Source organism: Lepisma saccharinum, chromosome 3, assembly GCF_977018435.1.
Source record: "Lepisma saccharinum chromosome 3, izLepSacc3.1, whole genome shotgun sequence".
NCBI classification, from domain to species: domain Eukaryota; kingdom Metazoa; phylum Arthropoda; class Insecta; order Zygentoma; family Lepismatidae; genus Lepisma; species Lepisma saccharinum.
In genome coordinates, this window is record NC_139231.1 from 82654492 (window position 1) to 82776198 (window position 121707).

The window sequence follows — 121707 nt, forward strand, 5'->3', positions numbered from 1 at the left end:
ACTATGAATATTAACTTAATAATACTCAGCAGTGAACGATGAGACTCGGTGAAGTACACAGACTCCTCTCAGGTACAGGGATAGTGTTAGGCAAAGACAATATTCACAGCACAGAGAAATAAAACCACATTACTGCCGTATGTATAAACTGAAAAGTTTTATTCTTTATTTATTGCAATTATAATGCAACTATACTTGAGACGAAGGCGAGGATTTCGTTTTGTCGATGAATTGACTCAATTAAAACGCATAAAACTCAATGCGTGGCTATCGGCAAGCCTATGATCACATAGACCTAGCTTGCGCCCCGAACTACTACACCAAGAGATATGCAATGATAACTGAGCCAATATTTGCTCTTTAGCCTTTTATTTCCAAATTAATCTTTAGGCTAACTTTATTATTTGACGTAGAATGGTTGCAGTATTGTGCATATCATCAATGCATGGCTATCGGCGTACCTATGTTCACATAGGCCTAGCTTGCGCCCCGAACTACCATACCAAGATGTATGCACAACACCGAGGAGTTCTTTTTAAGTTTAAAAGCTTCGTCGATCCGTGGCGAAAAAGTGTGATGATTCTTACGCGACATCCTCGCTTTTATACTATTTTCGAGAACACAGATTAAAGTACAGATGAATCATTCACTATCTACAAAAGGATACTATCAACAAAACTGACATCTATACATCTTTAGAAATACAAATTCGTATAGTGCACTCTTGCAAACAAAGATACATTAAATTACCTATAATGTAGCATAAAATACAATAAACGATAAACAAAAGATATATATTACAAACAAGGTGCATTATTACATATAATAACAAAGAAATTACGCTTTCTTTTACAAAAATAAATACATTAGTGACATATCTTCTACTGGTGACGTCACATAAAAATGTGGATCATATCAAACTTTTAATGTTCGCTCAAGTGATTTAGAGGCGTTTTACTTAGATTCCTTGCTATTCTCATACTTTGATACGAGAAATGCAACGTTTTGATTGGTTGCGCTGTGGACAGTAGACTGTGTGTAAGCGCGTTCTTCCGATACATTTGTTTTGGGCTTTATTTTATGAAATCGCAGGAAGAGCAATAAATAAAGTAATGTGTAACTCATAAATATATATTTAAGAAATGAATATTAGTTGGGTATTTACGCCCGCCCACCGAAAATGTTATGTATTAACAGTTACATTGTAATTTCGTAAGTTAAGATTTAAATGAGTGCCTGCCGACTGCAAATACAAGATCATTCATAAATATTAAATATACAAGGTGGTTATAATTAAAGTGACGGTGTTCAGAGTGGTACAGCACGGGCTGTAATGAGAGTAGCAGTCTGAAACTTCGTAGATATGATAATGAAGCAATGCGCTCGCGAATTATGGGGGAAAAAAAAAAAAAATAGTTCCAATTCTCGCCACCAGGGTAAAAAATGGCGCTGTAAGCAGTCAAAACGTGGAATTTTCCGTAACTCTGACGTCAAAGTCGGTGATATTGCCTAACCATTGTGTGAGCTCCCTGGTTGTTGTTGGTGACGCTTGTTGCTTTTTCCTTTGGTAATGTTCATGTAATTCGAATAGTGAAATTGTAGCGATATTTTATTACAAAGAGTATTGTTTTCTCCGATTTATAGTGTTTTTCCTGTAACTATACCAAGTTTTGACTGCTTACAGCGCCATTTTTTACCCTGGTGGCGAGAATTGGAACTTTTTTTTTTTTTTTTTTTTTTTTTTGCATAATTCGCGAGCGCATTGCTTCATTATCATATCTACGAAGTTTCAGACTGCTACTCTCATTACAGCCCGTGCTGTACCACTCTGAACACCGTCACTTTAATTATAACCACCTGGTATTAGTCTTGCATTCGTGTTTATTGCTATTTTGTATATGTTGCTAAGGCCCGTACCAAGGATTGGGAGAGGGCAGACCGGAATGTGTGGAACGAGAAATACTATGAATTTGATTGAATTATGTTATTTTAGGTTGCATTTCTGCCACGTTTGTCTAATCGCGACGATGAGGATGAGCGATGATATGTTGAATTCCATGAAGGGACATACTCAGAAAGAACGCCTTTGCCCAGGCTAATATTCGAACCAGAAACTCCCTGCGTCCTAGCGTGCTTTGCTAACCACTCTGCCACGGTGGTAGCCTTGCATCAGTGATTATAGAACTAAAACTACCCAATGTTGCAGACTACAGACTTATACACAACAAACACATTCATTTATGCAAAGGAAAAAAATAATTTTTTTACAAATTTACAAAATCGTCAGTTATTTTCGTAGCTTTTTATAGGTTCAAATTTAAATATTTCATGGTTCGAGCCCCTGCCCAGGGTACTGGCCTGATGTAGAACATGTGTTTTACACATATGGAACATGGAGCGACGTAAAATAAGAAAATACATATGCGACATGTTAACACTAAAATGCACGTATTCAATGTGTATTTAATACATATATAATACATTTAAAGTACATTGCATAATCAATTCATCCACTTCATAACAAACCAACAGCAAAAATTGTATTAATTGTCTCTCACATGTGGGTGCCCCCTTTTCTTCAAAACAATTGTGCATACAATTAAAACAAAAATGTTTATCAGCAACAGTCTGAAGTACATATTTGGTTTTACTTCTTTCTCTGGTAATTTACGATGCCCTTCAGAAAATAATAATAATAGTGCGAGAGAAGCGATCAAGAAAATTTTTAGATCCAATTTTTGCAATCTGAAAACAATATTGATTTATTAGGGCGCAAATAATTTCATGGGGCGCCATGGAATTCTCTCTTTTACAACTTTTTACATTTAGATCGTTCGGTGCCCATGCCGACTCCCGCCGCCCCCTAGCTACGGCTCTGAACTTGATGAGATTAAGAAAAACAGGTATTGCGAGCGAAAAGACCAACAAAGCGCAAAACATGTTAAGAGGCTAAGTTGACCGGTTCAACAGTCACCATAAGTACGAATCTCACCCTAAGTACGTACGAACCCAGCGGTACGAGGTCCAGATAGCCTTCGTTGTGGAGGCCTTTTACGAGCATTTTTTTATTGTAGGCCTCCTGCAAATGTGGAGACGAAATATACCTTTTATTGTTGTTTTTTCACAGTGTAAACAAAACTAGGAGTTTTGTTGTTCTGTCGTTTGCAAATTAAGCTATTGAAATTACTTTTACTTGTGCCGGGAGTGAATGTGTGGGCCCTCCAAGTGCAAGTGGAGGATACTTTTAGGATAATCTGTTACAGGCTAAGGAATTCTTGGTTTAGTTTCTCTTATACCCCTACACAGTTTTATAAATACACGATGTTGTATTTAGCTGAGGATTTTTATGAAAATAAGGTTGTGGATATTGATCCTTAATTATTAATTATCATTTTGTTTTACGCTATTTCTAAAGCTATTTGACATATATTCTTTTATAACTGTTTTCTAATGCAGATTTTCGCAATTTGAACTCCCTTTCGCGATAGAAATTAACCTCCCTTTGCCGGGATTCGAACTGGAGAGAGAAATGCTTCCTTAAATCTTGAAGCTGGCTGAAGACAAGGAGATAATTGATCAGGTTATGAAACATTTTGTTTTATTATTCTATCACCCTTCTGCATTATTCCCTTTCAGTCCTCAGTTCGAGCACGGTCTTATCCTATTATCGCAAAATGTGGTGTCTAAATTCCAGAAGCTAGGCAAAAAAAAATGAAGACGAGAAAGGACCTCCATCTTAATTTGTAGTTTTGTTTATCACGTGTTGTCAATTTAGTAATACTTAGAATACCGTGGATTGCGTGAGCATCAACGGATATAAGTGTGCCCTTTTTTTTCGCTATTCAATGCCAACAGCCATGCGTGAGAGCCTAATAACCCAAAAAATGGTTCTAGTATATTATTGTAATCTAGAAACTTTGATAACGGGGTGGGGGGACATATAATGCTTCGAGTTCTACTTTAAGCTGTAGGTTTACTCCCTGGGTAAAGTGGGCTTTGAACACCAAGTCAATTAATAAATTTATTAACTTCAAGGATGCACATACACACACACACACGCGCGCGCGCGCGCACGCAAACACACGTTGTGTTGATCTGTGGGCCGACAGATTACGGAATGAATAAGTTTTTAACAGATCTATTTTGTTTAGTTATGAGTTATAACCTGTGCTGACGGTACAATTAACTTTTTAAGTCCCCAATCCTCTTAGGCTAAGAAGACCATCCAAAAGTCAACCTTACTTTCTAAAGCTGTCGCCTGGTAATCAAGAAGCCCCAAGTGGAGGCGCATGTCACTATAAACCGTAAGTCCAGTCCCAGAATAGGCTTGATAGCATAAGATGAACTTAAAAACCAAATAAATGAAGCTTACTTCCATGTAATGAGACTCCAGCGTCTCGACCTACAGTTGTACTTTTTCCTTTCTGTGTGCCTTAAAAATTGAGTACAATCTGGCAATGGATGTCATGTTCTTTTGTGTGAGGGTCGTGCGAGAACAAAAAAAAATAATAAAAAGGCATAGCGGTCTGTTTCCGCTTATTTCAATGTCAGCATCTGTTATATGCAACTTGCAACGGGGAGAAAGACCATAAGTGATAATTCAAATTTCTATTTCTATGCTTTCGCCAGCCACGAATCTCCTCGTACCTGAAAGGTCCCCGTTGGACGTGGAATATATAGACACTGAGGGGAGAATTTTTGAAGGTGGCTAAAAGCATGGGGAGGAGAGAAATCTTACTTTACCCCTTTGCCTGTGTGATGAAATGATTTGTCATGCGTACGGCTGTCTCGTGACGCGAGGTGAAGCAATTTCCGCTACGGCAAGTGTTTCAGTGTTATTTATCTAGATTGCACCAAGAAACACTGATGAGTTTACATGCTTGCTTGAAATAATTACTGTGTTTCCAGTATTGCAGAATATATTTACATATCACCCAACGGCTATGAATTAGTGTACAAAAGTTTTAACTATAAGTCTGATATAAGTGAAGGCAGAGGCAGAACCACCCATATATACCTAAAATACGATTATTCTAATTCTAATAGTCCAGTGGCGAAGTTGGAAGCAAAGAGAATGAAATATATTGCAGACGGGGTCACATCAGATAGGCACGGGCATGAATGCTAATGGAAATCGTGAACTCCTGGTAGACTGACTAAAATGTCCCCCTCCCTCTTACAGAAAAGGAATGGACCATAAGGACAAGAAATGTGTTATACGTGTAACGAACCTGAGAGTTTAAGATTTTATATTTATAAGAAGTTAAGATTTTTAAAATGTTTATTATTTCAAATAATGTTCAAGTTGACACAGATAATTATACTTAGACTGATACACTTGTAGTTGCAACTTTTATACATGTTTATAAATACGTCAAAATCTGTTCGTGTTGACATCATTTTCTAATCTCAGCCGAGGAAGTGAACTAACCTGAATGTTTCTCACCTGACGACAGACGGAGTTTGAAAAACAATTGAAGGTGAAAAATAATAAGAACTTGGAAACGGAGAGAATTGAAGTATAGATTTTGGTTTTTCGAGTTTTCTTCTTGCCGATAAGTTGAAAGTAAACAATTTATTATGTTCTTTGACTTTCGCTTTATGTGAGGGAATATACCAACGTTAGTAGTGAATGTTCTAGTGTTGTACTGGTAAGTGATTATGAAATATACGAGTTTATAAAACTGCGTTTTAACTTTGAAAACAGTGTTGTGTTTTCTTTTCTACCCAGCAAGCCCTGATGATTTGCAGATTCTCATGTTCCCGACTAAAGGAGTAGCGGAGTAACTTTCTGACGGCTGGTGTCCAACTGGAGTACGTTGCATAGTTATTTTGGCACACCAACGCGGGGCTCGAGTACATAGTTATTTTGGTACAATCGTGGGGACTTGAGTGCAAAGTTATTTTAGCAATTAAAACGTGATACCCGATTTAGTGCATACTGAAAGTGTTCGTCCATAGAATTCACGAAGGTGATATTGAAAGTCCTTGGAATTCACGAAGGTAAAAGTGTGATAGTGAAGTGAAGGTATTAACTGGTAAGAGTCATAGACGGTGTTGTAGAATGGAGAAAGACGCGACAGGAATTAATCTGCGAAGCAGAGGAAGAACGACAATGGATGCAGAAACCAAGTTTGGATGCTGTGATGATCTCACCAATGACAGGGAATTCTTCCAGTGTTGCCAATGTTTGCAGAGGTTTCATAGTAGTTGTGATGGGCAGGAAGTAACGTTGGCATCAAATAAAGAGATGCGATGCAAATCATGCTTGTCATCACCAGAAACAGAACCAGAACCGAACGTTCCTACCAAACCCTCATCAGATCACTGGCTACTTGATTGGTTGATGAAAGATAAAGCAGAGCGAAACCAGAAAGAAAAGGAGGATGAAGACCGTAGACAGAAGGATGAGGAGCGTAGACAGAAGGAAAGGATAGAGGAGGAGAAACAGCGTAAGAAAGAGATGGCTCAGATAGAGAAAGTTCGAAAGAAGGAGATGATGGAGTTTAAGCTCATAGTTGAGTCTATAGAAGAAAAGAGAAGGAAAGAGAAAGAGGAGGAAGAGGAAAGGAGAAAGAAGGAAAAAGAAGAGGAAGAAGTTAAGAGAAGGAAAGAGAAAGAGGAGGAAGAGAGAAAGAGAAAAGAAGACTTAGATATTTTCCGTGCATTGATTGAAAACCAGGAAGAAAGGAGGATACAGGAAGATATAAAACTAAGGTCAGAGTTACAGGCTCTATTCTCTCAACATAAACTTGAACAGGTAGAGAGCGTCAGAGGAGAGATAGAAAAGCTTAGTATTAAAGTCACTGAAAAGGTGGACGAAAGGGTAAAGGAAATTGTGGAAGAGCAGCTAGAGTTCTTAACAGTTCGGCAAGGACGGATAGAGAAGGAACAGGAGCAATTGAAGAAGAATATGGAAACCTGCCTTGAAATTGTCCAGTCTGGAAGAGAATCTGAATGTGACCCTCCACAGAGAGTTCAAGAATTAAAGAGTTCTGTAGAGTCTATTAATGTAGCACTACAAACCTTTGGTGAACGAACAGAACTCATAGAAAATATAGTGCAAGGACAGAAAGTTGAAATAAAGGAAGCTGGAGAAAAGGTTAATTTTCTCCATGAGAAGGCTAAAAAGATGGAAGTATCTCTTCGCCAAGAAATTCAGGAACAGACAGTTACAATTATAAGTAGGGTCAGTGAACTGCAGGAAAAGATCCATAATTTACAGATTCGACCAGAAACCTCTTCCGATATAGTGCCTGATCCAATCCGAGGACTGAACCCAGAAGCTACTGCCTATGAACCTCCTGTTGTACTTCCAAACCCATTCTTCCCCGGTAATACCACAACTTCTGATAGATGCAAGAGGCCTAGAGAAAAGGATAGTAATGAGTTTTTCTCCTCGACGCAGAACAGAGTTTAAGATGCCCAGAATGGCTGATATCGCTAACATTCCGAAGTTTAAAGGCGATATCGAAGCTCAATCTGCCGAACGATATTTGCGTGAATTAAATGTCAGTTTCGACTCAATGCAAGTGCCTGAGCACTATAGATTGGAATTATTACCTCGGGTTTTCACCGGCAAGGCTGAGCATTGGTTAGCTGGTAATATGGACAACTTTGTGAATTATGCTGATTTCTGCGCACGCTTTAAGGATAAATTTGCATCAGAAAAGACAAAACAAAGACAACTAGCGGCTGTGAGGAACCGAAGGTATTCTCGCCTGGTCCATGACAACTTAGAAAGTTTTGCCTGGAGTGTCTACGCAGCGTATAGAAACCTGGCTGACAATTTTAATGAGAGTGAAGTACTTAATTTGATCATTGGACAGTTGCCGTATCGCATTCGGAATCTTTGTCTGGCGCATGCTCCACGAAGTGTGGATGAATTGACACACTTCTTAAAGGACTTCGATATTTATGATGACCCTGATGCCTGGAAGAATAAAGAAGACTCCAAGAATAAAGATGCTGCAGGGAATAAAAGTTTTAAGATCCGGAATATCCAAACGGATTCAGAGAGTCGAGGAGGAAATTTCTCACGACCTCTAAGATTCAACAGAGGATTAGGCAGGAGAGGCTTCAACCGAGATCAGAACGAAAGACAGAGAAATTTCTACAGGCCTCGTCCAGAACAAGAGCAGAATTCTCCAGACAGATGGCGTTACGAAGAACGACGTAGCCGTAGTCCACTCAGACGGTACTCTCCACCACGTAGAGGTGACAATTGTGGTTCTTTCTCCCCAAGACATGACGTTGGCTCAGAGCAGGAAGAAGCAGTGGAGACTACTAGAGAGTTTCTGCACAACCAGCGATCCCAATCATGTCAAACAAACGTCGACCATTTCTAAGTGCCTCCTCTTCGTTTAGGCAAGTGAACTCGACGGGACGTAAAATACAAGGATAATATGTAAATTCTTTTTGTTGACCAAAAATGTATCTTCAGGCAGTCAAGTGCAAAACGTTCCGAATGTAAAACTGGTATATTTTCCGGAAGCCTTAAGAAGATAGTGCTAGGTGGTAGACAAGTAGAACATGATATTAGTGACATGAATTTTAGTACCAAAGTATCCATTTAAGAAGGTTTTGGTTCTGACTTCCTCTGGCGTATGCTTTCTCTAAAAACTGCACCAGGCAGAAATAAGTATTAAGAAAAATGCAGTTGATGTGTTGTTTGTTACCACTCCTGATCAAATGAAGGATGAATTCTCCAGATATATATATATATATATATTTAGTGCGGTACATCCGAAAGGTCCAGAATGAGGATAGAATCGGGATGTATAAATCCGTAGACCTCTCAGAAAAGGTCCATATAGTAAATATTTGGATTGATTCCTACAAGCAGGAGTTATTGTATTGCTGGTGTGGAATTTAAAGGCATTATTCTAGAAGCACAGAAGCAAGAAGAGTGTTGAGTTTGAAGTGCTATAGGAAAGTACTGGTTTCAGTTCATTGCTTATCGAATCCTATACCGTTTTCTACAAAGTCTTTCTGGAGAAGAAACTAGATATATGGAAGCCTACTGTTCTATTAAACCATCATGGAACCAATCATTGCCTGAATTCACTGTTTATTGGTTGTTTAACTACCATCGATTACATTCTCTTTTGGATACTGTAAACTACGTCCTTTCAGAGCTGTTGTCAAATGAAGAGAAGCCAAGATTGAGTCATTCAATTGTCAAGATAAACTCTATATTTCAATGTTCTTTATGTACACAAAATTTTTTCAGAACTTGTAAATTACAATTTCTTCAAAAATTTTCCCCGGACGAGGGGCAATTGTAACGAACCTGAGAGTTTAAGATTTTATATTTATAAGAAGTTAAGATTTTTAAAATGTTTATTATTTCAAATAATGTTCAAGTTGACACAGATAATTATACTTAGACTGATACACTTGTAGTTGCAACTTTTATACATGTTCATAAATACGTCAAAATCTGTTCGTGTTGACGTCATTTTCTAATCTCAGCCGAGGAAGTGAACTAACCTGAATGTTTCTCACCTGACGACAGACGGAGTTTGAAAAACAATTGAAGGTGAAAAATAATAAGAACTTGGAAACGGAGAGAATTGAAGTATAGATTTTGGTTTTTCGAGTTTTCTTCTTGTCGATAAGTTGAAAGTAAACAATTAATTATGTTCTTTGACTTTCGCTTTATGTGAGGGAATATACCAACGTTAGTAGTGAATGTTCTAGTGTTGTACTGGTAAGTGATTATGAAATATACGAGTTTATAAAACTGCGTTTTAACTTTGAAAACAGTGTTGTGTTTTCTTTTCTACCCAGCAAGCCCTGATGATTTGCAGATTCTCATGTTCCCGACTAAAGGAGTAGCGGAGTAACTTTCTGACGGCTGGTGTCCAACTGGAGTACGTTGCATACGTATGTCACTAGCCTGAATGCATTGATGCCCGGTTTGCCCAACGCGTGTTACATTTTAAAGAAGCGTTAAATCAAGTTAACGCTACATTAGCACATCGAGGCATTTCTCCAACCTTCGTTAAGGCTAACAGACCTCTAATGTCGTCGTTAAATCTAATGGCACTCCTTGGCTTCATTAAAATGCTTAACAGCGCGTTGTGTTGTGTCGGAAATAAAATGGTGGAATTCCGTGTGCCAGCTGTTGTGTTGAAAGATTATCCCAAACAGATTTGAACACATTATTTGCATACCATCGCGCAAAACATACACTAGTTCGATTTCTTTCTACAGCACAAATAATTTTCCCACTTCGTGTTTCATATTATAAATTCATACTAAACTGAAATTTCATGCAAATCGGAAATCACATGTAAGTTAAATGAGAAATATTGTAGCTATCAATGTACTTTTTAAAGTCTTGTCAATAATGGCATCGTGATCATCACACATTATTCAAATTTTATTAATTTTGCCTGTCGAGCCAAAAATATATGCTTCTAATATTATATGAAATTGATTTTTTTTTAAATACATATTGGGCTTCCACCTTCAATGCACTGTAACCATAAACACAAAATATCGCATTACATTTTTAAAATAAGGTAACCTCCTTTTACGTATTTCAATTTGTATAAAGTAAAGTTATTCACCAAAATATTCGGTATCGTCGTCCACACCGTTTTCCAGTTCATCACATCGTGGCTTGTTGTGTTTATGCTTCTGTCTGGTTATGACTACCATTCGGATTTTATGTTTTTTCTTTTAACTGAAAAATGTCAGAAGACGTAAGAGATAAAATTAAAATGAAGCAACTGTCCTAGAAATAGGTAATACACGTTCTGTACTCTCATTTAATGCAAAAGAAATTTGTGACATTACACAATGTAGCCGGCAATCTTTCAAAGTAGTAGAGAATTGTTCTTTCGAACTTTTCAAATTATTGTCCACCTACTCCAATTAACGTAATGGAAAAAATGATTTTGCAGTGAAGAGAATGCTCGACAAAAATGTTCATCATTCTATATTCTGAATCACAGTGTATGCTACCACGAGCGGCTACCGACAGCTGTAGCAATCTGGAGATAAATGCTAAAAGCACCAAATCTGACCTGCCTAACCTAACCAAGTACAGAAATAAAGAGAACCTGCCTAACCTATTTACTTATTTAGCTCGTAGCTGTACTTGAGTACTGTACATTAAAACATGTTATTTAATATACCGTGAGTCTTAATATAATTACAAAATCAAAACATTTATTATGCAGCTTACTGAAAGTGGGCTGACTAATAACATTGCAAATGGAAATTAAATCGTATTAGTAACAAACTGAAAGAGCACTTAAAAATGGAAAAAATAATCAACCGTTTCATGTACAAGGTACATTTACGAATGACTATCATCTCATCACATAATATAGAGTACTACACATATGTTGTTTCATTATGAAAAAAGCCTGAGGTCCTAATCAGTTTCAGGTAAAATAGTTTCGTGCATGGACATTGTAACATTTTGACATTGTGCAGTGACATAAAACACACTACCATCCATTCGGAAATTATTCCTTGTACGTACGTACAAGTGGTAATGATATTGTCTAACAGTGCACTTGTTTTTTTCACCAGTTATGATAAATCATATACAGGATCAAATATAATATAAAAATATCATATTAATCAACATGGAACTGTTCCATGTACAAGGTACATTTTCTGAATGACTACCATTTCATCACATAATGAATAACCAAACGTAAATGTAAAGTACCGTACTACACATGTATGTTTCATTAGGAAAAAAGCTTCAGGTCCTAAGCAGTTTCAGGTGTTGTAGTTTCGTGCATGGACATTGTAAGAGTGTACATATTTGTTTGTAAAACACACTACCATCCATTCGGAAATTATTCCTTGTACGGTACGTTAGTACAAGTGGTAGGGATACTGTCTTAACAGTGTACTTGCCCTTCTTTTTACCATTTATGATAAATCAAATATAAAATATCGTATTGTGTGTGTATATATATATATATATATATATATATATATATATATATATATATATATATATATTTTCTTTAAAAGATATTTGTACAAAACAAAACACACAACAACCATTCAGAAACATCCCTTGTATATATGCATGAACGGTAAGCTTACTGGTAAACGTTCTACGTGCCTTCTTTTTGTCAGTGATTATTTGGAAACACAAACAGTATATTTGTTGTTTGCAGTGTCACATTCACATCAATGCCAAAGGAAGTGACTTGCAATATTTACATATTTTTTACGAGTAATTGCCATGGCACAGCAAGTTAATTGATTGATCGATTGATTTGGTGTTTTAAGTCCACTTTATGCACAGTAAGGCTAATCGGGACTGGACCTACAGTTTAAAGTGGGATCCGAACCACTTGTGCCTCCACCTGCACAGCAAGTCAAGTTATGCATTGCATGGTGTACAATTCGTGAAATGTTCTCTTTTGTTGAGGAAAATTGTTATAGCAAACACACGTCACTATTGGGCCTCCTTTTAAATGCCGTTTTGATGTAATTAAATTTATCAAACTTCAAACACATTACCCTAATCTAGAACAGTAGCTTTATTTATATGTACTATATAAAAATCCTGGGTACGGGTCTGTACTACATAAAAGTTACACATGTCATGTGTACAAAAATAATTATATTCGTCATTTGGACGGGTTAAAGTTACAGTGGCGTAAGTCACTCTTAAAAAAAAGACTTCGACACAGAAATCAGATCTTTAAGTCAATATGTTAACAAAAAACGTGAAGTAAATCAGAGATTCATTCGTCAACAGATGACAGTTTAAGGCCTAGTGATAAAGGAAACAGCTGTTGTGTTGATCAGCAAAGTGCTGTGAGTTACACTTTTTTCCTTTTTAAGAAAGTGACTTACACCACTGTAACTTTAACCAATCCATTTTAGTGTTTCAAAAATACAGGTTGTGTGCTTGTTTTCCATAATTAGCTAATGTGAAATTGAACGTGTTGAAAAATACCAGGATAAAATGCCAACTACAATAACAGGGGCGGCGCCAGAAATTGTCGACTGGGTGGGCAGAAGCTCCTTATTGATAAATTAGGGTGGGCAGTATAAATGTAAGACCATATATACAGAGCATTCCCTAACATTCGCTGCGAGACTCGGCGGCAAGCGGCCCGGCATCAGCGCTTGTCTTTCCCGGTAAACGGGGTCCGCGACAGTCGCTAGAGTCGGCTATTAAAATTACAGTTTTCATATCGTGTACTAACCTTGACTACAGAAGGTGTTGAAAATGATGTCTCTCTGCTGCAACACATTCCTGGCATCTCCGAAGGAAATTGGCATTTACACGTGCAAGTTCGTCTACTGTAATTCTCCCGATTTCTCGTACAATACTCTCTTTTAACTCACGGATGGTGTGCGGATTGTCTCTGTATACTTTATTTCCCCATTTTTCTTTCCACTTTTATTCAGAACTGACTCTGTTACTCTAAACTTTTTTTACGAGGTTTAATATAGTGGTCCTATGTGGAACGGGAACACCAGGAAATTTCGTTGCAAAACGTCGTCGCACTTCTACACAATTACTCATTCCGAAGTCACTCGACAAGATAAATCCTTTGTTGTAATGTAAACTTTTGTGGTGCCATATTAAGCCACAATTTCAACACACGGACACGACACAACACAACTTCCGAGGGAGGATTATACTGGCGTCAGTCTGCAACGTCAACAGAAAGGGAAAGAGAGCGAAGGCAGGGAGAGCCAAAAAAACAGACTGTAGCGTGCGACTGTCGGGGACCCGTTCACTGGGAAAGACAAGCGCTGACGCCGGACCGCTTGCCGCCGAGTCTCGTAGCGAATGTCAGGGAATGCTCTAGTATATATGTGTACGTAAGACGTATGTATCCCCTCTCTCTTACACTCCCGATTTTTCTCTTACTTCTTTTCCCTTTTCTTTTCTTGTTTTCCTCTTTGTCCTTTCTAATCTATTGTCGCATCTTGTTCCATTTCCTCTCGCTTTGTCTCTGATGGACACAATTATTTCAAGGAAGTGTTTACCCATGCACAGCCATAACCCAGCCATACATTTATACTTCCTCCCCATGCGACGCGGGAGGAAGTATAAATATGGCCTGTGTCAGAAGACCAGGGGAGTGTGTTTTTGAACTGGATAGCAGAAGGGAGAGCGATCTTCGGGCTCCAGTGGCCTCCCTTGAGAAAAAGCATCCCGAGGCAGTTCTGCCGATGCTCAGCTTTCCACTTGGCAGTTCTGCCGTGGGGCTCACGTTAGAGGAATGTAAATAATGTAGCTTAGAAAATTATTGGAACAATCCGAGCCTTGTTTTGTTAAATTGTAAATAAATGTATAAAGCCCATTTCTGCGAGTTTTCAGCAATCACCCTGCAACATTAAATTCAGTAAGTTCTTGCCTGTGATTGATTCTTTGGTTCCGAGCGCTCTGGTGAGGAACGGGATGGGAACCCAGGACTAACGAGCCTATTTAGTTGTTTATTTGGGTTTTTCCTGCCAGAAGCGGCCCGGTAAGGGTGGAGTGTTGCGGAACAGAGAATTATTGGGGTCTCGTCCTTGGATTTTTTGTGTGAAAGGACACAGGCAAAGAAAGGGAAACGGTTGCTCTAAAAGGGTCGAAATGCTGACAAGAGCTCAGTCTGCGTTGTCGTCCGTTAATGTGGAAACGAGTTCGACGCGAACAATGGGTACAGAAAATAATGCAAGAGTAATAAACAGGCCGAGGATTCTTCCAGACGACATTAGAGTACAGTTACCGACTTTTAATGGGGAAACAAAAGGGATGGAAGTTTATATCTTTTTGGATGAACTGGATGCATACAGGGATCTTTTGGGCATAAATGAAGAGGAATTATTGCTTTATCATCTTCCGTTAGCGTTGAAAGGAGAGGCGAAGGAATTCTTTCATTTTGCAAGACCGTTTGAAGGATATGTGCAATTCAGGGATTTGTTGCTCAAGAATTTTCATGGGTTGGATCACGAACGAGAATTAGAGCGATTCTTGAATTCTCGCTTTTAGCTAAAGAGCGAGTCATTGGCAGTCTATATTCGCAAGATAGATAGATGGTTCGAGAGGGCAAAATCCACCGCTACAGTCGATGAGAAGGTTAATTTTATTCGGCGTAAATGTAACCCTGTGTATCGGGAGAGATTGAGATGTCAGAATTTCAACAGCATGAAAGAGCTTCACGCGTATGCTTTGAATCTGCAGGGAGAGATGTTGGAAAACGCTACATTTCCTCAGTATGACACAGAACAGGAAATCATTAACTTTGCCTTGAGAGGCGCCACACCTCCTCAGTCCGAGGGACTGGTGGCCGTTAGAGGGGCGAGTAGCGCCGCGGGCGAGAATCTATTACATGTTCTCGATCCTGGGAAATATTCTAGGTTAGGGAAGGAACCCCCTGCTGTTTCGAGGGAGACAAAAGCGACTGACCACCCAAGAATGTCTGGCAAAGAACGCAAGTGTTACGTTTGTCAATCAACTGCACATCTGGCAAGTTTTCACAAAGCTGAAAGGAGAGACAATGTTTCAGAGTCAAGAGAACGTAATGGACAGGGCGTGACAGTGAGACGCGCCTGTAATTCGACAATAAAGATGTCAAATAGTAAAATTCAGGAACCTTTCGTTATTGGAGAAATAAATGGAATTCAGATCCATATGTATATGGATACCGGCGCTAATATATCCTGCATGAGTTTGTCTTTTATTTCGGAAATTGGAAGGAAAGGGGGCGAAATTACGTCATAGCAAGCTGAATGTACAGTTAGCTGAAGGGAAAACAACAACTGTGGGACATGTCTTTTTTAATGTTACTTTCTATGGTCAACGGGTCCGAGAGAAATTCTTTGTTTTGGAGAATCCCCAGAATGACCTGATCGCCGGTAGAAGTTTTATGGCGAGGGCGAAGATTTTAATTGCACCCGCGTTGAACGGTTGGGCTTTTCTGAATGAAAGGGACGATATTATTCCTTTTGATACAGTCGGGAAGAAAGAGAAGAAAACTAGTAACCTCCTGTCTTCCACCGTCATTCACGTAGAAGAGAACCGCGACAAAGAAGTGTTGCAAACCCCCAGAGCCGAAAAAGTCAGGAAAAAGAAAGGGTTACCGCGGAGGAAAGCAAATGGAAAAGCAGATCATATTCCGATTAGCGACCTGAAGGATGTGAATGAGAAATTCAGCAAGTTCCAGGAAAAGAGGAAGAGAAAGAAGCCTACTTGCCTGGGGGGAGAGGACTCTCGTTCGAGTCCCGGTACTTCGGCTGCGCAGGGAACGGAACAAGATAAAGTAACCTTACTGGACATTAAGGAGGATGTAATGTCACTTGCTACTTCGGATGATGATGAACGGAACAGCAAAGATCAAGAATTGTATTGTTCTGTTTTCTTCAAGCGTCTATTGAGAGACAACTCTGACACCGCTTCTGTTGAACTCCTTGGTGATGTAACACCTGAGCCTCGTGGCGAAATCAACAGTTGCACTCAATCAGCAATACAGCCTAATGCAAAGAAGTTGGAAGTAAATGAAATAACAACCGGCAATATAAACTTGGAAGATAAGCGATTATGGGCAAGAGAGCAACGGAAGGACCCATATTTGTCTTTGTTAATTGCGTGCCTTAAGGGAGAGGAAGTTCAATTGGATGAGAAATTGAACAGGAAAGTTTTCGATTTTCATCTGAGCACTTCTTACCTGGATGAAGATGGGATTCTCTACAGAAACATAGAAGAAGGGAAGGGGATGTTTCCCGTGTTTGGACAGCAGCAAAAGATTTGGACACCGGATTCGTTGAAACCGGAAGTGCTGCGAATATCCCATGACGAAGTTCACGCCGCACATCCAGGGGCAGCTAAGACACTGTTCAAGATTTTGGAACAGTTTACGTGGAAAAATGTCTACTCTGATGTTTAGAGATTACTGCAGATCATGCCTCACCTGTTTGAGATACAATCCAGATTCTTGTAAAAAGATGGGATTCATGAGAAGTCGCAATCAGCCACGCCCAGGAGCGAAATTGTACGGAGATTTGTTTGGACCATTTCCGACCAGCTCTGGGGAACGTTATCGCTACGTATTTCTCATTGAAGATTCTTTCACGAGACACATATTCTTGGCACCTTTGACTACAGTGACAGCTAGGACAATTTCCAACGCTTTATTGAAATATTGTCACCTTTACGGCTTCCCATCGATATTTACCAGTGATAATCGAGGTGTGTTTCGTAGCCGCCTGTTTCGCCAAGTACTGAGAACCATCGACTGCAAACCCGTGTACATTAATCCATACCGCCCACAAGCAGATCTTGCAGAAGCAGCAATTGAGACAGTTAAGAGAGCGATAGCCAAGTTTTGCACAGAACACAGCAGATGGTAAGAAAATTTGGATTCGATCGCATTAGCAGTGAACAACCAGGTGAAAAGATGTCCGAAGCGTGACGTACGGTTTCTGGTGGAAACGAAAGGCGCCGGGAAGAACGGTCAGCTGACCCAGAGACACCCCATGGAGTTTCGGGGGAAACAGCTGGGTAGACCATAACAAACCAGTCTTTTCCCCTTTGCCGATCCCTTACAAAATAGTTCTTTAAAGGGACAGTTCTAATTGAAATCTCCATTAGTTAAAAGTTTATTTTTATTCGGAGGCATATTTACTCGCGAGTGTTACACTTTCTGTAGTAATTAAGCAGAGACGTGCCGCGAATTCACGTGCTGGACAGTACTCCTACCCTAGGAGTGGATGGAGAGAGGTTCGATCCCAGAACCTCACAAGAAGGAAGCCGCCTGGAAGAGGACGTCCTTGCCATGGATGTCAAACAGCCCACACCTAGAAATGGACTTTACGACGATGAATTAGGATGTCACCGGTTCCAGACATCACAGGATGCAGTGAGGAACATTCGGAGAGACTTATTCCAGAAAGTGTAAAGTCAGTGAAGTGTAGTGAAGTGGACGGTGTCAGTGTTTTTTTTTCTTTCAGGCCAACCTCACCGGGACATTGGACTCACAGACTTACCTGGGTAAACCCTTTTTTTTTCGGTGAGGGGAGTATAATACTGTTACAAACAGTATTTGTTTTTTGTTTCTTTTTTGTGATTGTGTATTATTTTGTATGCTTGGGTTTCTTCTATGGTTCTGTGTAGCTTATAAGAGCCAATAAGGTTTGAACTTTCAGCCTTCCCCCATGCGACGCGGGAGGAAGTATAAATATGGCCTGTGTCAGAAGACCAGGGGAGTGTGTTTTTGAACTGGATAGCAGAAGGGAGAGCGATCTTCGGGCTCCAGTGGCCTCCCTTGAGAAAAAGCATCCCGAGGCAGTTCTGCCGATGCTCAGCTTTCCACTTGGCAGTTCTGCCGTGGGGCTCACGTTAGAGGAATGTAAATAATGTAGCTTAGAAAATTATTGGAACAATCCGAGCCTTGTTTTGTTAAATTGTAAATAAATGTATAAAGCCCATTTCTGCGAGTTTTCAGCAATCACCCTGCAACATTAAATTCAGTAAGTTCTTGCCTGTGATTGATTCTTTGGTTCCGAGCGCTCTGGTGAGGAACGGGATGGGAACCCAGGACTAACGAGCCTATTTAGTTGTTTATTTGGGTTTTTCCTGCCAGAAGCGGCCCGGTAAGGGTGGAGTGTTGCGGAACAAATCATGGCATTAGAATGCAATTTTAATTGGACATTTCCCATCGCCTGCCTACTCTAACACTATATGTTTCGAGGGAACAGCTGAACTCACTATCGCCAAAACAATTGAAGACAACAGAAAAGTTTATCAAAAGTTATTTGTTGAGTTTTGTTTAAGTTCACTTGATGTACAGAAAGGCTAATCGAAACTGAACATTCGGTTTAAAGCTGGATCCGAACCACTATGTGACTCCACAGGGTATCATCGTTTATCATTCCAAGGCGACGACATTACCACTATGCCATCACGAGGCAAAGGTAGTATATTAAAGGTAAACTAGGCAGTGGTAATGTCCAATTAACAGAGCAAGCTAAAAATTCATGTTTTTCATAAACACTAGGGCAGGTATTATATCATTCTATTCGACATGTAAAATAGTTTTTAAGTCTACCTCCAGGTCACACCTCACATATTACTCCAATGGAACACTGACAAATATGCAACAATACAAATTGAGATAATCTTCAAACTACTTAATTGTAAACATATTGTCAAAACACAGCTGTCTTCATAATTTGGAGAGTGAAAATACTTTTATGAAACAAGTGTAGTGTGCCGTTTCAAAGAATAAAAACATTCCTTTTCTTTAAAAATGTACAAAAATTATTATTTATCCTTCAATTACAGGCAAGAAAGTTGGCATTTGCAACTTCTGATTATCACAATAGTTCTGTAAACTGCTTATAATATTTTTATACTCATACAATTTGATTATACTCTGTATCCTAGCAATAACATATAATCACAAAAATATAATTGCTTTTGAATGATCTGTTCAAAGACACTACAAAGTAAAATTATATAAAATTCAACATAATCTACACGTACTTAAAAAATGGAACAATACAAGGTAAAAGTAAACATTTCCTACACGTTATGCAAATCTTTACTTTCTATTTACTAAACTATGAAAATATTCTTCAAGTAGTAACTTAATACCTTGTGTAATCGTCTCTAAATGACCAAGCAAAAACTACATATTTTAGTAGGTATTTGCAACTTATGATTATCACAATAGTTTTGTAGATTATCATCACTCTGTATTAAAGCAACAATACATAATCACAAAAATATGATAGCTTTTCAGTCACACTGCAACGTGGCTTTGTTTAAAAGTAAGCAAATCTTTTATATATTTTTTTAAATGGAAAAATACAAAGTAACATTTCCTGCATAGTACACAACTCTATCTTTACGTAGTAATTATTATCTTGTACAATCATCTACAAATATCTAAACATTTTGGAATGAAAATACTAAAAAGTAGAATTCTAGTTGTATTAATGAAATATTTGGTGACAGTAGAAAATGAAGAAAATAATATTTGAACACATTCACATTATATAGTTTGAATACTGCAACTTGCCTCTGCACTTTTAAAAATCACTGCTTATACTTTCATAACTGTATAACAACATTAAACAATGGAAATACAAATTATATTTTGCACTCATGGTGTAAGAAAGATAATTTCAATGGTGGTGATCCTTACATGTAGATGCTAGTAATCACTAGAATTTAAAATCGTAATGAAAGGCATAGCATATTATGCTATTTGTGTTACTTGTTTTGCCATGGACCATGATTAGATGTAAACAAACTAACTTTCGTATATTCTAGTGCAGAATACATAAAACAAAGAGGGACAGGTATATATGACTTTTTTTGCTAGAGATTGTAACTCTAAAGTAATGAAACACACATTTGAATTTATAAAAAAAAATAAAGACTCTTTTCAACTAGTTCAGTGGATATTTTAGAGAACACTTGAATACTATATCTACAAAGAATATTATTTGTTTTTGATGGTTATGAACGATAAACATATGTTTTTATGTATTTTCTCTATACTAGATGCCTTGCTGCATCTATAAACAAAAAAGTAAGCTTGAACTCAGCACACATTCAATAAGGCTGTATAGTGTACATGCAGATAATAATGTTTGTAATGTTAAGGCACATCGATATTAATATAATGGTAAATCAAGTTTGCCTTTCCTTTATTTAAGGGCATGAGTCAATACAGGGAGTAATGACGTCCATGTGATATTGGCTTGTAACTTCTTCGCTTCCCAAAATGAATTTCTGGACTTTCATAGTGGACCAGATACAATGGGTAAAATTCATTGTCATAGTATTTGACGTACACTTGAAAAGAATTCCCAACAGTGGTATCACCCATGTGTGGTAGTTTTAAGCCTTCCGATCCATTGTATACACCACCTTTTGTAACCTTCGCAAGGATTAACGCCCTGTCGTCAAGGGAAAAGCTCTTGTTACATTCCAGATTTGCATAACTTGCAAATGGCGAAAAACTCACCCCTGCCCCATACTTTACTCTGCTTGCTCTTCGCCAATCGAAGTTGATCCTGCAGATTGATTCTGCATTTCTTCTAGAAGTCGCGTGGAAAAGTTCCACTTCTGTGGTAGAAGCATATCTGGTTACAACCTCTTCTTTCTTGAGCTGGTAACGACCCCATAGATAAGGGTTCTGAATGCGATATATGTATTCGATTTCAGCCTTTCCTAAGGACTGTTTAACCTTGTTCTCTACAGTGCGATACTCGCTGGAGTAGTCTGGCAACTCTATTTTTGCCACTTCAGTCGAAGGGGCCATGTAGTCCCAGCTGCTTGGTTTGTGGTAATTCAGAACAGTTTGCACCAATGACATCTGAAAACGTGAAAAAATCAAGTTCAATGCAGTGTACATAAGAGTCTATTTCCTAATAACCTCGCTTGTGTTCTAAATTTACGTCCTACATTCCTCCCAGTGTTGAATCCATCCACTTTCACGACGCCAGGTGTCCCTCCTTCGAATCTCGGCCTGGGAATGGATGTTTGTGTGACCATTCATCAATTTCATCATATCATCAATCATCTCCATCTTCGCAAATTTGCCAAAAGTGGCACAAAAAGCAAAGTTAAATAAAGCAAATCAAATCAAAATCAAACCAGCCACTTTCCTCCAGGGAAAGGAGCATCAAACTTCGAGGGGGGGGAGTTATAAGCCACAAATTATAAATATAATAAAGCAATACTAATATTTATAATTGCCCCTTACTTCTGATGGGGAATTAAATTAAATTAAGTGTAATGAGGTATAATTAACTATCGTTTTGAGAACAAAATTTTGAGAATCAATAAAATAATATTGCAGCATTAAGGCGTCTAGGCTTTCTACAGCATTCTGTGGATGACATCATCAAAGAAACTTTCTGTGGGTTCTCGTCCCCCTCAGTTGACACCTCCCCACAAGATTGAAGTGTATTCTGCTCCATTGTATTTCTTAATTTAACATTTATAAAAAAAAGGACCATAACTAAAAATCATTCATTATTTTCACTTTTAATTATAAAGAGGACTGAATAAATGTTTATTTACTATGAAAAAACAGAAATGAAAAAAAGCCAAAGTGAACATAGTTGCCAATTTTCTAAACAATTGTGCGAATGATCTGAAAGGTTATTGAAACTTTCGGGGGGTGGGGGGCGTTCTGACCGGGTCTCCTCCTGAATTCATCACTGCTTCTGCCAAATGCTTCTTTCATTTATTCTTCTTGCCCCAGGCCTCGATGTTTCTCTCTGTGATCTGCATGGGTGTCCATAGCTATGGGGATAATGGTATGGATCGAACCATCAAAAATTTTGGAAAGTGGATTTTTCCCTTAAAATAATATAAAGAAGCATGCATATATTTCCCTAAGTGTATTTAAAAAAAGGGCGACGAGGTGCGCTGAGGGGGAATCAGAATATATTTACTTCGTAATACATTTACTTTAGGTGGTTCCAAGTCACTTTTGCCCCAAGGAGCTTTAATTGTAATCTGTTAGGTGAAGAAAGGAATAATTTAGATGGGTATATCTAGTAAAGTGTTCATTACGCTAAAATAAAAGTGACTTTCAGTACTATGTTAGTAGTACACAAGCTATCGTCATTAATACTTCATGCAACGAGCTACATTAGCATATATATATATATATATATATATATATCTTACATAATTCAAATAATAAACATATAAGTCTGTAGATTACACACACACACACACACACACACACACACACACACACACACACACACACACACACACACACACACACACACACACACACACACACACACACACACACACACACACACACACACACACACACACACACACACACACACACACACACACACACACACACACACACACACACACACACACACACACACACACACACACACACACACACACACACACACACACACACACACACACACACACACACACACACACACACACACACACACACACACACACACACACACACACACACACACACACACACACACACACACACACACACACACACACACACACACACACACACACACACACACACACACACACACACACACACACACACACACACACACACACACACACACACACACACACACACACACACACACACACACACACACACACACACACACACACACACACACACACACACACACACACACACACACACACACACACACACACACACACACACACACACACACACACACACACACACACACACACACACACACACACACACACACACACACACACACACACACACACACACACACACACACACACACACACACACACACACACACACACACACACACACACACACACACACACACACACACACACACACACACACACACACACACACACACACACACACACACACACACACACACACACACACACACACACACACACACACACACACACACACACACACACACACACACACACACACACACACACACACACACACACACACACACACACACACACACACACACACACACACACACACACACACACACACACACACACACACACACACACACACACACACACACACACACACACACACACACACACACACACACACACACACACACACACACACACACACACACACACACACACACACACACACACACACACACACACACACACACACACACACACACACATATATATAAACACTAGATACCGAAGGTGTGTTCAGCTTATAACTGCACAACTAGGAGCGACAAAACGAAAGAAACATCATATTTTGTTTAAGTAATTATTGTATTGTTGTTATATATTATATTTGCAAGTATAGCGAGCAGAATTCACACGAGAAATAAGGGAAGTTTCTAATTTGATATTGATTGATTTGGTTCATTTCACTTCGCATGTCTGCCACTTTTGACTAATCGCGAAGATGAGGATGAGAGATGATATGATGAAATTGATGAAGCGACACTCACAAATAACACCCATCCCAGATCGGGATTCGAACCCGGGACCTCTGGCCTTGATTTGATATACATATATATACGCCTTAATGCTGCAATATTATTTTAATGATTCTCAAAATTTGTTCTCAAAACGATAGTTAATTATACCTAATTACACTTAATTTAATTTAATTGCACACAGAAGTAAGAATCGATTTTAAAATATTAGTATTGCTTTATTATATTTATAATTTGATGCATGTAACATCCCCCCATGAAGTTTGATGACCCCCCCCCTTCCCTTCCCCGGAGGAAAATGTTTGGATTCGACCCTGGACAGAAGAATGTAGGACAAGAACCGAAAAACAGACTCAGAAAGATTTTTTATTTAATTTTGATTTGCTTTATTTTACTTCGCTTTTTGTGCCACTTTTGGCTAATTTGCGAAGATGGAGATGAGGGATGACATGATGAAATTGATGAATGGACACTTACAAACATCCACGCCCAGGCCGGGATTCGAAACCGGGACTCCTAGAGTCGTTGCGCGATGTGCTAACCACTCTGCCAAGGAGGCCGGCAGAAGTAAGACGTGTGAGGATCAAACCGAGACTGTATCAACCACTACGTTATCTGGAAAATTCCATCGTACTTTTACGTGTCCGTGGTGCGGTGATTAACATAACGTGCTGGAAAACCTACCGACCTGGGTTCGAAATCTTGGAAAACAGATGTTTCTTTGTACTTGTTTTTTCGTCCAGTTCATCCTTATTGTCGCGATTAATAGCGACGTAAAATAGCCAAAATATAATTTTAAAAAACAACTTCCTTCACCTTCATTGTCAGTTTCGGACAAACAGAAAATGTTTGTGTAGAAAAGACACAGCTGCATTAAAAAACCATTATATCGTAATAGTAGCTTCATTTATACGAAAAAGGAAAGCGTTACACAGCTATGGAAACAACTGACCTTCAGTTACCCAAAGAAACCTTTCAATGTGGGTCAGACCTTAGAAAAACGACTCGTCCAATGCTCAAACACTCCCAAGTGGACGCAATAAGCTCACTCAGTACCTTACAATAGCTCCCCTTCTGCCTGTTTGTAAACTATGCAGTGCTGCCAACCAACAAACAATTTTGTACGGGCAATGTTGTGAATGCAGTCCCAAGCTCAGTACCACCTATTTCCAATTAGAAGGTTAATGGAGCCACCTGTTACAGATTAGGAGCAAGCTTGAGAGGGAACACTTGTAATAAATAAGAATTATGACTCAAGGAAAGTTTAGCTAATATACAGACTGTGGCGACATCGTACGGGCACTTTGAGTACCAGAAGCCGTTAGTCAATGAAAGTTTAAACATTCACTGTGTTTGTATTAAAAAAAAGGAAGAGAAATATATATTTATCAAACACCTCTGGAAATATATTTGCTGTGTATTGATTTACGTCGAGAACTGAAAAACTTTTCTCCTGCTGTAACCTTGTTAAGTACAACACGGGACAGTTCCTCGACTCGCAGACCCGAACACAGTAGCCACGTGACTGACTTGATAACTACATGCGCTAGCGTACGCAGAATTATTTTTTTCAGGGGGCTGTAATTGTAAATATGGGCATCACAAAGCAGCGTTCTGGTGGGGGTTGTTGCACACTATAAAATATTTCATAATTACCAATTACCATTTTTAACCTTCGTTTAAAAAATTGTTCAAAAATAAAAATGGTAATCGGGAGCATTTTAAGGCGGATTTGATTTTTTTCCGAATTCTTTACTGATTTCATTCGGAAATTTCGATTTTCTCAAAATTTCGGGAGGGGATTCAGCCCTATTAGCTCCGTCGGCTTACGAAATTACAATATGTATTGGTTATCGGCCGATTACCTTCGCTAATTTACTGAGGGGTGCGAGGGGAGGAGGCTTGAGCACCACTTGTTTTCTGGTCGCAACCCAATTATTGTTTCAAACAAACACATAAAAGTAGGTTTCTTGTGCAAATGAAGTGATCTGTTCTTCTATTTTCAGTGTGAGTGGCGATTGACATGCCCGAAGTTATATCCCCCTCTTTCCCAGTCGTCAGGATTTCCCAAACAAAAGAACGCGAGATTCGTGGTACACAGAGCTAGCAGAGAGTACAGTAGTATACTAATCTTAAAATTCTTGGGATCGCCTTTACTCAAGAAAGGAACAATGAAATAGAGAGCAAGAATAGAAAACAAGAAAATATGAGAGAGAAGGAAAGAGAAAATAAGACGCAAATAAAGGTAGTAAAGATGAGAGAAGGGGAAAGGAAGAAGTAGTGTAAAACTGAAGGGAGGTATTTTCCTTGAGTTTTGTTTTAAGTCCACTTTATGCACACAAAGGTTAATCGGGACTAGACTAAAAGTTTTGAACCGCTATGCGCCTCCACTTGGTATCGAACACAGGACTCCGGCCGGGGGTGAAAGGAGAAAGAGTTAGGGAGACAAAGAGAAGGAAATGAAACAAGGCTGGATGAGAGAAAAAAACCAATACAAAGACGGTGAGGAAAGAAAAGAGGGGTGGAAACAGAGAAAATAAGACAGACACTGTTATTTTCAGAGGGGGCTGGTGGAATTGTAAATGTGCATATTGCATGGCTACGTTCTGGGTGGGGATGCACAATAAAATATTCGTTAATTACCATCTTTAACCTTCGTTTTGAAAATTGTTCAACAAAAATGATAATCGGGGTGATTTTAATTTTTCCGAGTTCTTTACAGCTTTCATTTGAAGATTTTGATTTTCTAAAAATTTCGGGAGGGGCTGTAGGATTATACTGATTATTATGCGCCCAAGTTCCGATTATTTCAATTCCGAAGAATTCATGGCACACACGCATTTTAAAGATGGTTCGAATAGAGGCTTAGTGAATTGAGGAAGGAACAATAACAATGAAAACCATTGCTTGCTCACGAGTCATGACTAAACACGAACTCGGACGAGGCGCGCGATTTTCTTACTGCGTAAATTCTGGAGAATGATATTCCATTCCGTATACTCCTGCGTATTTGCTTGTTTTATCATCTATCAGCCATTCGTTTACTGTCGTCTTTTATACGGACTGTTTCTGCTACTACATCACGTGACGTGTCATGAGAATGGGTAAATATGGTCCATCAATGGTTTCTTTCTTAGGTTAGGCGGGTCACGTTAGAGGTTCTTTAACATTAAATAACGTACATGAATGCTACAAACACATGATCACGTGTCACCACCTCTTCGAACCTTACATCTGCGTCCGTGTCTGAAGCGAGCGTGAACCTAAAGTGGCTCTTTGCTGGGAATCAAAATGACTTCGCTAAAAAATTCTTAGTGAAGCACATACCTGTACGAATTAGTTTCGCCAAAACTCAAATATATTTCCATAATATTTTCCACTATTCTGAAACACTTCCTAAAACTCCTTGGGAACATCATTAAACATTATTAGGTACCGTCACCGGAGAATAATAAGGCCTTCCATTACGTATTTACATGGAATGTGACTGCAGTCACTGATCGCAACTTGGGTTCGAACTGTGAGCAATTGTGGGTGTCTCTTTTTATTATTATTCTTTTGCACATCCTCATCGATAAAATTAGCCGACAGGGTGGACAAGCGACGCACAAAATACTGTACAGCATAATAATACAACCACCCCTTCGAATTTTTCTTCGTTGTCAGTTCCGGAACACAAAATCTTTACATAGGCTACAGTAGGCTACATATCGCATCGCCGAAGCACTGAATTCAATACTCATTGCTGATAAAATAGCTTCATTGTATGACAAATACAATAATACGAAACTAATAACTAACCTTTAATTATTGTAAGTAAACCTTCCTTGTGGATTTGAAGCTTCGAAACTCGAATAAAAACAACTATAACATACAGCTGTGACAGTGACACACAAACACAATTCGTACAACGCAATAAGTGCGATACCTGGGAGTGATTCCTCTCTCCCCGTTTAAAAACCACGCAGTGTTGCCAATTAATGTTCCTAAATAATTTTGTGAAGGAAATCTCGTCAGAGTGTAGTTCTAACGCCATTTACGGTTAACTTTACTTGCACACTCAATGGGCCCATCTGCTGCATATCAAGTATAGTTGAGAAACATTTGTAATACACATGAATTACGATACAAGATAAGATTAATGAATCTACACCGTGGCGACATCGCGCGAGCAAGTCGAGTACCAGAAGACTTGTCTGAATGAAATATATTTTTTAAATGGCTCTTATGCACAAAGTAGAGAAAAGATATAAAAATAACACTGGAAATACCTTTGCTAATATTGATTTATGCTAAAAATTGACAAGAAAATGTTCATACTGTACAGGCGTTGAACGGGGAAGTCCCTAATGTGGCATGCACCAACAAGGTAGGAAACTACGTGATTTTATCACGAAATTTAGTGATTCTCGTCTGATGATTACGAGAGTTAATTTACCGAATTGTTCAGGAAATAAGCAATTCTGCGAATGTTTTTATGGTGTATGAAGAAAGTAATTTATGTACAGTAAAGGAAATAGTTCTAACAGAAACGCAGTGGGGGAATCAGAATTTTGGTGCCGTGAGCAAGAATTAACTTGAATAAAATTATTTTATCCCAGAATTTTTTTGGAGTTTTACCGCAAAATTTTTGAAGGGGGTACAGTATCCTCCTAAATCCGTAGATTAAAGTTGTATCCCTTGCACTCCCGTCAAATAATTTGACATACAAGACGCTGCTGTTAAAAGAACCAATTTAATAATAGCTCAACACAAAAAGTTTATATTGTTTACAAAGATTATCTTCCTTTCCAAAAAAAATCAAGACCAAACCACTATAAACTTATTCTACTATATTGTGCTACTAGTTGGTACATTGATATGTGCTCTTGGAAATATTTTTAAGGGGATGAAACTTGTTTATATGTGTGTGTGTGAAACCATGCAATCAGACAAAGTTTAGTTTCAGGAAATCACATTGCATGCTAATGCCCCTTTGTGTGGGGGTGGGGGATTTTTTTCAAAGAAGTAGTCGATTGGAAGATTAGATATAAATCTGCTTCAGTAGAGTTCGCGACCGACTTTCTTCCATTTTAATTTTTCAAATAGAATTTTACGAAACTAAACACTTACACAAATGGCACAAAATATATTATGGGAATTTTTAGTATCTATGAGATTATATAAATTGAAACTTTTCATATTCCATCATAATAGGCAGAATTTATGTTACCCCCATTTTATGCATAAATAAATGTATTGAAAATGTCATAATCTTATCAGATAAATTATTGGCAGTAGTTTCTGTAATCCTACAGAACCAACTCTCTTTTTAACTTGGTATAATGAAGACGCCAATTTTGAGGATCGACACTTTTCCAGGGTCTATAATGTGTTACTAAGTGCGTCTCAAAATGTATTGTAAACAAATAGTTCAATTTTCTGGGAACTCAAAATAACGAAAAGACGGGTTGAAATACCCCCCCCCCCCCCATCTGTATATGTCACAGCAGGTTCTTTATTAAGTTATTCTAAAAGAGAGCTCTCCGATTATTATTTATTAAAGTACAGTGCGTTCGTTTTGGCTCTGGGCCGAGATAGCGCGTGAACAACTCTTATAACACAGGTTAGTACTCGTTATGCAATATAAATATAATTGTCTTCATGCTAAAGATATGTGCGTACATAAACGAGAAGTTATGAGACGAAAATGTCGGCATCTGCGCCATGTCCCGCGCTATCTCAGCCCAGACCCAAAACGAACGCTGTGTGTATTAAAGTAACTGGTCTAAAAAAAGAAGGGTAATTTAACAAGTGTTTTGACTTTGCAAATACGTTCGGGTGTATAACAAGACGTGGGCTACAAACCACGCCTTACTATCTAAGTACTTGCCTCACACACACACCTCAACAAAAAAATGCTCTAAATGCACCTCACACTTTTAACCAAATGTACAGCCAGTCTTTGGAAAGTTAGACCCTACTCTGTCCCAGGCCACTCCAAATCTAATTTCAATTGAACACAATAAAGAAATAAATATCCGTACACACAAAAAAATTGGAAAGTACTCAAATTTTATTGCAAAACTCTTACACACCTTTATAATTTGGACAGTGGAAATAATTTTATAAACGAAGACAATTCATACTACAGCCAAATAAAAAAGCATAAAAATTATTATTCATTCCATAAGTAAATGCAATAAAGCAAGCATTTTCAACTTCTGCTTACAATCACTTTTTATATTCATCAATACCATCACCACTCTGTATTATAGCACAAAAATACATAATTGCAAAAATATTATGGGCTTTCATTTAATATTTTTAAAACGCACTACAAAGTAAACTTACTCAAAAGCAAGCAATTGTTAAATATGTTTATTTAAAGAAATGAAAAATATCAACTGAAACCTTACTGTATGTTAAACGAGACATGTACTTGACATTTACTAAACATCTTATACGACACCATTCTTAAAGAAATAATTAAAGTTTATATTTATGTACTGTGCAAACCAGTTAAAGGAAATAATTACTAGCAAAATATATTCTGATTTACCACTCCCCCTTTTCATCTTACATGTTGAAACATGGTGAGGGGTGTAAAATTTTTAAACTGATGTTTTAGAAAAATATATACGTAGCCTACATGTTGAATTCTATATTATCCCCCACCCCAAAAAAAATTGATGGCATGGTCCGCGCCATTATCCCCCTCATTTTGGCCATCCCTGGTTTTAGTCAACTATATTAATGGGATGTGTATAACAATAAAAAAATTAAAAAGCAACATAATGTACAATAAAATAATACAGCATAATAAATTATGTCTTGTACATACTATGCCATTTTCATATGGTGTCTCAGTTCTCCTACTCTTCCCTACTTTTTGTACCAAAGAAAAAGCCTACTACATTCAGGGTTTATATTCCTATAAATGTGTATGAATACTAAGCAATGCAAATTACAGAATATGTATAGTTTCTCAAATTCAAATCAGTGTTATGAAGGGAGAAGTGCAGTGTACTATAAAGTACAAACCCACATAAGCATGTGAAATCACCAACATTTAAAAAAATAAAAATACAATTTGCTTTTCTGAATATGCCTACAATCTGCAAAAAGATAATAATAAAATAAAATAATGAAATGTGAAAAACTTATCTGTAATGAAGGATATATCACATGCTATTATGTTACTTTTAATATCCACATTTACCATCGCCAATGATTACCTGCAAATAAATTCAACTTCATATATCCTAAAGTTAGATACGTGCAGCAAAGAAGAAAATATGTATAAGAAGTAAAACTAAATGTTGGATTGTTTTGTTAGGCATATAAATCTACTTCAAAAACACTGAATCCGTTTTACTTGTATTGACAATAATTTCTCAACTGCCGCTATTAATATTTTGTGAGATACTACATCTAAAGAGAATACTTCGAATTGTGTTTAGCGGCTCCAAATGCTGCACAGAGTTTTACATTTTTTTCTACATATTTTTACTTGATATATATCCTAGGTATCTTATATGTATAAAGTAAGTTTGAACACAACAAAATCTCACGCAAATTACAAAAATACTTTATAATTGGTCGAAAAATAATAATGGGGGGAACCCTCCGAAGGTTGTAGCTTGACCTTGTCCAACTTTTTCTAAGGGTTACTTCTACCAGGAAAAAGATGGAATAACAACGTGATCAATTTGGTGTTACACGTAGCGTCTTCCAAATCTTCCAAAGCAAATTTTTGGACTTTCATAGTGGACCACATACGATGGGTAAAAATCATTGTCACAGTATTTGACGTATACTTCTTCACAATTTCCAACAGTAGCACCTTTGCATGGCAAGGTTAAGTCTTCTGACCCATCGTCCACTGCACCTACTATTACTTTGGACAAAATCAAGGCCCTCTCATGTAGGTTGATGCCAATGTTACACTGCAAATTCGCATAGTCTGCAGATGGAGAAAAACTTACTCCTGCTCCATATTTAACTCTGTACGATCTTCTCCAGTCAAAGTTCATCTTGCAGATTGATTTGGCATTCTCTCTGGAGGTGGCATGGAAAAGTTTCATTTCTGTGGCCGAAGGGTATCTGCTTAGCACCTCTTCTTTCTTTAACTGGTAACAGCCCCACAGATATGGGTTCTGAATGACATATATAGAACTGATTTTAGCATCCTTCAAGGTCGTCTTAACTTTATTCTCAACAGTGCTATACTTGTATGAATGTTTCTCCAACAACACCGTTTCCATCTCAAGATGAGGGTTCATATATGTCCAATTGCCTGGGCCATGCTTCTGAAGTACGTTTTGAACTAATGATGACATCTGAAATGAGCATAGAAGTATTGTTTACAATACTAATTACATAATCACTGGCGTGTTCTGGGATAGAGTTGATGAGTTTTACACTATTTCCTCTCTTTTGTCCCAGCTGACCTGAGGTAAAGAACGTTGTATAAACTTATGTGAAAAGGTACTAAAATATAATACCGACAGGTAAACAAAGAATCCGTGACCTCATTAAGGTTTCCGATATCTTTGCATTTTGCGGGAGAAGGGGGAGCAAAGTTTTTCTTTTTTAAAAAAAATCAATAGTAGAGACCTAAGAATATACATATTTTGGATTCATTTTTGAAAAATTATAATTGGTTTTTGTGCAACAAAAATATACATATCAAAGTACATCGAACTTGATGAGCTGGAAAATTCACTATATTGTGATTATACTGGGCGAGTCTGTTAAAAGAGGACCCGTGGAAAATGTGCTCCTTGCATGTAGGCAACCCCGGTACACCGAGGAGAAGAGCAGGGTAGAGAACAGTCCAGGATATCGGTGCCAAGTAGTTTCGACAACATGACATAGAGGGGGATTAAAAACCTAGTGTCCAGTAGTGACCTTGAGGCAGGCAGCGTGCAGGTCAGTTGAGTGCAGTTGAGCGGTGAGGAAAGTTGTGTGTGGTTCGGTTGGTCAGCATGGTGTTAACGGTGCAGCAGCGTATCTTTGTTGTCGAGAGCGAGACGTATGCACGCCTCGGTTCTTGGAAACAGTGTGCAGATTTATTTACGACGGAGTTCGCGGTAACTGGAGTTCCAGCGAAGGCCACAACCAAATCAGTAATGCAAAAACTAATTGCAAAATGGCGGGAAACCGGATCCGTGCTGAATAGGCCAAAAATGCGTCCAAAGACTGTCCGCACTGAGGCAAAGGTGGGCGACGCAGCGCAGCTAATGATACGCAGTCCACGAAAATCATCTCGGCGTTTGGCACAACAGTTCTTGGTGTCCCAGTCAACCGCTATGCTAATCCTTGAAGCAGGACTTGAACTTGCACGCATTCAAAGTTACCATCAGGTGCGGGATGTGGACAAGGCAGTTCGCGTGCACTTTTGTGAGTGGTTTCTGTCCAATATTGCTCCAGAGGTGATGCAGGATGGTTACTTGTTCATTTCCGATGAAGCATGTTTTCATCTGTGAGGCTACATAAACTCCCAGAACACGCGACACTGGTCAGGTGACAATCCACACGTGTTCATGGAGGTTCCACTGCACGCCCAGAAACTCGGTGTCTGGTGTGCCGTGTCGTCACGCCGCATCATCCCCGTGTTCATACATGAGACTGTGAACTCGTCTCGTGACATAAGTAACATATTCAACGTGTTTGTTGAACAACTGACTGAGGATGAGCGAAGGAACGCTTACTTTCAGCAGGATGGAGCCACGGCGCATACAGCATGTGCAACGATTACGCGCATTGAGTCAGTGTTCCCGCCTGATTGCGTCATCAGCCGTGGCACGAACCAATCTTGACCACCTCGTTCTCCAGATTTATCACCCTGTGATTTCTTCTTGTGGGGAGCTCTAAAGGAACAGGTGTATAGCAACAACCCTCACACACTCGAAGAATTCAAGAACAACATTATCACAGCTATCCAGGCCATCCTTTCAGGAGTCCTCGCCCGTGCTTTTCAGAATATGTGGTATCGTTTGCACACGTGCACCTCTTCTAGGTAGGTTGTTGTCATACTGTAATGTATTTACAGAAGAGATGTTTATGTCAAGTTGTCTAACTGCTTGGCACCGAAATCCTGGACTGTTCTCTACCCCGCTCTTCTGTTCGGTGTACCAGGGTTGCCTACATGCAAGGAGCACATTTTCCACGGGGCCTCTTTTAACAGACTCACCCAGTATAAATATGTAGCATAATACTTTACATTTCGTTTTACTTAATACTTTAGATGCAAAATAATCTAACACGGTTATTTTTAATGGTTTTTATTTTATTTTATCTGAGACATTTCGTTCTGGTTTGCCAGAACTTTTTCAAGCTACACTAAGTGTACAATGTACATACATACAATAACACAACCTCACATGGCTAGTCAGTCTACACTTCTAAGGAATGAATAGCTGTGTGTCCTTATTTCCTCCTAGGTAAACTGTTTTTTTTTCCTTTTCAGGTGTTATAGCTGGCTGTTTCTCCCTCTCCCCTCCATCATGTAACCTACTCTTCTTGTCTTCCCTCCCCTCATCCTTCTGATGGCACTGACCTTCCCTTTCTTCTTTAACTCATCTGGCAAGTTGAAATCTTCCATTTTGTGCAGAAAATTGAAGGTGGCTCAGGAAACTTAACCAACTTACTTTCCACATGCTGTTTTACCAGTTCCACCCATTTCATTCAAATTTCCCCTTCGTTTTCGTTTATTTTCTCTCCCCTGTTTATGCATATGTGCTTTGTTTCTCCAACTTTTCTCTTTATTTTATTCTCCTTATTTTCCTTCATTTGTACGTACCTTCCTAATCTTGTGCCCATATGTCAACATATGCTCACTCAATGCTGTTCTTGGATCTTCCTCTTTAATGTGTCTCCTATGTTCTTTAATTCTCTCGTTGATGCTTATCCCTGTCTCTCCGATGTATTTGCTTGTACATCCACCACATTCTACTTCATATACCCCTGCCGTTGCCAATTCATCACTCTCCTTCTCTCCTTTGTATTCATTAAACCATTTCTCGATGCTCTTTGGTGGTCTGGAGGTCCATACTTTGCATAGACGTTTCTAATCTTTTTCTCCATCTCTCTTCTGAATGGCACACTCACATACTTTTTCTCTTCCTGTGCATCCTTATTTTCTTCTTCTTTGTCCTTATTGTTTCTCTCTTTTTCATTTTCTTCTGTTCTTGTGATGTGAATTATATCCCCTGCTTTGTACCCATTTTCCTGTGCGGCCTCTATTATCCACAACATTTCTCTGTCATAGCTTGCTTTGTTGTTGCATAATTTCATTGCTCTCCGTACAAAATTCTCCTAATTGTTGTCTTTGGTTCTCCTTTCATGTGCAGATTCCTTGTGAATATACTTTCTCCCAGCTAACTTTTTATGGTGCACCCGGTTTCGAGTCCTTTCCCTTTTACTTCGATGGTTATATCCAACAGAAGTAGTTAATCTTTCCATTGTATACTATATACAGTAGAGCGTCGATTATCCGAAGTAATGGGGGGACATGGGTGTTCGGAAAACTGGTGTGTTCGGATAATCGAACTGTACATGTTTATTTGCCAAAAAGAAGTACTGTACAGTAAATTTATTCATAAAAACAGGCATCTCTTTAAGTATGTATTACAAAGTAACGTACAAAGGCAACTTTAGTAGGAATATATAGTATGTGGTACAGTTTATTAAACAAAAATATGTACATATTACATACGCATTTTGCATGAACAATACACACAGTACACAAAATTAACGTTTAAAAAATCCTTTATTTTGGTCTGTCTAAGCAAGCCTACACGCTTACGAGCAGCTAAGTCACGTACTTTTTTCATTACAGATATCTGAAAGTGAGCGAGTACACAGTTCGGTTAAGCGGTCGTTCGGTTGACCGACGTTCGGATAATCGACGCTCTACTGTATATCCTTTTATGAACTTTGATAATAATCTAAACATTTCTTCTGTTGTTTCTTTGCTATTGGCTATGGAAATCACATCATCCACGTATCTCTTGAACAGTATCACCTCATTTTTTCAAGGTTTCCATTGCTCCCTTCTCTATCCAATGTATACATATATTGGCTAACAAACATAATAAGGGGTTCCCCATAGCTAATCCTTTCCTTCTGTTTAAATACTTGTCCTCCAAAACAAAACACACTATGACTTATGCACACATCTGCCCATCTTATTATGTTCCATATTGTTAGTTCTTCCACCTTTGCTTCACGTAACCATTTTCCGAGGGAATCCAAAGCAATTCCTTTTTGGAACACTGGGGCACAATTCTTTTATGTCAAAACTTACTAGATCATAATTTTCATCCCATTCTATTATTTTCAAAATATTGGTTACTTCTTCGGAATTCTCTGTTTCTAATTCTGTTTTCTTCCTCAGGTTTGCTATTGTTCTCACACACTTTTTGGCTAATTTGTATGCTGGATGGTTGTACATTAAGCACAATGGGTCTCATTGGAATATTATCTTTGTGTGTTTTTGGAAGTCCATTCCTTAGAAGTGTAGAGCGACTAGCCATGTGAGGTTGTGTTATTGTATGTATATCTTAATTTAGCTTGAAAAAGTTCTGGGAAACCAGAACGAAACGTCGCAGATAAAATATAATAAAAAAACACTAAAAATAACTGTCTTAGATTATTTTGCATCTATAAAAAGTGGTTATGCCAACCTTTCAGAAGAACTTATTACTTTATTATAGTAAAATTTTACCAGTAACATACTTTACAGTCAGACACAAAGATATATTACTAGATGTCGCATTTTTTCTCGTCATTTACAAAAGTACTTTTAGGGACAAATCTCTTGTCAAATAAAGTGCAATATTGTTTTCTTTTCCTAAGCCACTATTGAGTGGAACAATTCATATGAACAGTACAAAAAACACCATAAAACTACACTCATTATCAACTCGTTGGATATACGTACGTATAAATACTATACGTAACACTATTTCTATGTAAAGAGTGCGAGTAGTATTTTGCTAAGATGAAAAATGAACCACAGCAAGAAACTACGATAAGATACATCTGTTTTTATGAGCAGCTACAACTTTGTTTAAATCCAAAGATTTTGTAAGCTCTTTCTCAAATGACAGAATCAGTGGCGGAGATTAGGGGAGGGGACTTTTTGCCACTTTTGCTCCCGCACTATACTAAACCTTATCTACCATGGGAAAGTAAGTAAACTGTCCTTGCCTCCCAGTTTTGGAACCCAATCGCCGCCACTGGACAGAACAGATAGGGCACTCAACCTCTCGTTACCAATTACGAAAGCAACACTTGACTTGCCGCAAGCAGCCATTGATGGGGGTAAGCACATTTCAATAACACAAAGCTTATATATATAAAAAAAGTTCCCAATAGGTTATTTTGAATGTTTCAACAATTGCATGCGGCTGCTGAAGGGTATTTATTTTGAGTTCGTTTCTGCATCGTAGTTGCCAGCCATAACTTTAAACGTCCAAATGACAACAGTAAGGAGCGGGTGAAAGATTGTAGCTTTTTCTGCTTCAGAAAAGCTACACTAACTTAACAAATAATGAATTCCACCCTTGAATAGAAAGTGTGTTAATTATAGCATTTTTTCTGCCATGATGAAATATCCTACGTTTTTTTGTTCAATAACTGGAATTCAGAACTTAGGACTAAAAATGGGGAGGATGTGGAAATACTTAGGAGCAGGGTTGTTAAAGGTCCAGGAACCCATAAATTCTAAAGGGTTCTATTGGGTTCCGTTGCAGGACCGGAACCATTTTTCTCGCACAATTTAAATTCGGTCCAAGTTCCGTATTGTTTCATTGAAAAAGGTTCTTGGACCGTATTTTAATTGTTCCTGAAAAAAGGTTCCTGTACCGTATTTAAATTCATGCGCGGAAAAAAAGGTTCCTGGACCCAATTTAAATTCTTCCGGAAAAAGGTTCCTGGACCGTATTGAAATTCATTCTGGAAAAAGGTTCCTGGGCCGAACTGAAATGCTTTAAATATGACAAGGTTATATACACTGTCTAGAACTCATTTACGTTTGCTGATTTTCTCTTCTAGTCAGGGATTGAATTTATTTAAAATTCGTAGACCAGGAATGACCGATTGAAAGTTGCCTTCTAAAAATGTCCGCGAATACGTTTACACTAGAATGTCACACTGCGGTTGTAGAAACCGTATCGCAGGTAAGAAATCATAACACTGTTGTTCTCTCATGGAACACGTTAAAAAACTCCCTTGTCGAAGAGTTACTGTACATTGTACATAACGCAATGGACTATTAGTGTGGCGTTACATTGAGTTCAAACAAACCCGTCACATGTTGCTCAGGCATCCGATCCAGGAACCGCAGCCTATAGAAGCCGTCGATGAGGTAACGCGAGGCTGCTGTGTTCCTAGCAGATATCACAACAGGGACGGGCATTGCTGCTACAACCAAGTGAAGGAACGCGCGCGAGAGATTGGGGCTACATGGAGAGGGGCAACGTTACTGCAGCGTTTACGTTTCGCCCCTTTCTACCTTGTATCTTAGATTTTCGAGACAGCCAGCACCTGAATTAGTTTTTCATGCTCACAAGTGGATAATTGTTTATCGTCAGGTCCGTATTCGATCCAAGTTGCGTATTGTTTCATTTCAATACGGAACTTGGACCCTATTTAAACTGATTCGGAAAAAAGGTTCCTGGACCGTATTTAAATTTATCCTGGAATAAAGGTTCCTGGACCGAATATAAATTGGTTCGGAAAAAAGGTTCCCGGCCCGTATTTAAATTCATCTGGAAATAAAGGTTCCTGGACCGTATTTAAATTCATTCAGAAAAAGGTTCCTGGACCGAATTTAAATTCATTCAGAAAAAATGTTCCTGGACCGTATTTAGATTGATCGGGAAAAAGGTTCCTGAACCGAATTGAAATACTTTACAGATAAGAAGTGTAACAGATTGTTTACAGAACGTTCCGGGAAGAAAGAAGCAAAAGGAATCGAAACACCCCTTTTTGAAATAATAGACTGAGTCCGGTACACGAAGGGAAGTAAGCACACGTGGGTTTTCGCGCGGAGAGGTTGCAGAAGTTGGCGCGGAGCTTTTGACGGAAAGGTGGTCCCGCAAGTTTGTGCTATGTATGTTGAGTTTTGCATACCTCCGGGGACATTTTCTTCTGGCGAGTGGTAAAAAGAGTCTTCAGACGGAAGACCACGATAGTCCGCCGTTGTTTGCAGAGACACAAGAAACGTTAAATCGGCATTAAGGCTCTCCGGAAAGGATATCGTGCGGGAGAGTGAACTCTGTCTGCAGCAGTTTAGCAGATTTTCAGTCAATGAAGCCGAGAAGGATTTTCTCCTGCTAAAAGACACCAAGGTTCGTCAAATGTCCCTCCACTTTTAGGAAATGACTTTTTGTGAACACAGAGGTGCGAGATGTCGTTAAAAGAAAATACAATAACTCTTCATCATTTAGGACGTACTCCAAATTACAGTATTTTGAGGTCAAAGTACAAAACTCACCAGGTGTTGCATGACATATTCAACCAAATTGAAAATGCAAATGTGTATATGGGGAAAGCTACCCTTTCAAACACAATTCAGTTAAATCCACGATCAAAAACTTATATCAATTTGAAAATTACCACTACGACACCTACCACTCCTAAGCCTGTACTTTTTACCCCATCTGCTTCCCGTATGACTCAGCATGCAGTAGTCCTTCCCAATGCTACAGTAAACCCTCAGTCACCTGTCATTCACATACACAACCCTACTGAAAGCACAATCACTTTGGAAACTGACACGATATTAGGCTAAATATCGACATGTGAAATTTTAAATGACGTCACTTCCATTTGGGAAAATATCAGCGAAGATGTCGCATTTTCATTCGCTTGTAATGAAAATAGCACAGTAAAACAACATATCAGTGAAAGTCAACAGAAATTTGACCCCTCCCTCCTCACAGTTAACCCTCATATTCCCCAAGAAGAAAGAGAAAAAATCCTAAAGCTCGCATACACGTATGCAGATATTTTTCTCTGGCCAGGGGATAAATTAACTAAAACTAATGTTTTGGAATATGACATCAAGCTGACAGATGACATCCCAGTGTATGCCAAAACCTACCCCATACCCTTCCATTACAGAGAACCCATGAAACAGGAAATTCAGAAATTACTAGACCAAGGTGTTATAGAGCGCTGTGAAGGGAGTCCCTATCGACACCCAGTCCTATTAATCAAGAAACCTAATGTGACTTACCGTTTTATTTCTGACCTCCGCGCTTTGAATGAAATCATAGCTCCGATATCTTTACAAACCCCACATATCCCCACCATCATGGCAGAGACGGCTGGTAAGAAATACTACTCCATTTTGGATATGTCCAGTGCATTTTTTCAAGTTTCATTAACATAGCGTTCTAAGGATATTACCGCCTTCTCCATTAACAATCTTGGTAGTTTTAGATATGCTCGGTTATGCCAGGGATTGAAAACATCCCCCGGTGTAATGAACCGCGTAAGCGAACTTGCCCTTAGTGGAATAGACAGTTCAGAACTTTCTGTCTATACTGATGACATCATTATTTACAGCTCAAATCTCCCACACATGATTAACAAACTAGACAGAGTTTTTCAAAAGTTAAGAAAAGCATCCCTTAAATTTTCACCCTCTAACTGTAGGCTAGCCTTTACTGAAGTAAAAGTCCTCGGTAACCTGGTATCTCAAAAGGGAAATAAGATTTCTGAACATATCCTTAAAGCTATTTTAGAATATCTCACCCCTAACATCAAACGCAAGCTTCGTAGTTTTCTAGGACTTGTAAATTACATTCGGCGATTTGTGCAAGGATTTGTAGGACCGACAGAATGTTTATTCAAGCTTCTCAAAAATAATGTCAAGTTTGAATGGACTGATGAACACCAGAAAAGTTTCGAAACACTAAAACAAATGATAACTTCAGCCCCTATCCTCCGCCCTTATGACCCCAAGCGCCCCTCATATGTGTTCATAGATGCAATCGGAGAAGGAATTGGCGGAGCGCTGTTACAGTCTGACGAAGAAGGAAATTTACATCCTTGTGCTTATTGTTCACGAGCCTAAACACCAACAAAGAGAAAAGCTGACACATTTTCCCTCGAAATTGCAGGTGCATATTATGTTTTGAAAACTCAATTTTTTCTTATGAATCAACGATTTGTGGTTATCACAGACAACAAAGGTCGGTGTCCAGGGCTCAGATTCCCACATGAGGGTATCTTCAATAGTTTTTTCCTACAGGAAAATATATATCTACACCAAAATAGTTTGTCTTCGAAACTACACTTAAAAGAAACACAATACTTTTAGAGGAATCTTATTTTTTAAGAGATTCCATCTTTCAGTTTGGTGCACGTAAATATGGTGTTACTGGGGTGAATATCTTGCGGTTTCAGATGGCGTAGGAGATGTTGGAGCTGCCCTCACGACCGTCACCTTCGTGGAAGATTCAGCTGCAGCAGGGTAAGGAGATCGGGGTCTCTCTTCACCGAGTTCAGGAACTCATCGATGGATATCTTCCCCTCTTCATTCTTCTCCATCTTGTTATACAGCCTAAGGTTCATCCTGTCGACGTCCACGCCACCTGGCTGGTCAACAAGATGGTAGCCAGCGAATTTCAGGGTTGACTGAGAAGGAAAGTTGAGTCGGAAATGAAGAATTTCAAATTGGAAGAAGTACTTGGGATTCGTGGATGAGAGTGAGCAAACTACAAAGTAGCGTTTTCTTAAAATCACTAAATACAACTGAGTAGGTTTTCAAAATCAGTATCTTCAACTGAGTGAGGTACGTTACGTGCCAAAACTAGTAACTGCAAGTGAGTTATTTTTAAAAATCACCAATTACTGTTTCAGCATGTCCGTGACTGTCAACATCGTAGCTTGAAACCTAACTTGGTGGAGAGGGGAGGAGAAGAACATGAACCTCAAGTCTCATGAAATTAACAAAAATAAACCTGAAATTTGGGGGGTGGAGGTCAACTACCGCCTTGCCTCCCCAGTTACGCCAATCCTGCATTACTTTTTAAAATGAATAACATTAACCGAGTTAAATAGCAGTTAGTTTTCCAAATTATTAACTATTAGATACTTGGTTACTTTTACAGCATGCCTAACTGTCACTGAGATACATTTCAAAATTACAAACGGTACCCGAGTTATTTCTCAAAATAAGTAGAAACAACTCACATATTTCCAAGATCATTCCAAGTTAATAACGGAATGTTACATTCCATAACAGTATGTTTAACCTACTGAACTGAGTTGCTTTCAAAATCAGTAACTTAGTTAATTTCAAAATTTGTAACTGTAACTTACAGAGTTACTTTTAGAAAGCTGTATTCTCAAAAATTAGAACTATAGATTTAGCTACTTTACAAAAACAATAACTGTAAAAAGTAAAGTGCTCCCCTGTGTTTTGCACCACGCCATGAAGGCGTATAGGGGGTGCGGATTTCTTGATCACGGCCGAAGATGAGGGTGATGTGATCAGCACCACGCCCCTGATCGCCTTAATCGCCCCCCCAGAGATTCCTCCAGGTACCCACCTTTATACGACGCTGGATGGGCGCCGGAGCCCCTTGAACAGGTAACTTGATCTTTTTTTTTTAAATCTGTAACTGCTGTGGTTGATTTATAAAAAGCATATCATCAACTGAATTATATCACAAAATGAGTGAATGTGCCTCAGTAACTTTTCGAAATGAGTAACTGAAAACTTTCAAAATCACCAACTCGGTTATTTTTTTTAACGGTAACTATAACTGAGTACATTGTCCAAAATGAGTATTGTTGAAAATTATTGATCTTTCTTTGATCTCGTATCTTATTCTTAGGAACAATAAATTAATAAGAAAATTCATCTGCGGTAACACATAATTTATATCATCCTATATGTTCATCACAATGAAAATCGCAAATAAATACGTGAGGATTCACTTACTACAAGCATCGCGTGCATTTCCTCCCGAGTAATGAACCCGTCGCAATCCTCATCATACATTTGGAATATCCAGACCAGTTTCTCGTCCACCGTTCCGCTGATGGTAGTGGCAACAGCCGTCAGAAATTCACGGAAGTCGATAGAGTTGTTATGGTCGAGGTCAAAGCTTTCGAACACACGCTCTGAAAACTGTTCGAAACCATTCAATAAAAATGCTAGTAACAGTATATTCACAAAAATATACTAGAAATATTACATCCACGTTACCTTTCCGGCACATAGCGACGATGATTGGTGAATTGGTGAAGTAGATGAAAAATCAAACACAACGTTTAACTGCTTACAGATTATTTAAGTAACATCGCGAGACATCATAATCTACGAGGTACTGCGCATAATGCTCGATCGTAACGACGCCCCATATCGTCATGTGAGAACCAGAGGGACTTAACTCCAATATATCGAATTTACAGGAGAGAGGAATTATTGTATTCTTAGAAATAGGAATATGTCTGAATCTTAAAAGAGTCAGTATATGATACGTAACTGAACTTTTCTGCTAAGGTTTGGAAATGAAGATAAGTCGATCTAACTCCAAGCACAGCTCTTCAGAGGAATTACGTTAATCAAAACCGAAAACCGGATTTTTTGGAGTTACGTTCCTCTGGTTCTTATACGACGATATAGAGTTTTTTGCTAAGGAGCCATTTTCTGTCCCGTTGCGGAAACTTTCCATGAACTTTACAAAAACGTTCTCGCTATTCAATGACTCACTCCTAATGATTGGTGGTAAGTGTTGAAGTGTTATGTATGTTCCTTAAAAGCAGGAGGAGAATTTTGTGTCCAGAAGATGCGAGGACCTAAACTGCTTCTCCCGAGCTGGAGAAAAAGATCTGTGCGCTGGATGGTCGTAGGAGGGAGAGAAAACTCAGCATTACGCTTATGGAAGTATTATTTTACTTGTTCTCTTGGGAATAGAAGGTTGAAACGTTACGTTTAGTTTATGTTTTTAATAAAATAAATTACTGCCTTGGTCAGCATATTTAGTTTTTCATAATCATGGAAACAAGGCTTAATGGTGTTATAATTGGACATTTTCCAAGGCTGATGAGGAAAATTAACAACTGGAAGGACTTGAAGAGGAAAGAAATATACAAAGACGAACAAGAGAAGTTTCTGAGAAAATGTTTGGTGAGAGGCACAGCGCCTAAAGGATTAAAAATAAGAGAGAAGCAGGATAGACTGGACATAAACAGAAGAAAGTTGGCAAGTGAAAGTCACCTGCTAGAAAGTTCCTAACAACTTTCTAAATAGTCTGGAGGGCGTAATGTTTGTGTATATATAATACCCTGTTTTTGTATCTTGTTGTTTTTGTACTTGATACAGAGTCTGAAGAAGACCTTGCTAGAAGGTTGAAACGTTACGTTTAGTTTATGTTTTTAATAAAATAAATTACTGCCTTGGTCAGCATATTTAGTTTTTCATAATCATGGAAACAAGGCTTAATGGTGTTATAATTGGGAATACCAAACTTCAGAAAGCGTAGAAAAACACATTAACAGATAGAGGACACGTGGAAGGTTTGATTTGTCGGAAAATTTGAAACTCCTATTTGATTAGCCGTAAGTCGAAGTTGATGCGTTATTATCTTCTCCATAAGGAATGCATGGGAATATGAAATTATTCATTCTCATATTATTCAAACATCGTGTGCAGTTTAATAATCAACTTGAAAAAATCACTTTGTTACGGTTTTATTTGTTACGGCTTTATTCTTATGCAAAATGTTGAAAAATATAACGCGGCTGTATTACATATTTAATGTTCCGCCAATCAGCGCTCAGATGAAGAGAGCGTTTAACTTGTATACAACCAGATGCATCAACTGTCGACTGTAACTTGTAAATTATAAATTTTACTCTTTGTGAAGTAAGATAAAAGAAATAAACATATTATAACTCAACTTTTAAAATTGTATAATGATAAATGAACATATGTATAAAAAATTAAATGGATGAAACTGTATTATGATATAAAAATATGTAATCGCCAGGGGTTGGAGAGTAGGTATAAAAGCGAAAATTTTGGGTAATATAGCAGCAGAGGGTGCTCGTTGCTATGTGAAGTACGTATGCATTACGTCATCTGGGAGGATCGGGTTTGACGGTGCTCGTTGCTATGTGCAGTAAGTTTGGTGCGGGGTACATTTACCTACTAACACGTCGCAAAAATCGGAACAAGCAGGTTATTGATTTTGTCGCATTCGATATATTTTTATTGTATTATTTCTCTTGAAATGAGATCGTTTTGTTCATTCCACCTATAACAAGCTGTGAGAATTATAACCAAAAAACTAAGGAAGTGATATAAAATATCATAGATTTCCAGCTGATAATCGTGTAAGTAAACAGTGGATTCGTGCTTGTGATCGAGAACATAATATTAATATTAAAAATACGAGAGTGTGCAGTGTCCATTTTTGTAAAGAAGAGTATGTGCGAGATCTAAGAGCAGAACTTCTGTGTTTGCCAACAAAGAAAGTACTGAAGGCAACTGCAGTGCCATCACTAAAATTACACCATATTACTTCAGTGCAAAATAATAGAGAATGTGGTGTAACAAATTCTCCTGAACCTTCCTCTTCAAAACATAAATCATTTTTAGGATGTGCTGATAAAGACTGTGGAGATGTACGCTACGAAAGGTGTGAAATAAGGAAACGTTCCTTAAATAAGCTAAATACTATGTCGCCGAAAAAGAGAAAAATAGACGTAGGTACAGAAACTGCTAGCAATGTTTTGTTGTTGGAAAACACTATTCATCGCTTACAGAAGAACAACACACGTTTACATAAATAAATTAATAAGTTAAAGATTAAGAACATCTTGCAACTTGCTTTAACCAAAAAAAAATAAACAAGTTCAAAATCTTCAACATAACCTAACCGACAATGTAACAAGAAAACTCACGAATATCTTGGGAAAAGTGTTCAGTGACACTCAAATACAATACTTAGTACACGGTAAAACGAAATCCCTATGGACTAAAGATGATATAAGCAAAGTGTTCAGTACTGTAATATAATTAAAATTTAAAAATGATGTTAGAGTTGCTCGCTAGATGGCAGGGAGGTCTGCCACGTGAAGTACGTGTCATATGCATGACGCAATAGGACTGACTGAACTCGAGTGTTTTTGTCTTCGTGTGTGTGTGTGTGAGCGAGCGCGACGCGACCACAAGTGGTGGTACCTCGTCGTCGTATAACCTGTGTCTTTGTGTATATAATATCCGTTATTATAATATATAGTTGTGTTCATGAACTATGAGAGACTTCATTCTTTAACCCAACACGAAATCAACACACTCCTGGACTTGGGAAAGTTACGCCAGGTGTTTTAATGGTGTAACGCCGCTTCATGGTCCTCCAAACCCGGATATGCGCAGTACGTGCCACGTGTAGTGAATTGACTTAACCAGCAGCTTTTTGTGCATTATCTCCCATGCCGGGTGTGTTCTGACTTTTGTGTCTGGACTAGTGTTAGTGTTGTGAACTATGGAGCAGATACTTTCGTGCAAACGTGTTCTGAAACGCGAAGTTACGCGTGTTGAAAATAAGATTTCGTCAGACGACCTCTCACAAGAGAGCGTCACCGTGTACATCAACAAAACCGTGCAATTAACAGAGGACACTCAGAAGCTCTTACGTGAGCTGTCTTCCGAGTGCAGTGATGATCAGTTTGCGGAGTTTGATGCAGAAATCAGCTCGATTCAAGACCGATTAGAACAGATGTTGGTGACATTGTATCGTGCTCAAAAGCAGCAGGGCGTGGCAATGGCTGCCAGTGCATCGTCGGTTAAAGCCAGTCGTGACGTAAGACTACCTAAATTGGACTTGCCTGTGTTCGCGGGAAACTTACAGCAGTGGCTGTCGTTTCGTGATTTGTTCGTTGCGTCTGTGCATAATAATAACTCTTTGTCCCCTGCACAGAAACTTCAATATTTGAAGTCTAGTATACGTGGTGAACCTGCATTGTTGCTGCAATCTATTACGATTACAGACACAAATTACAATGAAGCGTGGGAAATTTTGAACAATAGATATCAGCAAAGGCACGTTCTTGTGAATGACACTATCAAGCGACTCGTGTCGCAACCTTGCATTCAGACAGAATCAGCTGTTGCCTTGCGAAAACTCGCGGACGTAACAACCGAGTGTGTTCGTGTACTCGGAGTTCTAGAAGTTCCAGTTCAACATTGGGATGCCATTTTGGTTTTCCATACCGTGGAGAAGCTCGACAGTGTGTCACGACAACAGTGGGAGCTTAGTGTGTCAGCCGATCAACTTCCGACGTTTGAGCAGCTACGAGCCTTCCTCGATACGAGAGCGAGAGCGTTGTCAGCGTCTTCTAGACCCCCCAAACAACAAGGATACTCAGTGAAACAACCCTTTAGTGATTCCAGTGCCAAAAGAAATGCGAGTTCTTTTCATGTGTCAGTGTGTTGCCCTAAATGTCACCAGGAGTCCCACCCGCTGTATAAGTGTAATCAATATAATAGCCTATCAGAGCCTGAGAGAGAGGCATTTGTGAAAAGTAGTGGCTTGTGCTATAATTGCCTTAGTTCCTTTCATAAGGTGAGTAAATGCAGGGCTAGTTTGTGCCGTACTTGCAATAAGAAACACCATACATCCCTTCATCGTGAAGTGACCCCCTCCCCCCAAGGAAGTTTGGCAACTTCGCATCAGATTGTGACATCACATTTAGCGGCCGATCACGGGAAATCGAGCACTGAAGTGTTACTTCCGACAGCAATTGCAAACATAAAGGATAAAAATAACCAGTGTCAGCCTTTCCGTGCATTATTGGATAGTTGTAGTGAGGTTTCGTTTATTAGTGCCAATGCAGTTCAAATGTTAGGTCTGAAAAGAAAGAGCGTGTTTGTGTCAGTAACAGGCATTTCTTCTGTTAACGTTGGGAAGTCACATTCAGCTGTTGATATCACGATTGAGTCCCGAGACGGTAAACATTCCTACACAACCTCTGCGTTGGTGGTAAAAAGGATTACGTCACCGCTCCCACATGTGACTATTCAAAACACCGGGAGCTGGAGTCACATACGCGGACTTGACCTTGCTGATCCCACATTTCATACAAGGGGAAATATTGACCTCCTTTTCGGGTGTGATATATATGCGTCGCTGCTAATGAGAGGAAAACGAGAAGGCAAGGAAGGAGAACCGATTGCCATTCAAACTCGCTTAGGTTGGGTTATTTGCGGAGGAGTAAAGCAACAAACTTCAAAACATTCATTCACCTCTCTTCATGTGTCAGTTGAAGATAATAATGTAAACCAGTCATTAAGAAAATTCTTTGAAATTGAAGAATTGCCGCAGAGAGAGTTCGTAACAGAAGAAGAGCACTTATGTGAAGAGCATTTTGAAACTACACATCGTCGCAAAACAGATGGACGTTACGTCGTAAATTTGCCATTTCAGAGCAATTGGGAAGAATTGGGGTACTCTAAAGAGAGAGCAAGAAAGTGTTTGTTATCACAAGAGCAAAGATTACAGAAAGATCCAGTAAAACAACAACAATACCAAGCATTTATGCGAGAATATCTCACCTTGCAACACATGACACCAGTGGCGGAGGATGAGGCCCCCAAGGTACCCCCCACATCTTATTATATTCCACATCATTGTGTAACAAATGAAAGCAGCAGTTCGACTAAACTGAGAGTAGTTTTTCATGCGTCTTGCAAGACAAGTAGTGGACTTTCCCTGAATGATGTTCTTATGAATGGTGAGAAGCAACAACCAGACTTATTTCCTATTTTGATTCGATTCCGTTGCCATCCAGTTGCTTTAATTTCTGATGTTCGGATGATGTATAGACAAGTAGAGGTCGCGTATGAAGATCGAGATTTTCAGTTGATTTTGTGGAGAGAGAACCCTGAACAACCAATCAAGGAATTCCGTTTAAATACTCTTACGTATGGTACTAAGCCTGCAGGTTTTCTCGCCACAAGAGTGCTTCGACAGTTAGCGAATGACGAAGGAGAGAATTATCCTCTCGCCACAAAGAGCTTACTTAGTCATGTGTACATAGATGACTTTCTAACAGGAGCAAATTCTACTGAAGAAGCAATCGAGTTGTATCATCAATTGACACAGTTACTAAGCAAAGGCGGCTTTGAGCTTCGTAAGTGGTGGTCAAACGATCCGAGAGTGCTGGACGTTATCCCCTGTGACTTGTTGGAAACAAATCTGCAGTTCCAATTTAATGGAGAAGACGCGAAGAAAACTTTGGGCATACAGTGGAACCCTTCTATGGATTACTTGTGTTTTGATGTGGTGAATCCGAGCAAACGAGCGATTATAACTAAAAGACTGGTTCTTTCCGAGATATCGAAGCTGTTTGATCCCTTAGGTTTTGTCTCTCCTGTGACCGTGAAGGCAAAATTGTTTATGCAAACGCTTTGGAAGTTGGATCTTGATTGGAACAACGAGCTTCCAAGCAATTTGGCTGCAGAGTGGGTTGCATACTGCCAGGATATGCCACAATTGAAAGATATCCGAGTGGAGCGATGCATTATTCCTAGAGACACCGTGGAGATTCATTTGGTTGGATTCTGCGACGCGTCAGAAGCGGCTTATGCAGCAGTGGTCTACGTGAGATGTATATGTGCTAATGGGCAGGTGCAAGTGAAGATGATTGCATCCAAAACAAAGGTGGCCCCCCTTAAAACTATAACCCTTCCCAGGTTGGAACTCTGTGCAGCTGTGCTGTTACTTCGCCTCCTTTCTTTAGTGCGGAAAGCATTGTCTGTCAACTCGAAAACCATGACAGCGTATTCTGACTCGAAAATTGTTTTGTCTTGGATTAGTGCTTGTCCTAGCAGATGGAAAACTTTCGTGGGAAACCGTGTGGCGAAGATACAGGAAGAAGGAGAAATACAGTGGGCATACGTTGGTAGCAAGGAAAATCCAGCAGACTGTGCGAGCCGTGGAATCTCGACTTCGGCTTTACTTAATCATCCCTTATGGTGGACTGGCCCCCCATTTTTAAGAAATTCAGTGTTGCCAGTGGAGGAGTCTTACACATGTGATACTGATGAAGTGACATCAGAGCAGAGACAGTCATTTGTAGCCATGGTGAGGATGGCAGAAAATACATTATTTGAGAATTACTCGTCGCTGAGTAAATTGCAGCGGGTTGCAGCATGGTGTAGGCGCTTTGCATTCAACGCCAAGCATAGGGACGACAAGCTTCGTGGCCCATTGAGCGCATCAGAGCTGTGGTTAGCATTGGTTGCATTAGTAAAAGTAGCCCAACAAGAAGAATTTTCGTGCGAAATTCAAGCCCTCAAGAAAGGAGCGGTCTTACCTTCAAAGAGCAAATTACAATACTTGAATCCGTTTGTTGATGAAATTGGTGTTATTAGAGTAGGAGGAAGATTGGAGCATAGTAACCTTCCGCATAACGTCAAACATCCAATTGTGCTACCAAAATCACACAAATTAACAGAGCTGTTAATCACACACGAGCATATCATTAACTTACATGCAGGTCCGCAGCTTGTCCTGTCAACACTGCGACAAACATTTTGGATAATAAATGGCCGGACAAGAATGGAAACTGGGGAGAGTGGTAGAGGTTCATGCCCAGGGGCGGCGCCAGAAATTTTTGACCGGGTGGGCAGAAGCTCCATAGTGATAGATTAGGGTGGGCAGTATAAATGTAAGACCATGTATGTGTACGTAAGACGTATGTATCCCCTCTCTCTTACACTCCCGATTTTCCTCTTACTTCTTTTCTCTTTCCTTGTTTTCCTCTTTATTCTTTTCTAATCTATTCTCGCATCTTGTTCCATTTCCTTTTGTTTTGTCTCTGATGGACACAATTATTTCAAGGAAGTGTTTACACATGCACAGCCATACATTCTGATCAAATTCTTTCATGCATGTTAATACAGTGAAATAAATGCGAATTAGGTTTAAGCTTGTGTTGCAAATACAAGGCACATTCTTGATTTTATGTATTCGGCGACACTGATAGAAAGTGCGATGGTAGACAATTGTGAAGTTTCTCGTAATTTAAATGCATGTTCCTGAGTATAGTACTTTCATCGTGTAAGTTTTTGACTGAAAGAGTTTTCTTACTCCTTGGGGGTTACTTTTCTTAGCTTATAAGTTTTGTACAACTGACAAATCTATCTGAATGTTTGTAGTAGCAGCGATTGGGTGCCAACATTTGAGGGGAAAGGACAATATACGCAGGGGTGCTCATCCCCCCAAGGCCAATGGCGCATCCCCACAAAAATCATGTCCATGTCATCCGTCCCCCCCCCAATCATATCATATCCGCCCTGAAACTATATCGTAATCCCTACACCGAAAGAAATTTTTTTCTTAGCTTTTTGTTACCAATGATGCACCTGCATTAAAATAAGCAGTATACCAACACTAAGCACTATATTTTAAGAAGTGATGTTACTCATGAATATGGAGAATATCGCTCATGTCTTGTAATGCAGCTATAGCATAAAATTCACATCCACCTCAGTAAAGCGCCAAACACGCATTGTTGTAACAAACATATTATTGCGAGCGAAGCAAGCAAGAACATTTTTACATCCATTTCTTTGCAGGCTTTCAAGAATATTAATTTAACTGGGTGTCAATATTTCCTTAGGATCCCGGGATATTTAGTATTTTCCAACTTCTGATTAGGCACGTTCGGGGTCGCAAACGTGTGGATACCATCTCGCTAAATACAGTCTCCAAAATTTAATGTCCAAACTCTCTCTTCACTACAGAAATCCCTTGACAATCTAAGATTTAACACTTTATCAAGAGCTTCCTATCTCCCCCTTTAAATTGCATACTCAATCCTATCACAAAAATGTCCATGCTAATTTTAGACTTACTGTTGATATTGAAGACTGGATATTGCCTCCTCCAAAAAAATAATTCTCAGTCTCCACACCAGAGTTTCTGCAACATTCTAAGACAATAGTAATACACAAGAATTGGATACCTTAATGCTCAACGCCCCTCTAACTAAAATACCTGCCATAATCTAAGACTTAAAGTTGAATACTGTCCCCGCCAACGTTTAATTCAGAATTCCCCCCAGAACCCACGTGTCAATTAAGGCCTAATATATAAGAGTTGGATATTTATCCCCCTCCCCCCTCGCACCTTCAATAATGACCTTAAACGCTTTCTTTTCTTCATCTAATGGATTAAATATGGTGAATTTAAGGTGTAACCTTTTTACCTGTATTTTGGAAAAATATATAAATGTTCAATTTTACATTATTTGAAGGGAAAAATCCCCCAAAGAATTTCGATGGCGTAGCCTGCTCCATAATCCCTCTGTGGGCACCCCTGAATATACGTTTTCTTGGTAGAAAAGGCTTATCATAAAGAGGCCACAGTGCGGGGACAAAAAGTGGCAAAATGTGGCTGGGGAACTGCATCCCCCACTTTCCGCTCCTCCTAATCGCCGCCACTGAATGTTTGGATTAAAATGAACGTCTTATTAGGAATGATTTAAAACGCACACGAAAAACAAATTATTTGTTCATTGTCCATTAAGTATCCCAAGGCTAATGAAAGGCTATTTTGACAAAATATCACTCGTCATAAGTAATAAACAAGTAAGATTGAAAAATCTGTTCAGAATTTAAGAGATTATTATCTAAGTTGCTATTAGTTTTCTGAAGAAATGTCATATTACTAATGCGGGAGAAGCAATACACGTATGGTTACATGAACATATTTTTTGAGGTAACAAAATGATTTAGGACACAAGGAATTCATCGAAGTTGATCATTGTACCAGTAATACTTCATCTATTTTTCATTGGGTTGTATGGCGTGACCATTTCGAACACACTAGAATGTCAACCTCTATCCTGTGCAGCATACCCTGGAAACTTTATTCTTTCAGGGCAACGAGTCCCTGGCGCCTGGAACCACTGTCAAAGTAATAATTTATGAGGGTTTGTATTTTGAGTGTCAGCGTGTGTTTGTTTTCGGCCCTTCGTTACTTTGATCTAATCACCATTGAACCTTATAACGTCGTCATTATTAAAATTAGCAGAAAAATGACTTACAAGAAAACAAATCAACCAGAACTTACTCTTCCAAAAATGGAGTTTCATTAGTTTATACCTCTTAGAAAGTTGAGGTGGTAATTTCAATCGCACAGCGTTTCATTAGTGGATCAAGGCATCTAATTCCGTGAACAATGACGTTGTTTTCCGAAAGTCTCAAATATTTGTCTCAGGCAATCACCCTCTTAAAATAGACGCATCTTCTGTGGTGATAAAATGCCACGTTTGGTGCGAGTTCTTTCTGTATATTTTTCCCCAAATGGCATAACGCTGTCGCATTATAATGAAGAGGTCCTGTGTTTGACTCCCGCCTCCTCTGGTGGAAGCACAATGCACACTGGTTCGGACTACACGTTAAACTGTAGTCTTAGTCCCGATTAGCCTATCTGAGCATGAAAGTGGGCTTAGTAAAAAACTAACAAAATAATCTTCTATATGCTTCGTGACATAACTTTTTTCTTTACTTCAGCTGCATCTACAGATTCTGTTGACATTTTCGGCTGATCTATGTGACAAAATTTATGTGTGGAACGAGGATTTCTAAATAGGATAAGCCACTCATTAGCAATTGAATAATTCTGTAGCTTTTTCCATATATAACTGATTTATTAAAATTTATTCACTTCGGTATTGTAGTGATTGTTGTGATTCCTTCTTATTAGTAGAACGAATATAAAGTTGATATTTGAAGATAACAGGTATATAAAAATTGTAATGAAAAAAATGGACACTTCTGGAATTTCAATGCAGAGCTAATTAAAATTATATTATACTCTATAGCAGGCATGTCCAACTTCAATCAAGCAGTGATCTACTTTCTATTGTCACAACAGGCAGTGAGCTACTACAAGTATTAATCGTTCATCTTTGCAAACAATTGTACCTACTCAGCCATTATACATCATAGAAGTTGAATTCAAATAACGTATATTCGTATAATTACAAGAGATAACTGCGATCGACCAAAAAACGCCCCGCGATCGACCGGTCAATCGCGATCGACGCGTTGGACATGCCTGCTCTATAGCATACTTCAACCCGAAGGTTTATGGCTGCAGCAACACAAGCCTTCCATCTGTCCCTATCCTGGGCAAGATCAATCCAATCTTTTCCGTCCTTACTGATTTCCTTTAGGTCCATCTCAACGTTATCCCTCCATCCTCGTCTTAGTCTTCCTACTGGTCCCTTACCATCAGGTTTCCCAACAAGAATCCTGTAAACTATTCTTTCCTCTGCCATTCGTGTCACATGGCCTGCCCATCTAACTAAGTCTTCTTGATTAAATTAATCTAATATTAATTAAAAAGTCTAAATAATTTATTGTGTTGCTGGAGAAAGTAATCATGACGATGATGTTTATATTTGTTTATTTGGAGATTATTTTAACCTAGCCAGGCCGGAATATATATACGTAATGGAAGCCCGGAGCTGCAGTCCTCAAGTTCACCCTCAATTCTGATCTAATCTTGATCATACCCTGCATAATTTTGAGCCTCCTAAGCCTACTAGCTGCTTTTAAACATGGAAGTATTCATTTGATCACAGTTTTTGTTTCAACAATGACAAAAGTGGCTTTTTATGGGTTGATAATATGTGAACATTTCCGGCATAGATAATATTCACAAGTAAAATATACATGTTATGAACACCAGGTTACACTTAAATATTTGATCATTCATATATCCCCGAGTATTTGATTGGGTGGGCAATCGGGTGGGCACATGAATTTTTGGGTGGGCGCTTGCCCACCCGTGCCCACCCCTGTCGCCGTCCCTGTTCATGCCGGACGAGATGGAAGAGTGCGATCAGCAACAGTAAAGACTGTAAATGGACTGTGTAAGAGACCAATCGTGAAATTATCGTTGCTACCATTTGAGGTAGAGAAGTAAACTTGAGAAATCTATATGTTAATGTCAAATATTCAATATCAGAAGTTATGTTTGAAGTATTTATATATGTTAGTCTACATTGTAATTTCAAATTTATAATCAGTGTTAAAGGTTAAAAATATGTTGAAATGTGTATTTCAAGGTGGGGGAGGATGTTCAGTACTGTAATATAACTAAAATTTAAAAATGATGTTAGAGTTGCTCGCTAGATGGCAGGGAGGTCTGCCACGTGAAGTACGTGTCATATGCATGACGCAATAGGACTGACTGAACTCGAGTGTTTTTGTCTTCGTGTGTGTGTGTGTGAGCGAGCGCGACGCGACCACAAGTGGTGGTACCTCGTCGTCGTATAACCTGTGTCTTTGTGTATATAATATCCGTTATTATAATATATAGTTGTGTTCATGAACTATGAGAGACTTCATTCTTTAACCCAACACGAAATCAACACACTCCTGGACTTGGGAAAGTTACGCCAGGTGTTTTAATGGTGTAACGCCGCTTCACAAAGCGTTGACTCTTCGAGCCGTTTCAAAAAAATGTTACGTTTATTTGAGAAATACAGTTGGTATACCTTTACCTGGACTTTCTACGTTAAGAAGATGGGTGTCGAATTCATTTCGTTGCCGGCCAGGTATATTAGGTGATGTTTTGCAATTGATGAAATATGTGTGAACTCTCTCTAATTGTAAATCACATTACACTAATAATTTGTTTAAAAGTTTGTTTTATTTAATTTCGTATTAATTATGTTCGGGTCTCTGAGTTCCATATTTTCGGAAATTTTACGTACAGGAGGATGAGGAAGTAGAGTGTAAGATTGGCACATCGTGCTACAAAATTTGTGTTGTAAATAAAACCCCAAACCTTGAAAACGCAAGTCCAGTTTGTAATTTCCATAAAATGTTAATTTTCGATATCAAAGTGAGGTTGTACAAGTTACCGTGATGATAAGTTACAGTTGTGTGAAATTGTTTTGCGTATTAAAAGATATAATACGTGTACGTGCAAGCGAAGAGCGAAAGTGTACAAATACGAATGCAACACCCTTAACTAGCCGAACTTACTCGAAACTGGATGCTAAGAACACCAAACCTAATTCACCTAACCTACTAATTCAAGCGTACAGGAAGGGATTTACGAACACACAGAAAATTTAGCTCATTGATAATATTAAGCAAAGCCAAAGCGAGATGCAAAGGACAACACGGTAAGCTCACGTATAGTCAGGAGAATGTTGCCACTATTACGGCATTTTTTGTTTTCAATTCCATATAATTTATATTCCTTTCCGGTTGACAAGCCAGGTAATGGTAAAAATCAAACAGTAATAATGCCTTTGAGGATAGGGCGTGAGATGTTGAAATTTCATGAAGTCCCTAACATGACAACGGCAATCTACTTCTGGCATATATACAGTCTTATAGTACACATGTACCGAAATCTTGTCATGCGATTTTGTGTGTAATGAAGAGATTATGACTCTGCAATCTAAACTTGGGAAAAATTACGAATTCAAAGGACATAATTAATTCTTTAGAGAATAGTTTTTCTATTAACTCTGTCCATTTAATTGATAATCATTAATTAGATTTAACTTGATGTTCACTGACATTAGGTTAATAATGTTGATAATTATATTTCTCCCTTGTACATGTGACATTTAGAACAGGTTAAGATAATATATCTGAAGCATAAATGAAAATATACCAAATAAGTTACAAGAAATCACAATGAAGGACTGTACAAGGGTATGAATCGTTATATAGTAAAATTTCATTTTTGGACTTTGTCTTCGATTTTCCTTTTACATTTCCAAATACATTTTAGTCGTCTATAACAAGGAAAAACTATTCTATATGCCGAGCTCGTGGCACAAGTATATAGTTCGTCAACTCCATTGTTTAGACTGAGTAGAAAGGTACAAAATCATCCACATTATATTTGTGAAATATTAAATTGAACGAAGTAGTAAAACTCCATTAATGGGCATTATATTTATTTCATACAATGCTCAATATCGTGTACATAATGTTATAAAACCGGAATATACATTTCATTCAAGAAGTGTAATTTCCTTTATTGTCGTTAGAAGGCAATTACGTGACATTTTACTATTTTGTCTTCGCGATTAGCCCAAAGTGGCAGAAAAGCGGAATGAAACAAATAAACAAAATAAATCTATGAAACGATCATTTCCTGTTTAACTCTTTCATTCATGCAATTCTTCTTTAGCATGTTAAAATTATAGTATACTATGATTATAGAATGAAGACATGGTAAATGAGAACATGCGCAACTATCTTTGTAACACATCGAAGAGAAAGTTTGAAAAGTATGGTTTTTCACAATATGTTTGCGAGTTTTCAATTATGTTACTACTAGTGCCTCCTTCATTGGCGCAATGGTAGCGTCGTTGCCTTGTAATCAAGGAATCCCGGGTTCCATACCCGGTGGAGAGACATAGTAGTTTGGATCCCACTTTAAACTGTAGATCCAGTCCCGATTAGCCTTTCTGTGCATAAAGTGGACTTGTTGAAACACCAACTCAATCAATCAGTCATGTTACTAATCATTAAAGGAATGCCTCAATACCATCCCGAAGTTTCGATAATTAATAATTCCCCCTCCTCAAAGTAATAAAACACTTTCCCTCTCTGAACCTCGCATAGAAGTTATAGCGGCCGTTTGCTTCGGCCAAGCCCCGAACGAACATAACCGAAGGGGCACCGAGCATAACCGATCCTCCCATAAGACGTCACGCGCTCGTGCATGATCGGCAATTTTCGGATGGCGCTACCTTATATATTAAGTTACCTTGATATAGCAGCACTTCCTGTGTTGAATAGGAAGGAGATTACCTGTGTTGAACAGGCTATAGGGACTACTCTCCAGTGTTGAATAGGAAGTAGAAAACCTGTGTTGAACAGATTTCAGCTTAACTCTTCCTGTGTTGAATAGGAAGAAGACAATCTGTGTTGAACAGGTTTAACCTTGCACTTCCTGTGTTGAATAGGAAGGAGACCGCCTGTGTAGAACAGGATTTAAAAACCTCTGAACATAAATTTTATAAATTGCAAAACTTCAAACTTGTGGTTTACTCGACAATCTCTCTCGTATTTCTACGAACTGTATTAAACTTTTGACAAAAAAACAGTTAAACCCATCTATGGTGTTCAGTGTTTCCATGATCCAGAGATGGCTTCAGTGAAGGTCTGAAGAGTCTTAGGCCTGACAGCAAGAGCATTGGGTAAGAACTGTAAAAGGGAACGTAACAACTTCCATTGCAATATGGGGAGAAATGCATACTCTCTTGTATAGTCGGGTTTCTTTTTAGTATATAACGGTCAAATATTGAGTAACAGGTAATTGATCTAATTGCCTGTTATTAAGAATTAATTACAATTGGTATTAAAATCCTTCGCGAATAAAGGTGTCTAGCGACTGCCTTAGCCAACGCTAGCTTGTTCAACCACCGTTTTTCGCCCGAATCCGGATTTACATGCATTCATATGGAGAATAGCAGGAAAAGAGCAACTTCTAAACCAATGGACCGAATTGGGTGAGATTTTAACCAGCGGAAGACCACATGATGGAAGTACAGATTCCAGAATTTAATCCTAATCAGAGCAGAACTACGAGAGTTATAAATTATTAAAAATCCATCGCTGGATACAATGGAAGACGATACCCCGTTGAGATATCCCTAGCTGAACGTGCCCAACACAATACCAGATGACTTGGACTAATCTCTGCACGAGGGACTGCTAGCAGAGGTTAAGGACCGGCCAGAGCTTCGACCAGGATAGGAGGACAACGGGCAAAGCACCGAAAACAATAAATAGGCCCATAAACACAGAGGCTAGAGCGTCACCACCTTCAAATCTTGCATAAAAGGGACTTTTGAGGATAGCGAGAAAACAGTTTGCCTAGAATCGACACCGGAGTGTGAGCTACGCGCGACCTAGCTCCGAGTCGCGACCAGACCCGTGGTCTGGATTTGTCTTTTACTCGAGTGAGTGTTTAGAGCCATGGAGTAGAGCAGAGTAGACCCAAAGGGTCGTTTCCCCCTCGCCGTCAACGCATCCGTGCACATAGGTGTGGTTATGTGATAATAACGCCAGACACGTCCACCGGTGTCAATCGTCCGAAGCAACGTCCTAAGTTAGTAGAAGTTAATAACAATTGATAGCAAAGTTAATAACGAAGTGCATAACAGTCAATACTAAAGTTAATAACATTTAATATCCATGTGTGTCGATGTGAAACCGCGAATGGCTCAGTACGTATGTTCATCTCAACGGCTAAACCACGAATCTACGCACGAGTGCCAGCGAAGGACTGACCTATTACTGCGCTAGTTGTCGTATGGAGTCGACAGTGTACGTGTACCGTCATGGACGTGCCTGCGAAGTGAACGAGTGAAGCCAGGATCCGATGATGTCATATGGAACTGCCGAGTGATCCACTTTCGCCAACCAGGATAACCGCAAAGTACAACACCGGTGTGTGTACGTCTTCCAAAACTGTAGGACCACTTTCACCCTACCCAGGTCAGAGGGAATGCAGCGAAGGTAAGACCCAACCATGTGTGTGTGTGAGAGAGATAACACCAATCTACTGCGAATCTGCGTAAATCAAATCATTGCATAACTTAAATCAGTGCTATGGCATAACTAGATATCCTTATTCCGGCGGACTAATCAACGTTATAGATCAAAGTATATGTTATCAGCCAAACAATAGTTCATTGAAATATATTTGTACCTCCAGAAAAGATAAAAGGGTTCGCGCAAAGAACAATTATTCACATTATACTTAAAACCCTGAACGGTAAATTGTAAAAGGCAATTTAGCCAAGAAATATCATGAGTATAGTCAAAGTATTAATTAATCTAACCTTTGTAATTGTCATATTGTCACAATATGCCATGGAATGTGTGTATGAATGAGAGATCGAGTGAAAGAGGGCAAGATGTACTGTTTATTTATTTGTGTTCTAATGTAGGTGCATATTCTGAACCACCGTAGTATTATGTCACGTCATTTCAGGTGCTTGAAAACAAATCCTCCTAGGTTTATTCTCAGTAACTCCGACTGTAGGCACTTATCCTGACCGTCTTATAATTCATGTAATGTTTAATTAGAGTGACAGGTGTGTCACGGGGAGCGATTCTGCGTTGTTGTGTTGTTACTTAGTTTTACGCACGTAACAAGTAGCAGTGCCCATTTCGACGGTATTGAAATACTGTAACTGCATACCTGGTGCGAAACTGTCACAGTGTCGACTCTGACTGAAACAAAAGGGGTAGCCGTTCCACCTGAAGCCGCCAAGTACTTTCGAAGCCGCCAAGTACTTTCGAACGAGAAATGTCTACTGCTCGACAGTACTAAATCTAATTCCACTGTACTAATCATCATTTCAAGGCATACCTTGTCGACATTTCCATGTGGAAAGACTGTTTTAAAGGCTTCGGCAAACTCCATTCTGTTCAAGGTTCCTGTCGGGTACCTGGTCTTGAATGTCTTGTAAAGAGCCTCCACTTCCTTGGCTGAAAAATAAATTTCTTCAATACAATGGAATTTATGCGTATTAAGGATGGGCAGAAGTTGGGGCATTTGCCCACTTTAAATTCATCCGCCCGACCATTTGTCAACCGCAACGAATTTTACAAATATTATTATTATTTTTATGCATATATTTTTAAAAGTCTTGCTGTATACTGCTGTCTATATCCTGTCCTGTGAGCTTTGTGGCTACAAGTGAAATAGAAAGTCAAGTTCACATTATACGCAGATGGACTAATCGGTAGCGGGCCTACAATTTAAAGTGTACCGCTTCTGTCTTCAACTGGATCTGGGACCCCTAGATTATAGACAGCAGCGTTACCACTTACGTCACTGGGGAGGCCCACTGCCAGTGTGAGAATTTCGCAAGCGGAAATGCAGAAACAGCTGTTTCGATAAGAATAGAAAAGATTTCAATTTCTCAACAACAGAAAGTAACACGTTCACGCTTTTCGCGCGGGAATGCGTTGAACGTGTCAAAAGAGATGTTAACTGTTTCGAGCGAAACTGTTGATCGACATGAAATTGGTTACCAGACACAATTCAGTGGAAATTAGTACAAATTTATAATATAACCTTTTTCGAATCCATGCATTGTTCTTGGAAAGCATCCGGAAAAAAGAGAGAAAGATATGGAAGTGTTTGGAAAGAGAGGGACGTACAGTGTAAGCACACCAACGAATGTGTAAGTGTGCGCTCGTGCTACATTTTGCCATACCGAAAATGCACCGTGCATAATAATTACCACTACACGGGTGCCATATTTATAGGCCAGAAGCTTAATCCTGATACAGTTCCCGCCATTAAGTAGTCTGTCGTCTGCTGGAAGACCTTGGAGTTCGAAGCTATCACGCGCGTCCTGCGCTGGACACATCACGTCGTACGTGCTTTGCTCTGCGCCAACCAGATCTCTGCATTCTCTTTATGAGGGAAATTTGAACAATTGGTTGCCAAATTCGTAGCGGAAGGGACAAGATATTTCATTTGGTGAAAGGAGAAAAATGCCTTCTAAGGGCCTGAATAACTTATTCAAGTTTTGTGCTTGCTCTTTGGAACGACTCGTGCAATATCATGATCGATCAGTTGCCTTTTTTTTTTTTTATCAAACGTACGCTTGGACGTAGCAACAACCTGCTAATCAATATGTAGATTTAAAAATAATTTACCTGAGATCTCTGTACATAATTTGAAATCGTCCATGCCTGTAGGTCTCAACTTGGAAGCCTTGTGTCCCATGGTGGCGTGGGTTTCGGGTTCCAGGCGCAGCTGTTACGACGTGCCGAACTTCAATTCATGGTCGCACAGGAGTCCTGGGAACAAGGAATATGTGAAATTAGAATATTGGGCAATACAAATGCACAGTTACGGCTTTGTGGCAATAGGATTTATTAAATTTATACAGAGTTCTTACCCTTACTGTACTTTATTCGTATTTATGGCACTTTTTTGCACAATGTTTTAACTGTTTCAAAGTAACAATGTTAAGTCTGGTTCGACTTATTAAATACCATATAAAAACCAAGTCTCCTCTTTTTTCCCTCATGTCTCCTTATCTCACCCTCTCTCACAGTTTCTATTTCTTTGTCGTTCTCCTCTTTCTTTCCAATCTATGTACTTCTCTTTCACTCCCCTTCAAATACAGTTTCCTTGCCTTGTGTGTAAAATTAAAAATTAAATCTCTTATTTGTCGGCCTGTCAAAGGGCACTAAATTAGCAAGCGGAAACTGTACACAGCCGGCGTGTCATTATTTAGACATATTTTAAATTTCATTAGCATATATTCGTTAATCTATTACGAAGTAAACCGAGATCCATATTATTGAATTTGAAAATTTTGCTACAGAATGTAAAAATAAACAATTTTAAGATGGTTTGTATTGTATTACATATGAAATGTAATTTGAACACACACCTTGTCGTTTAGTAATGCAACTCTTTATTTTGACATGTAAACATATCATATAATATGGGTAAACCAAACTTTTACTTACGGGCATTTGATCAGCCAACCTATTGCAGAAACGAATACAGTGTCTACTGCTTCTTTGCACAAATAAATTTACAACATTGTTTTTATGTCCACACACACAAACGCTTAACTAAACTCAGCAAGCTGTCTAGAATTCCATAATTATACCAGGTGGTTATAATTAAAGTGACGGTGTTCAGAGTGGTACAGCACAGGCTGTAATGAGAGTAGCAGTCTGAAACTTCGTAGATATGCTAATGAAGCAATGCGCTCGCGAATTATGCAAAAAAAAAAATAGTTCCAATTCTCGCCACCAGGGTAAAAAATAGCGCTGTAAGCAGTCAAAACGTGGAATTTTCCGTAACTCTGACGTCAAAGTCGGTGACAATGCCTAACCATTGTGTGAGCTCCCTGGTTGTTGTTGGTGACGCTTGTTGCTTTTTCCTTTAGTAATGTTCATGTAATTCGAATAGTGAAATTGTAGCGATATTTTATTACAAAGAGTATTGTTTTCTCCGATTTATAGTGTTTTTCCTGTAACTATACCAAGTTTTGACTGCTTACAGCGCCATTTTTACCCTGGTGGCGAGAATTGGAACTAATTTTTTTTTTTTTTTGCATAATCGCGAGCGCATTGCTTCATTAGCATATCTACGAAGTTTCAGACTGCTATTCTCATTACAGCCTGTGCTGTACCACTCTGAACACCGTCACTTTAATTATAACCACCTGGTATTTTTGTCTTGATGGTCTGAACATTTACAACAATTTCAGCCCATAAAAGGACGTTAAAGTTCTCAAGGTGGTTACATACAGGTAAGCCCAACAGAGGTAATTCATTGATTTGCTTTATTTTACTTCGCTTTTTGTGTCACTTTGGCCAATTTCCGAAGATGGGGATGAGTGATGATATGATGAAATTATGAACTCACAAACATCCATGCCCAGGCCAGGATTCGAACCCGGGACCCCTGGCGTCATAGCGCGATGTGATAACCACTCCGCCACAGGGTCGGCCAACAGAGGTAGAAAAAGGACTTTTGTACAAGAAATGTCTTAATTCCACTACTTAGAAATCTATACTAAAAATCAAAATTTGTAAAATAGTACATGCTAACCAACTAAAATATAATTTGCGATAACATTTGCACAATATTTGACGTAATTTACGTGAAAGTATTATAATAATAATGTCCTCCTCCGTGGCCGTGCGGTCTAAGGCGTTGTGCTTTGGGCTCCGACTGCGGGACGGCATGGGTTCAGTCTATGGATTCTCGGCCTGTGTATAGGACCGATGACAACCCATCATCGTGAGGAAATTGGGGAGCTACGAGTGAGTAGCGTAACCCGGTCTCGGAAATCTCCTATAACGGCTGGGGGTTCGAAGTGCTGACCCCACGTCATCCCATTACCGGTTGAAGATCTCCACACCTCTAGGTAGGATTGTGGGAGGGAGACTGGCAGTCGGGAGATCGGCGTAGGCCCTTCAAGGGATGTTGAGCCACGGGTTATTTAATAATAATAATAATAACGTGTTAAATTTTATTCAATGATTGATTAATAATATTCAAACTTCTTTTAGGCTTCTTATTAAAAGACAAAGGGAATTACATAATTAGCAGTCCTTTATTATATTTAAACGGCAGCACGTTTTGTGTTTCACTAATTGCTAAAATGCCTCAAACTACGTCACAACTAATGCAGTTTCAGAGCACATGAAATGCCTGTTTACCTTCCTGTACGTATTCACCTTAATTTTTAGAGTTAGCTAGGAAGTGAACTTTCTGCTCATGTTTCTGCTTCAGTGCAATGGGTAACCGACGATCTAAGCAAATAGAAGGACTAAACGAACTCGTGGTGGTTACAGGAATACCAGGTCTGTGTATGCAATACTTCTATAATCCGGTGTAGATAGTACAACACTTTCAATCTTTCGGTATGTCAAAATCCTATGTGAGTCACAACATATGTGCCACTTCAACCCACTTTTAATGTGTATTTCTAGCTTTTACTATGTCCATCAATGTGTAAATCCACACAATAAGGTCTTTGCTTTGTTAGAAAGCCTGTCGAGTTCTTTTTAAATGACCATGCAAGCACTAGGTATTCTGATAGCACAGAAACAGAAAGTATTAAATGGATAGTACTTTGCACAAGAAGTATTCCATCCCTATAGTAAAGTTCTTCAAACATGGAAGATATTGCCTCTAAAACTAATAATGCCCATTTGTTTAAAAATTGAATGGGTTTCTATAGAAAATGTGCTTGTCACAATTGATTTTTCGTAGTAGCTAGAGTTATAATTCTTATGGAAGTTGTTTAGTAAATGTGCATTGATATAGAGTTGACTACAAGCCTCACCATCACGCTATACACACATACATACTCACACATTCACATATGCAGTGGCGCAACTACAAGGGGGGGTGCTACGCCCCTTGTGGGTACGTACTAAACTGTTATTTACCACGGCTACAGATATCTTAATCTCAGGGGGATAGGTTCTTTGTTTGAGAATTCCAAATAAGAAAGCGTTTTATAGCCAAGAGGATATAGTTAAATGCGGATCTATATTCTGAGAACTAGACAAAATACAGAGAAAATAAATATATATGCATGGCTTCTTCTTTCTTCTACTTACAAAAAATAGTCATTCCCTTTTATTCATCGCTGTTCTTATTTCCTCTATTCATATCAATTCTTATTTCTTCTTTCAGCAGCAATTCTTATTATCTTCTATATTCCGCCGAGATATTCTTATATTCTCGATAAATTCTTCTATTTATTCTTTCCACAGCAAATTCTGATTTCTTCTATTCTTCTTTGCCACTGGAAAAAGGTCTTATTTCTCTCATTTATCGCAAATATTTCTCTTTACCATATCTCTTCTCAATAATATAGACAAATCATTATGCTGCATTGAACCAAAGCTATAGAGGATTCTTAGGGGCGTCTAATCTGACATTAGCGCCACCTCCTATTTAACGACCAAAAGGGGAATAACCAGGATCGCTAATAACAAGCGCTGCCAATGACCCAGTGCGACTAATAAAGAGCGCAACCGAAAAGTGCTTCAGGGCGTCTAATTTTACACAGCGCCACCGGGGACAAACAACCAAAACACTGACGATGTTCTCCTCGTCAGGAAAATAAAAAAAGATATAGAGATACATTTCTTAATTCATTCTCTTACTTAATAACTTTCCTAAACGTTTCGTATGCGACAATATTCTTAATTATTTTAATTTACTATATACAGCATTCTATTTACTTCTTCTATAGTATTTAGACTCTTCTTTTATATATTTCTCAATTTACTATAATATATATAATCCCTCTTCTCCGCTCCAAGTTATTACAATGAGCTCTGATCCTCTTTATATGGCGTGCTGCCATCTGTCGTCGCTCTCGGGAAACTTCTTACTTGCAACTTTCATTGTCTCATCGAAACTGGCACGTGACAGGGGCGGGCATTACCCTCAAAGCCGCAACCTTGAACGGAAATCAATTATACGGGGGAAAAACATTGAAGAAGCAAGACTAAAAAAATCTAATAGGAGCCTGACGAAAGGGGATATTCAAGATTGAGTAAGTGTAGAGAAACCTGATGCTGAATATCGACTATTTTCTTAAAGTTATACGAGTGTCACTATCTCGTCTCTCCACGTGCGACCAATTAGGCTGACGCAAATGTAACATCCTTTAATTGCTCAGATGCACGGGATCTGGTTTGTGAAGTATACGTTCACTTGCAAATTCAAAAGTGTGAGTGTATTGAATCTATTGCGTGGTGTATGATGAAGACATCGAAGAATGGTACAAAAATCACGTCATGTTTTAAGAAGGAAAAAGCCGAATCAAGGGTTATCAGACAGTACTGTCAAATTTTGTAGTTGTTTGTACGATTGTGGAGAATTTGAAATGTACGGTCAGCTTGAACCTTAAGTAACATAATAAAATTATTAACGTTGGTGAAATGTTTCCTTACATGTATTTAGGAAATTACTGTTCTCATGACAAAGGAACCACTCTGAAGCAAAAGGTTTGATTTCTACAAAAAGTACATAGTATGTGCATTAATAACGGATTATTAAGTAATGTGGTACTTAGCCCCCCTCCCATTTCAGACTAAAAATTGAGACTGCGCCTCTACACGTCGAAACATACACGTAATTGTTATTCAGGACATGTTTACTACTTCACTGTTATAATTTTATGTTATTTTCAGTACAAAATAAGCAACACATCACGATGCACCAATAGCATTACAATCTTATTCCAATATAATAAATCCAATTTGATTAATATAATAAGTCCCTTATTTCACAATAATAGCTATTTGCCATATCTATATTTTGTTGGTGTTGAATGTTAAAACAAAGTTAACTTTATTTTGCATATTTGGAAATTTAGATGTGAATCATATGTTATTTAAGAGTTTATTTCAGGCATATTTCACAGTGATATGGATGAAACTTCTACATATTTTATCTGCTAAAGTGTTTGTAACTTCTCTCACTCTAGCCAAACATATTAAATCCATGTACAAGGACTTCCTGAGAAAGTATCCGGATGGTTACTTAACAAGAAGGGATTTCCACGACATTTTCAAGTTGCTCTTTCCAAAGGGAGATCCATCGAAAGTAAGTAGGCAGCTATAGTATAATCATTGTAAAGGATGTTTGCTTTTTATTTTGAGTTAGGGGGGGGGGAAAGTACCGGTACTACATAGCAATGCGTGCCATTAGTAAAAAAGTAATTTATAATAACACTAAATTCAGGACTGAGAGCATTGTTTAAGAATAGAGACGAGCAGACCTCCGTGGCAGAGTGGTTGTCATAGCGCGCTACGACGCCAGGGGTCCCGAGTTCGAATCCCGGCCTGGGCATGGGTGTTCTTTGTGAGTGTCCTTTAATTATTTTCATCATATAGAGACGAGAAGGAGACAGTAAAATCGAGACGGGCCGAGAAATAATAAACTAACTAACTAACTCTCTAGCCTTCTTAAACCCGAAGGTTCATGGCTGCAGCAACACAGGCCTTCCATCTTTCCCTATCTTGAACAAGATCTATATACTCTTTTCCATCCCTACCGATTTCCCTTAGGTCCATCTCAACGTTGTCCCTCCATCTTCGTCTTGGCCTTCCTACAGGTCTCTTACCATCAGGTTTCCCAACAAGAATCCTGTAAACTCCTCTTTCCCCTCCCATTCGTGCCACATGGCCTGCCCACCTAAGTCTTCTTGATTTAATTATTCTAATAATATCTGGACATGAATACAGATTATGTAGTTCTAAATTATGTAACCTTCTCCACTCACCTGTCTCCTCATCCCTTTTAGGTCCAAATATTTTCCTAAGGATCTTATTTTCAAATACTCTCAATTTATGTTCCTCTTTCAATGTAAGGGACCACGTTTGACATACATATAATACTACAGGCAAAATTACTGTTTTGTATATTTTAACTTTTAGTTTCTTAGATATTAAACGAGAAGACAAAAGTTTATGAAGAGAGAAGTAACATGCATTTCCTGAATTAAGCCTACTTTTTATTTCCTCTTTAATATAATTTTCATTTGTTAATATTACTCCTAAGTATTTGAATTTGGAAACTGGTTCAAACGAGTTGTTATGAATAATTAGACTTTGATTATTACCTAACACTTGGTTTCGGCCTGTAAGCATATATTTAGTTTTCTCTTTGTTAACTTCCAAACCTATCTCTTTAGCAGTTTTGAAAAATATTTTAGCATTATTCTTAATTGTATTCACATCATCCCCCAGTAAGTCTACATCATCTGCATATGCTAACAACTGAGTCACACCATTTAATTTTAGTCCTTCTTTAGTTTCTTTTACCTTCCTAACAGCATATTCTAAGGCAAAATTAAAGAGCAATGGAGATAATGCATCTCCTTGTTTTAACCCATCATGAATTGTAAATTTGTCAGACATATTAATACCCACACGAATTTTACTTTCTGTTTCACTGGTGCATATTTTTATCATACTAACAAGCTTCTTAGGTATTCCAAACTCTACTAATATATTATATAATTTATCTCTTTTGACCGAATCATATGCTTTTTTGAAATCAATGAATAGCTGATGGATATTTTGATTATATTCCCGAGAAATAATAAAAAAAGAATTTAGAAACTTTTGCGGAAATAGTAGAAAGGAAGGGTTGTACGAGAACTATAGAACTTTTGAGGAAATCCAAAGGAACAAAAATGTGCGACATGAGTTGAAAAATCAACATGATTAATGAATACCTTTAATGTAACTTTGATATGATATCTGTTATTGTATGTAGCTGATGGTTAATTCTAATTTGGTGTACTTATTCTTATAACTTATTCTGTGAAAAAAATAAGAATGTATACTTTCTTCGGGCTAACAGCCGCATCTCTTTCCGCAGGTCCGGAATTTTTAATGCCAAGGTACGGGGCTAACAACATCGTGAGGTTTCTCTGTAAAATCAATTACGTTTTTTATTGATTTTTATCTAATTTTAAATGTTTCATTTCAAAAATATGGTTCTTTTCAAAACAATTTCTCCCCGGTGGAAACCCCTTTGCTGATGGAGGGCTGGACTGTAGCACTCACCTTCCCACCCCAAAACCACCACCCCTTGGATTCCTGTGCTTGAGTATGCCAAGCGGTTTTGGGTTTGAGCCCATACTCAGTCATGTCTCATTATGCTAAAGTTTTCACCGCATTGTCCATTCAAAAATAGTTTCGATTAATCTAAGGAGCTATAACCTAAGACATATCACTATTTGCATCTTCAGTTCTCGGAACGTGTGTTCGACTGCTTCGATGTCAACGGCGACGGGACCATAGATTACCCAGAATTCATGACCGGCCTCTCCTCCACGCTTAAGGGCAACATTGAAGACAAACTCCTCTGGATCTTCAAGATGTATGACAAGGACGCGGACGGTTTGATGAGCAGAGAAGAGATGCTGGATATGCTTCTGGTTGGTATTAGTTCCAAACCCATCTCTGATCTAATTATATCAGCAACATGGAAGTGAGGCGCTCGACAGTATGAAACTAGAATAATCTCTTCGTTCATCAATAAAGCAAGGACATTCATGGTTTCATGAACTTATGCATGCGTGCGCACGTGTGATCATTTTCACTGAAATATTTAGTTTGAATGTAAGTCCTTTATGCATGTATAGGCTAATCGGGACTAGACCTACAGTTTAGTGTGGGATTCGAAGAATTATGTGCGTCTCTGCCGGATATCGAACCCAGGACCCCTTGATTTCAAGGCGACGACGTTACCAGTATGTGTATATATACGCATGCACACACACACAGACACTTACATACACAGAGAGAGAGATAGAGAGAGAGAATTGATAATTGTGAGGTTTAGAGTTGCCAAACATTTCAGTCAAAAATAGTAAAAATACAGAACTATTTTTCAATAAAAAGGATAAACAAATGCTACGAAACTATTCAAAAATCATTGTTCGATTTCATATTTTGAAAATTAAAAAGAAATGAAACTGTGAATTATCTTAATTATATGGTTAAGTTTGATTGATTGATTCATTGATTTGCTATATTTTAGTTTGCTTTTTGTGCCACTTTTGGCTAATTTGCGAAGATGGGGATGATAAAATTGATGAATGGACAATTCACAAATATCCATGCCCAGGCGGATTCGAACCCGGGACTCCTGGTGTCCTACTCCGCCATATGGTTAAGTATTGGAATAAAATAGCGTGTAATTCTCTTTATGTTTAGCAGAATGTTCCTTTATATTCCACAAGAAATAAAAGCGTTATAATGTAATGTATAACATGGTACATTTCTGGACAAACTATTTCTGACTAAACAACTTCCAACATTATAATACAGGACAAAAACCTATCCTGAGAACCTGAGAACTTTAATTGGAACTATGGAACGCCTCAACGAAAAGTTGGGCTTCTTTAGTTTGAGTCTGAGATCCTAGGTATATAATAGTCCTCAAAACTAATGCTTCATTAGAACATATAATTATATGTGACCATTTTTAGGATATACAGAACTTTCTTTATGAACTTAGATATTCTCGAAGTGGATTAAATTTGCTCTCTTGCGTCAGTCCAAGTAAAGAGAATCTTTTGTAAGTTTAAGACGTTGCTGGCTGACAATAGGCTATCATTTACATTTGAAAATGGTGCGCTACAACTCATGGCTCATAAAGCGAACAGACAAGAGGTATGAGAAAATATCCAAGCATATGGATTTTATATTTGGAATCAAATAAACAAGCCTACATACTACGAGTACCTTCAAATTTCATACCTTTTATTTGTTTTACTTGCTTCTTAATTCTTGCGTAAAAAAATCACCTCGCGAAAACTGTATGAGTAAACAAAATTGTTAGTTATTATGATCAATCATTATTTTAAAATTAAAATTTATATTGTTCTTAGGTCATATTAATAAAAAGTTGAAATCATATTTTCTATATTCTGATGATTTTGGGGTAATAAAAATCCTAGTCCTAGTTAAAAGTGCCAACATTTTTAAGCACCCTGTATTTTTAAGTACTTTCACTTTTTCTCATTGCAGGCAACACACAGAATGAACACTTTTGACATAACTAGCAGCCTACCGGGTGATATAAACCTGGAAAGATTACGAAATAGACTTTTTGCGAAGATGGACAGCAACAAGGATGGAACTGTGACAGTGGATGAGTTCATAGAAGCAGCTAAGGACGACAAACAAATGCAGCAAATTTTACAAGTAGATCAAATGTTCTAACTCTCCCCTAGTTTTCGAAAAGATCTTCTTGTTTGTTACGTTGAAGTTCATTGTTCGAGCAAACAAATGTTTCTTGCATAAATAGAAGATAAATTTCACAATGGTGTTTCATTATATATCTTATGTAAAGCATTGTGATCATCTTCCAACAGGATTGATCAAGGTTAAAAGTTTATCTGAGGATATAAAAATCGACACAATCGATGAAAAGTGACATTACATAACAGAACTTATAACTTACAAGAAATCTACTTACATGAATACTGCCGCCAAAAATGAAATATACGTATAATACACGTTCGTCAATGCAATCCGAGGAAAAAATATATTTTTAAAAATTCTAAAGAACGCTTTTTCTCAGATTTTTAGCCATCTTTTTGGAATGTGTGTATTTAAAATTAAACAATTAAAACCAAAATAATCAAAAAACAATTTAAAATGCTAAAGAATACAGAAAAAGCAAGCAATTGCATAACAACTGAAAACGTAAACAAGGAAAATGTTATGTTGTATGTTATTGTTGCTACGATATGTTAAAGGTCAAACAACAATAACATACAAAGTGACAATCTGAATAACATCTCTAAGGTAATCAGATAGATGCTAGCTTTCGAATAGATCCGTCAAGCCAAAAAAGTCGCTCAGTCGGTAAGTGTACGATCAAAATAAAGATTAACATTTAATCTAATTGAATTCGGTTCAATGTAATTTTAAGTTGAGACATGATTAGTTAGCAGCAAGGTTCGAAATGGAAATTTTCACGAAACGGAACGTTTTACTTTCGTTAACGACTCTAGGACAATTGCGATGTCAGACAATTGCGATCAAGTCAAAATCACGTACAATTGCGATGATTTTGACGGTGAAGGTCATTTTACAAGTTAATGGTAGGACAATTGTGACGATCAGGATGACTAACCCACAGGTGAACCATAATTGACAACCCTTCATTCCTAACTACCCCTCTCCTAAACTAAGTCTGAAATCACAGAAAGTTGAATCCAGGCGTCTGCTTATCTGTCTGACAGTGATAACCGTCGCTGCGTTTAAACTTGCAGAACGATTATCAATGCAAATAAAATTGCGTAATTAACGATATTAACGACCGTTATATTTAAAATAAATACAATACAGGCGCCGAAAATCTCACAACTTCCATCACCATATTTAGTACTTATTATTTCTCGTTGCTATGGTTACAGCAATTTGATTTCTTGTATTTTATACAGCGTGATAAGATGATTATAACAATATAAATAAAACAAACATGCATAAGTTAAAAACAACATCAATAACATAAATAATATTAACTTTGAACATGACAGTTTGAAAATAGGACAGTCTCACCAGCAAATACAGGTTTTCTGTGAAGGTGTCATACGATAAATATCTGGAATCCCCCCGTCTAGCAGCGAAACTTGGTTAAAGGGTGTGTGTTCCTGACGCTGCCAAGTTCGATGTCATGAGGTCGATCTTCAAAGCGGAGAAAATAGAGAAGAAACTACGCCCGTAGCTAAAGTTTATTCCAAATACCTAGGAACTCTTCACGAAAGAGCCCGACCCTGTGGCCGAGTGGTTAGCACATCGCGCTGCGACGCCAAGGGTCCCGGGTTCAAATCCCGCTCAAGCTTGGTTGTTTGTGAATGTCAATTCATCATTTCATCACTCATCCCCATCTTCGCAAATTAGCCAAGAGGCACAAAACGCGAAGTAAAATAAACTAAATCAATCAATCAATCAATCTTCACGAAAGAGGTTATGACTTTGTAACTGAAATGTCAGACAGCTCGTCGATTAAGAGAACTCTGCGCTGCCAAAGAAGTCAGTCCCAAGGAATACAATTAGAACCCACCACGCTGCAAGACATAATCTTGGATGAGGAAAATCTGAAGATGAGTGTTGGTACCAGCTTCATTTTGGCGGATGATGGAAAAGAAGACAGAATCGTCGTTTTTGCAGGCAGCAAGGAAAGGGAGAGTTTGAAGCACCAGAATAATTTCTTCGTGGATGGAACATTTAAGATCTGCAGTAAACAATTCTCACAATTGTACATTATTCATACCGATATTGGAAGCACTACAGAAAAAGCAAACGTTGTTCCGGTTGTTTTGGCTTTTCTTACGAACAAAAAGAAACTTATGTTCGTCTCTTCAGAATCAACGTCAATTTTGAAGCAGCAGCTATTTCAGCATTGAAGGAACATTTTCCATTTGCAGAAATAAACGGTTGTTACTTTCATATGAAGAAGTGCTTATGGAGGAAAGTTCAAAATGTAGGTCTCGCGTCTGAGTACAAGAACAAGGAACAAAATGAGGTAGCACATCCAGATGTGTACCGATCTCGCGATCCTGAAACGCGAGGACATTGACGAAGGCTGGCTCTTCATCCATGGTGAGGCTCCCCCTAACCATAAATTGCAGAATTTTTTGGATTACTTCTTTACGCAGTGTCTGGGAAACGAAGACATTCCGGTAGATATGTGGACTTGCTACCAAAGGCGCCACAGAACTAATAATGCTGTAGAAGGTTGGGACAACAACTTAAATAGGTGGCTTGGAAGACCACATCCAAAAATTCATGATGTTCTGGCCTGCTTCAAGAGTCAAGCAGAATACACCAACATCAAGTACATGCGGATGGAACTTAATCTAGAAGGTCAGACAAGGAAGAAGCGTGACATTAAAATCGACGAGAGAGTCGGAAATTGTATTCACACATAGCCTATGAGAAAACGGGTGACTTTATTCAACCAAATTCCCAGCCAAGTTTCACGAAGCACGTCCGTGCTGACAAGAAGTAAAAGAAGAGAGAAAAGTAATAACAAAAATACGAGAATGAGAAAATAGTTATGACTGGCGCTGTGTACAATAACATTGATTTAAAGCACGCCAAAGTGGTTGTAATGCAAGTACGTTTACAAGGTACCTTGCCAGTCTCAAGCTTGGTAAAACCGGACCCCGTGGACGAGTGGTTTTTATATGCTGTATTCTTAAGGATGGGTTGTGAAAAATTTGTAAATGCGATTAAGAGTTTATATACTGATGCCAAATCGTGTGTAAAAATCAATGGTTTTTAAGACATTTCCTATACAAAGGGGTGTCAGACAAGGCGATCCCATGTCTATGATAAGTTTTTGTGTAGCGTTAATGCCATTTTTAAAGGTACTTGAAATGCAATTGCAGGGGTTAAATATTCACTCAACAACGATAAACTTATTAGGTTATGCTGATGAATGTCACTGTGTTTGTGAAATTGCCGACAGATATGGAAATACTTGAAAATGTGATAGAAAAATACAGCTCGGTGCCTGGCCTAAATCCATAATAATAATAAAACTCATTGGATGCCCTTAGATGCTACAAACCACTCGTATCAAAATGATAAAATTGAAAAAGTAAATGCACTGAAAATACTTGGAATAATTTTTACGCACTCTTTACAAGAAATGATTGCGCAAAATTATTCAACATGTATTGCTGGCCTGAAAAGTATGCTTAAACAAAACAAACTTCGTGCCCTTAACTTGGTTGCCAGGGTAGCCTTTGTAAATATTTATTCGAGTTCAAAGCTCTGGTTTGTGGCAAGAGTGCTTCCGATGAGGAAATTGGATTTTGTACAGATAAGGAGTGCGATAAACTGGTTTATTTAGGCACACCAAATGCTGCGGGTGAATCACGAGAATGTATGTCTACCGGTACAGTGCGGAGGACTTGGCCTGACTCACGTGGAGTTAAAGAGCCAAGCTCTTCGCGTACAAGCAGATATGTCGATGATAGTAAACTTCCCAGACAGTTTGACGGGTGTAATACTTAAGCAGATTTTGGACACCATACCATTGCAGTCTCCGATCGCTATAGCAACGGTGCCACCGCATTATAAATATTTACAAGAATCAGTGCTAGATATTTGTTATATACTACTTTCAGCGAAACCTCTTGAAATACCAAAAGTATCTCAATTATACAAGTCACGTTGTTTGGCAACACTGCCTAGCTGCAAGATAATTATTAAACAACCAACCCATCCCTGGCACAAGATATGGAACAAAGTTCAAGCACCACATTTATCGCCCTTGGTAAAATCTGCGTGGTACTGTGTGGTACAGGATATAGTGGTGACGGAAGAGAAATTACATAAATTAAAACTGTTACAAGACCCACTATGTGGTAGGTGTAAACAAAATGGTTCGATTTCACACTGGCTAAGTGAATGCATACGGACACGTGAAACATGAAAATATCTATGTGTGTTATTAGGAAAAATTTGTCGCACCCATCCCAATGCGTTTACTGTGCATAACATAATGTTACCTACGTTTTCGCATTTTCCATGTACTAAATTGCGTAGTGTACAATGGTTGGTTGGACATTATATATTGTTTGTCTGCATATATAAAGGTATAGATTTCCATGATCAATTTTTAATATATGTTAAACAGGAATATCATAAAGTGTCTCAAGATAAAAGAAAAACATTATTCGCACATTTTTTAAAGGTGCTGATGGAATGTTAATGTACAAAGAACTATTGTTACCTAAAAACTGTAAAATTACTGTATGAAAGAAAAATTGTAAATAATAAAAAAAAAAGTGGTTAGCACATCGCGCTGCGACGCCAAGGGTCCCGTGTTCGAATCCCGCTCGGGCTTGGTTGTTTGTCAATGTCCATTCATCAATTTCATCATTTCATCACTCATCCCCATCTTCGCAAATTAGCCAAGCACAAAACGGGAAGTAAAATAAACTAAAAAAATCAATCAAGCCTGGTAAATGTGTGAGAGGAATCAGTGTTTTATTCGAAAATATACATTTTTCACATAATTCTTTTGTAGAAGGTATTGTACAGGGTGTTAAGTCACCCTTCAATTTGATAGAAGATTTAAAATGTCATCGCAATTATCCACCCTTCCTTTCACTTCTAACTGTGTTTATCGCAATTGTCCGGCTAAATTCGTTAACACGGTGTTGTCTTTTTTACGTTATTACTACAGTGACGAGATTAACTACTAATGAATGGCGTGCTGTATAAAAATTGATAATGCAAAATACATTGAAGAAGGGCTTCTAGAATTTTCTCCTTTTTTAAAATTTAAACAGATGGAAATCGTGAATGGTAGTCAGCTCGCCCAAAAAAGAAGGCGGGGATATAATTAAGTGTACAGTGGGATGTACAAGTATTGCTTGGCAAATTGTACATGACTATTTTCATTTGTTTTTCTCTTGCATTCTACACCTTCTTAAGGAATATTTTTTAAGGATGCTGGTGTAGAGACTGTCAACAGATTGTTTGTGGTTTTGTTTCAATTCTTGATGCTCTCATTAAGTAAAACAAAGTGCATGGACATGGTGATGGACAATTTGCTTGGTATTAATTATGCATCCCTCTGTACATATGATCGATACTTTGTGTTTATAACACTTATTAAAAATCAATTTGTGGAATATTGTTATTTTGCATCTGATCAAGGATTGGATTTATTGTTCGATTGCCTTGAAATTTTATTCTTGGGTTGATCGGGTCAAAGAAGAAAGGACTACAGAATAAAAAACCGAAAAAGGGAATTTCAGGAAAAAAGGAAGAACTGCAGAGGGTGTGTTGGTTGCAGTTCCAGCACTCCGTACTTTTCTCAAACTTAGGCAAGATGGACGCCGTCAAACTCTGCTAAACCCCTCGCGGCAAAAACACATTTCCATGTATATGGGGAGCCTACATGAATGCTATAATATGTACTTGATACTGAAAAGGAAAATGTCGTAAAATATCTTTAAAGAATGAAATAAACGAACCTAATTATTAGGCTACACATACTTTAAAAATGGTATAGAAATGACGCACAAAATGTATTTGTACACCCTTTTCATTACCATGTTAAATATAGTAGCTCTTTTCCATAAATAAGAGATAATTCCACTATGATCTTCTTCCATGCGTTCATCTAATTTTTGACTCAAAAGTGAAGCTTTGCAACTGTAAAGAGTCAAATGGTGTTGGTGTATGATGAGGGAGATATCTGAAAATTATGCCAACTGGGTTCGTGTTTGATGTGGTATCATGTGAAAACCACAGGAACTAGCAAAGGCCAATATTCTGTATGTCGTCATTGCCTAAGTGAGAATAGGGAATAAAAATGTAGGTGTTCGTTTGCCCCAGTAAGTTAGGGCAAACGGAAATCATACCTCACAGTATTAAAATACAAGAACTGACATGTGTAAGACATACAAGAAGGATAATTTAATAAGGCATTGATGGTTCCAATAAATAAATATTTTTAATTTTTCTATATTTCAATCTATATATTTCCTTATTTCCTATATTTTTTTAGCATAAAAGCTTAATGCTTGGTACTTAGTTTCAACAATTAGTTTTTGTGTATGTTTCAGCTAGAGATATAACGTCAGAAGTGAACATTTACTCAAACCATGGGTAACGTATGGTCTAAATGGACGAGACTTACGAATCACTTTCACAATACAAAACTACCGCTTAGAGGAATAGATGAACTGGTGAAGCGGACCCGTCTATCAGGTAACGTTCTACTTTTCTTAGGGGGGGGGGGTGCAAAAGCATTATATTAACAAAATATGTAAATTATATACTGATAGATTGAGAATGATTCTTCGTGTGTCAGCACTTGAGCTAAATGATCTGTCACGTAATACAGGAACAAGTCAAGACCCTCTTATAAAAAAGCCTGCACAGAGATTCTTTCTTTGTATGGCACGTCATGAGTGATAGCATAAAATTCCCTGCCCGGTAACGAATAAAGAACTTGTCAGGACTTGCTCTTAGAATATTGTTGAATAAAGAGTTTTACACAGGAAGCAGCAAGGACGTTTACCTTCAGAGGGTAAGTGAAGGTTGGCGAAAGCAACAAAAGGAGGTGAGACGAGTAGCAAGGGGTCTTTCGTTGGTAATCGTCTGGAGGAGCTGGAGCTATAGATTTATTCGTTACCGAGCAGTGTAAGTTTACTCCTTCACCCTAATCTGCCATTCTCTTTGATCAGTCAGAAGTGTTTAAATCTAAAACATGGGTTTTTACATCTTCTATCTTCTATATATATAAAAATGGATGGATATATGTGTGTGTGTGTGTGTGTGTTTGTTTGTTCCGGCATAACTCTCGAACGCCTGGAGAAATTTCAACCAAGCTTGGTACACGTATCACTTGCAATCTAGAAATAATATTTTGGGGTAAGACACCCCTGGCACCCTTAGGGGTCGGGTGGGAAGGGGTGACATGTAAAAATAATCGAGAACCACCGATATTAAATTCCGCACAAACATACATCCGTAACTCTATGCATTCCGCACAACGAGAGTGTTTCTCGGGTTGTCTGACATTCAGGCTGTGTTGCGAATGGAATCCATAGTTTTCGTGACACTCCCAATGCGGTTCAACTCCAAGTTCATCACCAATCGGCATGGGGGTGAGAGGGGGTGAAAAATAAAATGTCACAAATGACATAGGTTAGTGTCGAATACATAGTTCACGACATTCACGATCACATTTAAAATTAGTTACATTTTATACTATAGCGTATCAATCCCTAAGATTGTATGTTTATTTTATTAAGTCTCTCTGAACGCTTCATGTTGACCAGGGCATTCACTTGTTTTTCTCAGCTGTCTCAAGCCTCTTAGGCATGTTTACAATGCATTGTGTTGTGCCATGCAAACCTCCTGAGCATTCAGGAAACAGGTAATACTTCTGGGTTTGGTGTCAGCGGTTTGCATGGTAGCAATTATAATAAACACGATTCGGCGATTCGGCATCGAGGAAGAGCTCGATGGCCAGGGAATATAGAGGTGAGACAAGCTGGGAAGTGACTGGACTTTGGGAATTGAGTTAGTAGAGAGAGGAGGTCAGCAAGACAGGAGGTCGATAGTGGAAGCACGCTTTGGTCAACAGTTAGAGAGAAGCTCACAGAGGACTTCGCTATTTTGATTCAGCTCAGAGACTTCAGTTAGACAGGTAATTATCCGACACCCAGCCATGATACAGGTTCAACGGTTCACAAAATCCAACGAGTTGCCATTGTCTTTTCAGTAGTTTAATTCCTTTTGTGTAATTTGTACCTTTCGCATGCCAAGCAATAACTCGTCATGTCAATGACGAGTGGACTCATCAAGAGGATGAATGATGAGTAGTTTACATCACCCCATCAATTAACTGGTTCAGATCCCTTCATTCTATAGAATGACACGTGGTGGAGGTGCGGGGCATCACAGACTCTTGACTCGGAGCAAATGGATGAGCAATTATACATTATGAACAGTACGTACGCACAAAATGTGGTACATTAAGAGTTTTCTCGCTTAACGACATGAACTTTTGTGATTTCTAGTCCTATAATAGTATATATTATTGTTTTTTACATCGTATAAACATACGAATTTGTTAGTATTAAGGGTATTATTCATTATAAAGTTTAGGGAATAAATTTTTTTTTTCCTTCAGGCTACAGCAAACAAGGGAAAGTTATGTTATGGTGGATTTTCTTTTGTATATTTGGGTTTTTTTAGAAAATATATGGAATTGGCGAACCTGAGTCATGTCAAGCTTTGCGATTTGACTTTTAAATTTTCAAAGAAGAAAATTTTTTCTAGAGGGCGCGAACGTATCAATCCCTAAGATTGTATGTTTATTTTATTAAGTCTCTCTGAACGCTTCATGTTGACCAGGGCATTCACTTGTTTTTCTCAGCTGTCTCAAGCCTCTTAGGCATGTTTACAATGCATTGTGTTGTGCCATGCAAACCTCCTGAGCATTCAGGAAACAGGTAATACTTCTGGGTTTGGTGTCAGCGGTTTGCATGGTAGCAATTATAATAAACACGATTCGGCGATTCGGCATCGAGGAAGAGCTCGATGGCCAGGGAATATAGAGGTGAGACAAGCTGGGAAGTGACTGGACTTTGGGAATTGAGTTAGTAGAGAGAGGAGGTCAGCAAGACAGGAGGTCGATAGTGGAAGCACGCTTTGGTCAACAGTTAGAGAGAAGCTCACAGAGGACTTCGCTATTTTGATTCAGCTCAGAGACTTCAGTTAGACAGGTAATTATCCGACACCCAGCCATAATACAGGTTCAACGGTTCACAAAATCCAACGAGTTGCCATTGTCTTTTCAGTAGTTTAATTCCTTTTGTGTAATTTGTACCTTTCGCATGCCAAGCAATAACTCGTCATGTCAATGACGAGTGGACTCATCAAGAGGATGAATGATGAGTAGTTTACATCACCCCATCAATTAACTGGTTCAGATCCCTTCATTCTATAGAATGACACGATAGTTAGAATTCATTATTTTCCTGTCTAATACAAGATTGGGATAAATAAATACCCGGGCAACGCCGGATAATCAGCTAGTTTATTATTAATGCTAAGTTAGGTATTCACACTTGGCCCTTTTAGGGCTGTCTCTACCAAGTGCTACAATTGGTGGGATGAGCAACACCCCTTGGTTCGATTCCCGCGTTCTACAGGGTGAAACGCTACGTGGTTGGAGATGCTTGGGCTTTTCATCCATTTTAACGGAAAGGTGATGGAAAATTAGAGCGTTGCGTGGTGATAATGCTCGGATTTTTCATCCATTTTTCGAAAATGCGATAAAAAATTAGTTCAGCCATTAAATAGGTCATGAATCACAAGACGATACCAGTATCACAATCGCGAATGTTTGTTTTCACAATATCCCCGACGCCAATTATCTGCGCATGCATTTTGTATGAGAAGGCAATGATCCTAAAATAAGCTTATCAAATAAAACCTGAAGAATATAATGTCAGTACCTATGATAAAGGCAGCTGTGCTGGTTCCTTCAGTACATACAAGGCCAAAACGCAGCACAACATAAAGAAGCCCACAGAAGACTACCTTGACGACAGAGCCTCATTAAACTGCCAGAACGTGGTTCCAGGGTGTACTACGCCATAGACGGTTACATTGGAATGTCACTCCTTATTTTGAAACAATTTATATTTTATTTAAATATATTTATTGATTCTAATAGTTTTTCCTTTATTACTGTTGCAGCTAATTATTATTTTATGTTTATATATATATATATAATTCTTAAATTATAAGGAAAAAAGTATGCACAAACGTAATAGTGTTTAAATCGAACATTTAGATGCTTTTGTGTTGTGAGCTATCTAATAGTAATGCATTGCTCGTGTTATTAAAATAATAGTAACAAAGTATACTATTTCAAGTATATTTATTAAAAAGGCTTTGGTCATTTTAAATAAAATACGAGGGGTGCTTGATAAGTTTCCGGCCTCGGAAAGAAATAATGGCGCCAATGGCAAATTAATGTCATTTTATTCAACATAGTTCCATTTCAGGTTGACACACTTGGCAGAACGTTCCTGCAGCAATTCTAACCTATGGCAAAAGAAGGTTATATGTGTATTGGTCTGTAAATCATGCCTCTACCGATGAAATGACGTCACTAGTGTCCCTCAATTCAGTGCCTTTGAGGTACATTTTGAGTTTAGGGAGATAAGGGGTTGGTCAATGAGTTCATACTTTAAATCACAAAGTTTCTAAATTGTGATCCCTGCCTTGAGCATTGTCTTGGGAGGAAGAGGATGCCTTTTGACAGTTTCCCCCCGCCTCTTTTCCCTCAAAGGGGAATGTAATTCATCCAACAGGACCGCATAACTTTCAGCATTCAAAGTGAGGCCATTTTCCAGATATTCGCTGAGTATTATCCCCTCACAATCCCAAAATAGCACACCCATTGCTTTTCCTGCAGATTTCTGCCGGCAACTTTTTTTAGGCCGTTGTGATCCACTATTGCACCACTGCATGGAATGATATTTTGTCTCAGGATCATACATGCAATGCAGTTGGGTCATTCCATGTGTGACGGTCCTGTCAATCCGCACAATATAATTATATGTTTATTGAAATTATTAATTTCATATTATAAAAATCACTTTATATTAACGTTTAAAAAAATGTATAATTATTACTTTGTACAACGTTCATTATGTTTTATGTTATTCATTGCACTCTACGCTGTATAAACGAGATATTTGGAATTCTAACGTTGCTATAGCAACGAGAATCAATAGTCATTATGTGGTAGTGTGTCTGACAAAAAAATGGAAATATAGGTAATAGTGAACTGCATATTGCTTAGTTATTTCACTAATATATAGACCCATAGAAGTTGTATCTTCACCTTCGCGTTTTAGTTTCAAATATTTATGAACGAAATATAATCGTGCAATGATTGACTTGTGAACGTCACAGTATAATTGGTGGTCCAGTATTGTGGAACGTTATCAGCACGATCTTAAGTGATGTGTTTTGCGTATGTGTTAACTTACACCATTGTTTTCGTGAATCTAGTTTGTACATAAATTTCTATTATGTACGCATCAAGTAATCCTTATAATCTGAGATCCAAAACAAGTCTTACAGCTAGATCTATCAATTGTGGTGACGATTCTGATGAATCACAAAATAAGAATGGTGCCATGAATATGGTGAAGTGCTGCAAAGATCCCGATAAGGAAAGGTTGCTAGCTTGTGAAAATTGTGGCCATTGGTATCATTTACAATGTTTGGGTTTGTCTGATAAGCATTGGGAATTATACCAGTTAAATGAAAATTATTTCTGTAGAGATTGTGATCCATCTTATGATCCGTTCAGTATTGAAGCTTTTGTGCAATGGAAAAGAAGTCAAGAAAATGTTCAAGAAATTGACATTCGTCCTTCTGTGTTGGCAGAGACGTCAACGGGTCAAAGTAATGTTCCTTTTCAAATGTTTGATCTGCTGGCAGAGTTAAGAAAAATCAGCGAGTCACAACAGATGGAATTTACAAAAATTAGGGAAACTCAAAAGCTCGAGTTTACAAGAATTAGGGAAACTCAAGATTCTATGAGGCAAACTCAAGAGTCTCAACAGCTTGAGTTTACAAAAATCAGGGAATCTCAACAGGAAATTCAAAATTCACAGCAACTACTCAAGCTTGACTTCCACGAATTGAGTACATCGTTACGAAAGGAATTAGCTGAAGTTGCCGAGTCCTGCAAATTAGCAACGCGTTCATTACATCAGGAAATGGAAAGAGAAGTGCAAGGACTAACAGAGAAAATCGAGGAAGTCAACACTACTTGTGCAGTGAATTCTGATAAACTTGCTGGATTGAATAATCAGATTATAGAATGCCAGAACAATGTTTCAGGGTTGTCTCGGCAAGTTCATAGACTTGAAGTCGTTGTGAGCAAGGACGAAATAACGAAGCGCGTAGAAGCATGTGAGGAAAAGATTACTAAGTTAACATCAAATATTTCGACTAATGTTCACAGTTCTCATGTGAATGATAACTGTCAACCTGGTATTCCTGCACGGAACCTAACCTCTCCTAAATCATCTGATTCTTCAGCGTGTGATGTTTCTGATGACGAACACAATCGCATTGCTTCACAAAGACACAAACGTTCTAGAAATAATCGCATGAGAGCTAGTAATACTAACAAGTTATGTCAATCTACCCGTTCTTTATATTCTGATGGTTCTGGGCAGGAAAGAAAAAGGCAAGTTAACCAAAAGTCATCAAACCCGCAGAATCATCGATGTGATTATCCTGACAATTGTGTGCGTTCGTTTACTCAAGAACCTCGAAGGTTGGTAAGATTGAATGAACTTACTGTTCTTCCTAAATATTCTGGAGATCCTGAAAAATCAAGCCCACGTAAGTTTATTAAAACTTTATCGTCCTACTTAGACTTACTGCAAGTTCCTGACATGCAAAGGCTTGAATGTATTACTAATTGTTTCCAAGGACCTGCAGAAGGTTGGTATAATACTCATGTCGATTCGTTTACATCGTACAAACAGTTTGTTGACGAATTTCTGAATCACTACACGTCTTATTCGTTAACTCAGGCTCAATTATCTGAACTTAGAAGTCGTAAATATGATCCTAAATCGACGAGTAGTATGGAAGTTTTTGCTATTCGTACGCATTCAGCATATTATAATTTAGTTGATCGTCCGAATGATGCAGAAGTTATTGACATTTTAATCAATCAGTTGCCCACATCTATTGCACAAACAATATTAGCTGCAAGATTAGTTAAAATGGATGATGTAATTGCGTTACTAAAAAGGTTGGATTTAGTGAATTCAAGATCAAACAAGAGTTTTAATGTTCATGATAATGTACGTGAAAAAAATTTCCGACATGATGGGAATAATTCTAAAAGTTTTACCGACAATAATAGTGCAAGGGCAAAACTGAGAGTTCAAAGTGTTGCTAAAAGTTCATCGTTTGTGAACGATGATGAACCTAATGGAAATCAAGGTTCAAGACGTAACGTAAGACCTAATAATAGTGTTCATTTTGTTTCTTCTAGCGATGAAAATAAAAGAATTAAGATTCCACGTACAGATGTTCCATTTGTTGCTGAAAACCAACAATCAAACTCCAGCCAGAAGACGATGATATTTAATAGAAATAATAATTTTGGGAAGCCTAACCTAACTAACAGACCATATAATCGTTACAGACGTAATGGTGCAGGAACTCAAAATTTCCGGCAAAATAGAAGTCCACAAAACTCTCGATACTTCAACAATAATGGTAGATTTATGAGCAACAGTTTCAATGCCAGAAACGAGCAAGAACAACAGCAATTTACACTGCATCCTAACTCTCAGTTCTCTAACAATAATTTCCACTCATTCCAACCATGCAGTGTATGTGCCAATTGCGGATATTCGTCTTCTCAGTTGTCAACGGGAAACAGTTGCAATGCAACTGCAGTGGCGAATACTCCATTGAATGAAAATGCTCCATCTTTCGATCTAAGAGAAACTTCTTGTAAACAGTTCATTTCTTCTGCCCCTGAAGCAACATTAAACGAACGTCGCGGGTGAACGTGGACCAGTTTGCTCGCACTAACATAATGGAGGGTCCGTCTAAATCATATCGTAGTGATAATATAAGCACAACTTGTCAGTATGCTGTATTAAGTAATTCCGTTTTATCTGAAGTTGATCATTGTTATCCACTTTCAATATTTTTCCAGTTAGATTGGTACGAAGATGAACCTACTTGGACTTTAAATGATACTGGCATACCTACTCCTATTACTGATCAACCTCTGATCACAGGAACAGTTTGCGGTATTACAATACAGTGTGTCATCGACAGTGGAAGCCAATGTAATTTAGTCAGTTATGAATTATGGTGCAGTATAAAATCAATTATTCCGAGTGCCAAACTGGATACAGTGGATCAACTTAAGTTATTGCCGTTTGCAGGACATCAGAAGTTTCGTGTTGCTGGTCGGAAGATTATAAGTATTTCAATTAACTCGGAAGTTTTTTCTTTGGAGATGTTTGTATTGAAGCAACTGCATGCTGAATTAATTCTCGGAATACCATTTTTAAGGCAATACAAAGCTGTACTCGATTTTAGAAGAAACGAAATTAGTTTGATGGCATCTACTGGTTCCGAGCTAGTTCAGCCATTTAACTCTAGCAAAAGCACAACTGATAGGGATCGCTGCCAGATGCAGGAAGTTACTATAGTTAAAGAAGCAGAAAATTTACTTATCGTTTCTCTAGATCAGATCACAACGAAGGTACGGTCGTGTGAATCACTCAGCACGGAGCAGCAGTCTCAGCTTGAGAATCTAATAATAGAATATCATAGGTTGTTTTCTGATCGACCCCGATCTGCATTCGTAGAACCTTATCAAATTGAACTAGACACAAAGGAACCAATTAAGGCACCTATATATCCGGTACCGTTCGCGAAAAGAGCAGCGTTAGAAAGGGAACTAGAAAAATGGAAAGCCTGGGGAATAATTAAAGAGATGTCTTCGCCTTATTTAAACCCTGTACATATCGTACCAAAATCTAACGGTGAGTGGCGTCCAGTGGTGGATTTTCGGCGCCTAAACCAACATGTAATTTCACCACTTACCCATGTTGAACCGATAAACGAGCTACTTCAACATTTTAAGGGTGCAAGATATTTTTCTTCGATTGATCTCTCCTGTGGATATTTTCAAATACCACTTACGCCCGACTCGTATAAGTACACAGCTTTTTCGTATCGAGGACGACAGCACGTGTTTTGTTACTTGCCATTTGGTATAAAATCAGCTGTTTCTGTTTTTGTTGAGAGAATGAATAAGGTGTTTGGACCAGAGACTCATTCATTTCTGATGATATATGTGGATGACATTTTAATATTTAGCCCAACAATAGAGAAACATTTTGAACATCTTGATTATGTTCTACAGACATTGCAGAAGACGAACATGTCCATAAAATTTGCCAAATGCAAATTTTTCCAAACGGAAATTAAGTTTTTGGGTCATGTGGTGTCTGGTTCTGAGATTAAGGTCGATCATGATAAAGACTCAGCTATTCTACAGTTTCCTGTTCCTCAAAACAAAAAGTCACTTCGCAAATTTTTAGGACTGGCAAATTGGAGGAATCGTTTTATACAGGGATTTTCAGATATCGCTAGTCCATTATATCACCTTTTACGCAAGAATGTGCCTTTTTATTGGACACCTCAGTGTCAAGAAGCTTTCTTGTTACTAAAGAATGCTCTAATTTCAGCACCAGCATTGAGTCAACCCGACTTTGAGTTGAGGTTTTGTGTTTCTGTTGATGCAAGCCAGAAAGGATTGGGTTGTGTACTTTGGCAAGTTGATAATGGTGAAATTCGTGTAATACAATACGGCAGTCGTGCTCTTAGAGGAGCAGAGATTACATATAGTACACACGAATTGGAATGTTTAGCTATATTATTTGCTCTGGAGAAATTTGCTATATATCTTAAAGGAACTGATTTCAACTTATATTCGGATCATAAGTCGTTGTCTTGGCTTAAAACTGCACAATCACCTAATTCTCGTCTTACGAGATGGGCTCTTAAACTGCAGTGTTTTGATTTCACGTTATATCATGTCCCAGGAGTTTCGAATAATATTGCTGATACGTTGAGCAGATTTCCGCCTTGTACTACTTATTGTGCACTTGATGATAAATTATATATCAATCAAGTAATTGTGGAAGATTCACAAGATGGTACTTCTTCTATTTGGCTAAAAGCTCAACGAGCAGATGAAAAATGTAATAATATAATTTCTCACCTGGAAAATAGTACAACTGATAAAGACTTTTCAAAGTATCTTCTTCACGACAAAATTCTTTTTTATAAACCCAATTCAGAAGAAATTTGTAAACTTGTAGTGCCACGTGAGCTTATACCTTTGGTATTGCACAAAATGCATGATTTAAATGGACATTTTGGTTATCAGAAGGTTTTATCAGCTTGTAGAAGGGCATATTTTTGGCCGTACATGAGGAAATCTATTAGAAATTACCTGAAAGATTGCTTAGAATGTGCACGAACCAAGATTGTAGGTCGGCCGTTGCGGAGAGATGAATATCACGTCGTTTCTCACCAACCTCACGATTTCCTCTCTATTGATTTAATCGGAAAATTACCAAGATCACGTACATATGAATATCTCCTCACAATTATGGACGTTATGTCAAAGTTTGTTATGATTTATCCGTTAAGAAAAGCGACTGCCAGGGAAATTATCAATCGTTTTGAAGAACAATATTTTAAACATTACCCTGTATGTAATGTATTATTATCAGATTGTGGAAGCCAATTTACATCAAATGAGTGGAAAGCCTACATGGATTCAAGGAAAATTAAGCATATTACTACCACTACATACAATCCGAAATCTAATCCTATTGAGAGGTACAATAAGGAGATTGTTAGATTACTGCGATTATTCTGCAATGATAATCACACCAGTTGGTATCCAAAAATAAATTCTATTATTCAGTTACTAAATCATTCTTGCTCTTCAGTTACCGGATTATCTCCTAGTGAACTTTTCTTACATGAAGAGATGAAGGACTCAATATTTGAAGAAATCGGCTGGCCGGAGCAAATTAAATCTTTGCCATGGAAACGCAAATTGTTTTTAGCGGAAATCAGGACTAGACAATCTAGAAGAAGTAGAAAGATTAAGAATGCATTGAACTCGATTAAACTTCAAACAGGAGATTTGGTTATGATAAAAAAATAGGCAAGTTAGTTCTAAAATTAACAGCCAGATTCATAAATTGTTCAACTTGTATATTGGGCCATTCCTTGTCAAGGAAATTATGAACAATAATGCAATTCTTTACACAATGAACCAGCAATATTATGACAAGGTGAACTTTTCAAATCTTCGAGTGTTTAACTGTTCGGAAGAAAACAGGAATCAACTCTTGTCTGAGAATTAAATTTATGAGAGTAGATACTTGAAAAAAAAATGAAACCATTCTGTTTATTATTTTGTACAATTGAATGTTGTATTATGTTCTGATTTGTTATTACCTGTTAGGCACAAATCTGTTTATGTGCACGTTGTTGTCGAATGTCAGATAATATTGGTGGTCCAGTATTGTGGAACGTTATCAGCACGATCTTAAGTGATGTGTTTTGCGTATGTGTTAACTTACACCATTGTTTTCGTGAATCTAGTTTGTACATAAATTTCTATTATGTACGCATCAAGTAATCCTTATAATCTGAGATCCAAAACAAGTCTTACAGCTAGATCTATCAATTGTGGTGACGATTCTGATGAATCACAAAATAAGAATGGTGCCATGAATATGGTGAAGTGCTGCAAAGATCCCGATAAGGAAAGGTTGCTAGCTTGTGAAAATTGTGGCCATTGGTATCATTTACAATGTTTGGGTTTGTCTGATAAGCATTGGGAATTATACCAGTTAAATGAAAATTATTTCTGTAGAGATTGTGATCCATCTTATGATCCGTTCAGTATTGAAGCTTTTGTGCAATGGAAAAGAAGTCAAGAAAATGTTCAAGAAATTGACATTCGTCCTTCTGTGTTGGCAGAGACGTCAACGGGTCAAAGTAATGTTCCTTTTCAAATGTTTGATCTGCTGGCAGAGTTAAGAAAAATCAGCGAGTCACAACAGATGGAATTTACAAAAATTAGGGAAACTCAAAAGCTCGAGTTTACAAAAATTAGGGAAACTCAAGATTCTATGAGGCAAACTCAAGAGTCTCAACAGCTTGAGTTTACCAAAATCATTGAATCTCAACAGGAAATTCAAAATTCACAGCAACTACTCAAGCTTGACTTCCACGAATTGAGTACATCGTTACGAAAGGAATTAGCTGAAGTTGCCGAGTCCTGCAAATTAGCAACGCGTTCATTACATCAGGAAATGGAAAGAGAAGTGCAAGGACTAACAGAGAAAATCGAGGAAGTCAACACTACTTGTGCAGTGAATTCTGATAAACTTGCTGGATTGAATAATCAGATTATAGAATGCCAGAACAATGTTTCAGGGTTGTCTCGGCAAGTTCATAGACTTGAAGTCGTTGTGAGCAAGGACGAAATAACGAAGCGCGTAGAAGCATGTGAGGAAAAGATTACTAAGTTAACATCAAATATTTCGACTAATGTTCACAGTTCTCATGTGAATGATAACTGTCAACCTGGTATTCCTGCACGGAACCTAACCTCTCCTAAATCATCTGATTCTTCAGCGTGTGATGTTTCTGATGACGAACACAATCGCATTGCTTCACAAAGACACAAACGTTCTAGAAATAATCGCATGAGAGCTAGTAATACTAACAAGTTATGTCAATCTACCCGTTCTTTATATTCTGATGGTTCTGGGCAGGAAAGAAAAAGGCAAGTTAACCTAAAGTCATCAAACCCGCAGAATCATCGATGTGATTATCCTGACAATTGTGTGCGTTCGTTTACTCAAGAACCTCGAAGGTTGGTAAGATTGAATGAACTTACTGTTCTTCCTAAATATTCTGGAGATCCTGAAAAATCAAGCCCACGTAAGTTTATTAAAACTTTATCGTCCTACTTAGACTTACTGCAAGTTCCTGACATGCAAAGGCTTGAATGTATTACTAATTGTTTCCAAGGACCTGCAGAAGGTTGGTATAATACTCATGTCGATTCGTTTACATCGTACAAACAGTTTGTTGACGAATTTCTGAATCACTACACGTCTTATTCGTTAACTCAGGCTCAATTATCTGAACTTAGAAGTCGTAAATATGATCCTAAATCGACGAGTAGTATGGAAGTTTTTGCTATTCGTACGCATTCAGCATATTATAATTTAGTTGATCGTCCGAATGATGCAGAAGTTATTGACATTTTAATCAATCAGTTGCCCACATCTATTGCACAAACAATATTAGCTGCAAGATTAGTTAAAATGGATGATGTAATTGCGTTACTAAAGAGGTTGGATTTAGTGAATTCAAGATCAAACAAGAGTTTTAATGTTCATGATAATGTACGTGAAAAAAATTTCCGACATGATGGGAATAATTCTAAAAGTTTTACCGGCAATAATAGTGCAAGGGCAAAACTGAGAGTTCAAAGTGTTGCTAAAAGTTCATCGTTTGTGAACGATGATGAACCTAATGGAAATCAAGGTTCAAGACGTAACGTAAGACCTAATAATAGTGTTCATTTTGTTTCTTCTAGCGATGAAAATAAAAGAATTAAGATTCCACGTACAGATGTTCCATTTGTTGCTGAAAACCAACAATCAAACTCCAGCCAGAAGACGATGATATTTAATAGAAATAATAATTTTGGGAAGCCTAACCTAACTAACAGACCATATAATCGTTACAGACGTAATGGTGCAGGAACTCAAAATTTCCGGCAAAATAGAAGTCCACAAAACTCTCGATACTTCAACAATAATGGTAGATTTATGAGCAACAGTTTCAATGCCAGAAACGAGCAAGAACAACAGCAATTTACACTGCATCCTAACTCTCAGTTCTCTAACAATAATTTCCACTCATTCCAACCATGCAGTGTATGTGCCAATTGCGGATATTCGTCTTCTCAGTTGTCAACGGGAAACAGTTGCAATGCAACTGCAGTGGCGAATACTCCATTGAATGAAAATGCTCCATCTTTCGATCCAAGAGAAACTTCTTGTAAACAGTTCATTTCTTCTGCCCCTGAAGCAACATTAAACGAACGTCGCGGGTGAACGTGGACCAGTTTGCTCGCACTAACATAATGGAGGGTCCGTCTAAATCAAATCGTAGTGATAATATAAGCACAACTTGTCAGTATGCTGTATTAAGTAATTCCGTTTTATCTGAAGTTGATCATTGTTATCCACTTTCAATATTTTTCCAGTTAGATTGGTACGAAGATGAACCTACTTGGACTTTAAATGATACTGGCATACCTACTCCTATTACTGATCAACCTCTGATCACAGGAACAGTTTGCGGTATTACAATACAGTGTGTCATCGACAGTGGAAGCCAATGTAATTTAGTCAGTTATGAATTATGGTGCAGTATAAAATCAATTATTCCGAGTACCAAACTGGATACAGTGGATCAACTTAAGTTATTGCCGTTTGCAGGACATCAGAAGTTTCGTGTTGCTGGTCGGAAGATTATAAGTATTTCAATTAACTCGGAAGTTTTTTCTTTGGAGATGTTTGTATTGAAGCAACTGCATGCTGAATTAATTCTCGGAATACCATTTTTAAGGCAATACAAAGCTGTACTCGATTTTAGAAGAAACGAAATTAGTTTGATGGCATCTACTGGTTCCGAGCTAGTTCAGCCATTTAACTCTAGCAAAAGCACAACTGATAGGGATCGCTGCCAGATGCAGGAAGTTACTATAGTTAAAGAAGCAGAAAATTTACTTATCGTTTCTCTAGATCAGATCACAACGAAGGTACGGTCGTGTGAATCACTCAGCACGGAGCAGCAGTCTCAGCTTGAGAATCTAATAATAGAATATCATAGGTTGTTTTCTGATCGACCCCGATCTGCATTCGTAGAACCTTATCAAATTGAACTAGACACAAAGGAACCAATTAAGGCACCTATATATCCGGTACCGTTCGCCAAAAGAGCAGCGTTAGAAAGGGAACTAGAAAAATGGAAAGCCTGGGGAATAATTAAAGAGATGTCTTCGCCTTATTTAAACCCTGTACATATCGTACCAAAATCTAACGGTGAGTGGCGTCCAGTGGTGGATTTTCGGCGCCTAAACCAACATGTAATTTCACCACTTACCCATGTTGAACCGATAAACGAGCTACTTCAACACTTTAAGGGTGCAAGATATTTTTCTTCGATTGATCTCTCCTGTGGATATTTTCAAATACCACTTACGCCCGACTCGTATAAGTACACAGCTTTTTCGTATCGAGGACGACAGCACGTGTTTTGTTACTTGCCATTTGGTATAAAATCAGCTGTTTCTGTTTTTGTTGAGAGAATGAATAAGGTGTTTGGACCGGAGACTCATTCATTTCTGATGATATATGTGGATGACATTTTAATATTTAGCCCAACAATAGAGAAACATTTTGAACATCTTGATTATGTTCTACAGACATTGCAGAAGACGAACATGTCCATAAAATTTGCCAAATGCAAATTTTTCCAAACGGAAATTAAGTTTTTGGGTCATGTGGTGTCTGGTTCTGAGATTAAGGTCGATCATGATAAAGACTCAGCTATTCTACAGTTTCCTGTTCCTCAAAACAAAAAGTCACTTCGCAAATTTTTAGGACTGGCAAATTGGAGGAATCGTTTTATACAGGGATTTTCAGATATCGCTAGTCCATTATATCACCTTTTACGCAAGAATGTGCCTTTTTATTGGACACCTCAGTGTCAAGAAGCTTTCTTGTTACTAAAGAATGCTCTAATTTCAGCACCAGCATTGAGTCAACCCGACTTTGAGTTGAGGTTTTGTGTTTCTGTTGATGCAAGCCAGAAAGGATTGGGTTGTGTACTTTGGCAAGTTGATAATGGTGAAATTCGTGTAATACAATACGGCAGTCGTGCTCTTAGAGGAGCAGAGATTACATATAGTACACACGAATTGGAATGTTTAGCTATATTATTTGCTCTGGAGAAATTTGCTATATATCTTAAAGGAACTGATTTCAACTTATATTCGGATCATAAGTCGTTGTCTTGGCTTAAAACTGCACAATCACTTAATTCTCGTCTTAGGAGATGGGCTCTTAAACTGCAGTGTTTTGATTTCACGTTATATCATGTCCCAGGAGTTTCGAATAATATTGCTGATACGTTGAGCAGATTTCCGCCTTGTACTACTTATTGTGCACTTGATGATAAATTATATATCAATCAAGTAATTGTGGAAGATTCACAAGATGGTACTTCTTCTATTTGGCTAAAAGCTCAACGAGCAGATGAAAAATGTAATAATATAATTTCTCACCTGGAAAATAGTACAACTGATAAAGACTTTTCAAAGTATCTTCTTCACGACAAAATTCTTTTTTATAAACCCAATTCAGAAGAAATTTGTAAACTTGTAGTGCCACGTGAGCTTATACCTTTGGTATTGCACAAAATGCATGATTTAAATGGACATTTTGATTATCAGAAGGTTTTATCAGCTTGTAGAAGGGCATATTTTTGGCCGTACATGAGGAAATCTATTAGAAATTACCTGAAAGATTGCTTAGAATGTGCACGAACCAAGATTGTAGGTCGGCCGTTGCGGAGAGATGAATATCACGTCGTTTCTCACCAACCTCACGATTTCCTCTCTATTGATTTAATCGGAAAATTACCAAGATCACGTACATATGAATATCTCCTCACAATTGTGGACGTTATGTCAAAGTTTGTTATGATTTATCCGTTAAGAAAAGCGACTGCCAGGGAAATTATCAATCGTTTTGAAGAACAATATTTTAAACATTACCCTGTATGCAATGTATTATTATCAGATTGTGGAAGCCAATTTACATCAAATGAGTGGAAAGCCTACATGGATTCAAGGAAAATTAAGCATATTACTACCACTACATACAATCCGAAATCTAATCCTATTGAGAGGTACAATAAGGAGATTGTTAGATTACTGCGATTATTCTGCAATGATAATCACACCAGTTGGTATCCAAAAATAAATTCTATTATTCAGTTACTAAATCATTCTTGCTCTTCAGTTACCGGATTATCTCCTAGTGAACTTTTCTTACATGAAGAGATGAAGGACTCAATATTTGAAGAAATCGGCTGGCCGGAGCAAATTAAATCTTTGCCATGGAAACGCAAATTGTTTTTAGCGGAAATCAGGACTAGACAATCTAGAAGAAGTAGAAAGATTAAGAATGCATTGAACTCGATTAAACTTCAAACAGGAGATTTGGTTATGATAAAAAATAGGCAAGTTAGTTCTAAAATTAACAGCCAGATTCATAAATTGTTCAACTTGTATATTGGGCCATTCCTTGTCAAGGAAATTATGGACAATAATGCAATTCTTTACACAATGAACCAGCAATATTATGACAAGGTGAACTTTTCAAATCTTCGAGTGTTTAACTGTTCGGAAGAAAACAGGAATCAACTCTTGTCTGAGAATTAAATTTATGAGAGTAGATACTTGAAAAAAAATGAAACCATTCTGTTTATTATTTTGTACAATTGAATGTTGTATTATGTTCTGATTTGTTATTACCTGTTAGGCACAAATCTGTTTATGTGCACGTTGTTGTCGAATGTCAGGTAATATTGTCCATTTGTAACTTTGTTGTAGTTATGTTGATACACATCTGACTGATTTATAAATGAAAACTCCTCCTCGTTGTTTCGTAGTTTTCATTTTCCCGGAGGAGGGGAATGTTGTGACGGTCCTGTCAATCCGCACAATATAATTATATGTTTATTGAAATTATTAATTTCATATTATAAAAATCACTTTATATTAACGTTTAAAAAAATGTATAATTATTACTTTGTACAACGTTCATTATGTTTTATGTTATTCATTGCACTCTACGCTGTATAAACGAGATATTTGGAATTCTAACGTTGCTATAGCAACGAGAATCAATAGTCATTATGTGGTAGTGTGTCTGACAAAAAAATGGAAATATAGGTAATAGTGAACTGCATATTGCTTAGTTATTTCACTAATATATAGACCCATAGAAGTTGTATCTTCACCTTCGCGTTTTAGTTTCAAATATTTATGAACGAAATATAATCGTGCAATGATTGACTTGTGAACGTCACACATGTCAAATCATCCAGAATTTTGTGAAAATGTCACCCACCATCTCCGATTTTGATGAAATTCGGTATGCCTATAGAACTTTTGATGCTGATTACAAAAATGACAACTTTTTAAAAATTGGTCAAGGGGTTCAGAAGTTACGCGCTTTTAAAGATCTCCGTGTACGCCACATCCGGCTCCACTTTGAATGACACGCATTAGGTTATAAACGATCGTATCTTCCCTCGGGTTTGCCGTAGAAACTTCAAGTTTGTTTTCTTTTCTTCAGAATAGTATAAGCTTTCATTTAAATAACGTTTCAGATGAATGCATCAGTAAACATGTATTTTTATATATAGTTTTATGTATTTTTTTAGAAAAATAAATGGCTAATTTCAAGAGCGAATTTCATGCAATGCCCCCCCTTCAATTTCCCCCCAATTTTATATGTAGGTAGCTCAGAGTGTGTACTAATGCCTGATGGAAAAATTGGGATGGGCGGTTCAGAGACAGGGTGACAAAAAATCATTTGCATAAAATGACATTAAAAGTAAATCTTATTAAAAATGCTTATGTATTTAGCACAAAGCCTGAAGTACAATATGTTTCAAGTTACAATATTCAAAATTTATGTTCACTAAGAATAGGCGTAACCTGGCGGGGGCAAAGCACTTGCCCCCTCCAAAATTTATAAGTTAAATATATTTTGTGATCCTCCTGGCACTTGAGGAACAAACGAATAAAGAGTAATAATTGTGATTTGTCAAATGTATTTATCAAATAATCCTGGACACTATTTTTATGCGATGGAAAACTTTGCTATTATCTCAACCCGAAGAAAGTTTCCAAGGGACTCATTAAGATAGTACCTAAAAATTGTACTCTATGCATTGCCAAAATTTCATGTACTATAAAATGTGCCGTTCACATTTTAGATGGATATTTTGATCACTTCAAACACACTAAAGTATTTGACTTATCACTAAGTACATATGTCCATCCATTTGTGTTGTTAATGTCCACTGGACACAGCATACGTTTTGGCCAGTAGTGTGAAGTTGATAGCCAAGTGGATGCAAGAATTTAATAGCTGCATCGCCATTTTCACGTGGACTTTTGAAACAATCCTACAAACAAGTTTGAGTCACGCACGCACATGCTACTACATAACTGTTCACTGTTGGAATTCGAAAGCCACTTCCTCACAAAAGTCAAACCATACAGTTATACAAAACATATCACAAAACATATACAAAACATATCACATCAGCACTTACTATTTTGGCTCTGATTGTTAAACAACTAGTGTTTCCAAGTAACTAGAGTGCGCGTCAAATCTCCTGCATATGGCCTTGAACTGCTGAACAGCACCAGCGAATCACAGACGTGCGGCGTTGCCTAGTTCAGAACCTGTTTCACCTCGCTACTAAATCGTGTACCTGGCGCTCGGATATAAATAGATTATTTCAAGTGTCAGTAGTTCAACAGATGGAAAGATAATGAATTTGCGAGTATGTACGAAAAACAAGCGTGATTGTAGCTTATACCGTTCCCTCTGTAGAAGCAATGTTATTATAAACGTATTTGCATTGTATCGTTTTTGTTCTCCCTTCGTTCCTGTTGCATTCCGAAACTTTCCGATTAACGAAGGGAACAGGGCAGGTTCGTTCCCAGTGATGGTAGAAGGAGAAATTGACGAAGAGGATACCGTCACTGTTCGTTTTTCCCACGTTTTTAGTGTGTGTGTGTGTGTGTGTGTGTGTGTGTGCAGCATGTCGTTGAGTAAACCAAGTGGTAGTGATAGCGAGAGAAGAGAGAACAATACAGTGTTGTACGAAGCCAGGCACGACAGGTGATTTTTCAGGTGTACAATTTTTTTTAAAAAAAATGTTCGAGTGAAGAAGAGAGCTTTAAGAAGTGCCAGGCTCTAACAGCTCTAGCGTGTGGTGTGAATCAAGCTACCGTTTCTCGGATATGTTCGGGGGCAAAACAATGTGGATCGGGGTCTGCTCAAATGTTTCAATCACCTAGAAAGCACATTAACGTACCAAAAAAGAACGACAAACTTAGATAACTTTGAAAAAGACGTAGTTCGTAGAACCGTCTTTGAAATTTACGATTGTGGAGAATTTTCTACTGCCAAAAAGATAACTTACTCTTTACGGGACAAAATATCTTACAAAGGCTGTACAACTTCCACCTTGAGAATATTGAAACAATTATGCAGTCCCTCTGGCATAATCAGGTATGTTCTTTTCTCCCATAAGTTTATTATATGTTATATTATCTAATGTTCCGTGCTCTCCGTGACAAGGCGTTTCGCTCAACCACGCTGTCTCTTTTCCGTGTGAGATTTCGACATGGCACCGCTGCAGTGCGCTGCTATTGGCTATCGCCATATGCAGGAGATTTGACGCGCACTATAGTTACAAAGTTACAAGTACAGTTACTTTTTATTTAGGGATTCTAACTGTAACTAGCTACTTTTAAAAGTAAGTGCCTGTAACGTTAACAACGGTAACAGAGTTACTTTTTGCAGTAGGGAAATAGCTAAATTGGACAATTCTGTTCCAGACTATAAAAATAAAATATGTATCTTCTCCGGATGTTACGTGAAAGGATTTTCTTGGAATTGCTGCAAGGAAGCTATACTTTGTTGCATGCTAAATTTAGAACATCCACGCTTTAATGTAATTCATTTCTAATTGTATGTGAAAACTCCATTGTTTTTGGTAGACTGCTGCGTTCGTTTCGAATGTTGTTGTCCAGCTAGGAAAAAGTCATTGTCGAGGGAGTGGATCTTTGGATATTGTTGAACTTGGAATGGAGGAGAAAGAAATAGGTGCAAGTGGAATCAATGACACCATATTCAAAATACCGTAGTCAGCATACAAATGATTTTTAATTATAAACGTTCAAGCAAAGTTGACTGTGTTTTCCATCATTTATTAGCAGTAATAATGTAAATATATGAATACATATTATGTACTAGAAACATAAGTAAAACATGGAAGTCTTCTTGATCATTGATTTTGTGTAACGTTTACACAAATCAATGATCATTAACAGTACGTTACTGTTACAGTAACTATAAAAGAAACTCAGTTACTTTCAAAGTACCCGTAACAATAACTGAGTAACTTTTTTAATGATTGACTGTAACTCAGTTACTTGTAAAAAGTAACTTACGGAACCTGTAAATTCAAAATAGTGCATACTTCCTGGTACTGTTGTAGTACTTTGCAATCGCTGACACATTGTACGGTGGGTTGTTGTCATTTCACCCTAGATGATTACTAAGAAATTTATGCCTTGAATACTATTTCTACATAATTGCCGTACTTGTTGCTTTATACTATAGAAATCTTTACAAGTATTTTTTTCTGTTCCAACCATCCCGTCAGAAGGATATTTTCTGTGGTATCTGGCGAAAAAGCTCCATTTGAAAAAACTTCAATCAGCACAAATGTGTAGTATTAATTCTTACTTCATATTACGTATCCCCATGAAGAGTAGCCAAAAAAGAACTTCCATATTGAGATAAAATGCACAAAAAGAATGTTCTCGAAGATAAATTTGCTAAACTTGGGAAATTATAATTATATAATATATAAAATTTAAAAAATGAAGACTGTTGAAACTAACTTAGATACAGTGGAACCTCAATTTTACGTTATCCAGGAGACCAAGCTGAAAAAACTTAATACGCGGGAAAATATAAAACCTTGGAAAATTTCTAACCAGACCATCAAGATTGAATGCAAAATGAAGGAAAATGTAAAATCGAAGAACTTAAATCGGGGTTCCACTGTAATTATTACTTGCAAATTTTAAATTAATCTATAAATTTGGGAGAGGGCAAGAGCTTCCCTTTGCCCCCGCCAGGTTACGCCTATTCTTAGTGAACATAAATTTTGAATATTGTAACTTGAAACATATTGTACTTCAGGCTTTGTGCTAAATACATAAGCATTTTTAATAAGATTTACTTTTAATGTCATTTTATGCAAATGATTTTTTTGTCACCCTGTCTCTAAACCGCCCATCCCAATTTTTCCATCAGGCATTAGTACACACTCTGAGCTACCTACATATAAAATTGGGGGGAAATTGAAGGGGGGGCATTGCATGAAATTCGCTCTTGAAATTAGCCATTTATTTTTCTAAAAAAATACATAAAACTATATATAAAAATACATGTTTACTGATGCATTCATCTGAAACGTTATTTAAATGAAAGCTTATACTATTCTGAAGAAAAGAAAACAAACTTGAAGTTTCTACGGCAAACCCGAGGGAAGATACGATCGTTTATAACCTAATGCGTGTCATTCAAAGTGGAGCCGGATGTGGCGTACACGGAGATCTTTAAAAGCGCGTAACTTCTGAACCCCTTGACCAATTTTTAAAAAGTTGTCATTTTTGTAATCAGCATCAAAAGTTCTATAAGCATACCGAATTTCATCAAAATCGGGGATGGTGGGTGACATGGCCTGGATGAATTGACGTGGAATGACCCAGTTTCATCCACTGTCACTATTTGTTTAATAACACTGGCTGCACTACGTTAAAATTATCCAACAGTGCCTTAGCACTGTACCATCTTTTCAGTTTGTAATCAGCTGTGAAGACTTTGAACACCCACTTGGCAGAAAGTTTTTTCATCTCCAATTCTTAATGCACAATGTAATGCACTCGCTCTAAATTGATGCCTAGGGTGTCTGCTATACATTGCAGACCAATCCTTCTGTCTGCAAGGATCAGGTCGTTGACACTACGAACAGTTTTCTCAGTCACTACTGTTCAGAGACTTTCTTGCCTTTCCTAATCTTCTGCTTGTTCTCCCCCCTCCTGAAATTCGCCCCCACAATTTCACTGTGCTGTATATAGGACAGTCATTAGGCATTGTCAATTTCCTTGACTCCCATGTTCTTTGAGAAGAGATAATTGATGACAGTTCTCTTCTCCAATTTGGAAAAATGTACACTCTGCGTTGCTACGGCCACTTTAAACTTGTAACGCAAAGTACTAGCAGTAGTTGTCTCAAATCTTGCACAACATGTTCTGAATCATCGACTCACAACATACTAAAAGGATTTTCATCTATTCCGATACTTTCCCGGAAACTTATCAAAAAACCCTCGTATTTTTGTACAATTCACAGTTTCAGGATTTTCATCTTAAACTTAGGTTCTAATAATTAAAATTATTGACAAATAGTAACGACTTAAACAATATTACACACATATTCTCAATAAGGAGGAAATTTTCTTGGGAACGAATTTAGAAATTCAAAGAAGGCAAAAATTCCTTCCTCCGTCTCCTCCACTTTCAATTTGAACGCTGATATATAAGAAAAGTACTATTCTCCATCCATTGCAAGAACGAAGTTGATGTAAACAAAACCACGCGACTTCTGAGGAATAGTACCTTTCCTGCGTATTACGTCTGGTGTTATTTTGCCCATGAATACTTTTGTCGTAGGTGTAGTTCATAATATAAGAGCCCACAACTTCAGTAAAGCATATACGATGAGTGAATTAGCTTTATCACATGCATAATATTCCTAGGCGCAAGATAATTGTATAGCTGCCATTCGAACAACCAATAGTGCTGACTTCGGACTTGTTACAACGGACAGAAAATAAGTTGGGTTCATTCCGAGGTTTAAAAGAGCGTGGAGGCTTGGCTTAGCGAAATCAATACATAAGTTTTATTTATCGTTATTTTAGCAAAAGAAATCAGCGCCTATTTCGAAATATTCAAGGCGAAATACCCCGATGGATTAATCACACGAGAGGAATTTCAAGACCTATTCGTTCTGCTTTTCCCAAAGAAGGAGCATCATGATAAGGTAAAATATTATATAGATATCATTTGTCTATCGACCATGGTATTTGCATGAGTTTATTTCTAATGGCAATTATCATCTAAACCTATAACCTTTGGATGTGGGGTAGATACTGCTCAAGCTGCTCGAATATTCAAGGGCGGCAAGCGACGGCTATAACCACTTGGACATGTGTGCTAATACAGTGGCGTTGCCTAGGATTTTCGAAAGGATAGGGTTGAGGGCACTTTTTTTAGTAGTCAGTTCTCATTTTGCCATTTTTTTCTGCCTTCGACATTATTATTATTTTATGAGTACTGGGCCAAATGGGGATATAGCACTAAATCTTATATGCCTAATCTACTCACGCATTCATCTAATAGCATAAATGCAAATGTGAATAGATTGGGTAGTTTAGATTGTTCTGTTGGAGCAGCTAGCACAGGACATACGTGACATCATAACAGACACTGCTGACAGCACATCTTTAAATTGCTAAAGCTGTTGCAGCTTAGCGAATATTCTATTTTAATTCCGTTATCAGTCACCCAACACAGGAGTGCTACTGAGTGCCCTCCTGTTAGTTTGTTCTCTATTCATGTATGGAATGGATGTATTGGCGGTGAGCATCAATTAATTAAAATGCTTTGATTTTGGGCTCATTAAGTTACTGTTTTCATATTTGATTTAACTTCAGAAAACTTAACAATCCTGAACGTAGATTTGGGTCAGTTTCAGTGTGTATATCTTATGATTACTGTAATTTCCTCGAAGAGCTGAAACGTGATGCAATTTTAGATAGTGCAAATGTATTTCTAAAATTCTAAATGTTGTGCATAATGTTTCAGATACTATGCTAGAAAAAAATATATACATCTGACAGACCAAATCTTTTAAGAACATCTTTCTTTCTTTATATTTCGGTATTTTATGTCGCTTTTCTACTTATTAGGTTAGTCGCGACGATGAGGATGAATAGATAATTGGAAAAACACAATGCTTCATCGAGGGTTCGTACCTGGCATCTCTGCTTCTTAGCACGTTACTATGGTTGCTCAGCCACAAAGGTCGACATTTTAATAATAGTTATATTAATTTGATCAGTTCTTGTGTATTTATTTGCTATTATCATTATTACTATTATTATATATCAACACTTTTGTGTTCGGGAATTTTCGTGAGACCTAGATGGAAGATAACACAAATCTGAACAACATGACAGTTTTTTTTTTCCTTTTTTGCAAATGAGAATTTTTAAGGATAATAAAAAGCAATTTTATGTATACATTTCAAACACTTTGCATAAAATTCTTAGTCACAAGTTAGAAAAAAAAACAGAGTACACTTTGTGAGTCATTTATACCGCGTTTGTTACAACCTGTCCCCTTTCCCGCGCTAGGGAGCGCTCGACAGTTTCGGTGCCAATGAGAAACGAGGAAAAAATCGTCTGCTGGGCAGCGAGGAGCGAATGGAAGCCAGAAGAGAGGCGCTTACGTAGACGCTGTTGCGACGTTGCGTATTTTAATTGGCTGCCTGGCTTTGACTTTCCCCAGCACCGAGAAAAGCCAGGGAGCAACTAGCGCGGGAACCGGGACAGGTTGTAACAAACGCGGTATAATTATGTTGGCTGAAAATCCCGGACGAGCTTCCACTTGTATTAACTTTGAAGTGGATTAATTTTTATTTTTATTATTTTTTTTAAGTTTGCAGGTCATGTGTTCAGGTGCTTCGATATCTTCCGAGACGGGAAGCTCGATTTGTATGAGTTCTTCGGAGGGATAGTCGAATTCGTGCATGGCACTGTGGAAGACAAGCTTATCTGGATGTTCAGGGTGTTCAACACACGAAGGGACGGCTACATGAATGGGGATGAGATGTTGGAAATGTTGTATGTAAGTAATACAATTCATGTGGATCTCTTTGGTAGCTTTTGACCAGTACCAGTTGCCCTTACTTTAAAAAGTAAGCTAGTTACAATCTCAGGTACTCTTTTTCTAAATATGATTTTACTTGTGTTTAGCGTAAGCTGAGAACAGACTCCTTACTAATGACTCTCTAATATATGTTAATTGTTAATGAACCCCATATTATAAATATGAAACTATAGAGGTAAGAACATTGAAAGTATATCTTATAGGCTATTGAAAAATATTAGGCCACAAAAGATTAAAATTTTATTCATACTGTTTTAACAAACAATAATTTCGTTCATTACTTTTTAAAAGTAAAAGTAACTGTTTTTTCCTAATTTGTTAGCTGAAAAGTTACTCAGTTAAAATTATTCATTTCAAAACGTAACTAGCTATAGCGACCGTTACTCCAAAATGTAACTTACGTCCAAGCACCAGCGAACATGGCTGTTGCAGAAATTCGCGCTGTAAGTTCTGACTTAAAGCAAAGGTGTATCAAAAGGGGAGAAGGGGCTGTCAAAACATTGGAACAAAGATTATCGTGAGTCCAGATTTCATCCCTTTTGACGTCAGTCTGGTGTACAATGGTGAATTTTAGAGAAAAGGGCCATTGCTTAGTGTTCGTGTGAGCCCACACAAATGTGCAACCATTTTATACAATCCTAAACAAGTGAAAAGAAAAATGCTGGTGGCAAAATGCACACAAGAATTTTAAGAATTACGTCTACAAACTGCGCACTACTTCATTTGCTTTTTTAATGACAGGTATTTAAATAACACACAAATAGAATAATTGATTATGAAGAATTTGGGTTCTTATAGTTTTCAAGCCAACGCCTTAAAATCTGTAGATTTGTAAGTTCTATTGCATGTAATTTCCCAACCTTGAATGAATAATACCCTCCCCCAGCACCCAAAGGCCCACCTCCAAAAAACAAAATCTCGCATTAAGAAAGGTACTATGAGTGCGCACCCCTAAACATTTGGTGGTACAAAATAATATATATATATATATATATATATATATATATATATATATATATATATAGGGCCTCCCCGATGGCGCAGTGGTAGCGTCATCGCCTTGTAATTAAAGGGTGCGGGTTCGATACCCGGTGGAGGTACATAGTGGATCGGATTCCACTTTAAACTGTAGGTTCAGTCCATATTAGCCTTACTGTGCATAAAGTGGACTTAAAACACCAACTCAATCAATCAAATAATATATATGTCTGTGATGAAATAGCCATTATGCAAATACTTTGTACGCTTCAATACAACTTTATTTCAGGTACATTTTTTAAACACTAAAATACACGTTAGGTAAGGTTAAAATATGGTCATAATTAATGGATAAATGTGCGATAGGTAGAATTAAAATACTACTTAGTTACCTCTTTAAAAAAATAAACTATTCAATTGGTAGTGTTACGACACCATTCACGTGAACTCCTTGTTCCATCTTTCACCTCCTTTCAGGGAATTCACAGGATGATGAATATCCGCATGACATACTACAACATTCCAGATTTGAACTTTAAGAACATCCGAGACAGGATCTTCTTCAATATGGACAAAGACCGCGATGGATTCGTTTCTATAGGCAAATTTGTGTTCTACGCAAGAACAGATCCTGACATAAGGGGTCTTTGTTGTCACAACTCTAAACAAACAAATTTAGATATCATTAGGTAACATTTACATTTACAATGTGTTAAACATGAGAAATGTATGGTGTATTTGGTCCTCACTGCACAAAAACAATAAAATTGTAGAATCTATACGTGTATACTATGTTCTTTCATGTAACGCAGGAACGTGCTCAGATTTCCTCAGGAGGAGCATATTAGCCCTCGTGATGTCATGTTTACGAATTACCAGCAATTTTGGGTTTGAATCATGACTACATTAGTTTTAAATATTTACAGATATTGTTCAGGATAATCAAAAATTGTTTATTTCTTTAGTTTTCCCGAAAAATCAGTTCAGTTTAACTGAATTTACCTTCAAATCTATACGCAGCTAGAAATTTTCAAAGGAGATTGGGTTCAATTGCTAGCAAAAAACATACTGAATGCAAATATTAATCAGAGGGGCTACTCTCACCACGCACACACATGCACACACAAATATATTAACAATATAAAGGCTCTGTGTGATTCTAAAGTGTCGAAAAATTCGAATCGATTAAATTAAATGGCATATACCTTTAAAACATTAAATTTAAGGTGTGAAGTTTGCATTTGCCATTTTTACATACTCACACTCGAAATACATCGACAAACACAAGTCACAAATGTTAAGGCATAAACTAATCTACAAAAAATTGTTAATTGTATAAGAATTTCAAACACAAATTTGCCTAATCAACTTAAGGATATCTTGCAATCATCTTTCGTCTGTCAGATACACTGAAAAAAAAAAGGTGTGGAAACTCACCTTTTGGGGTGAGTTTGGCTTGTCACAAATAGACGTCCCCAAAAGGTGTAATGATGCGATCATTACTGGATCCTTTTTTATGTTATAAATTGTGTATGGCTATGTATTCCTGTACGTTTGGGTTCTTGGCCGTTGGGGAAGCGGTAAGTTTCCAGTAACGGTTTAGGTCATTAGCGGGGCCTATAAATAGGAAGGGCAGGGGAGCAGTCGGGCTCAGATGTTTGGCGGAGTACAGCAATGTAAGAGGTATCTTTTTCTCTGAGGGGAGCGGCTGGGCGAGCTTTCTTTCCTTACTATGTGAACCGACGGCGGGGATGTTAACTTTCTTTCTTTTAATACACACACTTGCTCTTTTCACATTATTCCAATAGTTTATTTCATGTGGGAAACCGGGTACACAACACACATACCTTCAGCCACCTTTTTTGGTACTGAGGGTTATATTTTTTTTTTACTCGTGGAGCCAGTGGCTACGCGAGTCTACACACTCTCTTCGGGAAGGGGGACAGGGTACACCGGAATGTAATTTTGTGAATAACGGCCAAGAATTAACTTCTGTAAATATAATATGAATAAACCTATATATATCTAAAAGGAAATGGGCGTTAAGTTGTAATTTGAAGAGGTACGTGTCTATTGCCTAAACTAGCATCCACAGAACTTCAGGTACTGCAAGTTTTGAACCTCGGGACAAGGATTCAAAAATGTATGGTTGTGTATATTGTGTATGTTGCTGAGAATCAGCTTAAAAGCACAAAATATACCGTTACATACTGGGGGCTCAGAGTCAGGGATATTTTCTTGTGAAAAGTACTGAAGGCATTAGTTATTGTGAAGTGGAAAGAAAATAAGAGAAGACAAAATGGCAATTCAAATAGACAGGGAGCTCATTAGCAAGTTGCTAGGCAATGCGAATTTGGAAGGAAGGCCTGAGGAAGATATTGTGGGGGAACTTGAGAGACTTTCTCTAAATGTTACACAAGGAACTTCGATAAGGACCGGCGAGGAAAAAATGAGCAAAATCTTGGAAAAAAGCAACATTAACATTCCGATCTTTAAGGGAAACGTCGGCGATGTAAGTCCACACGATTATTTGTATGAATTACGCAATTATCAGGAAATCATGGAAATTGGGGATACTTTTCTCTTAGATAGAATCTTGCCGCTTTCGTTGAAGGAAATCGCTGCAGATTGGTTCAGATTTTCGAGACCTTTCGGCACTTTTAGGGAATTCGGGAAGGCTTTTCTTGAGGAATACTTTAGTGTCGATTATGATTCGGAAATAGCAAGGATCATTCAGAACAATTACCAGTCACCAGACCAGTCTCTTCTTGCATTTATTCGACACACCAGGAAGCTTTTTGCAATGAGGGAAAAACGGGGGACAGAAGAGGAGGTCATCCAGCATGTTTTGAAATTTTCCCATCCTAAATTCAGAACACACTTGTACAACAGAACATTCGCAACAATCAAAGATTTGGAAACCCATTCTATGGACATTCAAAAGAGATTGTATTCAGAAGCTCTGTACTATTGTCCAGAACTAAGAGAAAGCAGTTTACCACTAGCGTCAACTTCAGGGAGTGTCGCAAGGCAATTAGTAGCTGCGGGGACAATGAACCCTTTCGGCCGCGTGGGAACAGAAGTATCAATGAGTGCCATAAATCCGGGTCTTTTCAACCGCTTGAGCCTTTCCGGGAATTTTGGAACCCCGTCGAGAACAGAAGAACCAGCGAGGAGAAGGGGGTATGATGGTCCGCAGAAAGGTGCCACCTGTGCCGTCTCTGAAGATACCGTTAGACCAGAACAGATAACTCCGGTTCTTGCACACGTAGAAGGAAAGCAAAACAGGGGGAGGAATAGGGAAATACGCAACTGCAGAAATTTCACTTCTGGCGACAAAAAACCGTTAGTCACCTGTAAGGTTCAGGGAAAGGACTTCACGCTATATTTGGATTCTGGTGCGTCTGTGAGCACCGTGTCTGTTGAGATCGCAAGAGAACTGGAAAAACAAGGAAATAAGATTAACAATAAACGTATTAATATTTCTTTGGCAGTAGGCTCTGTACAATCATGTGGGGAAATGTATCTTACTGTACATTTGAATGGGATAAAATTTAAGCATAAATTCGTCGTTCTGCGCAATTGTTTCACGGGATTTATCGCAGGTCGTGGGTTCATAAGGAAGGCCGGCATATCGCTACATTTGAAGCAGGGAGGCTACAGTTTTGAGGACAGTAACGTCATTTATTTATTTTCTGCGGAGAAGAGGGAAGTGGGAAAGAGGCTTCCGTTCTCGCAGCAGGGGAGGACGTCGACTGTGGAAGCTGGAGCTGGGCTAACCGCGACGATGACTGCGACGATGGAAAGAAATGAAACTGTAGCTGAAGCAACCGCGACGATGGGAAATTGCAAACCACACCCCGAAACTGAGGACATAATTGACCGTGTGGAATGTTCGACTGACACTGTGCAGAAATCAGTTGCAAATTTCAGCGCTTTGTGTACTGCAGAAAGTGCGAAGCAAATGAGGAAGCAACAGAGGGAAAATTTGCTTCGGAGCATAAAACTGCCCACGGTTCGTCTCTCTGGAACTAAAGATATGGAAAATTCTTCATTGTTGCCATTCTCTGCCACTGAGGGAAATGAAGAATACAATTCTGAGGAGCCACGTAGGTTTCTGGACACAGCCTCCCTCATTTCCGAGCAAATGAAAGACAAGTTTCTTGCTGACGTAGCGAGGGCTACAAGGAATGAGGAGGTGGAATGAACGAAGAAGTACAAGGAAAAGGTGAAGACCCAGGCCAAATCTTCGTATTTCGACAACGAGGGAATTCTTAGGAGAAATTTGCCTACGGAAAAGTACAAAGAGAAGGGAAAAGGGAAAATATGGGCACCTACTTCTCTACGTTCGCAAATTCTCGTGTCGTTGCATGATAATGCATTCGTTTGTCATCCTGGGAGATTGAAAACGTTAGCGAAGGTTAGGGAACAATACACTTGGATAGGCCTAACTAAAGATGTTATCCAGTATTGTAAGTCGTGCCAGCCATGCTGCGTATTAAAAGATGACAGGAATAAGCAAGATTTTATGTCAAGTAAGGAGGAAACGAAATTCAGGATGGAAGACGCCAAGAAGAAAGCTTGTGATAGGAAACGCCGCAAATGCACGTTTCAGGTGGGGAATAAAGCTTGGCTTAAGGAACATCCTATCTCTGGTAAGGCCCGCAGAGTAACCAGTAAATTCTCGGGGAAGTCCTCTGGATCACACGCAATTGTGGAGCAAACTTCGGCAAATACTTTCAAAATTAAACACAGCGGGGACGGAAGAATATTGAGAGCCAACAGTGACCAGTTAAAGCCTTATTCTTCGCCGCCTGACTTTGCAAGGAAAGTAGCCGAATCCAATTCAGCAAAGAGAGCGCACGTAACTTCGGCAGGAGGAGCAAGACGAAGATATATCCCGGATGCGTTACAAGCTGAGAAACAGATTCTAGTCTAATTTCAAAGGGGGATTTTTTGTAAATATTGTACATAGGGACTTATCTATCTTTTCTTTATTCTATCTTTCACTTGTTTTCTCTACCTCATACAGTACTCATACAAAAGTGTCGTTTCGCAGTCAATTTCATCGCGAAAGTAACGCAAAGTTAGTGCGTATTCTTTTACCGCGTATTTTCGTCGAGAAGCCGCAGTTCGGTGGTGAGAAAATCCAGTGAATAGCAGTGACATCTCTGGATGTAGAGCCATTTAGACCCATTCATGTGGAAACCGGTCGAAGCGGTGACTTCCGATCTCGGCAGGAGCGCAGAGCAGTGGCGTTGCCGGGAGTTGAACCAGCAGCCTTGATGACTTGGATGGATTTCCAGGAGACTGTCTCTCATTGGTCCAGGAGGAAGGATGAAAGAGATGCTGAGTGGGTAAGAATCGACGTGGGTTAACCAGCTACAGTGCTGAGGGAAGATCGCGGATTTCGAAGTACACTTGTGGACAAAATTAGTGAACATTGACTGCCAGTGTCGTGTGATCTAATGAAAGTGTGTTTGTAGTGAACAGAAACTGCGGACAAGTGCCTTGTGTATATTATTATTATTTTTCTAGGTTACAGAACTTTGATTTTTCTCTCTTCAGGAAGGGGGGACTATGTAATGATGCGATCATTACTGGATCCTTTTTTATGTTATAAATTGTGTATGGCTATGTATTCCTGTACGTTTGGGTTCTTGGCCGTTGGGGAAGCGGTAAGTTTCCAGTAACGGTTTAGGTCATTAGCGGGGCCTATAAATAGGAAGGGCAGGGGAGCAGTCGGGCTCAGATGTTTGGCGGAGTACAGCAATGTAAGAGGTATCTTTTTCTCTGAGGGGAGCGGCTGGGCGAGCTTTCTTTCCTTACTATGTGAACCGACGGCGGGGATGTTAACTTTCTTTCTTTTAATACACACACTTGCTCTTTTCACATTATTCCAATAGTTTATTTCATGTGGGAAACCGGGTACACAACACACATACCTTCAGCCACCTTTTTTGGTACTGAGGGTTATATTTTTTTTTTACTCGTGGAGCCAGTGGCTACGCGAGTCTACACACTCTCTTCGGGAAGGGGGACAGGGTACACCGGAATGTAATTTTGTGAATAACGGCCAAGAATTAACTTCTGTAAATATAATATGAATAAACCTATATATATCTAAAAGGAAATGGGCGTTAAGTTGTAATTTGAAGAGGTACGTGTCTATTGCCTAAACTAGCATCCACAGAACTTCAGGTACTGCAAGTTTTGAACCTCGGGACAAGGATTCAAAAATGTATGGTTGTGTATATTGTGTATGTTGCTGAGAATCAGCTTAAAAGCACAAAATATACCGTTACAAAGGTGAGTTTCCACACCCCATATTGGGGTGAGTTTTTCTCACCCTAGTATAGGGTGTGTTTTTCCTCCCGTAGGGTGAGTTTTCTCACCCTAGTATAGAGTGTGTTTTTCCTCCCATAGGGTGAGTTTTCTCACCCTAGTATAGAGTGCGTTTTTCCTCCCATGGGGTGAGTTTTTCTCACCCTAGTATAGAGTGTGTTTTTCCTCCCATGGGGTGAGTTTTCTCACCCTAGTATAGAGTGTGTTTTTCCTCCCATAGGGTGAATTTTCTCACCCTAGTATAGAGTGTGTTTTTCCTCCCATAGGGTGAGTTATCTCACCCTAGTATAAAGTGTGATTTTCCTCCCATAGGGTGAGTTTTTCTCACCCTAGTATAGAGTGTGTTTTTCCACCCATAGGGTGAGTTTTCTCACCCTGGTATAGAGTGTGTTTTTCCTCCCATAGGGTGAGTTTTCTCACCCTAGTATAGAGTGTGTTTTTCCTCCCATAGGGTGAGTTTTCTCACCCTAGTATAGAGTGTGTTTTTCCTCCCATAGGGTGAGTTTTCTCACCCTAGTATAGTGTGTGTTTTTCCTCCCATAGGGTGAGTTTTCTCACCCTAGTATAGAGTGTGTTTTTCCTCCCATAGGGTGAGTTTTTCTCACCTAGTATAGAGTGTGTTTTTCCTCCCATAGGGTGAGTTTTCTCACCCTAGTATAGAGTGTGTCTTTCCTCCCATAGGGTGTTTGAGGGGTTCATGAGGAAGAGGTAAATGATCTTCAACTAGTATAATAATGCTTACCTTTAACCTTGAAGAATCAGTCAGATCTTTTCTATCTTATACAATATGAATGCAGAATGAGATAAAGCAATCATAACTTCATTGTAATTTCTTCCCAGATGGCAAATGTATCAAAGTAGAGAAATGCAATGTTAACTCTTGCATTGTGTAATATACGACATCACAGGGAAAACAGTGTTTCTTCATTTAATGCGTTCAGATTTTAATGTGATTAATTGTGTTCTTTATAAAAAGAATACCATTCAATTCAGCATTAAATTTTGACAAAGCTTAAAAATCTTAGAGGAAACTAGATGCGGCACGCTCACCAAGGTATTCATGTAAAAGAAGAAGCCATCCATAAATTACATGAAGCTTGCAAGTAATATTATGTATCGATTTCTAAATCATACAAAAAAGTCGCAACTTTTAATGTACATACATTTTGTCCAATAAGTCTTTTTTGAGACTTCCACTTGATGCTTAGAAGCCAATTGGGACTGGATATATGTACAATCACATACACTGCTGGGTTGTAATGATTTAATTGAAAGTCAATGGTGCCGTTACAACCCAGAAGTGTCCTTGACTGTACAATATAACATGAAGGAGATTGATCTTCAGAAGTCACACTCGTTAATTACAAAATAACAACTTTTTTTCTGTGCTGTTTGGAAAGCAGCACTCATGCTCACACATACAATCATATTGCTAGGATAAATAAATGACGTACTTAACACAACAAAATACTGTATACTTGTATATCCATAGATAAATTTTATGTATACATGGGATGCAAGTATTTACATACATGGTAAGAGGATAACCTCTGACAAATACTACCTTGCCACTAAATGCATACACATTAAGCAATAATTCAACCTTACCTTTCCTTTGCTGCTGGTTCTGCACACTCAGTTCAATGCCACAATCATTACAATGTGAGTGATTTTTGGTGCTTTTAGAACCTATTTCAGTACTTTAATACATTAATTGTAAAGGGAAATGTACATTCTTAAGAAGGCAGAGCAAATTTAGTAAAAGTTATAAATATGTTCATATGCATAATTTTTAACCACTCTATTTCAAATACAGAGCTTAATTTTTCACCCCAAAGATTAGGTTGAAGAAATAAAGTCACCAGTTAGCATAAATTTAAACTTTATTTACAATATACGTACATTTCATCTTGCAATAATTCAACACGTTTCTCAATATTTTATCCAAAAAAGAGGAATGTTTTTTCAGTATGCGTACCAATTTTACTTCATTGATAAACATATGCATGTTGTATTTCTTTAAAATGTCTGTATGGAAAGGCGTCCATGATCTGAAAGGAGAAAAAATGTAACAGTAAATAAGAATATAACCAACAATGCATTTAGGTCAGAGTGTGATAGTTCAGAATGTACTTACAACATTTATGAGTCTTAATACATCCCTAAAGAGTATACTAGTGATGTGTGCATACAAAGTTATTCAAGCTTGAGTAGCCAGCCTTCGTGGATGAGTGGTTACGAAAGCATGCTACAACGCCAGGGGTGCCGAGTTCGAATCCCAGCCTGAGCACAGGTGTTCTTTGTGAGTATCCATTCATGCATTCCATCATATCATCACTCATCCTCATCTTCGCAATTAGCCCAAAAGTGACAGAAATGCGAAGAAAAATAAACAAAATCAATCAGTCAAGCTGTTCAATTGATTGATTGAGTTGCTGTTTTTAAGTCCACTTTATGCACAGTATGGCTAATCGAGACTGGACCTGTGGTTCAAAGTGGGACCCGAACCACTATGTGCCTCCACATGGTATCGAACCCGGGACCCCTTGATTTCAAGGCAACGACGCTACCACTGCGCCACCGGGGAGGCCATCAAGCTGATCAGTTTCTACATTGAATGCAGTAGCGCTAAATTGGCAATTAATTTTACACAGCATTTCCATAATATTTCAAGCTCAAAGGGGGGGGGGGGGTTAAACCCAGTAACCCCGTTGCGTACGCCACTGATTGAATGAACAGGTAGAGGGACTTAGATTATGTCACCCTATTCTGCAAAGGTAATATAAACATGCATGCTTTTATTTCGTAAGCAAGGGCCTATACAAGGAGGGTGATGATGGGGCTGTAAACAGGCAGCAAAAAATAGCGAAATGAGGGCTGACTACAGAGCACACCACAGCATATAACTGGAAATGGCACACTATCTTCAAAAGTAAGAAATTACCTTAGGATAATATTTTGTGATGAAACATCGGTGTCGGGAGAGGGGGGTGGAACCGATCCGTTGACCCCCACCCCCTGGAATTGCCATCGGCCATTTCAAGTCACAGAAAGCAGAAGTTGTCATAACATAAATAATGTTTAGAAAGCTTTTATTGAAAAGTTAAAACTTAAAAACAAAATAGAATAACTGTGCATTTCAGTACACTAACTATGTAAAATGTAAAAAAAAAAAAGATAATAAGGAAAAGTTGTACTTGATATTCACTCATCTAGTAGAACGAATAGAAGTGTCCTCCCAGAGGATTTAATAATAGTAATAATAATAATATAATTTTATTTTTGTTTATAATAGTTATTACTGTAAAATTATTATTATCATAACCATGATTCTTATTGTTAATATTTGTTCTACCATTAAGTTAAGTCAATGGATTGCCCCCCACACACAAACACCTTTCTGGTGACGCCGAAGAGCTCAAACACTACCATTCAATGTTGGTGTGAAAAATATTTTTTTACTAATTTTAGTAATTGCCAACTGGATCTGCAGAAACTGAGTGTTTAGCTTTAGCTTTCTTGTGTTTTATTTAGTTCTGGAGGGTGCGAACAATCTTGGCCTCAAAAATTCCCCCACCAAAAATTTCCGGGGGGAAGATATTTTGTTATAACAAATGAAAGATAAGCAATTACTTTTAATTTCAAATATACAATACTAATAATAATATCGAAAACACACACAAATTAGTGTAGTTGTGAGTATTGAATGCTTTCTCTCTCAAGAGATCATTAACAAATCTACACCAATGCGCAGAATTAAAGTAAAACAAGAATGCAAGAAAATTATAACTATGAAATCTAATTGATTTATATTAACATAAAGCACAAACAAAACAAAAACTTACACATAATAAAAGCACTTCAACTATTTCATAATTTATTAACGTCTTTAACCAAGTTACTAAAGGAATTAGTTAGCTGCTTTACAATATCTGATATGTATAAAAGTAACAAATTAATTTCCTTTATTTAATTAATAATAATAGTAATAATAATAATAATATTTTTTAATTGAGTAATTTATTTTTACTTTTAATAATTCACATATGTGGGGGGATTGTAGATTAAGAACTTTCTTCCCCCACCAGTTTTCAATGATTTCGCACCCTGTAGTTCTGTCCTGTCAAGGTGTATGTGTAAATAATCATGTAGCGAAAAGGCAAAAAGATTTTATTTATTCTGTACATTATACCAGCATGTAACAGGGACAGTGCCAGAAGGAGAAGTGAGTGGATGCCTCATTCCATCCCTTCACCCAGCAGACAAGAGACACATACCCTTGACAAATTTTAGAAATATTTTCTATAGAAACAAGACATAGCTCCAAGACAACCCTCCAAAAATAAAAGCACGGATATGATTCTGTTTTCAAGTAGCAGAAATAAAGTTCTGTTGAAAGTTTAGTAGGCTACGAAATAAATACATAAAGATTATAATTTGTATATTAGAGAGAACATGCTAAAGTGCATTTTGGAAATGCCTATCCAAAGATTATTAATTACAAAATGAAAGGTGTGTGTGTATGGTTCGCACACGCAGCATTATATTTTATGTTCCTAGTTCTATTTATGTGATTCTGACATTTTCAGATTACATACAGGTTAATTGATTTATTTACTTACCTTTCCATTTACAAAATCAGGATCATCTTTAAACATCAGAGGTGGTTATTTTAGTTAGACAGCATTTAATGTCTGAAATAAGGAATACATTTAAATTAGATTAATCTTGAAAGTAGCAAAAATTTAACTTCTTCAATACAACAGTTTATTGTACAACTACATTTGTTAATAGATGGTAGACTATTTGAGGCGTTCATGAAGATTTAACATATAAAAGTTAATTATCATGCAAAGTTAGTATCATATGGATCCCCCCAGTAATTTTAATTTTCCTAAGGAATGTCTATACATACAGTGGAAGATTGAGTGAAAGAAACCCAGAATGATTAAAGTTTAGATACTTTTCAAATAAGAATTAATTTCTTTATTTGTGTGTTTTCTCCTACATAACTTCTCAAAATGAATTTGTATTCCAAAGACAAAATTTGTATGTAGGCTTTTACAGGGTAACTGATAGCCAATATATGTAGCATCACAGACCCTCACTTTGCAAGTTGAAAAGGGAAAACAAAAAAAATGTATGAATCACTTACTTCATCCCAGATCCACAAGAACACTAAATTGTACACAAGTAGCAATCGATTCTCAGAATTTAAAGATGCTGACACAGAAGTATATTTACTGTTTGGTCTAGTCAACCATATTTTTTTTCACTGATCTTCCATGAAATTAATTGTGTAACAAAGATATTAGGAAAGGTATGTAAAGAGTGAGATGCATAAATATTTTCAGGAAAAGTTCAATGCAGTTCAATTCCTTAAATACACATAGGACGTCAAAAAATATTGAAAATTATGAACAACTTGCCTGGTAATATTTTAACATCTCGCTGTACACATTGTGTAATTAGTATGCCATATCAATTTCAAAATACTTCTGAAGACAGTTACAACAAAGTTTTACACTCCAGCCTACACTGTGTATAATTATTAGTACTGTCCTTCCCAGTGGCGAACACTCCCTTTGAAACAGAAATAACCGAAGCTATGAGACACCCACCCACCCTTTCCTATTTCCAGATTTGTTGTTTGAATTTGTTTTTAAGTCCACTTTATACACAGAAAGGCTAATCGGGGCTGGACCTAAAGTTCAAAGTGAAATCTGAACCACTACCGAGTATCGAACCTCGGACTCCTTGATACATGTATTTAAGTATGGATGTACTTTTGACACTTTAATTTTCTTTTCACACTCACTATGTTGACTAAATGTTCAATATTAGCTGACCACCTCTACACCTGGGTACATATAGTGGTCGCCACTGGTCCTCCCATCTCAACATATAAGCTTACTTCCTAAGAGACCTCTGTCATTTCAAGTTCCTACAGCTTAAAACTTATGAAAATAATGAATAATAAATTCCCTTGAAAAAAGAACAAAATTAGATTTGAACTACTCTACTTACATTGCATATATGTGTAAACCCAACCCATGCAGGATCCTTGAAAAACTGCTATCAGTGATGAGTGGCGCAATGTTCAGTGTAGGTTGGAACTAAGGCAAGTGTGTTTGTGGGCATTATCAGTATCCACTGCTCTCTATGCATGGCACATTCCTGAAAAGGAGTTGAAAATTAAAATAATACTTAAAATTTTATGTTACACAACCATATTTATGTGTAAAAGAAATCTAAGACAACACTCTAAAAGAAATTCTAGCTGCTGCTTGAAATTGTAAGTTTCCTTAACTTATATTGTTAATGTTTAGAATCCCCCAAGGACCGAAAATTAGAAGATACTATGGATGCACACTACAGAAAACCTGACGAATATCAGCGTCTGAATGTGGGAAGGCGATTATTGCTCCCGAAAATTAATGTCAAGGTATATTTAACTTTCACGCCCTTTTTTACAATGTGTCTTTTTTCCTTTAAAAAATTGTGAATTAGATGCAATCGACTACAACGAATGAATGAAGTGAGTTTAAGCAACAGCTTACAAATCTTATAAACTCTTACAGAAGCCTGTTTTGTAAATAATATTTCTCATGCAAATTAACTTTACGTCCAACAGTATCCCACTAATTATTTTGCCCTCTTTACTTAAAAATCAATTACAAATCCCTCTGGGGTACGTTCCCACAGCCAATAACGAAAGATTATGAATTGTGTGCAACAAGTTACTTTACAACTTTAGGAACATCACACACCAAACGAAGGTGTCAGTAGCAGTCAGAATAGTCGACACCAAAGGCGGCTCTAGCCCACCACGAAATATTTTTGGCCCATCTCCTCCTAACACAAATAGCCAACAGTTAAAAATTGGGATTGCTTTCAGCACAGCGAGAATCACACAAGGACAGAAGAACACAAAGAGAGAGGGTGAAAGAGGCCGAAAGATACATTGACAGCGAATGACAGAGAACAGAAATATAAGAAGGAAATGTGGAAGAGAGAAAAGGTAAAGAAAGAAGAATAACGGAAATGGAAACAGAGGAACCAAAAGAGCAGAGAAAAATCGAAACATATGAAAAACGGAGAAAGAAATAAAGATGATAGAGAATACTAGTAGCAGTGATAATTGTAGTACGGTCAACCATTGTGACGTTTTCCCCCCAAACATCCACATATACTTTAAGTATGTCATAAGATTATCCTTCGTTTGTACCGGATTGTATCGCATTTACTTTCGTTTGCAACATTACAGCGTTCGAGTATTCACAAATTAAACTTGGGGGGGGGGCTTCAGTTAGCTCCTACAGTTTTATCCCAGCGCATTTTTTCGATTGTACCGTACCGTTTTGAGAGTAAATTAAATTAAAATTTGAAGTTCCCTTGCCCCCAACTTTAAAGTGGAGGACAAAAACATTACGTTTGTACCATTGAAATAACTAAACTAAACAACTACCCCATCATGGAGGAAGAAAAAATCAAGCAACTTCTTGGATAGAATTTCGTTTGTGCACTTGAAATTTTATTTTTTATCCTTATAGTTTTCCAGTTATTTCTCTCCAGAAATGGGAGTGGGAAGGACGGAAACGAACTTAAACCACGATTTCTCAGTCTCCATAACCATAGGCGTAAATTGGCGGGGACAAGGACCCCCAAAATTTTCACATTTGTTAAAATCTTCAAGTTAGGCGACCTGAGGAGCAAAGTAATAAAGAGTAATATTTGTGATTTCGCTAGTTATTTAGGAAATAATCCCTGGACGCTATTTTTATGAGATGGAAAATTTTTCGTGACTCTTCCCCTAATCTCCCAAAGTTAAGCCTCAGGTTTCATTCTTCCCCCTCAAAAGTAGGCTCCATGTTAAGGGGCTCAAAGATGGCAGAGTAACTGTAACTTTAGGGACACCATGACGAATGTCTTAGCACGTCGAGCTGCGACGCCAGGGGTCCTGGGTTCGAATCCCGCATGGGCATGGTTGTTTGTAATGTCCATTCATCAATTTCATCACTCATCCCCATCTTCTCAAAATTAGCCAAGAGGCACAAACCGCGAAGCAAAATAAAACAAATCGTGACGAATGTCAATCTTCGGACGAGAACTATTGAAAGGGCTCACACTGCATGCTAAACAGTGACCTCTCACCGTGTACTGTCATTATTTCGAAATGTGAAACACATTTTGGTCTAAGCATTTCGGATACGACAATCTGAGCATATACCTATGTGTAAAGAAAACTTACAGTGTAAAAATATTGAAAACGTTATTGAACTTACTTACCTTCGAATCCTGCTTTCTTATCTTCACTTTCAAATACCCACTCAGCAGACAAGCTATTCTGGCCGCCACAGACGACCACACACAATGGCAACGGCAAGGCTGGGATGACTTCTTGCTTGTCCCAGACGTCCTTCTATTGGTCCCCACGAAAACCGCGCGGTATACGACGCGTGACTCGCAACAAAAGACACTGAAAGTGAATGTCCTTTAAACAAAGCAACGATCTTTGGGGGTGGGGGTGGTTTAGATAACTTTTGTGGCAGGCGGATTCACTGGGAGGGCGATGGGAGCGATCTCCCTTCCCAACTGCCAGTTCTTGGATGTGATATTATACCTGATATTTTTGAGACTCAGATGTTCCGCCTTTTATCACCAAATTTAAAAGGCTCGAGAATATTTATAAAATAAGTCAACTTTATGATCAAGATAAGGTAATCGAAACTGACACTACAGTTTAAATTTGTATTGAATCACTGTGCAATATGCTTCAAAATGAAATCGAACTGAGGCCCCTTGAGGGAATAGGCTTTCGTGTTCTCTGCGTATTCACTATATTTCTCATATCTGCTCATTTAGTTTACATTGTGGCAATAGCAGGTCAAGAGGCATTATGATACAATAATAACCACCTAGTCCAGTCCTCGACCTCTATTTTTGCAAAGGAATTCTCTATCTTCTAGAACACAAAAGTCAGCTTCGTTCCTGTTTACAGTATGATATGTTGTTTATATATAGCAGTGCAAGTTTATGTTAGAATTGAGGCTCGGTGAGGTGAGACATTCGAATGAAATCCCAACTGTAACTTCTGGACCCGCCACTGGTTTGTGGCAATTTGAAAGCGCTCTGTGGATACCAAAGTCCTAAGAAAATAAAGGACAGTATTTCTCTCCTCTACAAATTGATTGAGCTGGTTTATTTTACTTCGCTTTTGTGTCACTTTTGGCTAATCGCGAAGATGAGGATGAATTGATGATATGATTAAATTCATGAAGGGACACTCACAAAGAAAACACATCCCCAGGCCTGGATTCGCTGCGCTACCCACTCCGCCATGAAGACCGGCTTTCCTTCACAAAGATAAGTACTTCATAATAATATTAAGGTAGAATATAATATTGTAATTCTCATCCAGGACCAGCCCTGTAGTAGGGGGGTGGGAGGATAAGGGCAGTTGATTCAGGTTCCGCAACATACAACTTCAAACTTCCCCAGAACTTATTAGTTAATAGTTGACACTTATACTTTCTAATACACATGATTAGTTGACCAAAAATCTAGATTTTTACCACCTAAAAAACTAATGTGAACATGGAAATGTTTTTTTTCGCTTTTATATAAAAAAAACTTCAAACTGCGTTTATTGTGTAATGCTGGTTATTATCAGTTCGTTACAATAATCTGTAATGAAAATTTAAAAATAATAAATAAGTATTTAATGTCTTATTGTTGAAAATATTGTCTTTGCATTTACTGTAGTGTCCTAATATACTGATTGGAACAAAGAACTCCAGAAAATATAACTTATATGGTGGTCGTTACCAAAGATAATCTGCTCTTCCTGCGGGATTTGTAAGCAATAGGTTCTTATCAATAAGGGGACCCCTAATGGACAGGGTGCAGAGCCGTGGTGTACCGCTCTCGCCACTTGGGGTCCAGGTTCGAGCCTGGGTGAGTGACTGTTGAAATAGCCGTTTCCATAAGATCAATTATTTTCCTGTATTTGTACATATTGCCAATGGACATGAGAACTTGCGAAAAATAACAATTTTTAAAAAATAATCCAGATACTTAATAACAAGCGTTGATGTGAAGATATGAAGGACGTATCATCCAAAATACAATAAGTAACTTCATTTTTTTAACTACTCGTTGAATGCAGGGACTTGCACTACTAATAAAAACTGTATCTTAGATACAGTAAGCATTTATAATGCTGTTTTTTTTCCTTTCTCACTGGCAGGCAGACATGTCATTCGAGGTATTACATATATATCGATTGTTTTCGACTGTTGACTAGAACAATAGAACTAAAGCATGGGCGTCGCCAGAAATTTTTAAAGGAAGATCGGCCGTTGGTATAAAATTTATTATTACGTATTATGATTATTTTGATTGATTGATTTGCTTTATTCTACTTCACTTTTGTGCCACTTTGGCTGAAACCGAGCACAATTTAAAATGAAGACAAGACCGAGAGTGACAGCCGTCTGTATAATTGAGACTTATACTGTCCGAAAGCCTTGTATTGTTCAAGGGTTTGGTAAATCGTAGTGTAAATTATTTTTTGAATTCGTTATAATCAAAATTTCTTTATTATGCAACTTGATTTACTTTTTATTTAAAGATGTTTTATTTAAAGAATTTTCTAAAACTTTCGTTTTGAAGTCCTATTACTAAATGTCTTTAAAGATTTCTTATATATTTATTATTGAGATAATCTAAACGAGACCGAGGCTTTTCCTTCGGGAAAGAAAGAGCAACGAGAACGAGTCTGCTTACAGCGACGTCTGGCGAAGAACGAAAGAGGCCAGACAGGTTCCTTCATTCACGACTCTCCTGACTCTCTTCTCAGCTTGTAACCTAAATTCATGTTCCACTTTTATTAATTTTTGTAAAAGTAATCCTATGTTCAATGGCATTGATTCACTTCAGTTGACCATATTTTGAGAAATCTTACGTGCCAGTATAATGCAAACTGTCTGAAATAAATGTAATAAGTGACCGAGCACGTTGAATAGTAGACTCAAGGATTTTGCTACCGAATGCTTGACGGTCAACTAGTTGGCTTATGAAAAGGTCCACGTATATATCCAAACCAATAATAATAATAATCTCTTGATTTAGTAGGTGACGTGCGCGTGGATTACAAGGAAGGGGTGGTCAGGCCAACAATAAAATATAAACAGTAATATTAATAACAATAATAATTATCATGCTTATGATTATTATTGTTATGAACTAATTGAAATAAACCAATTTTATTCCAAATGTATTATCATTACTATTATTA

The 121707-nt window shown here is 38.0% G+C and overlaps 4 protein-coding genes across 6 annotated transcripts; 2 read left to right on the plus strand and 2 right to left on the minus strand.

Annotated features, from left to right (window-relative positions):
- Positions 1-19289: 19289 nt before the first annotated feature.
- Positions 19290-27838, minus strand: LOC145985868 (protein mono-ADP-ribosyltransferase TIPARP-like). The gene is made up of 2 exons (XM_083119979.1): positions 27748-27838; positions 19290-21317 (listed from the first exon to the last, which is right to left on the minus strand). Exon 2 carries the CDS (start codon positions 21315-21317, stop codon positions 20664-20666), a length of 654 nt encoding a protein of 217 aa, XP_082976105.1. The 5' UTR covers positions 27748-27838; the 3' UTR covers positions 19290-20663.
- Positions 27839-31429: 3591 nt separating this feature from the next.
- On the minus strand, positions 31430-71615 carry LOC145985869 (neuron-specific calcium-binding protein hippocalcin-like). 3 transcript variants are annotated; one of them, XM_083119982.1, is made up of 5 exons: positions 62465-62601; positions 61640-61783; positions 60339-60457; positions 42896-43084; positions 41284-41583 (listed from the first exon to the last, which is right to left on the minus strand). In XM_083119982.1, the coding sequence occupies exons 2-5, from the start codon at positions 61707-61709 to the stop codon at positions 41389-41391; spliced, it is 573 nt and encodes a 190-aa protein (XP_082976108.1). In that variant the 5' UTR covers positions 61710-61783; positions 62465-62601; the 3' UTR covers positions 41284-41388. The 3 variants fall into 3 exon arrangements, with proteins under 3 accessions (XP_082976107.1, XP_082976106.1, XP_082976108.1); XM_083119981.1 differs by lacking the exons at positions 41284-41583; positions 42896-43084; positions 62465-62601 and adding exons at positions 31430-32267; positions 71478-71615; XM_083119980.1 differs by lacking the exons at positions 41284-41583; positions 42896-43084 and adding an exon at positions 31430-32267.
- On the plus strand, positions 64193-71308 carry LOC145985870 (neurocalcin homolog). Its single transcript, XM_083119983.1, has 4 exons — positions 64193-64318; positions 66967-67085; positions 69241-69429; positions 71027-71308. Exons 1-4 carry the CDS (start codon positions 64252-64254, stop codon positions 71219-71221), a joined length of 570 nt encoding a protein of 189 aa, XP_082976109.1. The 5' UTR covers positions 64193-64251; the 3' UTR covers positions 71222-71308.
- Positions 71616-71822: 207 nt separating the features above from the next.
- On the plus strand, positions 71823-104756 carry LOC145985589 (hippocalcin-like protein 4). Its single transcript, XM_083119659.1, has 5 exons — positions 71823-71869; positions 77602-77746; positions 101054-101175; positions 102855-103043; positions 104541-104756. Exons 2-5 carry the CDS (start codon positions 77641-77643, stop codon positions 104754-104756), a joined length of 633 nt encoding a protein of 210 aa, XP_082975785.1. The 5' UTR covers positions 71823-71869; positions 77602-77640.
- Positions 104757-121707: the final 16951 nt, after the last annotated feature.

Coding starts and splice junctions, on each gene's coding strand:
- LOC145985868 (XM_083119979.1), bottom strand. CDS start 21,317: ATGTCATTGGTGCAAACTGTTCTGAATTACCACAAACCAAGCAGCTGG.
- LOC145985869 (XM_083119981.1), bottom strand. CDS start 61,709: ATGGGACACAAGGCTTCCAAGTTGAGACCTACAGGCATGGACGATTTC. Junction 60,458..61,639: donor ATTATGTACAGAGATCTCAG/GTAAATTATTTT, acceptor TTTATTTTTCAG/CCAAGGAAGTGGAGGCTCTT. Junction 32,268..60,338: donor CACATGGAAATGTCGACAAG/GTATGCCTTGAA, acceptor TGCTCATTTCAG/ATGTCATCATTAGTTCAAAA.
- LOC145985870 (XM_083119983.1), top strand. CDS start 64,252: ATGGGTAACCGACGATCTAAGCAAATAGAAGGACTAAACGAACTCGTG. Junction 64,319..66,966: donor GGTGGTTACAGGAATACCAG/GTCTGTGTATGC, acceptor CTCTCACTCTAG/CCAAACATATTAAATCCATG. Junction 69,430..71,026: donor AGATGCTGGATATGCTTCTG/GTTGGTATTAGT, acceptor TTCTCATTGCAG/GCAACACACAGAATGAACAC.
- LOC145985589 (XM_083119659.1), top strand. CDS start 77,641: ATGGGTAACGTATGGTCTAAATGGACGAGACTTACGAATCACTTTCAC. Junction 77,747..101,053: donor GAAGCGGACCCGTCTATCAG/GTAACGTTCTAC, acceptor TCGTTATTTTAG/CAAAAGAAATCAGCGCCTAT. Junction 103,044..104,540: donor AGATGTTGGAAATGTTGTAT/GTAAGTAATACA, acceptor ACCTCCTTTCAG/GGAATTCACAGGATGATGAA.